Source organism: Bos taurus, chromosome 3 (genome assembly GCF_002263795.3).
Source record: "Bos taurus isolate L1 Dominette 01449 registration number 42190680 breed Hereford chromosome 3, ARS-UCD2.0, whole genome shotgun sequence".
In the NCBI taxonomy this organism is placed as follows: Eukaryota; Metazoa; Chordata; class Mammalia; order Artiodactyla; family Bovidae; genus Bos; species Bos taurus.
Window position 1 is genome coordinate 19443813 of NC_037330.1, and position 111703 is coordinate 19555515.

Below are 111703 nucleotides of genomic sequence, written 5' to 3' on the forward strand. Positions count from 1 at the left end.
TTTTTTTTTTTAATATTTTTATTTATTTATTTGGCTGCATGGGGTCCTAGTTGCAGCACCAGGGGTCTTTTAATTGCAGCGAGGGTTCTCTAGTTGTGGTGCATGGGTTCCAGAGCTGTGGGCTTAGTAGCCTTACTGCCTGCAGAATCTGAATTCCCCAACTAGGGATCGAACCCACATCCCCTGCACTGCAAGTCAGATTCTTAACCAGTGGACCACCAGGGAAGTCCCTTGAGGTCTTGGAGTTTTGAACCTCCTTCCATTCTGTTTCTGGCAAGCTCCTTCCCCTCCCCCTCACCTGTGCCAAATCCTGACACAGCTTGGTTGTAGAGCTGAACAAGTATTAATTCCTTGGGGCTGGGCCTCACCTGTCCCAGTCCAGCCCAGCCCTCTCTCTGAACACCAGGCACTGCCTTGGATCTCTGGCACAGCTCTCCCCATATTTATACAACATTTCTCACCTGAAAGTACTTCTGAATACTTTGTCTCGTTTGGCTTTCACAGCCACTTAAAGAAGAAGGTGAGGTATTATTAGCCCTTTTAGGCAAAGGGGGAGAAAATGGAGAGAGTAGATGTCAAACCTGGACTTTGAAAGCACACTCTGGACTCTCCATTGCTGTTACTGCCTTTTAGACTCCTAAGTCATGTGGCTGCTGCAAGTAGGGGACCTGGCTCCCTGGCTGAGGGCCTGAGCCCAGGTACCAGTGGAAATTGGACTCTGGAGCAGTGGCCAGACTGGCCAGGCTCCAGGCAGGGAGGCCGTGTCAAGTCCTGTGAACTCCACTCCAGGGTTTTTTTTGGCCTACAACTCCCTCAGTTTATTCCTCAGCCCTTCCTCCAGATTAGGCCCCAAATCCTGATGCTTAATGCCTAGTGGTAGCCATCCTTGTCAGGGACTGACTTTGGTTCCTGACTGTGGTCCCCTAGATCCACGTGGCTTCTCTTGCCAGACTTCAGGGGACAAGGAGGGCCACTTCCTACAGCTCTGGTGGTTGGGCATCTGAACTCTCCAGGGTTGGCTTACAGATAAACCAAGTGGATGGGGCCCACACAGGGGTAGAAACTGGTCTAAGGATCTTCAGCTGGTGTCTGTCCTGCAGCCTTGAACTTCAGCCTCCTAACTCTTCCCAGACTCTTGGTTATATAACCCTAGCGCCGGCTGGCAGCCTGAGGTTCAGGACCCAGAGGGGAGGGAAGCAGGAAGTATCCGAATTCCTGGCTTAGATGCCTTTCAAGTGAAATGAGATGAACAGGCGCCACCTGAGGGCTGTTCCTCAAGCACAACCAGGGTTAACTGGCTGCTCCCAGGCAAGTACACAGCCTCATGCTTGACTTCAACTCCTGGTTTATTTCTTATACAAGCCTACTGTGGTATTCTTATTACCCTCTTCTTACAGATGATGTGAAAACTGAGGCCAAGGAGGTAAAGTGATGTGTCTAAGTTCCCATGGCCAGTCAGTGACCAACCAGCTGAGATGGGGACCCAAGTCAATGTCATAACCATTGCACCACACAGCCTCCCCTGCACTTACCCTTCTCCTGCCTCCCCTGGGTCCTGCTTGAGGGTCGTGCACCTTCAAATATATCTCTGCAACTCTCCCCACCACTCCCACACACTCAGGAAGGTCTGGAGGGGACCTGGGACGGTTCCTCTGCCTTGGCCAGTGGTGGGATGGGAGGACTGGGGGGTGCAGCATGTAAGGAAGGAGCCTTTGCCCTCCAGAGCGTGGGCCAGCCAACAAGCCCCATTGTTTCCACAGCTACCAAATGTGGGAAATGCGGACCTGGCTACCCTTCCCCTCTGGAGGCCATGAAAGGTAAGTGTGAGAAGGCTGAGATCCAGCATCCCCAGGGGTGGGCAAGCCAGTGCCTGTTACTGACCCCGTTGCTGGCACACCAGCACTGGTCTGGCCCTCCTCCCCAGCACATCACCCCCACTGCCTGCTTTCTACCCTCTAGGACCCAGGGAGGAGCTTGTCTACCTGCCCTGCATTTACCGAAACACGGGCACTGAAGCCCCGGATTACCTGGCCACTGTGGACGTCAACCCCAAGTCTCCCCAGTATTCCCAGGTGAGGTGGCGCTTGGACGCCAGCGGGCCCTAAGACCCCCTCCTCTAGATTGCTCTGACAGTCCCCTCCCCACCCCATCCTTCTTCACCCTCTCTGGGTCTGGTTGTTCAGGTTGCTCATTGCAGAAGAGCACCCCCACCCATGTGCAAGGTCAGTGCTGGAATCAAGGCGGTGCTCTGCTGCCAGCTGCAGTGGGTCCAGGGAGCCTCTTTTGAAAAGCACACAGAGGCATGGTCTGGATAAGCACCGCCCATACCCGCTGTCCTCTGCTAGGTCATCCACCGGCTGCCCATGCCCAACCTGAAGGACGAACTGCATCACTCGGGATGGAACACCTGCAGCAGCTGCTTTGGGGACAGCACCAAGTCGCGCACCAAGCTGTTGCTGCCCAGCCTCATCTCCTCCCGAGTCTATGTGGTGGATGTGGCCACTGAGCCCCGTGCTCCAAAGCTGCACAAGGCACGTCCTCTGCCCCAGCCAGCTCTGAGCCCCTAATGTGCTCAGCACCTGGGGCAGCCTATGGGCAGGAAAGCCGCCCCTACAGCAGCTGCCTCGGGCCCCTGCACAGGGTCAGGCTCAGCAGCAGGGAGCGGGGCTGGACTTTGGAGGAGAGTTACCAAGTGTGCTGGGTCATTGTCACCCAGGGGCACCACAAGGGAGGAAGGAGGCTCTTGTTTTTCACTCTGAGCTGAAGGAGCCATTTCTTCCCCAGTGAGTTAGTGAGCCCAGGGTTTCCCTTAGGCGGAGCCTCTGATCCCTCCTTTCAACACTTTGCTGAGTGCCCTCTTTGTGCCAGGCGCTCACTGCTGGCCGCTGGTGATACAGAACTGACACTGGCATCCTCCCAGCCTGGGAGGAGCTTATGGTCTCAAAGGGCTGTGAATGCCCTCAAGACTGGGGAGGAATGGGAAGGAGGGAGGAGAGAAATTCCAGCTTTCTGCCAGAGAGTTGTCAGTCTCTCTGACGCCACTGCTGCTCTGCAGACTGAACCTTTGCCATATTCCTACAGAGAAAATTGTGTCCATGTTTGAAAGGAAAAGAGGGTGGGTCAGCAAATGGAAGTGTGGGAGGGGAGGAGTAAAGAGTGGAGACTCCTGGCCCTGTTGGTTTCTGACATCATTCCTTACCCCTCTCCAGGTCGTTGAGCCCGAGGAGATCCATGCCAAGTGTGACCTGAGCTACCTCCACACCAGCCACTGTCTGGCCAGTGGGGAGGTGATGATCAGTGCCCTGGGAGACCCCAGGGGCAATGGCAAAGGTATTGTAGGCACACCTGTGAGGGAAGCAGATTCCAAACTACGGGAGGGACGGAATGACCTTCCGGGGAGAATCAGAGGGTGGGTCTCATCCAGTATTTAAATAATAATCATGTAACTTTGGTCTTCCCAGCTGGCACTAGTGGTAAAGAACTTAGCTGCCAGTGCAGATTGACGTAAGAGATGTGGGTTCGATCCCTGGGCCGGGAAGATCCCCTGGAGGAGGGCAGGGCAACCCACTCCAGTATTGCTGCCTAGAGAACCCCATGGACAGAGAAACCTGGTGGGCTGGAGTCCATAGGGTTGAACACAGTCAGACAAAACTGAAACAACTTAGCACATATGTGTGTAACTTCAGTTGTTTCAATTATTTTTATGAGGATGAGCCTTGAATGATGAATTCACTTACAAGTTCTGATCTGCCATGGGGAATGTGAGAGAGTACAGACATGGCCTCAGAAAACAGATACATTTAATATCAGCCTTCCCAAATTCAAGAGCAAATCTTACAATCCTTGGGATCCTTAATTGTCATAGCTACTTGCTCACTTATGGTGTGATCAATACCTTTTACACGAAATGTCTACTATGTGCCAGACGCGACCTACGAGACAGATGCTACTGTGATCCCTGTTTCACATGTTAAGAACCTGGGGTGCAGACTGATTAAGTCAGCAGCTATTAAGTAGCAGAGCTAGAACTCAAACCTGGCACTGTGCCTCCCCAATTATGTCTTAATCACTGTGGTGTACTGCTTCTCTCCCAGCCTCACCTGTTTCACCAGAGCTTTCCATCCAAAGGGCTTGGAGTGAACTATCAGTTAAGGTCATGGATGGCCTTACTGATTACTGCATTAGACTGCAGTAGATTACTGCATTAGACTGCATTAGATCAAGGTTACTGCATTAGACTCCATTTAACTGCTTTTTCCAGAAGACGTGTTGCATGACATTCCAAGATTTAAGAACACTTAGGAGTAGACATCTATTTACATTTGCAAAGAAATGGCAAGGTGTCACAACCTACTCAGGTAGGGAAAAACAGTGGGCACTCGTGTCAAATTACAAATAAATAGCATTTTCTTTGTCTAAAAAAATGTAGTGAGCTGAATGGAGTTTAGACTCTGGCAGGAATCCTACACTGAAAGTAGGAGACTGGGCAGAGGAAGCATAGGGTACAGTGTACTAAAAGATCCTGGCACAAGGGAGGAAAAATGAACCCTTTGGTCTGGGAGAGGGATGAACTGATGAAAGGCAGGAACACCAGAGCAAGTCCCCACCTTTCATCTGGCCTTCTGGGTGGGACCCTTTGGACAGGTGGCCAAATCCACCTCCTGAATCTAAGGACCTGGCACACCCAGTGGGAGGAGGGGCACCAGGTGATGGGCTTGGAGCCTCTTGGACAGGCCTGGGGTGAGGGCTGGATACGGGTCCTGTCTCCACCACCTCTATCTACCGCTCTACTTTCCTCACTGCTCAGGGGGTTTTGTGCTCCTGGATGGAGAGACATTTGAGGTGAAGGGGACGTGGGAGCAACCTGGAGGTGCTGCGCCTATGGGCTATGACTTCTGGTACCAACCTCGACACAATGTCATGATCAGTACTGAATGGGCAGCTCCCAATGTCTTACGAGATGGCTTCAACCCTGCTGATGTGGAGGCAGGTGAGAATCCCCCGTATACCCATGGGCTGGCTGGAGCCTGCTCACATGAACCCCTGCTTTTCTCTTCCAAACCCCCACTCTCCAGCCATCTTATTTCCCTCATGTGGATCCTGGAACCTTGGGGTGATGGTATAGGATGTGCTGAGTGCTTGACTTGCTCAAGCATCCTTCTGATCCCTCCAACCCATCTTTCATCCTTCTACCCTGGGCTGGGCCCCAGCCTTGGCCCAGGCTCTCCTGCCCTGATCCTGATTCCATCTTTCGGCCGTGTCTCCACCCCAGGGCTGTATGGGCAACACTTATACGTGTGGGACTGGCAGCGCCATGAGAGGGTGCAGACCCTGACTCTGCAGGACGGTCTCATCCCCCTGGAGATCCGCTTCCTACACAACCCGGCCGCTGACCAGGGCTTCGTGGGCTGTGCCCTTGGCTCCAACATCCAGCGCTTCTACAAGAACCAGGTGATGTGAGCTCTGGCCCTCTCCTCCCAGCAGTCCTATCAACTCTCTGCCAGCTTCCGTACTGTGCCCTCCCTTCTCCCTCAGGGTGACCCAGGCCTCCTCCTCCTCTGGCTCCACCAACCCAGACTTCCCAGGAATTAAAAATAAGGCCACCTGCCCTGCCTCTCTTCTCTGTCCTAGGCTAATTTCTCCCTAAGCCCCAACTGGCCATATTCGTTCATTCATTCAAAAAATATTTAGTGAGTCAGGCACTGTGCTAGGGCTTCCCAGGGTGGTGCTAGTGGTAAAGAACCCACCTGCCAATGCAGGTAGATGTAAAGAGACATGGGTTTAATCCCTGGGTTGAGAAGAACCCCTGGATCAAGGCACAGCAACCCTGATACAGCAACCACTCCAGGATTCTTGCCAGGAGAACCCCATGGACAGAGGAACCTGGAGGACTGAGGTCCGTAGGGTCGCAAAGAGTTGGACACAGCTTAAGCAACTTAGCACACACACACACTCTGTGCTAACTGCTGGGAACACAAAGGGAAAGCAGACATGATCCCTGCCTTAGGAAGGTCTGCATGGGAGTTAGACCCTAGTGGCAAGACCCTATACCTACTGTCTCTCTGCAGACGGTACACTCTAGGGGGACCTAGACCTGACACCCATCACCCGACTCTGACAGGCTCCCCTCTCTGCCTCTTAACCCCAACGCAGGGAGGGACTTGGTCAGTGGAGAAGGTGATCCAGGTGCCCCCCAAGAAAGTGAAGGGTTGGATACTGCCTGAAATGCCAAGTGAGTGCTCGGGGGAGCATGGGAATTGGAACGTTGGTTCCTGGGCTGGGGAACAAGAGTCCCTAAAGCCTCTGGACCCCACCCTGTACCCCCAGGCCTGATCACTGACATCCTGCTGTCCCTGGACGACCGCTTCCTCTACTTCAGCAACTGGCTGCACGGGGACCTGCGACAGTATGACATCTCTGACCCCAAGAGGCCCCGCCTCGTGGGACAGGTGGGGTCCCAGCAGGATGGAGAGGGAGGGAGGGAGGAAGTAGATGTCTAAACATGAGGCAAAGGGTACAAAGTACCTGGGGGATGATAAAGAAGGTGCAGGAAAAACAGAGATGGGGGCTGAGGGACGCTCGGGCCAGAACCACAGGGAATCGTGGTTGCACATGGGGAATGTGAGGAAGTGAGGTGCTCTTCCTGGAATGTCCTCACCGCCCGCCACTGTCCTCCTTTCCGCTCTGCACCTCCCCATCCAGATCTTCCTCGGGGGCAGCATTGTTAAGGGAGGCCCTGTGCAGGTCTTGGAGGACCAGGAGCTAAAGTGCCAGCCAGAGCCCCTGGTGGTCAAGGTGAGGCTGTCTCTCCCACAGATCAAGGGTCCCTCAGATCCCTGCTGGAGAGGTATGGGGGAGAGGGCTGGGCCGCAGCTGAATATCTCTCCGGGTTTGAGTGGTGCCACTGATTCCCACGACCTGTTTGTAACCCTGGGATCTGACCCCTGCTTTTCCCAAGGGGAAGCGAGTGGCTGGAGGCCCTCAGATGATCCAGCTCAGCTTGGATGGGACCCGTCTCTATGTTACCACATCGCTGTACAGTGCCTGGGACAAGCAGTTTTACCCTGATCTCATCAGGTAAGGAGACAGCCTGGGCTCCCCTCCCAGCCCTCCTCTCCCAGAGGGGTTGGGCTTCCTGAAGACTCCTCAGCTCGCCTTGCAGACTCTCCTCCCTCCTCAGGAAGCCCTCCTCCTTCCACCAACACTTGCCTAATTTTGATGGAAGGAGAGGTGGCCCCCTCTGACCTCTTTCTTCTCCTGCCCTGTCTCCACCAGGGAAGGCTCTGTGATGCTGCAGATCGACGTAGACACAGTAAGGGGAGGGCTGAAGTTGAACCCCAACTTCCTAGTGGATTTTGGGAAGGAGCCCCTTGGCCCAGCCCTGGCCCATGAGCTCCGCTACCCTGGGGGCGACTGCAGCTCTGACATCTGGCTCTGAAGCAGCCCCCCAGCCCCCCAGCTCCAGCTCCTAGGGAGGGTTCCACATTTTGAACCCTCCATTCTGCAGAGACCTGGCTTCACTCTACTCTCTCAGCCTCTGACCCTTAGCAGCTTTTCCTTTTAAAGCCAAACCCAGGCTGGTGACATATAGTGAGCCATGTCTCCATCTGCCTGCCACAGCCACAAACCGCTCACTGTGCTGTTTTTACATGAGCTGTTGGAAATGATTTTTCTAAGAAATAAACTGGTGAACCTCTTCCTGAGATCACTTTGTCTCTGGGGGCCTATGGCTCCTCCTCTGTTGACCCTTTGTATCTTGCACAGGAAAGTCCTGAAGAGGACCAAGGGGTGGGGTAGTTATGATGACTAGTTCATGCCAATGATTACAGTATGATGCCATTGGTGCCAAAATCTCATTTTTATGGCCAGATAGAACCTGAAGGTTTTGAAGGCGGTTGTCACAAGGAGAGCTGGCAGGGTGAGACTATCGGTGTTCCTAAACTATTTTTTTTTAATCTTTTAAATTTTTTAAAAAATGTTTATGTATTTGGCTGTGCAGGCTCTTAATTGTGGCATGTAGGATCTACTTCCCTGACAAGGGATCAAATCTGGACCCCCTGCACTGGGAATGTGGAATCTTAGCCACTGGACCACCAGGGAAGTCGCTAATTTGTGCTTTCTTTTAATGAACCCACCATCTCATCCACCACCCCCAGGAGAACGTAACATGGCCCGTCACACACAGGAGATCCCCTAGACCCCAGACATAGATGGTGCTGTCAGGTCCCAATGCTGCTGCCAAGACTGGGAGAGCACACCAGTCCGGGGAGGTTAGGTGTGTCACCTCCTACCTGGAAGACAGGAACGAGACTGGGCAGGAAGGCTGGGACTTCAAGGTAACCAACCCAGCAGACCAGGCCCCAGGACTCTTCCCTCCTTGCCTGGACAGTGTTTTAGAACCTTGCCCAAATCAGAGATGTCTCCTTTCTCTGCATTAAGTCATCAGTTGTTTGTAAGAGGAATGCAATGGAAGTTTCAGGAATCTAAGAGGCAGCAGTCAAGCAGTAATTCCATTGACTCCTTCACTCTCTACCCAAGACAGTACCAAGCAACATGCAGGTATTAATCTACCTTATTTTCTGTCTTCCACAAAGATGTCTTTATTCTAAATACTGAAATAGTCTAAGACCCCCAAGATGGCCAGGCTGCACTCTTTCCCTCTGAGGTCTTTATGGTTATGTTTCATTTTGACCATGCCATGCAGCATGTGGGATCTTAGTTCCCCAGCAATTGGAGGCACTGAGTCTTAACCACTCGACCATCAGGGAAATTCCCTTTCCCTGAGGTCTTTAAACATGCTCCTTGAAACATCTACCTCAACTTGAGTGTTGATTCCCTCTCACTGCCTTACCTGCCATCTGGGCTAGATCGTGATATCCCTGGGAAAACCTCCTTCCCTAATGGCTCCAGGTTAGTGACATCCTACACTTTACCTCTGGTGGCTCAGTGGGAAAGAATCCACCTGCCAATGCAGGAGACACAAGTTCAGTCCTTGGGTCAGGAAGATCCTCTGCAGGAAGAAATGGCAACCCACTCCAGTATCCTTGCATGGGAAATCCCATGGACCGAGGAGCCTGGCAGGCTACAGTCCATGGTAGTCACAAAAGAGTCAGGCATGACTTAGCAACTAAACAATAACAGCAACAAACACTTCATCTCAGCTCGATTATATGCCACATTATACTGAGACTTCCTGCCTACTCTCAGCATCCAGCTTCTGCCTTAATCAACAAGTGACTGTAAAGGATGACTAAGTTTCAGGGAGCCTTGGGATTTACTGGGTCTTAACAGAGTCCCACTCCAGTACTCTTGCCTGGAAAATCCCATGGATGGAGGAGCCTGGAAGGCTGCGGTCCATGGGGTCGCTGAGGGTCAGACATGACTGAGCGACTTCACTTTCACTTTTCACTTTCATGCATTGGAGAAGGAAATGGCAACCCACTCCAGTGTTCTTGCCTGGAGAATCCCAGGGACGGGGGAGCCTGGTGGGCTGCCGTCTATGGGGTTGCTCAGAGTCAGACATGACTGAAGCGACTTAGCAGCAGCAGCAGCAGCAACAGAGTTCAAAGAAGAGCCTGCCAGGATATAGTCCATGAGGCCTCAAAGAGTCAGACAAGACTGAGCAACTTAGCATGTAACACGTAACAGAAGTCTCAGGCTTCCCAGGGGGTACTGGTGGTTAAGAACCTGCCTGCCAATGTAGGAGATACAAGAGACATTCAACCCCTGAGTTGGGAAGAGATGGGCATGGCAACCCACTCCAGTATTCTTGCCTGGACAAGCCCATGGACAGAGGAGACTGGTGGGCTATAGTTCATGGGGTTGCAAAGAGTCAGACACGATTGAAGTGACTTAGCACTCAAACCCAGACAACACAAGTCTCTCCTAGGTTGCTACCCTGTCCTTTTCGATAACCAAACTTCTTCAGAAAGAACTTGCCTTGGGGTAAGCAAGTAGTTGATGAGGAAAAGTCCCTTACAAAGTCCTTTACAAAATGTCAGCTGGTAGGCAGGACATGGTCCTGCACCTAGCACCCCAAGGCGGTCAGGCCCCAGGTGTCCTGACCTGTGGGGAGGGGTAGCCATCAGCTCGCCCAATGCATGACAGCCTTTAGGGGTTGGACTCCATGTCCCATCAGTCCCTGGGACATCAAATGCTGCCCCTAAATTGATGCCCCAAAGCCCAAAGCCTCCCAACTCCCAGGCAAAAATAAAATGAAGAAAAAAACCAACCAAACAACAGCAACAAAGAATTTTAGCTAGTAAATTCAGAAGGAGTGATAGAATTTGGATAGTACCAATGTGTAACCTCTAATGACAGCTGGATCCAGGCAATAATCATCAGTGACTGCTAAAACCATTCAATGAAAGACCAAAATGGGGTTTCAGAATGGCTAGATCAGATGATGAAACCTGAGTACACTATTTAATCTTTATATCACAAGAAGAGTACATCTTAATGTGATGCAGTAGGAAGTACACAGCACCACCCATAAAGTATTCTTGCCAAAAAGTCAAAATTAAACTGATCAAGACTGAAGAGCTCATGGTCAGTTTACAGGAAATAAAGGAGACAGAGGAACAAGTTTTAAAAGGTTAAAAACAGGACCTCCCTGGTGGTCCAGTGGTTAAGAATCCGCTTGCCAATGCAGGGGACATGGGTATGATCCCTGGTCTGGAAGATCCCACGTCTGGGAAGATCCCACATTCTGTCAGGCAGTTAAGCCCATGCACCACAACAACCGAGCCTGCGCTCTGGAGTTGGTGAGCCCCTACTGAGCCTTCTTGCCTACAGCCTGTGCTCTGCAACAAGAGAAGCCACTGCAATGAGAACGATTGCCACTGGAGAAAGCCTGCACAGCAACGAAGACTCAGAGCTGCCAAAAATAAAATAAATACAAAGAAATACATAACTTTTCAATAATAAAAGGTTATTGTACTATAAAGGTGCAATTATAAAAATGGGGAATGTGGGAAATTCTATAGAGCAAATGACCAGTTTCCTCAACAAATAAACTGAGGGAATGTAGATTAGAAAGATTTAAGAAACATTAACCAAAACCAAATGTAATGCAATGTGTGGACCTTGCTGTTATTGTTTGGAACATATCACAGAAAAATACATTTTCTTTCAGAAAATTAGAAAAATTTGGACACCCAGTGGATATTTGATGATAATAACAGATTATTTTTTAGGCGTGATTATGGCATTAGGACTGTGTTAAAAAGAGTCCTTATTTTTAGTCATACTGAAGTATTTACATAAATCCTGAACTATTTGATATATGGGAGAAGGCAATGGCACCCCACTCCAGTACTCTTGCCTGGAAAATCCCATGGACGGAGGAGCCTGGTAGGCTGCAGTCCGTGGGGTCGCTAAGAGTTGGGCACGACTGAGCGAATTCACTTTCACTTTTCATTTTCATGCATTGGAGAAGGAAATGGCAACCCACTCCAGTGTTCTTGCCTGGAGAATCCCAGGGACAGAGGAGTATATTATTTGATATACACATATATAACAGCTATAATGATACAATGAATATCTATATTAAATAATCTAGAGTGAGTGAGTTGGAGAGTGGAGGAGGTCTAGATAAAACAAGATTGGCCAAATGTTGACAATTCTTAAAGCAGGATGATGGGTATGTGTATATGGGGATTATAGTTTTCCTTTCTTTTTTCTATATTTGAAATTTTTTCATAATAAAAATTTTATTTTTTTAAAGAAATCTCTTCACCTGCATCCTTATCCTGGCCTCATCTCACTATTTCCGCCCCTACATCACTGGAACAGACACTCCAAATACAAGAGAGGCCCTCCTGTCACCAGCAATCTGTGACCCAGTCTCCCCTAATCCCTGATATATCCACCATGGCAAGACCTCTCGCTGTTGTCTTCATGAAGATTCCACCCCATGGCCCACCACTGGGCTACTGAGCAATAGCAAAACTGAGCTTGCTACATGAAAACTCTGGTATATCACCTGGGATCTCCTGCCAGCACCATGGTCAGCTCCACAAGTTGGCCTAGGAAACCATCTGGAAGGTTCTGGAGAGTTTGCTAAGCCCAGGGACACCCTTCCGCCCCGAGAAAAGCTGTAGCCTCAGTCTACCATGATGAAAGATGTGAGAGTACTGGGAAGTGTCCACCCCACTGCCATTCCATCAAGCATGATCAGCCCTCCCACACACTGTGGTTGGGTCCCTAAAGGCATCTTCAGGCAGCTGCACTCATCTCAGGGACTAATGAGGATAATCCTCCTTGCACCATCCATGTGTTTGATTGCCTGGCTCCATGCTCTAAATATCTGCTCTTGGCCATTCTCCAGCATGCTCTTAGGAGTCCCTTCCCTGCCTTACTGGTTTCGATGCTTAGCAGACTTTCTGCTCTAAACACTACCTGACAGACAAATACGTACAATATTTTGTAAGGTTAAAAAAAGTAAGTTGCAGGGACTTCCTGGTGGTCCAGTGGCTGAGACTCTGCACTCCCCATGCAGGGGGCCCAGGTTCAATTTTTGGTTGAGGAAATAGATCCCATATATCACAGTTCACATGCCGCCAATTCTTGGTTGGGGAAATAGATCCCACATATCATAATTAAGAGTTCACATGCCACAACGAAGACTGAAGATCCCGCGTGCCACAACTGAGATCTGGCTCAGCCAAATAAATAAAAACAAGTAAATATTATTTTAAAAGTTAAGTTGCAGATATGTGTGCGTGTGTATATACTTTACATATATATAGTAAAATTCCCACTTTTAAGAAGAAATTCAACAAAAACTTCCATTCAGGTAGACTTGTGTTTGTAAGGACAGGGTAATAGGGCAGGATGCTACTTAGCAGAACATGTTACCTCAGAGGAGTGAAGGTTTTATACTGAAACTTGACAAGATGTTTCTAAAACTAATCTAGAAATTTAAATGCACTGTTTCAGTTATCTATTGCTGTGTAACAAATGGCCTCCAAAACTTAGCGGATTAATATTTTTACTCACAAACCTGTAATTTAGAAAGGGCTCTATGGGAACCGCTTGTTTCTGGTCCACTCTGCGTCAATGGGAGCAAATTAAAGCCTAGAGGCTAGAGCCATTTGCTGGCTCACTCACTCACATGTCTGATGACTGATGTTGGCTGTCACCTGGGACCCCCGCTGGGGCTATGACATACACAGGCCTTTCCATCTGGCTGCGTGGCTTCCTCACAACATGGTGGCTGGTTTCCAAGGGCATGTCCCAAGAGACAGGAAAGAAGAAACGCTATTACCTGTTCTAACCCAGACTTGGAAGTCATACAGTGTCACTTCCACCACATGCATTTATTGAGACACTCACAAAGGCTAAATTAAGGGGACAAGAAACAAACTCCACTTCTTGATGGGAAAGTGGCAAGGTTCTGGAATAGCATGTGGAACCAGAAATGTTATTGTGCCCATATTTGAAAAATATAATCTTCCCTATGTAGGAATAATTTTTTTCAGTTAACAAAACTAATAATGGAAAAGTTTCAGCATTAGACATCAAAACACACTGTTGCTATTGTTTAGTCACTAAGTCATGTCTGACTCTTTTTCAACTCCATGGACTATATAGCCCACCAGGTTCCTCTGCCCATGGGATTTTTCCAGCAAGAATACTAAAGTGAGTTGCCATTTCCTTCTCCAGGGGAGGGGGCTTCCCTGGTGGCTCCGACAGTAAAGAATCTGCCCGCAATGCAGGAGACCCAGGTTAGATCCCTGGGTCAGAAAGATCCCCTGGAGGAGAACCACGGGGTTCTCCTCATTCTTGCATCTCTTCATTCCCACTCCAGCATTCTTGCCTGGAGAATTCCATGAACAGAGGAAACTGGCGGGCTACAGTCCATGGAGTCACACAAAGAATCAGACTCGACTCAGCAACTAACACTTTCACTTTCTCCAGGTGATCCTCCCAACCCAGGGATGAAACACATCACCTGCATTGGCAGGTGAATTCTTTACCACTGAGTTACCAGGGAGGTCCCCAAACATACTATATAATTGCATTAATTAAAATAGAGTGTTATGGATAGACTAATAGACAAATAGAATCAACAGAAGAGAAAAAGGCCCAGAAATAGGCCCAACTATAAAAGGGAACTTAGCATAGGATAAAAGTATAAGATAACATCATAAAAGGAAATAACTATAATAAGAAGGAAATGATAAATATTTTTAAGTGACTGGCCATTCATTTGGGAAACAAACAAATTAAATTAGGTCCTATGGAAGACATTATTGATTGATTGGCTGCTGAACAATTATTCCCGAACCTTTCTTCCCTTGCTTACCAGAGGTAACTTATATCCTTAACTTTATGATAATGATACTATTACTTTTCATTTATTTTTTTACCAGATATGTAAATCCATAAATAATACATTATTCAGTTTTGCCTGCCATTAAATAGCTATTCATTGCATTGTACCGTATATTTTCTTTTGTGTTCTTTCACTGTTTCTAAAATTCATCCATGTGGACATGTGTAGCCATGGCTCATTCATTTATACTGCTCTCTGATATTCCATCATATGAATGTACTACAATTTATCATTCCACTGCAGGTGGGCATTTGGATTGCTTCCAGTTTTGCTAATGCAATCAATGGGACTATAAACCTTACTCCTTCTGTCTTTAGGGCATATCTGTAGGGGTAGGATTGCAGAATCATAAGATATTAACACATTCAACATTACCAAGTAATACAAAATAGTTATACCAAAACATACAATTTCTCAAAATAGTTATACCAAGTTATACTTTTCACCAGCAGTAGATGAGAGCTCCTGTTGCTCCACAGCCATGTCAAATCTCAATATTGCTAGACATTTAAATTTTTGCCAGCGTATTAGTGAGTGTGAAATGATATCTTCATGTGGTTTTACTTTATATTTTCTTGATTACTATAGAGAATGAACAACTTTTCATATTTATGAGCCATTTCTGCTTCTTTTATAAAATTCCTGTTCATTTTCTCTGCTGCCCCTTAGTCTATTTGGTGGTTCATCTTTTTATTTGTAGGAGGTCTTTATAAATTCCAGATAACAGTCCTTTTCAGTTATGTCTTGAAAACATCTTCTCCAAGTTTGTAGCTTGACTTTGCATTCTTTTTACAGTAGTTTTTAAAATAAATTTGTTTCTAATATTAATGTGTCTAAATTTATCAGTATTTTCCTTTATGATTTACATTCTTATGTTTGTTTAAGAAATTCCCTCCTAGGACTTCCCTGGTAATCCAGTGGCTGGGACTCCAAGCTCCCAAATGTGGGGGGCCCAGGTTTGATCCCTGGTGGGGGAACTAGAGCCCAGGAGCCACGACTAGAGATTCTGCATGCCAAAACTAAAAAAGGATCACATGCAAGGAAGATTGAAGATTGCATGTGCCATACCCAAACACATAACTAAAAGTAAATATTAAAGAAAAAAGTATTCCTTCCCAATTTTAGTAAGCAATGTATAATAGTGCCTAAGAGCAAATTTGGAAAACTGAGCAGTGGCCACAGGACTGGAAAAGGTCAGTTTTCATTCCAATCCCAAAGAAAGGCAATGCCAAAGAATGCTCAAACTACTGCACAATTGCACTCATCTCTCATGCTAGTAAAGTAATGCTCAAAATTCTCCAAGCCAGGCTTCAGCAATACGTGAACCGTGAACTTCCAGATGTTCAAGCTGGTTTTAGAAAAGGCAGAGGAACCAGAGATCAAATTGCCAACATCTGCTGGATCATCAAAAAAGCAAGAGAGTTCCAGAAAAACATCTATTTCTGCTTTACTGACTATGCCAAAGCCTTTGACTGTGTGGATCACAATAAACTGTGGAAAATTCTGAAAGAGATGGGAATACCAGACCACCTGACCTGCCTCTTGAGAAACCTGTATGCAGGTCAGGAAGCACAGTTAGAACTGGACATGGAACAACAGACTGGTTCCAAATAGGAAAAGGAGTATGTCAAGGCTGTATATTGTCACCCTACTTATTTAACTTATATGCAGAGTACATCATGAGAAACGCTGGGCTGGAAGAAGCACAAGCTGGAATCAAGATTGCCGGGAGAAATATCAATAACCTCAGATATGCAGATGACACCACCCTTATGGCAGAAAGTGAAGAGGAACTAAAAAGCCTCTTGATGAAAGTGAAAGAGAAGAGTGAAAAAGTTGGCTTAAAGCTCAACATTCAGAAAACTAAGATCATGGCATCTAGTCCCATCACTTCATGGGAAATAGATGGGGAAACAGTGGAAACAGTGTCAGGCTTTATTTTTTTGGGCTCCAAAATCACTGCAGATGGCGATTGCAGCCATGAAATTAAAAGACGCTTATTCTTTGGAAGGAAAGTTATGACCAACCTAGATAGCATATTGAAAAGCAGAGACATTACTTTGCCAACAAAGGTCCGTCTAGTCAAGGCTATGGTTTTTCCAGTAGTCATGTGTGGATGTGAGAGTTGGACTGTGAAGAAAGCTGAGCACCAAAGAATTGATGCTTTTGAACTGTGGTGTTGGAGAAGACTCTTGAGAGTCCCTTGGACTGCAAGAAGATCCAACCAGTCCATCCTAAAGGAGATCAGTCCTGGGTGTTCATTGGAAGGACTGATGAAACTCCAGTACTTTGGCCACCTCATGTGAAGAGTTGACTCATTGGAAAAGACCCTGATACTGGGAGGGATTGGGGGCAGGAGGAGAAGGGGACGACAGAGGATGAGATGGCTAGATGGAATCACCAACTCGATGCACATGAGTTTGGGTAAACTCCGGGAGTTGGTGATGGACAGGGAGGCCTGGTGTGCTGGGATTCATGGGGTCACAAAGAGTCAGACACGACTGAGTGACTGAACTGAACTGAAGAGCAAATTCTGAATCCAGGCAGCCCAGTTCAGATCCTAGGTCCATCACTTACTGTGTAATCTTGGACAAAGTATTAATCTCTCATTACCTCAGTTTCCTCATCTGTAAAATAGGGATAATCATTGTACTTATCTGATAGAGTTGCTATGAGATTAAAAACATAACATATATGAGGCCCTAGAACAACCCTCAGCACATATTAATGTTAATAAATAATTGCTGTTATTATAATGATGCTTATCAGACAATTTTTATTGTTACTTCTCAGGGCAAGGACCATCATACTGTTACCAAGTCCAACCTCACTCTGCTTGCTGTTCAATAGACCAATGAATTCAAGAGACAAGGTGTTGAGGCAAGGCTAGCGCCTCAAAATAACCATCTTATTGGGGTCTGGATGCCAGATTGTTTTATAGATTAGAGAGAAAGAAGCAATGAGGAACTAAAGTCAAAAGGCAGAATAGAGAGGAAGATGCAGTGGGGAAGTAAAGTGAAAGGGTCTTCAGTCTTGTAAAACATCTCCAAGGGAATGTCCAGCCTTCAGAAGCGGTGTGTTAGTCTCTTCTATTCACAGGTGGGCAGGGACAAACTATCTGTCCATAAGATGAAGAAAGGCTTTAGTTTATAGTCAAGCAGAGGGGCAGGGTCCTCCAGGCAAGCCATTGAGTATAATTATAATAATAAAAGCAAGTCAAAGGAACAATTTCCAACATGGAGTCGGAATTGGCTTCCTTCCTGCAACAGTACCTTATTATACCTTATTCAGCTTTGTATCCTCAGCTCTTAGGCAGAAATTTGGCATAAATATTTAGTTGCCTGTTTTTCCCATCTCTAGCCTTCCCACCTCCTGACTCAACCTGGCCTTTCTACAGTGCTGTCAAAATAATTTCCCTTTCACAGCTATGATACTTTTCCTCCCTTTGCTAAAGGTTTTGATTATTCTCTGCCACCTTCAAATTCCTAAGCCAGGGCTTCCGTGGTGGTTCAGTGATATAGAATCCACTTGCCAATGCAGGAGACACAGGTTCAATCCCTGATCTACATGCCTCAGAGCAACTAAGTCTGTGCACCAGAACTACTGAGCCTGTGCTCTAGAGCCTGGGAACCTCAGCTACTGAGCCCACGTGCCCTAGAGCCCCTGCTCAGCAACAAGAGAAACCACAGCAATGAGAAGCCCATGCAGCAACAAAGACCCAGCGCAGCCAAAAATAAATAAGATTATTAAAAAAAAAAATGAAATTCGTAAGCCAGCATAATTTACCCCAAATTCTTTTTCCATTTAAAGTACTTTACATTCCACTTTATACCAAACAGTGGTGTTTGGGGTATCTTTCCATCAGTCTATACCCATATTTGTACATGAGCACCTGAAAATCTGTATAAATGCAATCTAGGGCAGTATTCAAGAGAATGGGCTCTGAAGGCAGAGGGACTGACTTTGGATCCTGATTCCAGCACTTACTACAATGTAACTCTGGACAAGTCCCTTCACCTCTCCAAGTCTGCTTCCTTGTCTGTAAAATGGAGGCAACAATAATTCCTACTTCAAAATAAGGTATTTAACATTCGGTCTGGTGTCTGGCACGCAATAAACAAATAAATTTTAGCTGTTACTAGAAAACCTTCTAGGCAGTATATTTGTATTTCCCCAACTCCACAGTCCCCTGGGTTTGTTCCCCCAGGACCCACCAAAGCTAGTAGTAGGGAAATGCAGGCTGCAAAGGGCGATGATCACAAAATCAGGCTTCCCAGATGGCTCAGTGGTAAAGAATTTGCCTGCCACTGCAGGAGACCCCAGAGACATGGGTTCTTTCCCTGGGTTGGGAAGATCCCATGGAGAAGGGAATGGCAACCAACTCCAGTATTCTTGCCTGGAAAATTCCCTGGACAGAGGAGACTGACGGGCTACTGTCCAGGGGGGTCACAAAGAGTCAAAATGACTGAGCTGCATGAACACATGAGGAGGCAACACTGCTCTCCTCTTTACAAAAACACAATGATGATGAGACTGGTGAACTGCAGGACAGGACTACAAACATAGTTTTGGGTGTAATGTATCTGCTGTGCAAAACAAAAAACTGTTCATCCATTCAAAGGGTGGTTAACCTAGAGTCCGTGACCTCTTAAATTAGATGCACCACTTGGCCTGTACCTGTATTTTCGTGGCAGAAGGTTCATTGTTTTCATCAGACTCCTGACCTTAAAAAGCCTTAATCAAAAGGGAGAGGGACGCTTGACCGTTCAGTACAATGTTCTCTGAAGCAAAACAGTCCAGGTGGGAATTCAGCACCCCTTGGGGGAGTCAGTCAAAATGCCATTATTCACTGACTGCAGAACTAAGGGGATGCAAAAGCAGCAGCGACTCTTTGGAAGGAAACGAGGTACTTGCGGGAAACCTTGCGGGAAACCTAGGAAGACTAAGGGCACTTCAGCTTTATGTGGTACAGCTGCTGAGGTTAAGAGGCCTCCATCAGTTGAGGAATGTGAGCTCGGGCTTGCAGGTTTCCTCTTAGTATCTGCAAGCACGTGTTGGGTGGTGGGGACTAGGGGGGAATAGTTCAACTTGTTTTTCATTAAAAGCTGGTAATGTGAGTTTCCAGCGACTTCCATCACTGCTACCTATAATTTTCTAGCTATTTTATCATCCATTGAATCTTTTCTTCCAGTAGCTCTGACGCCCGAAGTCAAAACTGAAACACGGAAGGAGAAAGCAAAGAAAGCTTCAAAAGGAGGAGAGCGTCCGGTCTTTCGTCCTGCGGTCCCTTTAAGAGAAGAACCTCTTGGGACCGGCAGTCCCAACCGACCCCAGTTTTAACCGAAACCTAACCCGGACTTCCCCCTCTTGACTCAAATAAGACCAACTTTGGATTTTCCCTCCCCTATTGACCAATCAGATTCTGTTACCAGGCAGATTTTAGCGGCTGCCGGTGCGAGCCCGGCGCCTTCTGTCTCCGGGTGGCAGCAACGACCAATCGTAGAGCAGGCCGTCCGAGTATCTAGGCAGATCGGGGCCGTTCCAGCCATTCAGAAAAAAGGAAATAAAGCAACGCACGAGCCCGCTGGGCCAGGATCGTGGGGCTGGGCTGGAGTGAAGGTGGCTACGAGGTAGTTTCTCTTTCTCCCTTACCTTTATTGTTGGTTGTTTTGGAAGGTGACTGTTCAAAGGTAGGGAGGGGGCAATATGAGTTGGGAGGAGAGCAGACAAGATTTTGGCTGTATTTTCAACTGCTTCTTCACCCATGTGCACGTGCCCCGAATCTAGGACCCCCCCTTTCCCGCAACCGGGTTTTCTACGCCCAGCACAGGAATTCCGCTGCCCTGAACCCCCTACTTTGCAGCAACGCGGGATTGAATGGAGGGGGAAGGGAGAGACTGGGGGCGCGCGTCGGGAGGGGAGGTGAGGGCGATGACGTAGGGGCCGGCGACGTGGGGAGGGGGAGCTGCGGGGGAAGCCGTGGCGAGATTAAGTAATGAGAAGTTGGGCCCAGTTTTTTCCAAGCCTGGAAGGGCAGAAACTGTTCGTATCCTTTCTGACCTCCCAGGCAAATTCAGTGGTGAGGAGTATATTAGAGAATTAGACAACTTTATCCTGTGGTGGTGGTTGAGGGAAAGGAGGGTAGTATGGGGTTAGAGGCAGAAATGAAAATTTCTCTCTAACGTGGATTCCCAATCCCCCGTATCTCTTCCTTTACAGTTTTCCACATTTAGGAGACTGCAGAAAGGTGGGGCAGATAGAATGGAAATGGCAAAGATCTCTTTGGGTATATATGGGCCTGGAGAAGTAATGGAATAATTTCTAATTTTTGTAGAAGGCAAATTATAGAAAAAGACCACTGGGGAAATTCGGAGGCTTTCTTTCTGTTTTTCTGCCTTTCTGGGTAGAGAGGTGAGGAGTGCCCTGGGACCTCCAGCGGGGAAGGAAAATCTTGTTAAATCTTGTCCTGTCTTCTCTCAACTCTAGCCCTCATGCCAGGATGGCAGAAGATGAACCTGATGCTAAGAGCCCAAAGACTGGGGGAAGGACTTCCTCAGGTAGTGCTGAGGCGGGGGAACCCACCACCCTTCTTCAGAGGCTCCGAGGTACCATTTCGTAAGTACTCATCACCATCTCTAAACCTTGTTTCAGACCTGGGTATAGATCCCTATAGCACTTCTCTTCCTCTGTATTGGATGACCTGCACCTCCCCACGCGAGTGCATCTGACCAGGGGAGATTTTCATCATGGTAGCAGTTCTTGAGCACCTGCTAGGCTTTTCAGACCCCTTCCTCTCCCTAGCAGTCAGCCACAGGGATGGGGAGAAATCTTTTGTATGACCTCCAGCTTTTTCCTCTTCTCTACAGCAAGGCCGTGCAGAACAAAGTAGAGGGGATCCTGGTGAGTATTTACGGAAGAAGGCAAGAGAGATGGCATTGGTGGGGGGGATGAAGATGGTGAGGATATGGGTTAGAAAGATTCATGCAAGGGAGTCAGGGAGTCAGTGCTGTCTGCCCTGTCAGAAGATAATTGGCTTTACAACTTGTTATCGCTTTGACCTTGAGCATCTCACTTCATCTCTGTGACCTCTTGTGGAGAAGCCCAGTAGAGATAAAATCAGAGCTGATCCCCTCCACTACCCTTCTCACCTTGGTAATCCTTAAGGGCTCCTAACCTTAAATCATTTCTAAGGTCCTTTGTCAGCCTGACACTCACTCACTCAGCTAGACTGTTTAGTAAGGATCAGGATCAGAGGGTCCTACCTTGGGTATTTCTTGGCCTTATAATTTTTCCTACCTCTCTGTTACTCCCTACCTCAGCAAGATGTACAGAAATTCTCCGACAATGACAAGCTGTATCTCTACCTTCAGCTCCCCTCAGGGCCCAGTACTGGAGACAAAAGGTAGGTTTGGTGCTGGAATTTTAGATATCAGAGGTGCTTATTTTTAAAGAAAGGCTCCCTAGGGGTGGTCCCTGGTGGTCTAGTGGTTAAGACTTCACTTTCCAATGCAGGGGGTGCGGTTTCAATCCCTGGTTGGGGAGCTAAGATCCCACATGACTCCTGACCAAAACGTAAACAACAGGAGCAGTATTGTAACAAATTCAATAAAAACTTAAAAAAAAAAAAAGAAAGGCTCCCTTAAAAAGGGCTTGGTGAATAGGAATACTCATAACAGCTCTCCTTAGTCGGGAATAAAAGTTGCTGTCCTGCCTTGGTTTACCAGAGAAAGGTGAATTCTGGATGCACTGATTCAGTCCAGCCCTACTGAGGTGATAATCTGGATGGAACCAGGGCAACTGTTGGGATGTTGGCAATACTTGTCTCTCTTATTTCTCTTGCAGCTCAGAGCCAAGTACACTCAGCAACGAGGAGTACATGTATGCTTACAGGTGGATCCGCAACCACCTAGAGGAGCATACCGACACCTGCCTGCCGAAACAAAGTGTTTATGATGCCTATCGGTGGGTGGATGGGAGCGGGTGTATGGGGGCTGGGGAGGTGGGCCTAGGACTACCCCCTCCTCCCTGGAGAGGCCCCTGCCTCGATGGAGCCGGACTTCAAGGGTCTCCCAACCTTGATTCCCAGGGACCCTCTGAACCCACCCTTCTTCTCTGAGTGTTCTTCCCTCTCTGTCCCTGCCTCACTCAGGAAGTACTGCGAGAGCCTCGCGTGTTGCCGCCCGCTCAGCACAGCCAACTTTGGCAAAATCATCAGAGAGATCTTCCCTGACATCAAGGCCCGAAGGCTTGGTGGCCGGGGCCAGTCCAAGTATCCTTGACTGGAGAGGGTGGGCTGGAGGACCTGGGGAAAGAACCTTAGGGTGAGGATGTGAAGAGCTGGAAGTGGAAACAGCCCAACCTTCCTACATGGGGACCTCCAGTGTGTTGGTTACCCCTTAACTTATGTCAGATATTGCTACAGTGGCATACGAAGGAAGACCTTGGTATCTATGCCGCCCTTGCCCGGACTTGACCTAAAGGGCTCTGAGAGTGTAAGTAACAACCCTCCGACTGCACTCTTCTCCCCAAAGTAGATGGCAGAGGACTTTGGGAGGTGTTTTGAGGCCTGACACAGCCTAGGTCGTTTGGCACAGTTTCTCAGCCTATAGGATATGCCCTTCTGCCTACGCTATGGCTGAGGCAGAGGAGAAAGAGAATTTGGGGGTTTCTGGGATGGCATGATAGAAGCTACTGCCATCCCTAGTCTGGTCTTATGGTCAACATTGGTGCCTGAGAGGGGCGCAGGGGCCTTTGTTCACAGTGTAATTGGGTGTGTCCTTCCCCTGTTTAGCCAGAAATGGGCCCAGAAGTAACCCCAGCGCCTCGGGATGAGGTGGTAGAAGCAGCCTGTGCCTTGACCTGTGACTGGGCTGAGCGAATCCTGAAACGGTCCTTCAGTTCCATCGTTGAGGTTGCCCGCTTCCTGCTACAGCAGCATCTCATCTCTGCCCGATCTGCACACGCCCATGTGCTCAAAACTGTGGGACTCGCTGGTGGGTGGACCCTGTATTACGTTCAGAGAACCCTTCAGCCACTTTCAAGCTTAAAGGCTCTCCCACATAAATGAGGAGAGAGACACCTTCTGTTCCTAGAGACCCTTCCCAGACATGCCTTAGCCCACCTCTTTCTCCTGCCTCTCTACCAGTCAGAATCACCTCCCTCCTCCATTCTGTTCCTTCCTCACCGCTTTTCCTTTTCTGGCACCTCCGCAGAAGAGGACGAACATGCCCCTCGGGAACGGTCATCTAAATCCAAGAACGGGGTAGAGAACCTGGAGGGCGGTTCTCATAAGAGACCAGAGAGACAGGTCCAGGTGAGGAAGCTGATGCCCTTGACCTTACTCCCCTGGGCTGCGGGTGTAGTACACCCTTCGCCCAGTGGGTTCAGTACTTTTTCACGTCCTGTTCCTATATTCCCTCCATTGTCCAGTCTTCCCACTTACTGTGTTCTTCTCTTTACTTTTTAGCCTCCTAAAGAGCTAGACCCCCGAGCTGGGGCTGGCCCCTCTGCACGTGGAGAGAGAAAGAAGAGTGTAGCGGAGAGCCCGGCGCCAGTAGCCAATAACCCGCAGGTTAATGCCCTAGTGGCACGGCTGCCTCTGCTCCTCCCCCGGGCCCCTCGCTCACTTATTCCGCCAATCCGAGTCTCTCCACCCATCTTGGCCCCCAAACTTTCTTCAGGCACTCTGAAAATGGCTGCACTGCCTCTGCCCAGTAGGGCTGGGGGACCCCAAGCAGCTGTTCCCATCATTAACATGATCTTACCAACGGTTCCTGCTTTGCCTGGACCTGGACCTGGGCCTGGGCAAGCTCCCCCTGGGGGGCTCGCTCAGCCAAGGAGTGCAGAGAACAGGGAAGTGGGCATAGGGGGTGACCTGGGACCCCATGACAAAGGTGTCAAGAGGACAGCTGAAGTGCCTGTGAGCGAAGCCAGTGGGCAGGACCCACCAGCTAAAGCCACAAAGCAGGATCTAGACGATACAGGAAGTGATGCCAAAAGAAAACGGGGGCGCCCTCGAAAAAAATCAGGTGGAAGTAGGGAAAGGAATTCTACCCCCGACAAGTCAGCAGCTGCTGTGGACTCAGCCCAGTCCTCAAGGTTACCACGGGAGGCATGGGCCTCTGGAGGGGAGAGCAACTCAGCTGGAGGATCAGGGGGGCCAGGGCCAGTAGGAGAGGCTGAGAAGGGGGTGCTTGCCCAAGGTCAGGAGGATGGCGCCGTTTCCAAAGGAGGAAGGGGCCCCAGTTCCCGTCATGCCAAAGAAGCAGAAGATAAAATTCCTCCTGTCACCCCCAAAGTGAGCGTCATCAGGGGCAGTAGAAGCCAAAAGGAGGCTCTTCATTTGGTCAGGGGAGAAGTAGACACCTCCGCACAGGGTAATAAAGACTTAAAGGGGCATGTGCTTCCGAGCTCCATTCCCCATGAGCGGAAAGACCCCAAAGCGGCACCCCCATGATAGGTATGTGGGAAGGAGTGTTTATAGCCCTATGTTAACTCTACCTGGCTGCCTAGAAGAGGCCCTTCTTTGCACTTCTCACTTGGCTCTTCATTCTCTTCTGTATAGACAGCTGAGGCACCCTGTCTTACATAGTGCCTGATTTTTGCCTCTCACCTTTCCAGCTCAGTCCCCTTGGCTTTAGAGTCACTAATCTGTAGTGACCCCTCTCCTGGATCCCTGCACTATCTTGTGGGAATATAGGGATGAAATACGATGAATGCCTAGGCTTGGAGTCTTTTGGTTTTAAATCATAGAAAACCTAACTCAGACTGGCTTAAAAACAAAGATTTATTGGCTCATGTGACTGGCAAGTCCAGAGGTAGGGCCAACTCCAGGTAAAGCTGATCCAGTGACTCCGTAAGTCTCTGAATACCTGATTGATTTTCCCCCCTACCTTCTGTAGGATCATCTTAAGCCTGGTCCACCTCGTGGCTGCCAGCACTCCTGGGATTCCATGTTTCCTCTCTCATGTCCAGCCAGAAAGAGAGGGCATCTTTGTGCCAGGAATCCTAGCAATAGCCCTAAGATTCACTTCGGTGAGGTCAGCCTGGGTCACACACCCATCCCTAGCCAGTCACTGTGGGCAGGAGATTGGTATAATAAATGCTAATTTGCTTATTTACGCTACATCATGGCCTGTACCTTTTGAAAAAAAAAGGCAGGATCTGCCTCCTTAGAATCACATAGATTCCTCAATGGGGACTGGGAGTGCGGAGTTCCCGGGGAGTCACCTGACACCTGGCCACTGCTATGAAGTAGGTGTGGTTTTAGCTTGCTAGGCTGAGACCAGTTATCTTCCTTCCTTTTTTTCCAGATAGTTTTGAATTTTCCTTACAGCAGCTGTAACCTCTTTTCCTCTTATTCTGGTCTCAGGGAATGAGAGGGAAATCTTTCTCATTTGGAGACTAGCTCTTTAGTCTCATTTGGATAACAATCCCCCTTTTTCTTCCACCTCCTTCTCAGAGATGGGTATCCTTCATTCTCCTCTTTCTGAATTTTAGTTTTCTCCTCATTCTCAATGCTTCACTCTACTGCCTCTTTCACCAAGTAGAGTGAGGTTTACTCCCTAGTCATTTTATTAAATTCACTCTGTATCCACCAGGTGTCAGTCTCTTGTCATGTAAGTGTCAGGACTTAGCTGGACCGGGATTGTGGGTTTAGGCTGTGTGTGTGGAAGAAGGTACCTTGCCTATCTGGGAGCACCAGTAGGAAAGGAATTCAGGTATATATTTGGGAAAAGCAGTAAACCAACCAACATTAATTAAGGACCTACTTTATCTTCTGCATAGGGTAGCTTCCATCAGGGATTCTCCATTTTCTTTCAGGGAGCCTTCATTCATTTGTTCCTTTATTTCCACCATTGCAGATTTTTAAAAATTATATGTAATGTTTGATATCTATAAAGAATATATTTAACGTGAATAAGTTATGAAGCATAATAACTAAATGACTCATCACCCAATTTGTACATTAAAACATTAGAAATACTACTGAATTTCTCGTGTTCTTCCCCTAACCTATGCTCCTGGCTCTCCCTAGAGGTCACCACTATCTTTAATTTTGTGTTTATTAACTACCTGCAATATATACATACATACATATATATATATATATCCTTTCCATTTATGTATATACCCTTTAAAAATGGTTTTGCTTTTTAGCTTTACAAAATTTTATTCTCTAATACTCCCCTGTGGTTTGCTTTTTTTTCCCCACATAACATTATTTCTAAGATTCATCCATGTTGTAGATAGCTATTACTCACTCATTTTTATCTATATAATATTGCAAGTGCATAAACCACAATTTATCCATGTCAGTGGACATTTGGGTTGTTCCCAGTTTTTTGCAGTTATAAATAATGCTGCTACTAACATTCTTGTACAGGTTAGTGCCTTTGTTTTTAGTAAGCTTTCTAAGGCTTCTGAGATGATTCCTTTGGTCTGTACACCCTCTGAGTTGGAAACTGTTCCCTCTTGTCTCATTCTCTAAAAACGTTTATATTAGATTGAACTGAACCATCCTTTGATCGTTTGATAAAACTTACTTGGTAAGCCATTTGAGCCTGGCCTTTCTTTGTGGGAAACATCTTAATTTCAATTTATTTAATAATTATAGGCTATTTGGGCTTTCTATTTCTTCTTGAGTCAATTTAGGTAAAGTGTTTTTCTAGAGTTTTGTGCATTTTACATCATTTATTTTTAATGAAATTCCTTCCATGTTCTTTTTCTCCTTTGCTCCCTGGGTGGTCGTGTCCTCCTTTTCATTTCTGCTGTTTACTTGTGCCTTCTTTTTTTCCCCTTTGACCAACTACACCAGAAATTTGTTTTACTTGTTTGATTTAGCTGCCATTCTGGGCTTTGTTGATACTCTCCCTTAAATATTTGTTTTCTACTTCATTAATTATGGATGTTATCTGTGGTATTTCCTTCTGCTTTCTTTAGATTTAATTTTATGTTCTTTTATATCAACTCTTTGCGACCCCATGAACTATACGGTCCGTGGAATTCTCTAGGCCAGAATACTGGAGTGGGTAGCCTTTCCCTTCTCCAGGGGATCTTCCCAACCCAGGGATCAAACCCAGGTCCCCCGCATTGCAGGTGGATTCTTTATCAGCTGAGCCACAAGGGAAGCCCAAGAATACTGGAGTGGGTAGCTTATCCCTTCTCCAGGGGATCTTCCTGACCCAGGGATTAAACCGGGGTCTCCTGCATTGCAGGTGGATTCTTTACCAACTGAGCTATAAGGGAAGCCACAAATATTTGTTTTCTACTTCACTAATTATGGATGTTATCTGTGGTATTTCCTTCTGCTTTCTTTAATTTTATGTACTTGTACATCTTAATTTTTATCTAATTAATTTTCAAGTTGTGTTATTTTCTATAAGTTTTCAAGGACTCACTTCCCTATATTCTCCACATTTTTCTGTTTAAAAGTATTTATTACTTAGTTCTAAGAATATTTAAATTACCTTTATGACTTTTTGGATTTGTGATTTAGAAAGTTTTCTAAATTTCCAAAATCTAGCTATTTAAAATTTTATCTTTTTGATACTAATTTTCAGTTTGATCATTTGTGCTCAGGAAATGTGGTCTCTGTGATAGCAGTTCTTTGAAGTTTGTCAGGATTGTTATTTTTATATTCTGGGGCTTCCCAGGTGGCTCAGTAGTAAAGAATCTGCCTGCCAATGCAGGAGATGCAGGTTCGATCCCTCGGTTAGGAAGATCTCCTGGTGAAGAAAATGGCAACCCACTCCAGTATTCTTGCCTGGAAATTCCCATGGACAGAGGAGTCTGGCAGGCTACAGTCCATGGGTTCACAAAGAGTCAGACTCAACTTAGTAACTGAACAACAATTTTATATTCTGTAACTTACCTTGGATATCTACCTGTTCTGTTGATTTCTGCTGATTTTCCCATAGCAGCTTGTTCCCTGGTATATTTTGTATTTTTGGATTTTGAGCTCCTATTTTGTTAATCTAAGGAAATCCAGTGGGCCTAAATTGGGGGTACTTTCCTCTAGAGAGAATTTGCACTTGTTTCTGCCAGGTGACAAAGGGTGCTCCTTACCTGGGACTGTGTTAACCTTTCAGGAGTCCTGATTTAACTCAGGAGTCCCAGATTTTCTCCCCTGCTTTGGCTGGGCCCAGGGTTTAGCCTCTGTTAATGATACTGATACTAGCATTTGTCCCCAGAGCAAACCTGCTTCTTCTGCTGCATGTTACTCATTCTGCATAAGGATTCAGCTCAATGTTATTTTTTCCCCTTCCTTCAGTGATCTCTTCTACTTTCTGATGAGCGTGACAAACATGTTTACTGTAATTTATCCAGGATCCAGTGGTATTCTGTGAGAGAGCCCTTTCTCTCCTCCATGCTGCCAGAAGTAGAAGTCCATTACTGTAGTTTGGCATTTTCCTTCTTGTTAAGAGCTCTGCACTTGTTGGAAGCTAGCTGACTTAGCACTATCCTTAAGTCAATAATGATTTCAGCACAGTGTGAGTTATGTTAGCAGTAAGCACAGAGAGTGGTGGGAGCCCAGAGAAATAGACAGGGATCAGAAATGACTTGCTAGTAGAGGTGAGTAGGACAAGGCCAACTCATAAAGTAAGGACAGAACAACAGAAGACATGATACAAAGAACTGAATCATGATACCCATTCTGCTGCCTAAGAGCTGTAAATTCAAAGAGATTGAGTAATTTGGGAAGGCTTCTTGGAAAAGGTAGCCTTGAGTTAAGCCTTTAAGTAGAGCTTAAGTAGATTAAAAAAAAAAAAAGTCATTCCAGGAAAAGCAGGAGTTTGAGGATGTGGGATGTGAGTAAGGACATGGCAGTCTAACCCAGTAAAAAGACCTGTTCGGCAGAAAGGTTATGTATGAACAAGAGAGAGAAATCAACTGGAAGAAAAACACACAACAGTTGAATGAATGGGTAAAAGTTATCCAGTGATGGAATTGAAAGTAATCCATTGATTGAATGAATGAAAGATACGAAGTTTGCATTAGAGGATGGAGGAACTGAAGTAAAAAAGAACCCTCCAGACAGCTGTTGCCATTGTCCATGTGGGAGGAGATGAGGGACTGGACCAGGTTGCTAACAAGTTGGAGGTGATAGGCATACGGAAAAGTAAACCACTGGTGATACGATAGAAGCTTCCAAGGGAACAGTGCCCTCACCACGATTGGGTTTGGGGATATATCCATTCACTTTAGGAGACCAGACCACTGGGTGATTTTAAGATTTACATGAATGTTATAGGGGTTTTAAGTAGCCTATTTTATATTTTTACCCTAATATTTTAAAAATCTAACATGAAACAAGTTATTCTTCTCTTGGTCAGGAAGTCTTCAGTTGGTTAGATGAAGGGCTAAACGAAGGTTTTGGGGACTGCCTACTGCTTCCTCTCTACTATTCCTTATTCTCTCCCCAATACCCTGTTCCCCAGTCCCATTGTTGTCTTTTTTCATTTTAGCCTTAGCATAAAGTAAGTCAGAAATAAAAATTTGTTACTTACTAAAACTTGAAATAATCTTTTGCTGTTAAACCAAGGTAAACTCTATGTCTAGTCTGTGGCCTCAAATAAATGAATGTATTGTTAACTTTTGTAGGCAACAGTCAATTTTCTTAAAAACAACAAAAAAAAGTAAATACCACATTGACTAACATGCTAAACGGGGGAATTAATATCATTATATATTTGTCTGTGTGTTTTGTCTCATGGTTCATCAGTAGGCCTATTCCTGCTTTGTCTAGGATCATTCTGCTGGTTCCATCTTATTCGGTAAAGCTAATTTTATATATATATATATATATATATGCTGCTAAGTCGCTTCAGTCGTGTCCGACTCTGTGCGACCCCATAGATGGCAGCCCACCAGGCTCCCCCATCCCCGGGATTCTCCAGGCAAGAACACTGGAGTGGGTTGCCATTTCCTTCTCCAATGCATGAAAGTGAAAAGTGAAAGTGAAGTCGCTCAGTCGTGTCCGACTCTTAGCGACCCCATGGACTGCGGCCCACCAGGCTCCTCCGTCCATGGGATTTTCCAGGCAAGAGTACTGGAGTGGGGTGCCATTGCCTTCTCTGATATATATATATATATAATACGATATACTATATATATATATATATAGTATTAAAACATGTTTGTGAAGAGGCATTTACCAGAAAGAGCATGAGTTCAGTTTACCACTTTCTATAGGATTTTGAACATTATTTAGTCCAGTTTTTTAAAACAGATTCAAAAACAGATGGCAACTCTGTAGTCGGTTGTGAAACTAATTTAGCAGTATGCAAAGCTAAATGTTTTTAAAAAGTGAAACAGGGACTTCCCCAGTGATCCAGTAGTTAAAACTCCATGCTGCCCATGCAGGGGGGTGGCAGGGGGTTCAATCCCTGGTCATGGAACTAAGATTCCATATGCCTTGTGCCACGACCAAAAGATAAAATAACTTTTAAAAAGTAAAATAGAGTAGAAAGTATCAATGTGCATTGCATATAGTAGGGTAATTGCATATCACTTCCTGAAACTTATTTCAGTGAAGACCATGTCTATATGCTCTTCAATGGTCGTGATTTAAAAATTGATTTCTTATTGTGGGTTGAAATAAAACAATTTCAAAAACCAATGACTTAGTCGTTCTGAAGCTCAGTTTCCATAAAATAACATCTGTTTCACAAAGATGTACTGAGGAATAAATGAGGTAGCATTAGTATTTATACACAGTAGGAGGCCAAGCAATAATTGCTAGTAGCTTCTTTTTCTTTTCTCTGGGGGAAAAAAAAAGCCAATATCTATGGTTCAGGAAAAAAAAATTACTCATTATAGTTTATTTAACCATAGGGGTGTTTAATATATAATTGGAGGTGTATTATGACCTGGGTCCTCTAGTTTTACCAACTTTTGATGAATAAGCCAACTTCTTTCCTCAATTTGATGACATTTAAATAAATAAATGAAATCAACAAAGCTAAAAGCTGGTTCTTTGAGAAGATAAATAAAATAGGCAAACTATTAGCCAGACTCATCAAGAAAAAAGGGAGAAGAATCAAATCAACAAAATTAGAAATGAAAATGGAGAAATCAAAACAGGCAACACAGAAATACAAAGGCTCATAAGAGACTACTATCAGCAACTATATGCCAATAGAATGGACAACTTGGAAGAAATGGACAAATTTCTTAGAAAAGTATAACTTTCAAAAACTGAACCAGGAAGAAATAGAAAATCTTAACAGACCTATCATAAGCATGGAAATTGAAACTGTGATCAGAAATCTTCGAACAAACAAAAGCCCAGGACTAGACAGCTTCACAGCTGAATTCTATCAAAAATTTAAAGAAGAGCTAACACCTATCCTACTCAAACTCTTCCAGAAAACTGCAGAGGAGGGTAAACTTCCAAACTCATTCTATGAGGCCACCATCACCCTAATATCAAAACCAAAGATGCCACACACACACACAAAAAAGAAAAAACTACAGGCCAATATCACTGATGAACATGGATGCAAAAATCCTTAACAAAATTCTAGCAAACAGAATTCAACAACATATTAAAAAGATCATGACCAAGTGGACTTTATCCCAGGGATGCAAGGATTCTTTAATATCTGCAAATCAATCAATGTGATACACCACATTAACAAATTGAAAGCTAAAACCCATATGATTATCTCAATAGATGCAGAGAAAGCCTTTGACAAAATTCAACATCCATTTATGATAAAAACCCTCCAGAAAGCAGGAATAGAAGGAACATACCTCAATATAATAAAAGCCATATATGATAAACTCATAGCAAACATCCTCAATGGTGAAAAATTGAAAGCATTTCCCCTAAAGTCAGGAACAAGACAAGGGTGCCCACTCTCACCACTACTATTCAACATAGTTTTGGAAGTTTAAGCCACAGCAATCAGAGAAGAAAAATAAAAGGAATCCAGATTAGAAAAGAAGAAGTAAAACTCTCACTGTTTGCAGATGACATGTCCTCTACATAGAAAACCCTAAAGATCACCAGAAAATTACTAGAGCTAATCAATGAATATAGTAAAGTTGCAGGATATAAAATTAACACACAGAAATCCCTTGCATTCCTATACACTAACAATGAGAAAAATAGAGAAATTAAGGAAACAATTCCATTCACCATTGCAACAAAAAGAATAAAATACTTAGGAATAAATCTACCTAAAGAAACAAAAGACCTATATGTAGAAGACTATAAAACACTGGTGAAAGAAATCAAAGAGGACACAAATAAATGGAGAAATATACCATGTTCATGGATCGGAAGAATCAATATAGTGAAAATGAGTATACTACCCAAAGCAATCTATAGATTCAATGCAATCCCTATCAAGCTACCAATGGTATTTTTCAAAGAACTAGAATAAATAATTTCACAATTTGTATGGAAATACAAAAAACCTCGAATAGCCAAAGCAATCTTAAGAAGAATGGAACTGGAGGAATCAACCTGCCTGACTTCAGACTATACTACAAAGCTACAGCCATCAAGACAGTATGGTACTGGCACAAAGACAGAAATATAGATCAATGGAACAAAATGGAAAGCCCCGAGATAAATCCATGCATCTATGGACACCTTATCTTTGACAAAGGAGGCAAGAATATACAATGGAGAAAAGACAATCTCTTTAACAAGTGGTGCTGGGAAAAGTGGTAAACCATTTGTAAAAGAATGAAACTAGAACACTTTCTAACACCATACACAAAAATAAACTCAAAATGGATTAAAGATCTAAACATAAACCAGAAACTATAAACTCCTAAAGAAAAACGTAGGCAAAACACTCTCTGACATAAATCACAGCAGGATCCTCTATGACCCACCTCCCAGAGTAATGAAAATAAAAGCGAAATAAACAAATGGGACCTAATTAAACTTAAAAGCTTTTGCACAATGAAGGAAATTATAAGCAAGGTGAAAAGACAGCGTTCAGAATGGGAGAAAGTAACAGCAAACGAAGCAACTGACAAAGAATTAATCTCAAAAATATACAAGCAGCTCCTGCAGCTCAATTCCAGAAAAATAAACAACCCAATCAAAAAATGGGCCAAAGAACTAAACAGACATTTCTCCAAAGAAGACATACAGATGGCTAACAAACACATGAAAAGATGCTGAACAGCACTCATTATCAGAGAAATGCAAATCAAAACCACAATAAGGTAACATCTCACGCCAGTCAGAATGGCTGCTATCAAAAAGTCTACAAACAATAAATGCTGGAAAGGGTGCAGAGAAAAAGGAACCCTCTTACACTGTTGGTGGGAATGCAAACTAGTACAGCCACTATGGAGAACAGTGTGGAGATTCCTTAAAAAACTGTAAATAGAACTGCCATACGACCCAGCAATCCCACTGCTGGGCATACACACCGAGGAAATCAGAGCTGAAAGAGACATGTACCCCAATGTTCATCGCAGCACTGTTTACAATAGCCAGGACATGGAAGCAACCTAGATGTCCATCGGCAGACGAATGGATAAGAAAGCTGTGGTACATATACACAATGGAGTATTAGCCATTAAAAAGAATGCATTTGAATCAGTTCTAATGAGGTGGATGAAACTGGAACCTATTATACAGAATGAAGTCAGAAAGAAAAACACTAATACAATATACTAATGCATATATATGGAATTTAGAAAGATGGTAATGATGACCCTATTTGCTGATGACAGCAAAAGAGTCACAGATGTAAAGAACAGTCTTTTGGACTCTGTGCAAGAAGGCAAGGGTGGGATGATTTGAGAGGGTAGCATTGAAACATATATATTATCATATGTGAAGTGGATCACCTGTCCAGGTTTGATGCATGAGACAGGGTGCTCAGGGCTGGTGCACTGGGATGACCCTGGGGCATGGGATGGGGAGGGAGGTGGGAGGGGGGTTCTGGATGGGGAACACATGTGCGCCCATGGCTGATTCATGTCAATGTTTGGCAAAAACGACTACAATATTGTAAAGTAATTAGCCTCCAACTAAAATAAATAAATTAATTTAAAAATAAATAAACAAATGACTTTACTTGACCCTGTTAGTACTTTCCTGCCCTCACACTCCAAGGTGCCACACGCATACATGCTTTCCCATCAAGGCTTCATGCATATACAGGACAGTATGGGTTCCTCTAGGGTCACCACGTACAGGTCACCAATGTACATCTATACCTGTAGTGACTCCCTAGGACCTAAGACAGAAGTGTTTTGTTTTTTTTTTCTATCAAAACAGAATCTAAAAAATAGTTTCAGTGTGGTGAAGAATTTTAGATAATATTATGCTTTTAAATATGGGAAACAGAATAGTATTCAGTTTTGTAATTTAAGAATTAAAGAGACTGAGGAGAAAAGCAAAGCAAATAGGAAGTGGGGGAATAATTTAGTCAAAATATTTATAAATATTTTTATTTTATTCATTTATGAAAACTAACTTTTACCAAAAGAACAACAACAATAAATCTGACAATTGGCACTGTTACACATTTTTGGAAATCTGCTTAATGCTTGACTGGATTCTCATATCTGCTTCTGCATTCAATTTGTTGCTACATAAACAAATATAAACATTTTTTCCTGTGGTGGAAACTAAGGATACAGCTAGGATACAAAAATAAATTCATTCTTGCCTTGAGGAACTCAGATTAGAGGGAGTTGGAGACCCAGGAACAGAGGGAACCAAAGAAAACCCCAAAAGAAGGCAGAAAGACAAAGTCATAGATGCAGATAAACACATAAAGGCCCTTAGAAACTTGAAACAAAATCTACCTCACAATAGTGTGTGTGTGTATGTGTGTGTGTGTATGAGGTTGAGGTGGGTCTCAGTTAATAAAGGACTTATAATAACTGCTATACCTACAAAAAGTTCCTACTTTAAAGTTTGAACAGAGATGTTACTGGAAAGTAGAAAAAGTCCCTCCAATAAAAGTAAAATATGCATCTCTTTTTACAATGTTTCAAAAAGTTAGTCCTTCAAACCTTGGAATCCCTATCCTTTGAGGGGATGGACATATGACATTTCAGACTCTAGGCAAAGCAGGGTCATCACCTCTCCATTCTTGCTCCACGGCTGACTAGGAGCTGGCCAAGAGCTGCTGGGCCTGACAGGTGGACTGGTGATTCCCCACTCCAGACCAGTGGTGACAAATTTAAACTATCTTTGGCACTCTTGGCCTCCTTCTCTGCTCATCTTTCATTACTGTACTCCTGCTTTAACCTAGCTTATCAGTTTGTCTTCTCATGAGCAAATTCCCTTCAGAATGCTCCTTCGTCTTTCTTGTTCCACTGGACCATTTCCAGTATCTCTTCAATGACCTTACTCACAATATCGAGAAAACGTTCATACTTTATCATATACAGAGCAGCCTTTTGTATTAACCATATGTTCCTTTAGCAATCAGGTACCCTATTTGTTCTTTTATACATACTGCACGTTTTACACAGGTATTTTCAAGCTATTAATCTTTATTCTGCCATCCAAACACTGAAGCAATTACCCCCTTTCATTTATATTATTGTCCCTGTGCCGGCATCACCAAGGCGATGGACATGAGTTTGTAGGCTCTGGGAGTTGGTGATGGACAGGGAAGCCTCGCATGCTGCAGTCCATGAGGTCGCAGAGTCGGACATGATTGAGCCACTGAACTGAGCTGTGCTAAGTCATTTCAGTCGTGTCCAACTCTTTGCGACCCATGGACTGTATGTGGCCTGCCAGGCTCTTCTGTCCCTGGGATACTCCAGGCAAGAAAACGGGTGGGTTGCCATTCCCTCCTCATATTATTGTCCCGATAATAGTCGTAATCTGTGCTCTCTTTTAGTCCTCACAAAACCCTGTAGGGTGTTAATATACCTGGATCTACTTTGCAGACATAGAAACGGAGGTTCACAGAGGATAAATCAGTCATTCCAAATCAAACAGCCTTCAAGTGGCAGGGAGGGTGGCGTCCAGGATCTGGGCTCAAATAACTAGCCTCAATGTAGACTATTAAGTAAGGTCCTATGAGGGGCAGAGGTTACGTCGGGACAGAGGTTCTGATGGAAAGGGTTCCTAGTCAGTAAGCTAACTGACAAATAGAATTACACAAGACAACACCAGAAGTCCATTTGCAGGCCGATTTTTGTTTATTTGTTTAGATTTTACATGGTTTGGTTTTGTTCGGAAGGCGTGATTATGCCCTCCAAGCTTTTGACATTTCACTCACCTTTCCCAACCTGGCCCAGTCCAGCCCCTCCCGGGCTGGATCGAGGTCCGAAGGCTGAAGGCCAAAGGCTGCCCAGGCAGGTGGTGACCTCGGAGGCAGAACCGCGGCCTCGAGTCGCGCCGCTAACGGCGAAAGATTGACGCGGTTGGACCGCGCCATTCCCCAAGCGATAAGGGGCGTAACCTTGGCGTCGTCCTTAAACATGAGTAAGAATAGGATAGTGAAGGTGACTATCTTCCCCGCCTGTCCTTTCTTTCTCTTTCTGCTGTCCAGCTCGGCCCCCAGCGTCCGTCCCCCGACCTGATTTACTAAAGGAGTCGTGTGGAATAGGGGAAAGTCACTGATTGTCATTACGGTAACTCGGTTGCTAACTCGAACGGGCTCATTTACGTATAATTTGCACGTTCCAGTGTTTACTGAAGTACGCGACAAGCTTGTACTTCTCCACTAGCCGGGGACCCACGCCCGCCCGCTGCACCGCCGCCTTCTGCTCTAAGCCGGGAGCCCCGGCCCCTTTATCCAGAAAATTTTACTTCCCTTTCGGCTTCCTTAGCTTCGCAAACGCTGCCTCGTAGGTCCGCCTCCCAAGGTTTGGCCCCTCCTCCCACCCGTAAGCTCCTCCCCTGGTCCTCTCCTCCTCCCCGGCTTCCAAATCTCTCTTCCCGCCCCCTTCTCTATTTCTGAACAGGCATGTTTCGGGCAGCTCACCCAACTCCTTAGATTACTATGGGATCCGTAGGGTCCTGAGCGTCGGAGTAGCAAGAAAGCATAGCCCACGAAGGGACTGAATTCAGAAGAAAACTCGAGATCTGCTGAGGAATTTATTTTATTTTTTTTTTAATCCTGTTGGTGCGAGAGAGGAAGACAAGGTTGTGAGGCCCGGTCGAACGCGCGGCAGCGCGAAGGCCCCCTCAGGCGGCGCTGAGGGCAGCCCCGCAGCCGGGGCCTGGTGCAGCCGCCGCGGCCGCTGTCAGGGAAGCGCAGGCGGCCAATGGAACCCGGGAGCGGCCGCTGCTGCTGAGGCGGCGGTGTCGGCAGCCCGACCCCGACCGCCCGCACCCCCTCCGCCGGGGTCCCCCGGAGGTAAGCGACTCCTACCCTGTGAGTGCCCCTTGCCCTGTGTGTGAAGGGGTCCCTCTCCCACCCTGTCCAGCACAGCCTCCCCCGCCCCCACACCTGGGTTCGACTACAAAACTATCCTCCCGGTGACACCTGCACCCCGGGTTCCTTCTCCACCTTTCTTCCCGAACCTGGGGTCCTCCCCTGCTTTTTGGCTTCCTCTTCTGTTTAGCTCCTCCCTCTGCCGGGGATTCCCCCCTCCCTCACGCTTATCCCTGTTGCCTCCGTCCCGAATTCTCTTCTCTTAAGTCGTCAAGCCTTTCCACATCACGATGCCTTTTATGGGGTCCATCCTTGTTTGTCTTTCCTCATTGTCTGTGCCCCAGCCCCCTTTCCCACGGCCTCCGCCTTTATCCCTTTTCCTGTTTTGCCCCTTAACTCCGATGTCTCTGTGCATCCCCAACCCCTGCTTCCCGGGCCTCTGTGGCCGTCTCTTCCTCTGCTGCTTCTAATTCCATTACCTCACTGCCACCCACCCACCCAGCTCCTGGCTTCCAAGAATTGTCTATTCCTTCTCCTTAAGGGATCTCAGGCCCTCACCATCATTCCCAAAGTGCTGTTTACATTCTGCTTTGACCTTAATCCTTTCTTCTCTAAAGTACTTAATGATTCCTGTAACTCTTCAGCTTTTCTCGACCCTTCCTCAGATCTCCCAACCTCTGGAGGTTTGTTCCTGTAGAAGAGAGATCTGACAGTGCTCCTTCCCATTCAGGATTTCCAACTTTGACACCTCCCTCGAGTTTCAAGGGTTTTGCTGATCCTTGTGGTACTGTTTTCCCTGTGGTCTTTATGTGTTCTCTGTCACTCTACCTTTACATACCACTTATTTCAGGATCAACTAAACCTTGAGCTAAGAAGATGTGTTGGGAGGAGGGGGGAGCCTCAGCTGTCTCAGGCTTTTCTCTGGACAGAGGGTGTTTCAGAAGGATGGAGCAAGTTTGAAGCAGTTCCTGTCAGATTACACTTTGCTGGAGGAATGAACAGGCCTGCATGGAAACTGAATGAGGTTGTGAGAAATTTTGTTTTGGATAATTTAATTTTAGGCTTGTCTTAGAGGGATCACAGAATATAGTGTCTTCCCACCCCTAAGAGGAATCGGTTTACTCTCAGTGGCTTTACTAGAATGGTTTTGGTTGATTCCGTAAGACCTTAAGCCTGGAGTGGATTTGGTCAGGGGGTAACTGGGAAAAGGAACATGAGCCAATGGAAAGAGCATGTATATTGAGAATCAGGACTCCTGGGTTCAGGATGTGACTTCTTCACTTGACCTTTAGCGTGACTTTTTTTGGGCAAATGGTCCACTCTATAGGTACAGTAATAGGCATATAGCACAATGTGGGGGAAAATTTTTGACTTCATTATTTGTTTACAAAACACAGGGTTCCTCAGACACAAGGTATTTATTAGTAGTGATTCAGTTCTGAGAATTTTCCTTCATTCTGGTCTCTCTGTTCAACCTTTCTAGTCTCCAACCATGGGAGTAAATCAGTTTGAAAGGCAAGCTCCAGGCCTGACTCTTTCATCTGCCTTGATTTGTTTCCCCACTGCTTCAAGTTGCTGACCAGCTTTGCTGTTGCTCTTGTTCTTGAGCCATAACTCCAGATTCTGTAGGCATAAAGTACGTTTGTGGGAAAATCCTTTGAGGAAACTGGCTGGAAAAGAACACTTGGATTGAGTTGGGACTTAGGAAGCTAGTTGCTCACCTGTATACCATGTCTCTCTCTTGGCCTCCAGTAGTGAAAAGGACACGTGAAGTTCCCTTCATCTTCCTACTCTAAGCCTGTTTGAAAGTAATCATGCTACCTTGTCCCACTTCCCCCTTTTTCTGCCTCCTCGTTAGCCAGCCAGTGTCCGAGTTCATAAGTCCCCTTTTTAGGAGCAGCTTTGCTCCTTGGGAGCACCCCTAAAGATAAGTCATATTCCTCCTAGTTGCTGTGCTTCCTTCTCAGAGCTGGGTCCACACTGTGTGAGGACACATTTGCTGAACACTATCCAAAGCAGCAAATTGAGATTGTCTAATTTGGGGAAGAAGCTTGAGAGGGACCTTTGAGTAAGTCGCATGAGACCGGAGAGGGCCTAGTTCAAGTGCATTTGGAGCTTGTGGTGGGGAGGAACAGTTCAGAGAGAGGTGAGTGTACAGGTTGCTTTCTTTGCCATCTGTCAGTTACACCAGGGGCTCCCAGAGCTGGCTTGGGCTGTCTGGCTGGTATCTGCTTATACCAGCTCTAGAGCCCTGAACAGATTTCTCCGCTTCATTCAATATTGACTTAACTTCCCTGAGACCACTGTTCTCCCTACCCTATCCCCTAATGCCACTCTGCCTTGGGACCTTGGGTCAGCATTTACCTGGTTCCTGGTAGGGCTCGAGCCTGTTTGATGGCTTGGTTCTGTGTTTCTACAAGGGAAGGGTTGTACTCAAACTCCATTTTTACCATTGAGGTTAAGAGGGAAGGATGAGCTAAGACCTCCTTAAAGAAAGGTTTGAGTTAGACTTTGAGACATGAAGAGGGAGTCCTCAGGAGCAGAACAGGCAGCTTAGGATGATTAGAAGTCCCTTTTGAAGAGCAGCTTCTTCTTCTTTTTTTTTTAATTTTATTTTATTTTTAAACTTTACATAATTGTGTTAGTGCCAAATATCAAAATGAATCCGCCACAGGTGTACATGTGTTCCCCATCCTGAACCCTCCTCCCTCCTCCCTCCCCATACCATCCCTCTGGGTCGTCCCAGTGCACTAGCCCCAAGCATCCAGTATCATGCATCGAACCTGGACTGGAAACTCGTTTCATACATGATATTTTACAAGTTTCAATGCCATTCTCCCAAATCTTCCCACCCTCTCCATCTCCCACAGAGTCCATAAGACTGTTCTATACATCAGTGTCTCTTTTGCTGTCTCGTACACAGGGTTATTGTTACCATCTTTCTAAATTCCATATATATGCGTTAGTATACTGTATTGGTGTTTTTCTTTCTGGCTTACTTCACTCTGTATAATAGGCTCCAGTTTCATCCACCTCATTAGAACTGATTCAAATGTATTCTTTTTAATGGCTGAGTAATACTCCATTGTGTATATGTACCACAGTTTTCTTATCCATTCATCTGCTGATGGACATCTAGGTTGCTTCTTTTTAAAAATTATTATTAAAGACATATGTGCATTTGGTAACGAATCCAGTGGTACTTAAAGAATTTATGATGAAAATCAATAGTCCCTTTCCCTTTATCCCTACTCCTAAAGATAACCTCTTAGTTATTTTAGTGTTTCTCTCTGACAGTTATTGCCAGAGCTGTAGATAAAATTTTTGTTCTTCTGTTTTTTGGTTTATTAATCATTACAAAAGAAGACTGTGTTTCAGAAGATTCATACTTCTCTTGTTTATATGTTGTTTTTGTTTCTACTGGAAGCCTGAGTACTTTTAAATGACATATTTGAACCTCCTTTCCGTTAACTTTTTAAAAAATTATTTATTTTTAATTAGAGGATAATTGCTTTACAATATTGTGTTGGTTTCTGCCATACATCAGTGTGAATCAGCCATAGGTACACATATGTCCCCTCCCTCCCACCTCCCACCCTATCCATTAACTTTTAATAGCCTCTCTTAACTACCTTGTAGGATGAAGATATTGGCTCCACTACTCTTTTTTCCGGTTCACATGATCCATCTCTCCATCTCAAAGGGATCTTTTTTTTTTTTCCAGAGGGATCTTTTAAAAGGTGATGGAAAATTGAGCTCACCTTTCTGTTTGGAGGTAAAGCAATAAATAAGATGATCTCTTAAGGGTCATTCTATGAAAATACAGGAACATATTAAAAACATGAGGACCGATCTGAAGCAGTCATGTTTATCTAATTCGTGGAAAAAGATTTCAAGAAGGGGATGGTGATTAACTGTGTGAGGAAATTGATTTGGGGCTCTTTACATCTTGTCCTAGCAGAGACCAATCCACCAAGTTGTTTCATGGAGGCCAGTGGAGGGTTGTTTGTCTAGAATCTTTTGAGGTGATGAGAAGCAAGAAGCCAAGTTAAGTGATAGCGTTCCCTACCCCCAGAATCTTCTGCAGACTTGGATGCTCAGTCACAGAAGACATGCACGTGTGCCTCTCCGTCCTCCTTCCCTGCTGTTCTCTGCTTGGCCCTGAGCAAGCCCTCTGATGCTCACCTGAGGATTCCCTTCTTTGCCCAGACATCAGGTGTGGAGCCAGTTGGTTGTCAACATTGCCCGTCCCCTTCCCACACACACCCCTTTCCGAGAAGCTAGCTGCTAGTCTGGGCCATGGTACATCTCTTCAGTTCCCTTCTAGCCTCACCGGAAGGCCACTTTAGGCTCCCAGTGTGAAGTGTGGAGCCTCAGTTGTCTGTGTCCTTGAGAGCCATAGGAGTCTTTTGATATTAAAGGTTTGGGTTTTCTTCTCTGGGGTTTTTCTAGTTCTCTGACTTAAAAGGGGAAAGGTGGTGAAAACAGAAACCGTTTCTTCCTTTTTTGCTTTCTAGTCCTTTCACTCTCTTTAGAACAGTTACTCATCAAAGCTATATTTTCTTTGCATTTCAGAATGAATTAACTGTTGTTAAAGACCATATCTGAATTTAGGTTTTGAAAAATCCATTTTTTATTTCTTATTGCCTAAATTACCAAAACAACCATTTCCTTCAGCTCCTCCTTCTCCCCATGAGTTGCTTCAGAGGCAGGCAGTTCCTGAGACTCAGGAAGGCCAGGAGGGAAGCCAAACTCCTGTTTGGTGGTTTCTAGTGGCAGAGCTGCCCTTTACAGGAGAGGAGTTTGCTTTTCCTCCTCCTCTTGACATTATCTGTTCCCTGGGGAGTAAAGGTTGTCAAATGGGGGACCTGTTCTGTTCAGTGGGCAAGTCCCCTAAATACTGTAATATGGGATTTCTAGCTCAACCCTGGGATAAAAGAAATAATGGCCTCCTCGCCTTCCTTCCTGGTGCCAGTAGTAATCCCAGTTGTGACCATTTCCAGATCGTCTGTATTTCCTAGTGAAATCTGAAATGCTGTATGTGGGAGGATGTCTGAACTTCTTTTCCCTTGGAAGTTTTGATAAGTGGTCTTTTAGGAGCTTTTGGTGTCTTGAAAATCTCTGGAGTAGAGGAAAAGAGAATCATGTGCCAAGCATAGAGAGATTGAAAAAAAAAGAGTTGGTTATATAAAGTGATCTGAGTCTGTTTTGTGAGTGTCTAAGCAGACCTAAAGGGTAGTAGTGGCCCCAGATGAATTTGAGGAATCTGAGAACCCTTGGTGCAGGGCGCTACAGAGTTGCAGCAGGTACTGATGAACACTTCCCTCTTATTATTCCTGTGCGACCCACAGCTGCGAGTAGAGACAGATCCACATGGGCAGAGGCGGCCATGCCGGTTCTGCTGCTCAGAGGTCACTGCCTCATTTGGGAAAGAGCATAGTGAAAGAGTCGCCACCTTCTTGCTGATTCCAGTCTCAGACTGCATCAGAGAAATTTAATTGGGGGATGAACTTCTTGCTTGACAGAGTTAAGCGAAAAATAAACTGAATTCGCCTTTTTTTTTAAATACTCCTTGAGAACTTAAGAGTTCTCCATCCATCTTCCTGCACAACGTTAGTGGTTGACTGCTGGGCGAGAGCAAGCTGGACTATGTATGTTGGGCAGATGAAGGTAACCTTGAGTCTTAACATTTCAGAGGTTCAAGAAGAGGCACTGAAAGAGTAGCAGTGGAAACTCGGGCTTTGCAGAGTGACTAGAGAGTCTGTATCTTGAGCCTCCTTCCACTTACTTGGGCTCACTAGGGTCAGTCCCCACTTATCAGGTCCGTTGATGTCACTATCAGTTGGAAAGTACCTGCCTTCCAGCTCCACAACTGCTTCTGCCTTCCTCCTGCTCATGCTCTTGAGTGTGACGGAGCCGCACGCTATACGTATTTGTGATGAGGCCTCTTGAGTCCTTTGCTACCTACAGCCAGACTCTGGAGCTGCGTCAATCTGACATTAATATAGTGTACCTCTCCCAGTCCTTGCTTTGAGATTTCCTCCTGTTCTGCACTGATTCTCCTGATCTGGATTTAGTGAGTCTCTGAAGAATCATTCTAGGCAGGCAGTGGCGTTTATCAGGTGTCCTCTCACTGACTTTCCTTCTGATTCCTCCAGAGAGGAATTGTTGGTTGTGTGTTTTCTTCTCCTTTGGAGATTCTGGACACATGGCTTCCAGCCTATCTTTTTGTCTTCTCACAGCCCCTCCAGTTCTTGGAGTGTGTGTATGAGGATGGGGGAAAGTGGGGTTGGGATAGGAGAGGGCTCACAGAAAACTAAGTCACTCTCCTTATAAACAACATAGGCATGTGCACGTGCATAGTTTATTAACCTTTTAGGTGATTAGGATTTAACTAGCATTTGTAGCAGAGAGGGCGATGGCACCCCACTCCAGTACTCTTGCCTGGAAAATCCCATGGGCGGAGGAGCCTGATGGGCTGCAGTCCATGGGGTCGCTAAGAGTCGGACACGACTGAGCGACTTCACTTTCACTTTTCACTTTCCTGCATTGGAGAAGGCAATGGCACCCCACTCCAGTACTCTTGCCTGGAAAATCCCATGGGCGGAGGAGCCTGATGGGCTGCAGTCCATGGGGTCGCTAAGAGTCGGACACGACTGAGCGACTTCACTTTCACTTTTCACTTTCCTGCATTGGAGAAGGCAATGGCAACCCACTCCAGTGTTCTTGCCTGGAGAATCTCAGGGACAGGGGAGCCTGGTGGGCTGCCGTCTATGGGGTCGCACAGAGTCGGACACGACTGAAGCGACTTAGCAGCATTTGTAGAGTACTACTGTGTGCCTATACTAGACTTCCTTGTAGTTCAAACAGTAAAGAATCTGCCTGCGAGGCAGGAGACCAGGGTTCGATCCCTGGGTTGGGAAGTTCCTCTGAAGAAGAGAATGGCAGTCCACTCCACTTTTCTTGCCTGGAGAATTCCATGGACAGAGAAGCCTGGTGGGCTATAGTCCATAGGGTCGCAAAGAGTTGGACACAACAGTGACTCACACACACACACACACACACTGTGGGCCAGGGACAGACATGTTAGTTCTTTCGCACACATAAAGTTACTCACTTTGTTAATACACAGTGACATTAAGAAATAGACATGTTTCTTCCCATTTTACAGTTGAGGAAACAAACTCGGAAGATAGGTGGTTTGCCTAAGTTTACACACATACTGGCAGAGCCTAGATTTTGAATCTCAGCCTGTTTGAGTCCCAGTTCAGGAGTTTTCCCACCATCCTTCAGCTGCCACAGCACTGGAGGAAGGGAGCATGATGTCATGTCCTCAGACGAGCAGAGAAATGGCACACCTCAGCAGGGCTGACGATGGATGTTTCTGAGCTATTTTCTTCTCGGTAAAGCCTGGTATGGTGGTTGCTGGCCATTATCTTTTGGGTGCGTTGAGTCTAAAAAGGAAGGTAAGAAAAGTATCTATAACTGGAAAAACACATCAAGATTTTAGCACTAAATAAAGGTGAGATGTTCAGGACCTGTGTATGGAGTGTTACATGAGGAACAAAATACAGTTTAAAGAGGAAAACATAAAGGTTACTGGCAAGGCATTTGAGGGAGATATCGGAAGAGCATGGAGGGAGAAAAAAGCATTTGAAGAGTGGGGACAAGAGAATTAAGACCAGAATTGCTTCCCAGTCTATCTGAAGAATTTGTAAACCTATATAAACATAACAAAGATAAAGCAACATTTAACAAATACAAGTTAAGAACAGAGGCTAAATTGAGTAACCAAGCACAGAAGGAGTGAAGAGTAATGTAGGGGTCGGAGGTGGAAGGAGGGAGTCAGGGTAAGCTTCCTGGGAGGGGATGACTTTTCATCTGAGTTTGAGTGAGTCCCGGAAGACATAAAGAGAGGGGATGCCTGGGAAGGTGTCCTGGTGAGGGCCAGACCTGAGGTTGGCACCACTAATGGTGTGTGTGTGTGTCTCCCTTTCTCTTCCTTTCTCCCTCCTTCCTTCTCTAGCTTGGAAGCTCAAAGTCTGGCTGTGGCCATGGGAGACACGATAGTGGAGCCTGCCCCCCTGAAGCCAACTTCTGAGCCCGCTCCTGGCCCACCAGGGAATAATGGGGGCTCCTTGCTAAGTGTCATCACGGAGGGGGTCGGGGAGCTCTCGGTGATTGACCCTGAGGTGGCCCAGAAGGCCTGCCAGGAGGTGCTGGAGAAAGTCAAGCTCTTGCATGGAGGCGTGGCCATCTCTAGCAGAGGCACCCCCCTGGAGCTGGTCAATGGGGATGGTGTGGACAGCGAGATCCGTTGCCTGGACGACCCACCCGCCCAGATAAGGGAGGAGGAAGATGAGATGGGGGCCACGGTGGCCTCAGGCACAGCCAAGGGAGCAAGAAGGCGGCGGCAGAACAACTCGGCCAAACAGTCTTGGCTGCTGAGGCTGTTTGAGTCGAAACTGTTTGACATCTCCATGGCCATTTCATACCTGTATAACTCCAAGGAGCCTGGAGTGCAGGCCTACATTGGCAACCGGCTCTTCTGCTTTCGTAATGAGGATGTGGACTTCTATCTGCCCCAGTTGCTTAACATGTACATCCACATGGACGAGGACGTGGGTGATGCCATCAAGCCCTACATAGTCCACCGCTGCCGCCAGAGCATTAACTTTTCCCTCCAGTGTGCTCTGTTGCTGGGGGCCTACTCTTCAGACATGCACATTTCCACTCAGCGACACTCCCGTGGGACCAAGCTACGGAAGCTGATCCTCTCAGATGAGCTGAAGCCCGCTCACCGAAAGAGGGAGCTGCCCTCCTTGAGCCCAGCCCCCGACACAGGGCTGTCTCCCTCTAAAAGGACCCACCAGCGCTCTAAGTCAGATGCCACCGCCAGCATAAGTCTCAGCAGCAACTTGAAACGAACAGCCAGCAACCCTAAAGTGGAGAATGAGGACGAGGTAAAATTCCCGGGCGGGACGGAGGGGCAAGCCAGGTGGCATGGAGACAGGATGTCTGGTTCAGGGTTACTCTGTCCGTTTCACTCCTTCCCTCTGTTTCATTTCACCAATTAAAGATGGAATGTTAGAATGGAAAAAGACCTTAGGATTCATGTATTCCAGCTGCCTCGTCTTACAAAGGAAGAACTCAGAGACCCAGGGAGATAAAGTGACTTGCCTCAGGTCGTATAGCTTAGTAGCAAGGCTGATACTCCTGACTGTCCAGTGGGTTTTTACTAAATTGCACTACCATCCTTTTACTTCCTGAGAACTGTGGCAGAGAGCCTCCCCAGCCTGACTTGAACCCTGGGATATCTACCAGGTCCTCTCAAAGCAGCAACCATGGCGGGGAGGAAAAGGGGTTCTGTGTGTGAATTCTGTGCATGCTGGGGGAGGGGAGATGATAAGTAGACCCTCAGCTTCATTCCCCTGGCCACTGCTCTTCATAATCCCTCTCCCTCACTCCCTGGAGATCCTGCTCCTTGTTGACATAAGGGTAAGGTTCATTCCCTGTCACTGAGGCATCTGCAGAATGCCTTCCCGCCTGCCTTTCCTTGGGGGAAGGGCTGTCTTGCTTGTCTCTTTCCCATATCATTTGGGAGAAGCACAGAAGGAAGAGGGAAGCAGTCCTGATACAGAGTAAATCTTGGGCACACCCAGTGTCGAGTCAAGGACCTGAACCCAAGAAGAGAAAGCAGCAGTCGGGGTGTCCCATTTAGGATACAGAGTGGGATGAGATAAGCCACCAGCTGGTCATATTGTTCAGTCTCTAAGTCGTGTCCGACTCTTGGCGACCCCGTGGATGCAGCACGCCGGGCTTCATACACACCATTTATTCCACATCTGGACAGAGAGCAGGGAAACTTGCCCCATGAACAACCAAGTGTTAGTGACCTACCTAATGTCCCAGCCAGAAAATGGTCCCCCAGTCCCCACCCCACCCCTGACTCCCCACCAGCCAGGCTCCCATCTGGCTGCCAGCCTAGCCTTAGGGAAGAAGGGAGAAAAGACTGAGGCATTTGCACTTGCTGGAGAATGCGTGTAGCCATGGTGCTGGCATCTGCCTCTCTGGGGCCCACAACCCACCCACATTTTTGATACAATGGGACTTCTTTCAAGTAAAGAGGTCAGAGTGACTAGGGCAGGGAAAGGCAGGAGGGAAAGAGAATACAGAGCCTGGTCTGTCTGGAAATTTGGTGTTGTGATACATTTACTGAGCACTTAGTACGTGCCAAGCATCATGTCAGATATTTTACATTTAATCCTCACAACAACGTTAAGAGACAGGTATTGTTTTACCACTGAGGAAACAGAGGGGTTAGATGATTTGCCTCAAGTTTCTCAACCAGTGTCTGTCACACCCAGCCTCAGCTATCAGAGTCCACATGGGGAAGAACAGCCTAGGCCTTAGCCATGAAGGTTTCCACGCCCATGAACAGGCAGGGCCCAGCTGTTCTCAGAACCAGAATGGACCATTTTCATTTCCAGTTGAGCTTGGCAGGAAGCCCAGGGTCATGAAAGGAGGCTGTTGGAGAGCAAGAAGAATCATCCAGAGCTGGTGGGACTGAGGTCATGCAGGGTTTGGGAGCTCCTCTTGGGGTCAAGCCTGTAGTGGTATGAGTGTGAGCAGCTGTAAGTGAATCCCTTGGTGCCTCGTGTCAGGCGCCTCTTGGCTTTTCTCCGTGGGCATTTTGTAGTACTCATCTTAGGGCCAGGAAAACTGAGGCCTTGGGCTTTCTGTCCTCTGTGTTGATCCTTAGTCCCTCTTGCAGCCCACTACTGCCTAGGATGGGATTTGGGGTGATGCTGAGACACAGGTATTCTGTGAATACTAAAATCCTCCAGATTGGCTTCTCCAGCTGCCATTCTTCCCAACCTGGCTCCTTTTTCCTGGGTCAGTAGATCCAGGGACGAAAGGAGACACCACTCCCAGGTTATATGATGCTAGCAGAAAGAGACACCAGAATCCACTGTGGCTCCCCAGGAAATGTGAGAGTGAGAGTCACCAGGAGTCTAAGCGTTGGAGTCTTCAGCCCAGAGGTCTCTCCAAACCCCTTTGACTTTTCGAAGATACATCTTTCAAGGCCTTTGTCTTCCAAGTATTGGTTTTCTTTCTTCTAATTGTCCACCTCCCCTGTCATGCAACATTCATTCACTCAGCCTGTAGTTCTCAAGCTTGTCCACGCAGAGCCTGTGCTGGAAGCAGCAGGGATGTAGGATAAAATGCTGTCCTTTCCTCCAGGAACTTACAAAGTAATAGGGAGATCCCATTATCTAGGAAGTTGTTTGGTTTGTGACTCTTCAATTTTGTATCCTGAAACTTTACTGAATTTCTTAGTTCTAGCGATTTTCTGGTGACTCTCTTGAAATGTTGATTCCTGTACGTGAGAAGGAAGTATACAGCTCACTAAAACAAAACGCAGGATTATCTAAGGTCTGAACAGAGACTCTCAAAGGAGAGACACCCTGTTCACCCTCTCTGGCTTTCCCCGTGGGCTCTGAGTTTAATACTGTGCTCCCACCACCAGCAGGGACCCTCTGGAGGGTGAAGCGAGGACTCCAGGAAGAATCCCAGGTGCTCGTGCAGTCTCTTCCTGCCTAGGGTCTCCCAGCAGAGTTCTTCTCTCCCCACATTTCACAGAGGGTTCTGTTTTTTAATGAGGAATCCTTTACACTCTTCCCTACAAGTAAAGGGCTCCAGCACTGATTTCTCCCATCTCCTCCCGCTCCTGCTCCCACCCGCCGCCCAGCCCAGCCCTTCAGAGCAGTTTTTCTCAACCTCGTCAGGGAGCTCTTAAGTGGGGCAGGTAGTTTTCCTTTCCAGTTGTAACCACTTGGTGGATATTTTGGCCTAGGGTGGGGGCTCAGGGAACGGAGTGATTTAGATCCTACCCCCACCCAACACGTTCCCCCTGTAATGTAGATCAGCCTTGTCTTCTCAGAGCTATAACCTTTGTACAGAGAAATCTGTATATCACACTGGAAGCCCAAGAGGCCTTCCAGCCCGATAGAGTGTGATGTCAGCTTCTTGGCCTCAAGCTTCTCTCCTTAGAGCTGACTCAGTTTGAGTGACTCAAGTCTCCAGAGGAGGAGAGAGGAGCAGTTCATGGTATATCTCCCTGCCCCCAAGGCTGTTAATGAGTCAGACAGGACCATCCTGTCTGTAGAAGCAGCTGGCACGGGGCTTGTGGAACCCAAATCCTGCCTACTGTTCCTTCCCCACCCAACTCCGGGGTAGAGATTGAGCCAGCAAGTCATCATCAGCCTGCGCATCCTGGCTGCCTTGGTGCTCCCTCCCACCACCACTCCCCTCCAAGCAGAAGAGCTGTGGCCTTGGGAGAGTGTACAGCTTGACTTCTTCAAAGTGCCACTCTCTCCAGATTCTTTAAAGAAAGACCCAACAAGAGGGCCTCCAGCTGGAATAGAATGTAAACCGTGGAATCGAATTAAGTAGATGCTTGAAATTCTGATTGCAGAGTAGCTCAGTGACCACTGCCCTCCTGCCCTGAGAGCGGCTTTGACTTTGTCTCTCGAGTCCAGGACCCTCCCTTCCTGTGCACCGTGTACCCATATTGCCCCTCTCCCTGTCCTGGGAGACCTTGGTGGACAGAACCCAGGGTGGGCCTGTGCACGAGCGCAGCAGAGCCGCTCAGTGACTTGCAGCACCAGTCCTGTCCCTGTTTTGCTCGCAGACACTAGTAAGACAGGAATGGGGTGAGTTTTAGCTAACTCCCCCGAACTGGGACTAGGACAGCTGCTGTGGAGCAGCCAGCCACTCAGCTTTCTCAGACGGATTCAGTTGGGACCTGGCTTCTCAGCTTACATCCAAAAATTGTAGTTTATTGAGTGTCACATGAAACGGCCTGATCGGAAGCCCACAGAAGTTTGGTAGGGAAGAGAGTTACTCGTCCTTAACTCCCAGCAGCACCTAGCACAGATGTTTCATGCTCCTGGGTCCCTGCTAGCCCTCATCACATGATTCAGGGGTGGGATTGGGTTTCCCAGGGTGATAATGAGGCTGATTAGAGAGGAGATGTACCTGGCACTGAAAGGTTAGCTCTGCTTTCTCCTTGACATCTCCAAGAAGCTTGAGGAACATGGGATTTCTGGTATGGGGGCCATGCAGCTTGTTAAATTCAGTCTCAATGGTGGTCTCCATGGAGAAGGGGTTGGTTGAGCATGTGAGTGAATAAAGAGGAAGCAAGAAAGCTTTGCAGCATCAAGGTACCTGCCTCCCTGACGGATCCAGCTGTAGGATTTTTTCCTAGAAGGAAGGCTTGTGCAGGCAAGAACAGAAGGGCAGGAAATGAAAAGCAGAGGCCACTACCTCTTCAACCCTTCTGACCTCAAGGTCTACGCTAGCTTTCTAGCATCTTCCACAATGTCAAGAATCTAGGCAAGTGGCATTTGTGGGCTGACTTTCTTTCATTAAAGCAGAAGGGTAGAGCTGCATAAGAGAAATAGTTATGATCCGGGTTGGAGCTAAATTCTATGCCTTTGTCTCTCTCCCTTCCCTCCCTGCCCCTTTCTTCTCCCCCTTGCCCTCCGGCCCTTTCCCAGGAGCTCTCCTCCAGCACCGAGAGTATTGATAATTCATTCAGTTCCGTAAGTCGGGCCAGGCTGGGACTGGGTGGCAGGCTCCCCCCATGGCCGCATTTCCTCTCCGTCCCCAGGTCTTCTGAGTCCCCAGGTCAAGGCTGGAGTTAAAAGTTGCCTTTTCTTCCTGGGACTTCAGCCCCTAACTCCCAGGCCTCCGAGACCTGGAGGAGCCCCTGCTCTTCGTTGCCAGTGCTGAGGGGGCTCAGTTGATCCTTCTCCCAGGACAGCTGGGTTGTAGTGCAACGCAGCCCCCAGCTCTTGGTTCTCTAGAGCAAACAGCTGGGAGAGAGGTAGAATTTACCCCTGGATTGAAGCCAAGAGCTGCTTGGCAGAAACCCCCAGGATCCTGTTTCTCCCACCCAGCACCCTTTCCCTGTGGCTTCTGCCGTCAGACCATCAAATACTTATTCAGTGTCTTCCAAATGCCAGGCCCCATGCTGGGTGAGCTGACTGGAGAAGCAAATAGGATTTGGCCTGAAGGAACGTTGCGCCTCCCCACACCAGTTTCCTTTTTAACTTCACATTTCTTTCAGGTCTGAGTTCTTCCCTTTCCCAGCCCCCTGCCCAGGATGTTTCGTAACCCTCATTCTCCTTTCTTGTTCCCTCTGGACTAACCCCTGACCCTCCGGTCCCACAGGGTCTCGGACCTTGTTGCTGGGCAGAGACGTGAGAGGAAATGCTGGACCCTCTGGGAGTTTGGATGATTCTTTTACGTTTTACTTTTGATTTGTCTTCCCAATCAGTTTTCTCTGTTCTGTGCTGATCCCCTTTCAGTCATGACTCCTATCTCCTCCCATGTGGCAGTGCCTCTCTCTCGAGGCCGGGGGTCATATTTCCAACATGCTGACGTAACTTAGGGGCTCCCAGCCCAAAGGCTGAATTGAGGATGGGAAGGAATTCTCTTGTTTCTAATCTGAAATAACTATGAATTGGTTGGGGTGGAGGGTCTTTGGGACCATGACCATTTGCCACCTGAGTGGATGGATTAGGGGATCAGGATGAATGAAGGAGTGAGTCTCCAGATTTCCTCTTCCTTTCTTTAACTCTCTCTGAAGCCCCTAGGATATTTCCAGGGACCAGAGGTCTAGTTCTGTTGTCTTCCTGTCTTTATCTCTTTTTCAACCCTGCCTCCCGAAGCATTCCTGACTGATTCAGACACCTGGGTCTTCATTACTGTGTGGGGCCCTGGGCCAGTCCCCTGTGGGTAGAGCCTGAGAGCTGAGCTGTCCCTTTGAACCCTGGCTCTGAGCACATGCAGAGCTGGGCCTGGTACTGCTCAGCTTTGCAAAGAAGCTCTTTATGGCAATGTGAGGGGGTGAGGGTAGAAATTCTCACTCGGGAAACTGAGCTTGACACACAAAGAGGGAGAGAAGCCTGGTGAGTGAGATACTACTGTTTCTATTTGAGGAAGAGAGATTGTCCTTGCCTAGCTGAGGAGAGATGGGCCAGGGAGCTGGGTGGCCATCTTGATAAAATGCCCCTTAAGGTGGAAGGACTTAGGCTGAGAAAGGAACCCTTTTCCATGTCTAGCTGAGCCCATCTCTTTCCCCATCCCCGCCTGACTCCCAACACTGACTTTGCCCTTTCTAAGAATGAAGTGCCCAGCGTGAGCAGCCAAGCCCACAGGAGGGAGCGAATGTGGGTAGCCTAGTCCCTGAGAGGTAGGGGAAGAGGATCCAAGGAGGAATCACTGAGACAGGCCTTCAGGGCCGGCACCAGGGCCTGAAAGGAGCTGTCTTCTCCACCCACCTGTGCACACCTCCCAGCCTCCATGTGCTTTTTCTTTCCCTGTTGATTGTTCCCTCATTAGTGCAAAGTCTGCTCATCCTGCCTCATACCCTGCATGCGCACTGACCCTCGGTGAGAGATTGTGGGGTGGGCAGGGGGGTGCTGTGGAAGCAGCAGCAGTCACTTGAATGGACTGAATCCTCCTTTGAAAGGAGGGGTACTGATTCACAGCTCCCCTCTGGAGCTCTGCGGGCCTGCTGGACACCCAGCCTAGGGATCCTATGGGGAGAGGGATGGCCTCGTTGTTGAGATGGGTGAAGCACTTCAGGTGTGAGCAGCATTGCTGTCTGGGTCCCTGGCAGACCTCTCTGGATGTCATCCTCCCGTCCGTCTGGGAGCCTTGGGACAGTTCCTCGGGAACTCAAGTCCAAGAGAAGTGGGGTGCATCGAGTGACCTGGAGTCACACACCCCCTTCCCGTCAAGAAACAGCCTGTGAAGGAGGGCAGTGCTGGCTTTTCCGCCTGTTCCCAATTCAGGTTGATGGGCGTGGGTGGGATCTCCTGAGAGGGCCGTCAGGTCTCCCTTCCCTGGAGTACTGGAAACACTGGGACCCCTGGCCTGCGGGGCTAGTTGTGACTGAGTGGGAGGACCACTTTTTTCTATGGTTTCTTCACCATCTTTTACTTCACGCCACCCCCCTGTAGCCCGTCAGACTGGCTCCTGAGCGAGAATTCATCAAGTCCCTGATGGCGATTGGCAAGCGGCTGGCCACACTCCCCACCAAGGAGCAGAAGACACAGCGGCTGATCTCAGAGCTCTCCCTGCTCAACCACAAGCTCCCTGCCCGAGTCTGGCTGCCCACTGCTGGCTTCGACCACCACGTGGTCCGCGTGCCCCACACCCAGGCTGTCGTCCTCAATTCTAAGGACAAGGTAGGTGGGCTCGGGCCTCAACCAGACCCCTCATCTGTCTCTACTCCCGTGGCTGTGTGTACAGGCCCAGGGAAGCCCCCCTGGCATCCTGAACTCCTCCATAGCTCATATGCACCTGTCAGCCTTGACTTCACCTCCGCTCTGTTGTGATTCCAAGCGCCCGCCTGTCCCTGTTCTTGGGCTTTGTTTTTCTGGACCAAAGAGGCCTAATGTGTTCAGCTTGCCTCCTGCTCTGTCTCAGAGAAGAGCCACTCTCCTCACCTTCTAGTCCTTCTGGGAGCCCTTCTCCAGCCCTTCCATAACTCTGAGGCTTTCCAGGTACAGCAACAATAAAAGTAGAGAAATGTTTGTTTCTAAGACCTTTTCTGATCACAGTGGGCAGGGAGAAGGAGAGAAAGGTGCCCAGTTCACGTTGGAGAGAATTAGCTAAAGTAGTATGCTGGTTGAAATGAGTACTAATGGTTCAGATGTTTGTTTGTTTTTTCCAGAAGACGTATTGAAGATTAGAATCCTGGGCACAGTGCCCAGCTTTTTCCTAGTCTTTCGGTTTTGAGGACAAGTCCGCAGAGGCATTCAGGCCTCTCTGATGGGTGGTAATTGATAGTTTGGGGTGGTTTTGGTCAGGTGCACCCTCTGTACATTTTGAAGCTCGGCTGAACATTTGCTAGACCTATATACTCTCAGCCAGACTCTTACATATGTATTCACAGGATCAGTTCCTGCCCTAAGTAGGGCATTCCTGGTGTCTGGGGACTGATGGAGGCGCTGGTGCAGGGGTGGGTAGCAGGACAGACTGTGTTACCAAGGTTGAGTTTGAGGAGAGCAGTGGTGGAGGGATATTACAAATACTGTTCTCACTACCCCCCAGGCTCCCTACCTGATCTATGTGGAGGTCCTCGAATGTGAAAACTTCGACACCACTAGTGTCCCCGCCCGAATCCCCGAGAACCGAATTCGGAGCACCCGGTCTGTAGAGAACCTGCCCGAATGCGGCATCACCCACGAGCAGCGGGCAGGCAGCTTCAGCACCGTGCCCAACTATGACAACGATGACGAGGCCTGGTCGGTGGATGACATAGGCGAGCTGCAGGTGGAGGTGAGGGAGCTCCGAGGAAGTAGTACTGGCCATAGGGCCTGTTCCAGGCGCTTTCAATGTATTTGAGACAACACAGCACTCCCTGAGGCAGGCTGGAGCAAATGCTCAAATGAGTCGGGTAGTTAGTGACAGGGGTGAGTGGGGAAGCACTGACTAGGTCTAGTCTGGAATAAATTCGAAAGTGAAAGTGGAGAGTGAAAAAGTTGGCTTAAAGCTCAACATTCAGAAAACTAAGATCATGGCATCCGGTCCCATCACTTCATGGGAAATAGATGGGGAAACAGTGGAAACAGTGTCAGACTTTATTTTTCTGGGCTCCAAAATCACTGCAGATGGTGACTGCAGCCATGAAATTAAAAGACGCTTATTCCTTGGAAGGAAAGTTATGACCAACCTAGATAGCATATTCAAAAGCAGAGACATTACTTTGCCAACAAAGGTTCATCTAGCCAAGACTATGGTTTTTCCTGTGGTCATGTATGGATGTGAGAGTTGGACTGTGAAGAAGGCTGAGCACCGAAGAATTGATGCTTTTGAACTGTGGTGTTGGAGGAGAATCTTGAGAGTCCCTTGGACTGCAAGAAGATCCAACCAGTCCATTCTGAAGGAGATCAGCCCTGAGATTTCTTTGGAGGAAATGGTGCTAAAGCTCAAACTCCAGTACTTTGGCCACCTCATGCGAAGAGTTGACTCATTGGAAAAGACTCTGATGCTGGGAGGGATTGGGGGCAGGAGGAGAAGGGGAGGACAGAGGATGAGATGGCTGGATGACATCACTGACTCGATGGACGTGAGTCTGAGTGAACTCCGGGAGTTGGTGATGGACAGGGAGGCCTGGCGTGCTGCAATTCACGGGGGTCTCGAAGAGTCGGACACGACTGAGCGACTGAACTGAACTGGAATAAATTCAGTTGGAGCTTGTTTTCCAGCAAGAAGAATTTAGGCTTAACGTAAAGAGGAACTTCTAAGCCCAGGGAAGAGTGGAAAATTTAATCAAAATGTATATTGAACACCTGCTATATAAAGCAAAGAAGAATAAGTCATATGTTTGTTCATTCAAGGAATATTTATGGAGGGCCTTCTTTTTGCCCACTCTGAGTGCTGTGTGCTAGTAAACAAGGCTTGGACCCTGCCTGCAAGGAGTTTGTGACCTAATAGGAGAGAGAACAAGCCCAGTTAGCAGGTAGATGTAGTGTGGTGTGATCCAGGTTGTGCTGGAGAGAATTCCGTGCCAGGCAAGCATCTGCAGGTGGCTGCTGCTGCTAAGTCGCTTCAGTCGTGTTGGACTCTGTGCGACCCCATAGACGGCAGCCCACCAGGCTCCCCCGTCCCTGAGATTCTCCAGGCAAGAACACTGGAGTGGGTTGCCATTTCCTTCTCCAATGCGTTAAAGTGAAGCTGCTCAGTCGTGTCCGACTCTTAGCGACCCTATGGACTGCAGCCTACCAGGCTCCTCCGATCATGGGATCTTCCAGGCAAGAGTACAGGTGGGGGTGGCGCTTATTCCAGACTTGGGGTTGGACACACCCCAGATGATTTCCTGGAGGAAGTAATATCTCAGCTGAGGCCTGGAGGTAGGTAGGAATTAGCTGGACAGAGTATTCCAGGCAGAGGGGACACCTCGTGCAGAGACCGGAAGACACAAGGGAGCTTGGCCTATTTTAAGAATAGAAAGAAATTTTTTGTGGCTCTGATGTGTGGTCGTGAGATGAAGAGTAGTAAAGAATGAGGCTGGAGAGGCCAAAATGAGCCAGATATAAGAAGGATCCTGTAAGGTGCAGAAAGAAACTGGGATTTTGTTCTGGCGTTATAGGAATCCAGAACAGGATTCTGTTAGAGCTATGACCCAACCAGATTCCACTTTGTGAAAAGGCAGACTCTGTACTTGAGCTGGCAGTCCAACTGGGGAGATCAGATGCAGACATTTAAGAGAAAAAAAAATCTATGTATAAGATACACAACAAAGCAGTGTGCAGAAATGGCGGATGGGGTTAGGAGAAATGCACTGGCACAAAGGCAGAAGAAAAGAAGGGGCTTGATACGGGCCTTGGAGGCTGGTAGTTTACAGTTAGAGGTGAGGAGGTAAGATTGAATGGCGCAGGGCTTCCCTGATGGCTCTGTGCTAAAAAAAATCCGCCTGCTAGTGCAGGAGACACAGGTTCAATCCCTGGTCAGGGAGGGTCCCACATGACGCGAAGCAACTAAGCCCGTGTGCCACGGCTGTTGGACCTGCTCTCTAGAGCCCAGGAGCCACATCCAGAGAAGCTACCGCATTAAGAAGCCCGAGCACCACGACTAGAGAGTAGCCCCTACTCAGCAACAGAGACCCAGCACAGCCAAAGTAAATCAAAGATTGGATGGCTTCGTTTAAAGAAATGCTCAGAGGAACCTAGCTTGGAGAGGGTCTGTTCTGGACCCTAAGGAAGACTGCATTCCTGGCCTTGGGGAGCTCTCAGTATAAAGCTGCAAGTTCGGCTTTCTGTGATGGTCCTGGCAGTGGTTTGCAAACTGGAATGCATTGGAAGTCTTCTGGAGGCTTCGTTAGGAATTCATGCTTCCGGATCCTATTCCCAGTCATTTAAATGCAGATCGATGGTGGCTTGGGATCTGTGGTTGAGCAGCATTCCAGGTCATTCTGAGGCAGCTATAGCTGACACACTGAGAAACGCTGCTAGAGGGTCTGGGGGCGGAGTGGGGAACCTAGATAGTGTAGGGTCCAGGAGATGCATGACCTGGGGAGGCTTCTTGGAGCAGAGTTTGAAAAGGAGGACTGGTCATGCTGTGGAGAGGGCAGCATGAAGGGTGCTCTGTAGAGGAGGTGGAAGAGGCGCCCCTGTGCTCAGCGCTTCTGACCTGCAGTGCCCTGCTCTCCCCAGCTCCCTGAAGTGCACACCAACAGCTGTGACAACATCTCCCAGTTCTCCGTGGACAGCATCACCAGCCAGGAAAGCAAGGAGCCTGTGTTCATCGCAGCAGGTGACATCCGGTATGGGCAGACCGTGCGGCCCCTCCTTTTTCATCCCTCTCTTAGGCACCGCCTGTCTCTTTGTTCCTTTCCTTTCTGTCAGCCTGTAGCTTCCCGCTTCTCTCTCCTTACTCTGTCCTTGTCCTGAGGCCACCAAACTAGAGGGAGTGAAGGTGTGGGTTGGGAAGTTACTGGGCTACTACAGAAAGAAAGTAAATTTTAAAAGGACTCCAAAGGAATAAAAGCACCAGAGGAAGGTCTGAGCATTTCCCAGAGTGGGTCTCGGAAGACAGAGGACACGCGTGTCAGACGCATTGCTCAGAGGAGGAGGAGATGGTGTGGGAAATGCAGATGCTGGAGCTGTATCTGTCCTGATGCAGAATCTTGGTAGGAAAATGGGGAGGGGCTGCTAATCTGCATTTAACATGATTACAAACCACCAGGTGAGCAGAAGGGTATCAGTGGTGTGTTTCCTTCCATGAGTCTGTCTCAGCCCAGGTTTCTATCTCTGTGTGCCCAGAGTCAAGGAGACAGTGCAGGAAATGCCGGCATAGACAGGGACAGGAGGCTCTGGGGTTGCTCCTCCAAGCAAATGATACAGTTTCTTCCTGCTAGACGGCGCCTTTCAGAGCAGCTGGCTCACACCCCCACAGCCTTCAAACGAGACCCAGAAGACCCTTCTGCAGTTGCTCTCAAAGAGCCCTGGCAGGAGAAAGTACGGTGAGTTGGGTAGAGATCCACCCTCCATGTTCTGTCAGTCTCCTCTGAAAAATCCATCAGGCCTCAGGCAGTCTGAGTCCTTACCTTGAGGGGGGTTTGATTTGAATTTTTTATAGAAGTTGTGTCTCTCTCCTCCACCTGGCATCACCCCCTGTTCTTTTTTTTTTTTTCTAATATTTTTTATTTTATTTTTGGCTGTGCTGGGTATTCATTGCTGCACGTGGGCGCTTTCTCTAGCTGCAGAGAGCAGGGGCCACTCTCTAGTTGCGGTGCGCGGGCTTCTCACTGCAGTGCCTTCTCGTGCTGTGGAATACAGGCTTTAGGGTGTGTGGGCTCAGCAGTTGTGGCATAGGGCTTAGTTGCAAGATTTCACATGGGATCTTCCTGGACCAGGGACCAAACTGATGTCCCCTGCGTTGCAAGGCAGATTCTTAACCACTGGACCACCAGGGCAGCTTGGAATCACCCTTGACAGTTTTTTGCTTCTCTTCACAGGCGCATTAGAGAGGGTTCCCCCTATGGCCATCTCCCCAATTGGCGGCTCCTGTCAGTCATCGTCAAGTGTGGGGATGACCTTCGGCAGGAGCTGTTGGCCTTTCAGGTGTTAAAGCAACTGCAGGTAAGAGAAGTGGGGGAGAAAGAAGGGAAACCCAGCCCATCTGTAGCCCACCTGAGGTGATCACACAGGTCCTTCTGCCAGAAACTCTGCTGGGGACCAACTTCCTGCCTAGGCCGAAGTTGGATTTCCATTAAACTAAGCTGGTGCTTCTCCCCAGAAGTAAAGCCCCAGGAACAGCTCCACAGCGCTCTCTTGTGGCCCTTTTGTGACTGGCACCTGTTCTGATCACAGATCAGAAAACTCCCAACTGATTTGCAGCAAGTGGTTTGCGGTGGGCTAAGATGTCAGTCCCTGACCCCCCAGGGTGGATGCCTACAAGCAAATTCACCTGTTTAATCAGTTCTTGATATAAATATTTTCATTTTCTGGAGAAGGTTCCTCTGAACCTAAATCTCTTGGTGTTTTTCCCAGTTGTTTGAACTTGGATTAACAGCTCCCACTTGCCCTGCCTGGGATGTGACAGTGAGGTCTCCTCTCCTCTCTCCCTCTTTTGAACGTCTCTCTATAAGATGCCTTTTCCTGCATGCCACCCTGTGTGTTAGACCCTGGATTTCCTTTCAGAACTTCCTGGCCCTCAGTGGGATAACAGGGTTTTTACTTACTCAATGGCCTAGAATCCAAGGCCACCAAGGATGGGAACTGTCTGAGGCTGGGAACAGAAGGGATGTTAGCCCCCCCTCTCATTTAGAGAGTCTGAATGCCACTGTGTGTCTCCTCACAGTCCATTTGGGAACAGGAGCGAGTACCCCTGTGGATCAAGCCATATAAGATTCTTGTGATTTCGGCCGACAGTGGCATGATTGAACCAGTGGTCAACGCTGTATCCATTCACCAGGTGAAGAAGCAGTCACAGCTCTCCCTGCTCGATTACTTCCTACAGGAGCATGGCAGTTATACCACTGAGGCATTCCTCAGCGCCCAGCGCAATTTTGTGCAGAGTTGTGCTGGCTACTGCTTGGTCTGCTACCTGCTGCAGGTCAAGGACAGGTAGGTGAATTCCTGTCCCTTATCCTTAGCTTTTCTCCAGGGTTTCCTCTGTCTCCTCATTTATTCATCACCGCCTTCCACTGCCAAGATGTAAAGATGAAACAAACAACATATTTTAGGCGGAGACAGATGTATTCCTGTTCTATTAAGGTAAGAAGGCAGACTGACAAGTACCAGGGCAAGGGGCAAAGAAGTGAAGCATTTATGGGAGGAGGAAGGGTCTGAGCATGCAGAGTCTTGAAAGACAAAGGAGAATGAGGACAGAGAAAGCTGTGGATGGAAAGGAAGGATGTTCCAGGCAGAGGAAACAACTCAAGGTCATTTAAGCATGAGCTACACTGCATGGCACAGTAGTAGCGGTGATGTCACGTTAAGTTGAGGCTGGATTAGTAGGGCCTTCATCAGGCTCGGGAGGTTTATTCTGCAGGCAGAGGAAATACCGTGAGCCAGTCTGTGTTGAGTGAGTGTGCCCTGTGGCACTGTGGGCAAGAGTGGATCAGTGGACCTTCAGCTGTCAAACAAGAGGTGATGAGGCCTGGCGTGAGGGCAGTGGCAGAGACTGAGAGCAGAAAGGCGCAGATGAATGTGAAAGACAGTGGACACACAGTTGAAACTCCCAGCTCTGCATTCTCCTCTTCCGGCATATGATTTCCGAAACTCAAGTCATCTGTTCTGCCAGAGCTGCCGTTTCTGCCAGTATCGTGTGACGTTCAGGAAGCTCATCTTTGCACACAGGTGAACAACTTACCATACAAAGGTTATTACGCCCTTGAGGCCCTTTTTAAGACTGTCTCCAGACAGTGACTCAGGGTCAGTACTTGGAATGCACCTGTGAGTTGTACCTCCTAGAGGGCATAGGGCAGCTGTCCTGGGAAAGCACTAGCTCAGTGGCCTGTGCTTCCAGGGTTCCCAGTGGGATGGCAGCACATTAAGGTTAGCCAGCGGAGCCGCTTAACAGAAATCTAGCATCTGTTAAGTGCCTGCGATGCCTGACATTTTTTTAAATTGAAGTATAGTTGATTTGCAATATCATGTTAATTTCAAGTATACAGCAGAATGATTCAGTTATGTATCTATATGTACGTGTGAGCGTGTATACACAGGAACTTGGTGGGCTACAGTCCATGGAGTTGCAGAGTCAGACACGACTTGGTGACTAAACAACTCTGTGTGTGTGTTGCTTAGTCGTGTCCAGTTCTTTGCAAGGCTACTAGAGTGGTCTCCCAGGGGATCTTCCCAACCCAAGGATTGAACCCAGGTCTCCCACACTGCAGGCAGATTCTTTACCATCTGAGTCACAGGGATATATATACACAGACACACATATATATTATCAGATTCTTTTCCATTGTAGGTTAATACAAGATATTGAATATACTTCCCTATGCTATAAAATAAATTCTTGTTTATCTTATATATAGCAGTGTGTATCTGTTAATCCCATACTCCTAATTTACCCTCCCTCTTCCCCTTTGGTAACCATTTATTTTGTGTGTTTGAGTCTGTTCCTGTTTTGTAAATAAGTTCACTTATTACTCCACCATAATATTTATCTTTTTGTCTGACTTATTTCAGTTAGTGTGATGATTTCTAGGTCCATGCATGTTGCTGCTAATGGCGTTATTTCATTCCTTTTTTATGGCTGAGTAAAGCTTGGTTGCAAGCTTTAGACTGTCCCTCAGGAGTCAGCATTTGGAACCCAGGGCTCAGAGAGCCTAGAGCCTGAGCCCCTATGTTGAGTAAGTGGGGGCAGGGAAGCAGGTGATACTCAGGCCTCTGGGCTTTTCTTTAGGAAACTAATATATTTAAAAGATGAGAGTCCACCCTTTAAAAGTGGAGGAAGAGACAGGCAGCTGGTAAACCTTTCATAATAACTCAAAAAAGAATAGATGTAGTTAAGTCCTGAATGGACGCATCCACTGGAGAGAAGCGTCGGCAGTGAAGGTCCCCCTAAGTGTTTCAGAATGAGGCCCCTGCAGCAGTGCAGCTGGAGTTCCCTCCAGCGGTTAAGGAGAGAAGAGTAACTGCCCTTCGCTCACTGGCTTGGGACCTTGGACAAGTCAGTCATTTCTTCTCTCAGGGCTTGTCTCCTCACCTGTAAAATGAGAGGCTGGACTAGGACATCTGGGGCTTTCTGGCTCCAAGGTTGAGTGTTGCTAAATTTGTTATGCTTCCCCAGCGGGTAAGGACTCAGGTGGGACTGGGTTCTCCCTGTCCCTCTTCTTTTGGCCAAACCGACCCCAGAGCCTCAGACCGTGAGCTCTTAGCCTAACAAAGCCTCTCTTGACTCTGAGGAGGTCCCTTATGGGCCAGGCCTCACATGCTTAGCATGTTAATTGTTCCCCTCCGACTGGCCATTCATATGGGAATCACAAAGACCTGGGATTTATCTCTCTCTTCTTCATGCTGCTAGCCTGTAGGAATTGCCTCCTGGGAAATTTTTTTTCACAGAAGTGGTTTTACCAGACAGTTAAAGCTGACTCTTTGAAGCCCCCACACTATTTTACATTTAAACTCCACTCAGCCTGGGATTGGAGAAGGCAATGGCACCCCACTCCAGTACTGTTGCCCGGAAAATCCCATGGATGGAGGAGCCTGGTGGGCTGCAGTCTATGGGGTCGCTAAGAGTCAGACATGACTGAGTGACTTCACTTTCACTTTCCACTTTGATGCACTGGAGAAGGAAATGGCAACCCACTCCAGTGTTCTTGCCTGGAGAATCCCATGAACAGAGAAGCCTGGTAGGCTGCAGTCCATGGGGTCGCACAGAGTCGGACACGACTGAAGCGACTTGGCGGCAGCAGCAGCCTGGGATTGCTGTTCCCTTCCAGTGGGGTTTCTGATTTGCAGTGGGCCAACAGGAATTACAAACAAAACACAGGTAATTAGGTTGTAACTGGCCGCCTCCCACTAAGCCAAGTGCTTGGCCTCAAGGACAGCTGGCCAGAGTGTGGAGGCTGTGTTTTCTAGGTTCCCAGTTCTCTGCTAGATTGGGATTGGGTGCTTAGAAGTGCGATTATTGGGAAATGGGGATAATCATAATACTATTTTATGTTTAATGATAGCAAATCAGACCCCATTGCCTTTGTTAGCAGTCTACTTTTCTAACTCTTTCTTCCTCCTGCCAGCTTTGGGTTCTAGGGGTTGGACTGAGTTCTAGGCAGCAGGAAAAGTGGCAGGGCCCTTGCCTGGTGTCATGTGGCCAGTGTGTTGCCGCTTAAGCTCCCACCTCAGTCAGACTTACTACTGTCTCTTCCATCTGCCCCCTCCTCAGACACAATGGGAACATCCTGTTGGACGCAGAAGGCCACATCATCCACATCGACTTTGGCTTCATCCTATCCAGCTCACCCCGAAACCTGGGCTTTGAGACATCAGCCTTCAAACTGACCACAGAGTTTGTGGACGTGAGTCAGGAAGGAGAGGTGCCTCACGGTGGTGTCATGGGAGGGGGAGCTGGTAGTCTCCCCGCAAGTGGGAACAAACAGATCAGAAGTGGGAGTAAGTCAGGGTGAGCTTGGATGTCCTGGGAGGCTTCCTGCCTGATAAGAGGTGGACAAGTAACAGAGTTCGGCACGTTTACCTAAGGGAGGAAGTTGTGAGCTCCCTTGCGCACACAACTCTCTCCTCGCAGGTGATGGGCGGCCTGGATGGCGACATGTTCAACTATTACAAGATGTTGATGCTGCAGGGGCTGATCGCTGCTCGGAAACACATGGATAAGGTGGTGCAGATCGTAGAGATCATGCAACAAGGTGGGCTGGGGAGAAGCCTATGTTCGGGGACAGGGTGGGACCCATAGTGCCTTGGGATTCCATGTTGGGGCCCTGGGGCATGGAGCCTCCAGAAAGTTGATTCCACCTCAAGACTGGGGGTGGGGATCCCAGCTCTGATCCAGGGCCCTGCTCCTCCTTCCACATATTCCTCTCGATTCCTGACAGCGAGTCCTCGGGGTGGGAGGGCCGAGGCAACAGAAACTACCTCCTGTGTGCACTAAGGGGAAAAAAAAGGAGTCCCATCTCCAGCCTCCTGGTCTCTTCCTGTCTCCCCATCCTTTGTCCAGCTCTGAGTTTGTCTCCTTCCATTGCTTGGCTCTTCACCAACTCAGGTGTTTTCAGTCACCACCTTGCTCCCCACTGGCCTCTGACCTCTGATGGCCCTATCCTCAGACCCCTTCCCTGGGCCATGCTCACCCCTTCTGCTCAGAGCCGAGCTGTGTTCTTCTCTCCTCTTTATCTGCTCTTGCTGCTGTTTCCTCACGGCCTTGCCATCTATAGTCTATTGTCCAGGACCCCTCCTCTCCCATCTCCTCTGGGCCCTCATCCCCATTTCCTCCTCAGGGCTTTGGTGTCCACCCATTCTGAGCTGCCAGTCTCCTCCTCCCCATCCCTGCTCCCACCCCACAGGTTGTCGCCGTTGCTCAGGAGCATCCCCGTCTGGCCCCGTGATGACGGTGGCCCAGGTCATCTGTGAGTGTCAGACGTAGCATAGGCAGAGGCCTGCAACCAGATAAGTGCCCAGCTCAGGGCCCGCTCCCCAGACTCTTCCCGGCCTTCCCTCTGGGTCCTAAGACTGCTCCCTCCGCCCTTCCTGGAGGAGATGCGGTGCTGACCCCCTGCCCTCCTCTGCCCTTGTGCCCTTACCCAGAGGCACTTAGGAGTGTGGGATGAAAAGGGGCTCAAGACAGGGCCTCCCACCAGTCCTCCCTTCTCTGCCCAAGCAGACCTGCATCCATGCTGTCAGGGATCTGAGTGGGAGGGCAGGGGCAGCAGGCAGCCTGGCTCTCTACCGTTACGCTGCCCCTCCTTTCCATGTGTGACCCTGTTCCTCGCTGCTGCCCCCAGGTTCTCAGCTTCCTTGCTTCCATGGCTCCAGCACCATCCGCAACCTCAAGGAGAGGTTCCACATGAGCATGACCGAGGAGCAGCTGCAGCTGCTGGTGGAGCAGATGGTGGATGGCAGCATGCGGTCTATAACCACCAAACTCTATGACGGCTTCCAGTACCTCACCAACGGCATCATGTGACGCCCTCCTCCTCATGCCCCAGCACGATGTGGGGGTTCAGGGGACCCTCCCTGGGAAGGCCCTTGGAGAAACCCTAAGCCAGGAAGCCCCACCCCCCCAGCCATCCACCAAGGGGAATGGAAGGCAAGAAATACAAAGGATCATGTGGTAACCGTAGAGCTTGCCGGGGCGGGTGGGGAGAGCCAGCTGTGGGGTCCAGACTGACTGGGGCTTCCTTGCCGCCACCCCAGCTGTGTCAGTATTACCACCTGATGGGCTCCAGGACTCACTGCCCTCCAGAGAACAGAAGTGATAAGTGTGGGGGGCGCTGGGGCCTCACTTCTCCTCACCAGGGTCCGAGAGTTTCTTTCCACAGGCCATCCGCTTCATGTATTCTAGGTCCCAGGAAGAAAAGAGTAGGTTCTTGGTACTGAGGACTTGATCCTGTGGTTGGCCTTTGGCCATGCTGCTGCCTGTCCCCTCCCAGGGACTGAGCCCGAGCCCGAGTTCCCCTGGGTAGGTGGGCTTTGGCATAGGGTTCTGCACTTGCTGAGGTCCCCCATCCCAGAAGTGAGGAAGGGAATGATCACGGCCCCTCCAATCTGAGGGTACTGGCCTAGCCTCGGGGAATTCCTTGCCCTGATCCCTTCCCCACACCCAGGGAGATAGCTCTCAATTTTTTATTTTTAATTTTTGTTTGAAATAAAGTCCTTAGTTAGCCATCTGTGTCATTTCTGAGATGTATTTTTTTCAGGGGTGGGGAGTGGACATGCCTGTGTTCAGGTTACAAAAGGAACCACACAGAACAAGGGGGAGGAAGACTGCGTTTTCCCTGCCTGTCTTGGTCGATAACCACCTCGTCCCCCAAGAAGGGCCTTCCCAGCTTTGTCACTCACCTCCCTCCCAGACCCGTCCACATCACCACATAAAAAGAGGAGCTTGAATGGGGATTAAACCACGAGCAGTTTTAATGGTCTGGTTTTCTCCCTCCCATTTCCCCCACTGTTAGTATTATTACTACAAGAATAAAGGATTCCTGAGAGCCTGTCCCCTCCTCTCCCTGGGACCCCCTTGACAGGACTCAACCCCACCAACCCCCCCTCCCCCCCTGGGTTTCTGGGGAAAAAAAAAAGTGAAAGGCACTGCAGGGGTGGGGGCTGGAGTGCCAGTGAGTCTGAAGGGCATGCTGGGACTGCTATCCGTGCCAGAGGTGAGGAGCGTGTCCCTGACCACCCCAGTATCAGGCCTTCCCATCCTCCCACCCCCACCCCCCGTCCCACATGGGGGGGCTGCAGCAAGAAAATAATTAGTGTTGGGCTCAGAAGGAAGGAATGGAGGACCCACTCTACTAGGACCCAAGTGGGGACCACAAATAACTACCATCTTCAAAAGCTGGTTGTCCTTGGGGGTTAGCGGAAGAGGAGCTGAACAAAACGTGAATTATAATGGAACTCCCCAGCCCAGGGACCAGGCAGCAGCAGTGACCCAGGGCTCCCAAGGCAGCGGGCGGGGGCTCAGTCCAGGCCTGGGCCCTAGTTGTCCCCACTGCCCCCTTGCCGAGCCCTGATGAACGCCATGCCGTGTGTGCGGAAATGGGTCTTGAGGTTGAGAGGGCTGTCGCAGCTCTTGCCACAGACCTTACAGGTCAGCGGGCCTCCTGAGGCAGGCAAGGGTGACTCTCCACCATCTGGGTCAGACCTGGAAGGAGGGGGAGCCTCTTCCTCCCCATCCCCCAGGCCTAGGGCACTGGCACTCCCCACACCCCGTTTCTTCTTGTGGCTGATGAAACGGTGACGGCTCAGGGAGCCAGGCGAGGCAAAGCACAAGCCACAGTCGAGGCACTGCTGGGCACCACCGTCCACCCTCAAGCCCACCATGAGGCTCTGTTCTGCTGAGCCGCCGCCCCGGTAGCGCAGGGGGCCATGGCCGCCCGACCCGGGTGCACCCCTGGGGGACTTGGCTGGAGGTGTCGTGCTGTCAGGCTCCTCACTGCAAGAGTCTGAGGACTGGCGGCGCTTCCGTCCCGGCCCCTGGAGAAGGGAGTAAAGGAACTGGGTATCCGGGGCCTCCCACGGCCCCAGCACCCCCACCCAGCGCCCCGAGGCCGCGTCCACGTCCGCGCGGCAGCTTGGGCCTCCGCCTACCTGGGCTCTGGCACCAGGGCCCCGAGCCAGGGCGCTCCCCCGGCCAGGGGACTGGGCCCCAAGCGGCAAGCCGTGCCGGACCTGGACGTGTTTCTCCAGGATCAGGCGGCTGCTGAAGGTGCGCTTTCCCTCTGTGCAATACCTAAAGGGGAGAGCGGGCGGGTGGGCGCCGGGGCACAGCCCAAAGACCAAGGCTCGCGGCTTGAGCAGAGGGAGGCCTCAACCGTCAGTCCACTCAGACCTAAGAGGCAGGCGGGAAGGTTGTTTTGGGGAACCAGGGTTGGGGGCACCCTGCTAGACAGAGAAGAGGACAGGGGCACAGGGGTGAAGGTTACCTGCAAGGGTAAACTCGCTTGATACCCTCGTGGTTGACCCTGACATGGCGCCTCAGGCTGGGGGCCGAGCAGAAGGAGCGCTCACACAGGCGGCAGGGAAACTTTTTCACTGACTAGGAGAGCAGGGGGTGGGGGGGTCTTAGAGCCAGGCTCCCATCTGGGACCCCATCCCCACTGCCACACAGGTCAATCCCAGGCCAGCCCCTCTGGCTCCCAGGGGGCGCCCCCCTCACCTTGCCATGCTCCTTCTTCATGTGACCCACATATTCGTCACGCTCAGGAAACCAGGAGTGACACAGGCCACAGGTCCAGCCGCCAGGGCCCCCGCCCCCGCCCTTCATGCCTTTGCTCCCCAGTTCTCGCCGGGGCCGTTTGGTTGGGCGAGGGGGCTCAGGGGAGCTGGGCGGCTCCTCCTCTTCTGAGGTTGAAGAAGATTCCTCAGTAGGGGCAGCGGTTCCTGCCCGAGACACAGCCAGCTCCTCGGGCTCTGTCTTGGGGGTCAGAAGGGCACCCCCAGCTCCTTTCCCAGCGGTCTCCTCCCCCGGGCGCCCAGACTGATGGGTGTTCTGTGAGAGGGAGACAAGGCGTGTGGCTGTTTGGGGGGAGGGCCTGGCTTTGCCCAAGTCCTGGCCTCTCCCCCGCTCCCATTTCCAGAGGGGTGTGTGATCTTAACCCCCGATTGATACAGCTGAGCACCCCGCCTCTGTCTCTTGACTCCTCTACCTTGAGATGTTCCAGCATGGTCCTTTTTTGGGCAAAAAGCAGAGGACAAGATGGGCACTTAAAGACACTGACACGCTGGGGCAGCAAGTGCTGGTCGAAGTGTGAGGAGAGGAGGGGTTTATGAGTGAAGACCGTGTCACACATGGCGCACTTGTAGATCATCCTGTGTGGAAGGAGAGGACAATGCCCACATCCTGCCCCATGAAGGCCCGATCCCACCCCACCTCCCACCCCACCCCTATGCTCCCGCCCCAGGTCTCACTTGGCCTGCTGCGTGTGGAAGCTGGGATGCTGGGTGTAGAGGTGGGCGTGGGCACTGGGTGCAGACTTGAAGGCCATGGGGCAGATGGGGCACTTGTGGAAAACCTCGCAGTGTGACGTCTGGATGTGGGACTTGATGGAGTTCACACCCCCAAACACCACTGCACAGCTGGGGCACCTTGGGGAGAAAGTCGGAGGCACGGTGGTGAGTGGGGAGCATCCCTGCAGCCACCCCCAACCCGACACTCATTCTCGGGGACCGGGTGACCTGAGAAGTTAATCGGCAGTGGAACACGAGCAAGTGGAGGAAGGAAGGAGTCACAGGACCCAGTCCCAGAGGGGAGGCCTGTGGAGGTAGAGCTGGCGCTCCACAGGTGGCCCTGCTCGCCCGCTCCGTGGGGAGCGATGGACAGGCAGGGAGCTCAGGCTGCACTCGCCAACACAGCATGGCTGAGTGATTCAGCAGGAGAGACGGGCTCGCCTTCTAAAAGGCTGGTCCCAGGAGCCACGAGACCATCAAGTACAGGAGGAAAAGTGTCGACATATGGGGAGGAGGTGTGGGAGGCACCTGTATCCTACGCGGCGAGAGAAATGTAGGCAGGCCTCCCGGAGATGGGTCTGAAAATTGGCTTGCAGAAAGTTGCCCCCACACTCAGGACAGACGTGGGGAGGTCGGTTCTTATGCATGCGCTGGTGGGCGCTGAAGCTGCAGCGGTTGGGGAGCATCATGGGGCAGGTTGGGCACACCTGTCGAGGGGGTCAAAACAAGGTGAGTCTGACCCCATTCCTTCTAACCAAGCCCCCACGCCTTCCTAGACCCTGTCCCCATGGCACCTGGCTGTCCCCTTCCCAGGGAGGGGCTGTGAAAGGCAACTCACATTGCTGGTGGCCCCAGGGGCGGGGGGCCCGAGCTGCTGGAAGTGGGCAGCCATGCCGGCCTTGTCGCGGCACTGCTCCTTGCACTCCAGGCAGCGGAAGCACGTGTAAGTAGAGGTGGCAGGGGTGGCGGGTGGCTCCGTTGAGAGCGGCAGCACGGGGGCCTCTGCGGCAACTGCAGTAATGGCGGACGTGGTGACGGCCCCTTCACCCTTGCCCAAGGCAGGCAAGGCTGGAGGTCCAAGGGCAGGTGGGACAGCCAGCAGGGGCGTGATGTCCGGCTGCCCCACCATCTGGTCCAGGGCCACCGGCCTCATGACCAGGTGTGAGCACTGCATGACGAGCCCCTTGTCCTTGTGCTCGCGGGCATGCAGAAGCAGGCTGCACTTGTTGAAGAAGACCAGGCGGCGGGCGCAGTGATTGCAGGTGACCTCAATGCGCATGCTCCGGCGGTCATAGTGTCTCGCCAGGCTCTTCTCCAATGAGAAGGCATCCCCACACTCGAGGCAGCGGTAGCCCGTGGGTGGCAGGGCCAGCCCGGCCTCAGCCGGCGGACTCAGGTTTGGCCGGTAGGCAGGCAGCAGGTTCTTGCTGTTGAGGATCTTGTTGAAGGCCTCCACCAGGCTGGACTGGGTCCGTGAGATCACCGTGCCACCTGCTGCCCCCGGCCCAGTGGCCGGCTTAGAAGGCTGCACCATTACCACCGAGGCGCCATTCACCTTCTGCCCCCCTGTCCCCAGCCCTGTCCTCCCCTCAGCCTTGGGCAGGGCTTGGGGCACCAGACCCAGCACATTCTTAGGCATCGTCTTAGGGCTGGTGGCAGTGCCCCCAGGCAGAACCACCGCTTTGCGGGCCACGCTGGCCGCCATCAACATGGCAGTACTTGCATTCTGAATGGTGGCCACAGGCAGCACGGTACCCTTGAGCCTCGTGCCATCACCCAGTTGGACACTCACCACCTTTGGACCCTCGGGGGTTGGGGTTGCCGGGGACAACTTCAGGAGGTTAGCCTCCGCCAGGAAGCCCCCCTCAGCCAAGGGGGCAGGGGGATCAGGGTCTGAGGGGACCCGGGTTACAGTCCTTGTGATATTTCCGCAGGATGTTTTAATGGTCTTGATCCGCACCTTGAGAGGCCGAGAGGAGCTGGAGGCAGGGGAGTCATTGCTGTCCTCGTCCGCAGCCTCAGCTCCACTGGAGGGACTCTGGGGACTTCCCGGGGAAGACTTGTCTACCGGTCCCTCATCCTCCTCTTCCTTCAGAGGCTGACAGCTGGGCCCTTTAGGGGAGGCAAGAGGGCTCTGGTGCCCCGGAGACTTCTTGAAGAAGGACACGCCTGCCACCTGGGAAGGGGAGGCACTGGCAGGAACTCCTGTGGCCTCAGGGCTAGTGCCTGAGCCTGGCTGGGCGAGGCTCTGGGGATGAAGAGGGCTGCAGCTTTCCTGCTTCAAGGTCCCCAGCAGTGGGGGAGAAGAGGGGGGCAGCAGGGCTGGGCCATTCTCCCGGGTCAGCTCAAAGGGAGAGGGGAAAGCAGGTGGGGTCAGGGCCCCTTCCCGAGGTGGGGAGGGCGCAGAGGGAGGAAGGGGATCAGGGTGCTCCCCTGGCTCAGGCCCAAAATGAGCAAACAGATCCAGCGGAGCTTTGCCTTCCAGGGATTTTTCTTTCCAGGTACCCCCACTGGGAGGAGCTGGAGAGCGTGGGGTTCCTGGAAGGGATGGCTCAGGGCCCCCAAAACCATTCTGCATCAGACGAGGTCCCAGAGGGCCTTCCTTCGTCACTCCCCCTGCCCGGGCCCCTTCCCCTCCTGAACTCCCAGCCAGGGACTCTGACTGCTCAGGACACACAGTGTTCTTGACGATGACGCTGACTGCTGAGACGTCCGGCGGTGGCAGGCTATGGTCAGAGGCTTGGGTGGGCCCCCCAGGGCCGTCCCCGGCAGGAGCTGCTGTTGCTTCTCCAGATTCACCTCCTACACTGGGTTCAGGCTTTCCGGAGCCTCCTGGCCCCTCATTTTCTTCTGGCCCAGAGTGGATGGCTTCATTTGCATCAATGTCAGGGATGTCAAAGGCAGCAAGGAGGTCATCAAAATCAGGGGTCTTCATGTCCCCCATGGCAATCGGTCCCAGACCTGAGGAGAACAGGGAAAAAAGTGAGAAACTGAGATGTCTGAAAGCAGGAACTCTGGACCTCCTCCCTCAGGATCCCCACATACATTCCCTCTCAGAAGTCCGTGCACACTGACTTGGGCACACCTCCATCACAGTGCAAATCCTAGAGAGCTGGTGGAGGCACCTGTTTTTCCAAACCCTAAAACTGGAAAGGAAGGTAGCATGCACATTCCAGAGAAAGATCCATAGAAAATCCAGAGAAAGCAAAGGAAAAGAGACTTCTCAGAAACACAGCTGAGAGACAACAGTAGAGACGGAGGAAGCTCTGTGAGCGTCCTGGTTGAAACCACCACAACCCCTCCTGTGCCCAGCACAGAATCAATCAACTAATCAATACTACTATTAAGGAGGCGAATGTACAAGATGTTCTAGGTTTAAAAGCTCATTCACAGCAGCATGGGATCCATTCATACTCTTCGTGCATCTTCTGGGGGTCCACAAAGATCTGAAAGGCCATATGCACAAAAGGGCAGCAACTTAAGCCAAGATGCAAGGACTGATTCCAGTTCCAGCCTTATCAACAGCCTGCTGTATAAACAAGTTACTCAACTGCCTTACTCTTGCTGTCTGAAACAGCGGGCAAGTTATCATAGGGTTGTTCTGAGCATGATATGAATCCTAAACCTGAGAGTGAGAACCCACAGAATAACTGATTATTACAGCTAGGACAAGGACATGCCAGGCTGAGAAGGCGCTGGGAGAGAATAAGCACTGGAAATCTAGGGCTGGGGTCAGAGACGAGAGTCAGGGGTCAGGGAAGGTCAAGTCTGGGCCACTTGGGGTCATTACTGGCACTTGGGAGATCTAGCTGGGTTAACAGGGAGAAGTGGGTTCAGGGAAGTTGCCCAAGAGACCAAAATGGAAAGAGTAAGACAAAGGAACAGAAAGAGACAAAGAGAAGAAGCAGCGGAAAACTGTGACGGCAGCCCGGTCACAAGGGCCCCAGCCTAGGCCTCTGCTGCCACAAACACCTGCTGCTCCCTCACCTACCTCCCAGGAGTGCCTGGCCTTCCCCTGGCCAGCCCCGCCCCCGCCTCCCCAGCTTGCTCTCTCGGGACTCAAACGCCAGGCTATGAGCTTATCCAGCACAGCTGCCACAATGGGGAAAAGTCAGGCTCCTCACGCCTCTCATTTTTCCTCTGAGCTCCTCACCTCAGGTTATCCCCAACTCACACCCCTCACCCTTTTCATTTTCCCTGGGCAGCAGTGGCCCAGGAAGGCTCACCCAACCCCCACCTGTCCCAGTACAAGGGAAAAAAAAAAAAAATCCCAAGAGACTACAGCAGTACTAAACCAACAAGGTTGGCTGAGAGTCTGTGGGGGACCCAGGCTTGTTCCCTACCTCTCTCCCCACAGTGTTTCTGTATCTAGGAAGAAGCAACTGAAGAAGTCTCTTTCCTTCCACATTCCCTGCCCAGGATGCAAGCCGTTTCCCAGGCCAATTCTCTCACCGCCTTCCAGCCTTTAGACTGTAACTGGAGAGAGTCCCAGCAGGTGGCAGCTGGCATTGCTGGGACCAAGGTGGGGGTGGAGGAAGAGGGTACCAACTAGAGGAAGAAAGGGGAGTCCTCCCTTCATCCCCCTCTACTTAATTCTGCAGGCTCTGGGTTTAAACAAAGCCCTCCACCCTTGCGTCTGCCCTGCTGGATGGCTGCAGCCCTCCCCTGCCCCGGCGCCCTTCCCACCCTGAGAGGCCAGAGCCACCTTCCGCTTCGGCGCTCAGAAAAGTGGGCTGGTGGAGCACAGATCAATGGGGGCTATGAGAATACACCTACGAACTTGCCTCCTCCAAGCAACTCCCTCTTTGACGTCCAAGTGACTTAGAGGTCATCGGACAGTCAGGAACAGGCAGTAGATCAAGCAGCGGAGCTCAAGGCCGTAGAGGCTTCCCCCGCCCCACAGTCCAGGCCCTTCTGCGGCTGCTGCGCCCTGTCTCTTGGGCTCCAGCCCCCCTCCTTCCCTCCGTTCTTCCCCAAAAGCCAAAGGAAGGGGTTGAACAGGAAGAGGGTGAACTGGCTTGGGTCGGGAGGGGGCCCCGCGTCCCCTTCCCTGGCCCGGGGCCTGCTGCGCAGAGGAGGGCGAGGGGCCGGCGGCCGGGGGCGATTAGGCTGCCGCCAAGCAGGGCAACGGGCTGAATTAAGTCTCTGCCATCTGCCGAGGACCTGCGTGGGGAGCATGTCCAGGGTTGCGGGGAGGGGGCGGAGTGTACATGGGAGAAGTCAGAGGGGAGACTGAGGCGCGCCGCCCTTCTCTAGTTCTCACCCGCGTGCGAAGGGAAGGACGGGCCTCCGCCAGGCCAGGCCCTGAGGGAGCTGCCGCGCCGCACCTCCCGGCCCAGGAACGGGAGTAGGGGAGGCGTGGAAAGAGAGTTGGGAGGGGACAGTCTCTGCCTGACTCGCAGCTCTCCAGCCGGGGTCCGTCCCAACTCCGACCTCCTTCCCTCCCTCCCTGCGCAGCGCAGCCTCCCCCCGCGGACTCCCGAGGCTCTCTCGAGACCGGAGAGGAATCGGAAGGCGCGTCGCGGCCCGGAGCTCGAGCCTGAGTCCCGTCCGGGCCCGGACGCTGACCCGCGCCCAGGCGGGGTGCAGGCTCCGCTCCGGCCTGGCCCAGTTCCCCCGCCCCCACCCCCGGACACGGACACCATTTTAGGTCGCGACATCCCGCAGCTTCCAGTCCCCGGGCCGCGCTTCGGACGCCTCTTGGGCCAGGGGCGCCAGGAGTTGGGGACCCCGACCCTCCCTCCACGTTTACCCTGCTAGGGGCTGTGCTTTCAACAGGCTGGGAGTTTCGCCCACCAGCCCCAAGGAACGGGGGCGGCGTCGGGGCCAGAGTAGAAGCCATCCCGGGGGGCGGCGCGGAGGGGGGGTGGTGGTAGTTGAGCAAGTGGGGGAGGGGCGGGGGTATTTACCCGCCCCCCCAGGGGGCGGGGCCAAAGGCGGGTATTTACCCCAGACACGCTTTCTTGTTCCGCTCCCAGTGTGGGCCGAGACCCGGCGGTCTCCCCACGGCTCCGGCCGCTACCGCCGCCGCCGCCGCCGCCCTCTCCAAGACCGCCGCTACTTCCTGCTTCTCTCCGGTTCAGCCTCCCCCTCCCTCAGCTCCCTTCGCGTTCCCGGTCTGGGCTGCCCGCTTTCGCACTCGCCATTGGTTAATGCCCCCGTCGTTCAGTACTTCGCCCCGCCCAGCTCCACACTGGATTGGCCTTAAGTGCTGCCACTCTGAACCAGCTCCGTACAGCCTTCCCGGCATCATTGGGCAAGAAGCTTGGTCCTTCTGAAGATGCTTCTCCTCATTGGTTGCGCCGGGGCCCACCTGCCCTCATCCGTGCGTCTCAAAAATGATTGCCCTCCGCGACTGTCGCTTAGAAAGAAACCAATCTGATTCCCTGCTTTCCTACTGGAGGCGGTGACTAACCCAGGTGCGTCTCCGCCCCTTCACTCCCTATTGGCCACGATCCAAGAAGCCTACAGATCACTTATGCAAATTTCAGAACCACTTTTTATTTGTTGGGCACTTTGAGGAGAACCTCGTTTGCCCTGAGTGGAACCCGGATGTGTGGGTTCATTTGCACTGTTTTCTCAAGCAACACCCCCATGTCAGTTTTTCCGTGCAGAAGTCACAAAGTGGGACGTCACCGAAAGCATCACGTCATCTGGTTGCCCATTTCCTCGCGGTTTTCCCACTATCTAAACCGTCATATAATCTACTTGGATGGGATCCTCGCAAGGGCTAGCTCTTGGGCGACGACGTCAACCACTGCTCCTCCCTCTGCAGGAGGGCTCGTAGCGGGGGCGGGATTTGTAGTGTGGAAGGAACCGGCACCTGAAACCTGGGACGGGCTTGCAGACCGGAAGTAAGGGAGAGGTGACGTTAGGGTGCTGGCGTGGCCAGGTCCATTTCAAAAGGGATCTTAAAGCGGCAATGTGGTAGGCTTCCTAAGCACGGAGAAACGGGATGGAGAAACCCTCCCCACCTCCGTTACCCATTTAAAGAGCTCTCGTCTTCCCCGCCCCTAGCAGGGGTAGGGGGTGGAGTCGTGGCCGGTTTTCCCGCGCTTTGTGGCCCTGCCCCCTGAAGGCGGAGGAAGAGGAGGGATACTCCGAAAGTGTTACTCTCTAATCGGCCTGGCGGGTTACAGTCCTTGGGGGGGCGGGGCGGGGCGGGGCGGGAGGTGGGGGGCGGTTCCCAAAGAGTCAGACACGACTTTGCGACTAAACAACAGCAAGTCAGCAAGCGCTCGCTGAACTCGTTTGCAAGTCCAGTATACCACCTCATATATACCCCAGCCGGCCCGCAAGCCTACCTATTCCGCCTTGCACACAGCCGCTGGAAACCTTATTAAGATGTTTCTATTGTGCTTTCCAAGACTCCGGGACCCAGGACACTATGGCGCTCCCTGAGAGAGTGGGTAATAGCGATTGTATTGAAGTGTGAATCAGAACCTCCGGATGGGAGTATCGGGCCACCATTTGTCAAATGGTTCATCGGGCAAATTGCTCAACCTCCTCAACCAAATTTTCTCATGGATAAAATTGGAATTATAATGCCCACCTGACATGATTTCTGTGATGATTTTAACGGTTTAAAATGTCAAAGTGAAAAAAAAAGTGAAAAAAAAAAATAATTAAATAAATAAAATAAAATGTCACAGTGCTTTGTAAAGCCATGGCAAATGGGATTAGGAACCCCTTCTCCAGCTCTGAATTTCGCAAGGTTGCGTGCAGTTGTCCCAACTCACAGCTCCTCGTCCACCTCTGAACAAATTAGAATCGCATACTGGATGTTTGTGAATGTATGGGAATGCCCACGGGCATTCCATTCTCCTCTCCTCTGAGTCTTCTGTGCTGCTATGCTTAGTCGCTCAGTCCTGTCCGACCCTTGGCAAACCCCATGGACTGTAGCCTGCCAGCTCCTCTGTCCAAGGGATTCACCAGGCAAAAATACTGGAGTGGGTTGCCATGCCCTCCTCCAGCGGATCTTCCCAATCCAGGGACTGAACCCACGTCTCCTGCATTGCAGGCAGATTCTTTACCACTTGAGCCACCAGGAAAGCCCATGGAACCATAATTACGACTCATATACTGGTACTATTGTTGTTGTTCAGTCACTAAGCCAGGTCCCACTCCATGTGACCACATGGACTGCAGCACACCAGGCTTTTCTGTCCTTCACTATCTCCCAGAGTTTACTCAAACTCATGTGCATTGAGTTGATGATACCATCCAGTCATCTCAGCCTCTGTCATCCCCTTCTCTTCCTGCCTTCAATCTTTCCCAGCATCAGGGACTTTTCCAGTGAGTGGGCTCTTGGCATCAGGTGGCCAAAGGATTGGAGCTTCAACTTCAGCACCAGTCCTTCCAATGAATATTCACAACTGATTTCCTTTAGGATTGACTGGTTGGATCTCCACGCAGTCCAAGGGAGTCTCAAGAGTCTTCTCCAACACCACAGCTCAAAAGCATCAATTCTTTGGCATTTAGCCTTCTTTATGGTCCAACTCTCACATCCATACATGACTACTGAAAAAACCATAGCTTTGACTAGACAGACCTTTGTCAGCAAAGTAATGTCTCAGCTTTTAATATGCTGACTAGGTTTGTCATAGCTTTTCTTCAAAGGAGCAAATGTCTTTTAATTTCATGGCTGCACTCACCATCTGTAGTGATTTTGGAGCCCAAGAAAATGAAGTCTCTCACTGTTTCCATTGTTTCCCCACCTACTTGCCATGAAGTGATGGCCCAGATGCCATGATCTTCATTTCTTGAATGTTGAGTTTTAAGCCAGCTTTTCACTCTCCTCTTTCACTTTCATCAAGCGGCTCTTTAGTTCTTCGCTTTCTGCCATAAGGGTGGTGTCATCTGTATATCTGAGGTTATTGATATTTCTATCAGCAGTCTTGATTTCAGCTTGTGCTTCCTCCAGCCCGGCATTTCTCATGATGTACTCTACATAGAAGTTAAATAAGGAGGGTGACAATATACAGCCTTGATGTACTCCTTTCCCAATCTGGAATCAGTCAGTTGTTCCATGTCCAGTTCTAACGGTTGCTTCTTGACCTGCATACAGATTTCTCAGGAAGCAGGTAAAGTGGTTTGGTATTCCCATCTCTTTAAGAACTTTCCACAGTTTGTTGTGATTCACACAGTCAAAGGCTTTGGCTTAGTCAATAAAGCAGAAGTAAGTGTTTTCTGGTGGATACATTGTGGTATTTCATTGTGGTTTTCATTTGTATTACACTGTTTAAAAATGTTAAACACCTTTTCATTACTCTTATTGACCATTTGTATCATCTCTTTTGTAAAGTGCTTTGTCCAGGATTTAATTGTTAGTCTGTTCATTTCTTTGTTTTTGGCCATGCCATGTGGCCTGTGGGATCTTAGTTCCCTGAACCCACCAGGGACGGAACCCACGCCCCTCTGCAGTAGAAGCATGGAGTCTTAACTACTGGACTGTCAGGGAGGTCTATTTTGTTTGTTTTTGTTTTATCTTGTTTTGCTTTTTGATTTGTAGTTTTTTATATATTCTGGACACAAGTCCTTGTCAAGAATGTTAATTTCAGATTGGAATTGCACTTCTTCCATCTTTTCAGCCTTCAGTCAGACTGGCAGAAACTCTTTGGGAAATAACATCATGATGGCTGCCCAAGAAGAACCCCAGGTTCAGTTCAAACTTGTATTGGTTGGTGATGGTGGTACTGGAGAGCTACATTCATGAACCGACATCTGACTGGTGAATTTGAGAAGTATGTAGGTACTGATTGGAGACTCTCAGTTGGTATTTGTTGCCATGCCTGCTCTTGCCCCACTAGAGGTACAGTATGAACATGATCTAGAGGTTGCTCAGATGACTGCTCTCCCGGATGAAGATGATGACCTGTGAGAAAGTGAAGTTGGGGTCCAGCATCAGAAGTCCAGTTGTATAGGCAACTGTTCTGTGATGTCAGTGGTACAGCAAGTTTGCCACTTTATTCCATAGCTAAGCAGAACAAGTGCTTAATGTTTGAATGCTGAAGGAGCTGGATGGGCTTTGGAGTGAATGTGGCAGGTAAAAAATACACCTTCGTTTTTGGACCTGCATGTTTAGGTGCTGTGGGACAGTTATTTCCTCCTTGAGTTTCAAATATGAGACTGCCATAAGACTTCCTTGGTGGCGCAATGGATAAAAACCCACCTGCCGGTGCAGGGGACACAGTTTCAATCCCTGGTCCGGGAAGATCCCACATGCTTTGGGATTACTAAGCCCATACACTGAGCCCATGCTCTAGAGCCTGTGCTCCACAACGAAGAGTAGCCCTGCTCCCCACAACTAGAGGAAGCCGTCTCACAGCGACGAAGACCCAGTGTGGCCAAAAAACAATAAGTTTTTTTAAGTTTAAAAACAACTGCTATAGTCACATCATAATGTTGAGAGGTGGAATCTTGTTTGTTACTGTCGTTCTCGTTCCTTTTTGTTTAGAATCAGAATAAAGTAGTTCAAACATCAAAAAAAAAGAGAGAGAGAGAATGTTAATTCCAGATATTTTCTTCCTGGCTATAGCTTGCCTTTCTATTTTCTTTCTTTCTTTTTGGCTGCGCTGGGTCCAAGTTGGTGTGCTCAGGCTTTCTCTAGCCTCGGCGATGAGGGGCTACCCCCTGGTCGCCACGCTGGGGCTCTCACTGCAGTGGCTTTTCTTGTTGCAGAGCACAGGCTCTAGATGGAGCATGGGCTCAGTAGTGTGGGCACGGGCTTAGTTGTCCCAAGGCATCTGGGATCTTCCCAGGCCAAAGACTGAACCTGTATCCCCTACACTGGCAGGCAGGTTCTTAACCACTGGACCACCAGTGACGTCTGCCTTTCTACTTTCTTAACGATTTTTTTTTTTTTTGGTGAACATAAAGTTTTAATTTTTTGTGGTAAAATTCACATATTATAAAATTAACATTTTAAAGTGAACAATTGAGTGGCATATTCATATTGTTGTGTAACCACCACAGCTATCTAGTTCTAAAACATTTTCATCGCCCCAGAAGGAAACTCCATACCCATCAATCAGTTGCTCCCATGCCCCACCCTCTCAGCTCTTGGCAACCAGCAGCCTCTGTTCTGTTTCTATGGATTTAACTATCTAGATATTGCACACAAATGGAACCATGCAATATATGACCTTTCATGTTTGGCTTCTGTCACTTAGCAGAATGTTTTCCAAGTTCATCCAAGAAGTTTCTTTTTGGGGGGCTGCTCCACATGGTTTGTGGGCTCTTAGTTCCCCAGGCAGCGATTTTACCTGAGCCATGGCAGTGAAAGCTCAGAGTCCTAAGCGTGGACCACCAGGGAATTCCCAGAATTTTTAAAATTTTAATAAAGTTCAATTTATCAACCTTTCTTTTAGGTTAGTGTTTTCCACCTCCTGTTTAAGGTCAAGAAAAAAAATTTTTTCCTTAGCAGGCTTGTTTTACTTTTCACTTTTAAGTTCATGAGTGTTAGTCACTCAGTGGTATCTGACTCTTTTCGACTACCCCCCACCAGACTCCTCTGCCCATGAAATGCCCTGGAGTGAGTTGCCCTTCTATTCTGTAGGGTAGCTCCCCAACCCAGGGATCGAACCCAAGTCTCCTGCATCACAGCAGACTGTTTACTGTCTCAGCCACAAACCTAGTGTAAATTAATGTTTATATGTGGTATGAGGTTAAGAATCAAAGTTCCATTTTTCCTCCATGTGGATATACACCATTTATTGAAAAGATCATCCTCTCCCCCACTGAATTGCAATGGAGTAGTCTTGTGTGTGTGTGTGTGTGTTTTTAATAAAGTGGTACTAAAAAATAATAATAAATAAATGGTACTTTTTTTTTCAGGGTGAGGGGCTATGCTGGGGATCTTAGTTCCCCAACCAGGGGACAAACCCATGGCCCCTGTGGTGGAAGTGCAGAGTCCTAACTACTGCACCACCAGGAAACTCTTAGAATTGTATTCTTGAACTGGATAGTTCCAATAAATCTTCTGATAGCCTCTCAGCTTTCTGATCATGGAATACATAGCAGCCTCCCCAACTGACTGGTTCTGACATGTTCTGAGAATTATTCCTGGAAGCCCAGAGTAGAGCCCTCTCCTACTTTACTTCTAATAACTTGGTAAAAATCTAATTCAATAAATTCTTTTCTCCTCAAAATACCTAGGCTAGATTTTCTTTACTGTACGGAATACTGACCAATCCAGTCCTCACAGTTGTTTGATCCCAGTGCTATTGGTGGCTTATTATTGTTACCTGGAACTTAAATTTATCTTATTTCCCAGGCAGCTGTCTTGCTAAAGGGTAGGTGGGACTGTGGTAACAAAGAGGGAAAAGCTTTCCTGTGGTTTATTTTAAATTGTTGCAACCTAAGGGAAAACTGAGCCACTGAAACCTCCATATATGTGCATATACAGAGCCCAACCAAAAGTCCCCTCGGGGGCTTCCCTGGCAGCTCAGTGGTAAAGAATTTGCCTGCCAATGCAGGAGACACTGGTCCGATCCCTGATCTGGGAAGATCCCATATGCCGCAGAGCCACAAAGCCTGTGCACCACAACCACTGAGCCTGTGCTCAAGAGCCCGTCCAAGAGAGGCCACCCCAATGAGAAGCCCTCGAGCCGCAACTACGGAGTAGCCCTCACTCTCCACAACTAGAGACAGCCTGCGCAGCACCAAAGACCCAACACAGCCAGGAATAAATAAATAAACAACGGAAAAAAAAGTCCCCTCAGCCTCATCCTCCCCAACCCAACAACACTCTCATTCAGGTAGACTTAATCTTCAGAAATTGGAAGCCCTCACACCCCTTACCCTAACACTCCCTCTCCAATCCACACCTTCTCCCTGGGTGACCTTGTCCACAAACATTTATCACCTTGGCCTAATGACTCTGCATCTCTCACTCAGATCTTCCACCTGCATTCCAGAGTGCCACCAAAAATACCAGACACTTCCAAGGCCCCATAATGCGAACCAAATTCACTGCTTTCTACCAAACATTCTCTTGTTTCTGGATTTGCATCTCAGGGAAAGTTACCACCACTAACCCCCACAGAGAAACCTGAGAATTGTCTTCTCCTCATCCTTCTTTCTTATCCCCTGTCATGACCAAAGCTTTTCAATTCCACCTCCTTAATAACGCTCAGAGTCCCCCCTCAAGCCCACCATCACAATCCTTGTTCCAGCCACCATTATATCTAGCCTGGGTGTTTTCGAGAGATTCCTCATCCTTGCCCCGCCCCAAATGAAACTAATCATACTCGAATGCCTAAAATTCTTCACTCTCTTCAATTGCCTGCATGATAAAGTCCAAACTTCTTGGAATGTGTGAGGGTGAAACAAAGACATTTTACGTCAACAGAAAGAACTTTTTACCGGATTTACTCCTGGAAGAATAAAAATTATCCCAGAAAGAAGATCTGTAAAGCAAAAATTAGTGTGGAAAAAAATTAGTAAACTCATGAATAAAGTTAAATCAACACTGCTTACATATGAAAATAATGATAATATCCAATTTATGTGGTTTTAAAACAAGATAGACATTTGGGTATAGAGGGCACATTGAATATGCTCTTTTTTTTTTTTTTCCTTCCTGAAATCTACTGAAATGACAGTAAAGAGTTTTTTTTTTTTAAAGACTGAAGCTCCCAAAGACAAGGAGACTGGAAAAGACAACACCATTGGATGCTTAAAAAGCCGATAAATATGTGTGACTGACTAGACAGATCAAAGAAAACTGAATTCTAAGTCAGTGGGTAAAGCTGAAAAAACAAACTGATAACACTGCAGATGAAGAACCCCCTGATTATCAGGAGTCAGCAACACCAGATACGTCTGAAGCGGTTGATAAATGAGGGATGAGAAACAGGAGAACTATTTGAAACTCTGTTTGAGGAGGGGTGTGTCCCAGGTCCACACAGCAATTTGACTGCCTCTCCTCAACCACAGTAGAAACCTGGAGGTTCATGCTCCAGAGAGGACCGAGAGAACATTTACATCCTATATTCTGAGAACCCCAGCCTTTCCCCCCAGCTCAGTACCCAGAACACTGGCAATCAGGACTATAGTCTCCAAGTAGGAGACTGGAATAGGTTTGCTTTGGAGAATCTGATCTAAAGATACTGACATTTGGGGTTCCCTCAAGAAAAGACCTGGCTAGATCATCCTACAGAGAACTTTACAGTTAACAGCTCCCCAGAAAGTCTCAAAAATATTGTCTCCCACACACACTGAGAAACTAAAACGTAGCTGTGACTGAGAGAGTCAGTCCACCCTGCCGTTCATCAAGCTGGGATAAGAGACACAGAAAGCCAGCAAAGTTAACAAGAAACACTGTTTCCCCCAAGCTATGTAGCAGAGACATTCATAACAACCCCTTTCTGTGACTATTGCTTTCTTATGTACTGAGAAACCCTGTTCTCTAAAATCATAAACTATAAGAAACATTGCTGTTGGAAAGCATATCAGTAAGAATGAGTCATTCTCCTTTTGCCTGGAGGATCCAAGTCACCCTGAGACGGAGGAGCAGCACCGATTGTTACAGCCAGGTGCAGAGCTTTAGATAGGGGTTTCTGGACATATCATTCTACATCAGTGTTGACTTCAGACTCCAGACGGGTACTAACCTCTTTAGACAGGACCCTATTTCCTTTGAACCTCCAAGAACACTGCTTCATTTAAATGTCACCTAAAGGTTCACCCTTGCCCCCAATCCTTGAGCACACATATCTTGCCCTTTATTTCATGAAATGCCTCACATTTTCTTCGGTCTGTGATCTCCTTCACTGCCACAGGCCAATAAGGTCATGCTGGTGGTTGGCTGGTTGGGCTAGAATAACTCTCTCAAAGAAAACTGGGGCCTTTGGTCCACCAAAGCAAAGAGGAGACCAAGAAGGAAGTCCAGTGGAATATGGGAAATAGGATCCAGACTTCCCTAGTGGTCTACTGGTTAAGAATCCGCCTGCCAATACAAGGGGCATGGGTTCAATCCTTGGGCTGGGAAGATCCCACATGCTGCAAGGCAACTGGACCCGTGCACCACAACTACTGAGACCACACTCTAGACCCCACGAGCCACAACTGCTGAGCCCACATGCCCTAGAGCCTTTATTCTACAACAACAGAAGCCACTGCAATGAGAAGTCCATGCAACCGCAACTAGAGAAAGCCCCTTGCACGGCAAAGAAGACCCAGCGCAGCCAAAAATAATCCATAAATTAAAGAAATAAATGAAAAATTTCAAAAAAGGATCCAAAAAAGTTCAGTAGGATTCAACGTAGAGAAGAAGTCAGGAGTTTGAATTCCCAGGATGAGCATGAAGGGAGAGCATAGAGGAAAGGGCAAGGAGGCCAGACAGGCACCAGCAGGAGGCTCAGAGGAAGATGTCTGTGAGAAAGTGAGATTGGTGGATGCATTCAGATGAGATCCAGACAGCTGGAGAAGAGCTTGGGGTCAATTAGTAAGGGTCATAGTGATTCATCTATGAATATTATTTGCATAGTCAAAATAATGTAAATTCTGAATAGTCCTTTAACCAAAATTGTTATATGTAACTATATGGAGGAAATGGGGGAAGGAGAAGGCAGATGTAAAACAGCCGAGCCCTTTTGTCTATTTTAGAAATCAGTGCCTAGGGGCTTCCCTGCTGGTCCAGTGGTTTAAGAGTCCGAGCTCCCAGTGGAGGGGGCCGGGGTTGATCCCTGGTCAGGGAACTAAGATCTCACATGCCTCACAGTGTGGCTTAAAAAAAATATCAGTGCATAATGCTATTAAGTAAAAAATCAAGTAGTCACTGTATGTTACTTAGATATATGAAAAGAGATAATTAATAAAATACCAGATACAAGATTTGAAAGTGGTTGCTTCTAGGTAGAGGGAAAGGGGGAGAGTAGACCAGAATGTTTTGTTTACGCCTGTTTACGAATATTAGAACTGTTTAACTTGAGGAATTCCCTGGTAGTACAGTGGTTAAGACTGCGCTTCCACTGCAGGGGGAATGGGTTCAACCCCTGGTCACAGAAATAAGATCCCCAAAGCCATGTGTTACCCACCCCCCACGAAGATTCAGTAAATTAAAATTCATACCCATTTATATGTTGATTGGAGAAGAATGGCACCCCACTCCAGTACTCTTGCCTGGAAAATCCCATGGGTGGAGGAGCCTGGTAGGCTGCAGTCCATGTGGTCGCTAGGAGTCGGATACAACTGAGCAACTTCACTTTGACTTTTTACTTTCATGCATTGGAGAAGGAAATGGCAACCCACTCCAATGTTCTTGCCTGGAGAATCCCAGGGATGGGGGAGCCTGGTGGGCTGCCGTCTATGGGGTCACACAGAGTCGGACACGACTGAAGTGACTTAGCAATAGCATATGTTGATTACAAGAGACATACCTAAAACATAAGAAATAGCTTAAAAGTAAAAAAACAGAAAATATATATGTGCCAAGCAAATACTAAACAAACAAATAAAACAGCTGGTGTAGGTATGTTACTACTAGATAAAATAAAATTTATGACTAAGAACATGAACTAGAGATAAAGAGAGCTGCCACATTGATATGTTTTAATGCACCAAGAAGACATAATTATAAACCTATGTTTCTTAATAACACAGCTTCAAATTTATAAACTGTCAGAACTCCCAGGAAAAATTAATAATTACAATTGTGGGAAATGTTAACATATTTCCCTCAGTTGATTAATGGATCAAGAAAAATGTGTTTTGGACTTCCTGGAGTCCAGTGATTAGGAGTTCATTTGCCAGTGCAGGGGACATGGGTTGGATCCCTGCTCTGGGAGGATTCCACATGCTTCGGGGCAACTGAGCCCACGCACCAAAACTACTGAAGCTTGCGCTCTAGAGCCAGAGACCAGCAACTGCTGAGCCTGCGCTCTGTAAGAGAAGCTACAACAATGAGAAGCCCAAGAACAACTAGAGAGAAGCCTCCGCTCAGTGCAACTAGAGAAAGCCCACATGCAGCAATAAAGATCCAGCACAGCCAAAAATAAAGTTTTCAATAAAAAGAAAAAATATGTTTCAGTAAGAATATAGGAGATCTGAACAACATAATTGAAGGTTTGACCTATTATCTAAAACCCTGCAGCCAATAATTGAGGGTACATATTCTTTTCACATACACATACAATATCTTTAAAAGATTTGTTGAGGTATAACTGACATACAGTAAGCTGCACATATTTAAAATGTACAATATAGGGGAACTTTCCTGGTGGTCCAGTGGCTAAGACTCTGAGCTCCCAATGCAGTGGGCCTGGGTTCAATTCCTGGTTGGGGAACTAGATCCCACACGCCACAACTAAGACCTGGCACATTCAAGTATATAAATCAGTTCAGTTCAGTTCAGTCGTTCAGTCTTGTCTGACTCCCCCATGAATCGCAGCTCGCCAGGCCTCCCTGTCCAGCACCAACTCCCGGAGTTCACTCAGACTCACGTCCATCGAGTCGGTGATGCCATGAATCGCAGCTCGCCAGGCCTCCCTGTCCAGCACCAACTCCCAGAGTTCACTCAGACTCACGTCCATCGAGTCGGTGATGCCATCCAGCCATCTCATCTTCTGTCATCCCCTTCTCCTCCTGCCCCCAATCCCTCCCAGCAACAGTCTTTTCCAATGAGTCAACTCTTCGCATGAGGTGGCCAAAGTACTGGAGTTAAGTACATAAATAAAAATAAATTTTTTAATTAAAAAAATGTGTACGTTGAAACCAGGTGGTGCTAGTGTAAAGAATCCACCTACCAACACAGAAAACATGAGACATGGATTCAACCCCTGGGTCAGGTAGATCCCCTGGAGGAGGGCATGACAACCCGCTACTCCAGTATTTCTGCCTGGAGAAGCTCTCAGATGGAGGAGTCTGGCAGGGTACAGTCCATAAGGTTGCAAAGAGTTGGACACAACTGAAATGACTTAGCAGGCACACACATATGCACATGCCTCCATTAAAAAGGAAATAATATTCTGCTTAGGAAAAGTGCTCTTTGCTTCAGGCACACACAAAATCACGAATATAAAAGTTGACTGAGAGTCTTATTAAATGGAGCCTGCTGGATTGAAAGAGTCAACTGTTTCTCTACCCTCCAAATGGAAGCAGCTCAGAATGGTAGCTGCTAAATAGTCACCATACCAAGATCTAACACAGATTCCAACCCTTTCTCAAGCACCCTCTGCTCAGTTCAGTTCAGTTGCTCAGTCATGTCCGACTCTTTGCAACCCCATGGACTGCAGCACACCAGGCTTCCCTGTCCATCACCAACTCCCAGAGTTTGGTCAAATCAGGTCCATCAAGTCGATGATGACGTCTAACCATCTCAGCCTCTGTCGTCTCCTTCTCCTCCTGCCTTCAATCTTTCCCAGCATCAGGGACTTTTCCAATGAGTGGGCTCTTGGCATCAGGTGGCCAAAGGATTGGAGCTTCAGCTTCAGCACTAGTACCTCCAATGAATATTCAGGACCGATTTCCTTTAGGATTGATTGATTGGATCTCCTTGCAGTCCAAGGGAGTCTCAGGAGTCTTCTCCAACACCACAGTTCAAAAGCATTAGTTCTTTGGCACTCAGCTTTCTTTATGGTCCAACTCTCACATCCATACATGACTACTAGAAAAACCATAGCTTTGACTAGACTTTTGTCAGCAAAGTAATGTCTCAGTTTTTAATATGCTGACTAGGTTTGTCATAGCTTTTCTTCAAAGGAGCAAGTGTCTTTTAATTTCATGGCTGCACTCACCATCTATAGTGATTTTGGAGCCCAAGAAAATGAAGTCTCTCACTGTTTCCATTGTTTCACCTTCTATTTGCCATGAAGTGATGGGACCAGATGCCATGATCTTAGTGTTCTGAATGTTGAGTTTTAAGACAACTTTTTCACTCTCCTCTTTCACTTTCATCAAGAGGCTCTTTAGTTCTTCTTTGCTTTCTGCCATAAGGGTGGTGTCATCTGTATATCTGAGGTTATCGATATTACTCCCAGAAATCTTGATTCCAGATTGTGCTTCATCCAGCCCGACATGTCTCATGATGTACCCTGCATAGAAGTTAAATAAGAAGGGTGATAATATACAGTTTTGATGTACTCCTTTCCCAACTTGGAACCAGTCTGTTGTTCCAAATCCAGTTCTAACTGTTGCTTCTTGACCTGCATACAGATTTCTTAGGAAGCAGGTCAGGTGGTCTGGTATTCCCATCTCTTTAAGAACTTTCCAGTTTGTTGTGATCCACACAGTCAAAGGCTTTGGCATAGTCAATAAAGCAGAAGTAGATGTTTTTCTGGAACTCTCTTGCTTTTTTGATGATCCAATGGATGTTGGCAATTTGATCTCTGATTCCTCTGCCTTTTCTAAAACCAGCTTGAACATCTGGAATTTCATGGTTCACACACTATTGAAGCCTGGCTTGGAGAATTTGGAGCATTGCTTTGCTAGGGTGTGAGATGAGTGCAACTGTGCATAGTTTGAACATTCTTTGGCATTGCCTTTCTTAGGGATTGGAATGAAAACTGACCTCTTCTAGTCCTGTGGCCATTGCTGAGTTTTCCAAATTCACTGGCATATTGAGTACAGCACCTTCGCAGCATCATCTTTTAGGATTTGAAATAGCTCAACTGGAATTCCATCGCCTCCACTAGCTTTGCTCATAGTGATGCTTCCTAAGGCCCGCTTCACATTCCAGGATGTCTGGTTCTAGGTGAGTGATCATACCATCATGGTTATCTGGGTCATGAAGATCTTTTTTGTATAGTTCTTCTGTGTATTCTTGCCACCTCTTTTTAATATCTTCTGCTTCTGTTAGGTCCATACCATTTCTGTCCTTTATTGTGACAGTTCCTTTGGTCACTATGAAAAGTTTCCTTGGTATCACTAATTTTCTTGAAGAGATTTCTAGTTACTCCCATTCTATTGTTTTCCTCTATTTCTTTGCATTGATCACTGTGAAGAGGTGCAAAACCCAGCAAAGACCAGATTAGCAGTGTTATTTTCTCCTTCAAACCTTAAAAAATAATTAGGGAGGATAGTTAGAGCACAGAAACCAACATGCGAAATGTGATCTTTAGGGTTTAATATGCTACGTAAGATCTTTGGGTTTCCCCAGTGGCTCAGCGGCAAAGAATCTGCCTGCAGTGGAGGAGATGCAGGAGACTCAGGTTCAATCCCTAGGTTGGGAAGATCCCCTGGAGGAGGGCCTGCAATCCACTCCAGTATTCTTGCCTGGAGAACCCCACAGAGAGAGGAGCTTGGCAGGCGACATTCCATAGGGTTGCAAACAGTCAGATACAACTGAAGCAAGTGAGAACGCGTGCATGCACTCACTTAAGATCTTTGGTCATAGTAACTCATGCTTAAGAATTGACTGGAAGCCTACTATTTATTTCAGGAAACTATGCTAACAAAAACAAACGTAACCCACATCTGGCCTACAGCAGCTATGGCTGTTGGCAAAAACACTGAATCTCTTACACAAAAGAGGCTCCCTCTAGAGGTAGCTGCCGAAGGTGTGTAGCCCTTAAGGAGAGTGTTACCCACAGGGCCCACTTCAGATGGGTCATGAGAGATGGAGGATGAGAAACAACTTCCCTGGGACTTCCCTGGAGTCCCGTGGCTAAGACTCTGCACTCCCAATCCTGAGGGCCTGGGTTTGATCCCTAATCAGGGAACTAGATCCCACATGTCGCAACTAAGAGTTCACATGCCACAACTAAAAATCCTGCATGCTGTAACGAAGATCAGAGATCCCACGTGGTGACACTAAGAAATAAGTAAATACAAATAAACACGAAAAAACCCATGGGTCACAAAGAGTCAGACACGACTGAGCAACTACCACTTAGGCTCCCCTGGTTGGCTCCGTGGTAAAGAATTCGAGTGCCAATGCAGGAGACTTGGGAGATGCAGGTTCATTCCCTGGTCTGGGAAGATCCCCTGGAGAAGGAAATGGCAACCCACTCCAGTATTCTTGTCTGGGAAATTCCATGGACAGAGGAGCCTGGTGGGCTACAGTCCATTGGGTCACAAATAGTTGGATATGATTGAGCATGCACACAAGTACGAAAAAAAATAAAAAACAACCTCCATGAGGACAGAGCAAGGGATCATGGGAAACAATGAGGATTTTCCCGAGGGGGTAGAACTTGGGGAAACCAAACAGACCAAGCAAGGAACTTACTCCTGTGTTGGGGCAGGTGGTCCTTGCCCCCAGGATCCAATACACAGTGTTGTTCTGGTTATCTATTGCCACCCAAACACTGAGTGGCTCAGAATAACAATTATCTGTTATCCCCAGAGTTCCCATGGCTCCTAAGGGCTTGGCTGGGCACTCGAGGTATCTTACGTGATTACAGTCACACAGCTGCAGCTGGAGCAGCTCTGGGCTAACTGGGCATCTCACTTTCTTCATATATTCCTGGGGCTTCTCAATGGCTCTCTGTGTAGGCAAATATGGGCCTCCTCACAAGATGGTAGAGATGGTGGCCCTAGGGCAGTTGGAGTGCTAACTAGGGGGTCCCAGCATAAGTGTCTCAGCAAATAAGGCAGCAGCTGCCTTGCCTTTCAGGGCCCAGCCTCAGAGGCTATAGGGCATTACTTCTGCTATGCTCTACTGGCCAAGAGGCCACTAGCACATCCCAGTTTAAGGGATGAGAACATATACAATCCATCAGTAGACCAGTGACCAGTGACTGCTGGGTGCTTTCCTTTTCTGAATGAGAGTTTTGCTTGTGGTGGACTTTCCACCATTGTATATCAGATGTGTTGGGGACTGAAAACTTGTCTTTGGTTTACAGCTTGCTGGACCACAAACAGCCACATGAGGAACTTAACAGATTCTGAGTAGCTAAAGGGATGTACTGTTACACAGTTTGGTGGTTACCTATCTAAACTCCATTCTCTGCTTCTTCCTCAGTAAAACAATTCTTATATTTCCCACATTCCCTTGCAGCTAAGAGTGGTCATGTGACAAAATTCTGGCCAATGAGATGTCAGCCAAAGTTGTTGGATGAGACATCCAAGAAGGCTATTTTGTTTGTTTTTACTGCACCACACAGCACGTGGGATCCTAGTTCCCTGACCAGGGATTGAAGCTGTGCCTCCTGCATTGCAAACTCGGAGTCTTAACTGCTAAACTGCCAGGGAAATCCCAAGAGGGCTTTCTAAAAGGGGGCAAAAAAGCTGATATGGATCCTTTTCTGCCCTTTGCCATTTCCTCCTGATTTCTGGCTGGAATGCAGAATATGACAACTGGAGCTCCATTCAGTCACCTTAGACCACCAGTCTTAAGAATGAAAACCACAGTCTGAGAATGGTGGTACAGAAAGGTAGAAGGACCCTGGGCTCCGCTGACAATGGAGCTACTATGGACCCTCTATCTGTGGACATTTTTCACACAAGAGAAAAGTAAAATTTCAACCTTATCTCTGGTCTCCATTATTAGCTGCTAAATGCAGTTCCTATCTTAGAATGTCTTCCTCACTCGATTATCTAAGCAGGGACTCTTAGTTTCACTCTTGTTTTTATTCCCTGAAACTTACATAGAATCTGGCAATAAATACTGATTGAATGAATGCCTACCACTTTAAGTTCTAACTGATTTATTTAACTGTCTGGGTTTGTTAAGGTACAAAGAATCCCGCGCCACCCCACCCCCATCCCATCCTGCCATCAGCTGCTATCTTCAACTCTGCTCTGTCAGCAAACTTCCCCATCCTTGGAACACATTTCTCAAGTATACCCCATGGTTTTCTTGTTATTTTCATGGAATACAAGTCTTGAACAGTCTGTTTTTAAAATTTTCAATCTTATATTCAATTCCTAGCTCACTCTCCACCCCCCAACTCAAGTTGGACTCACAGCCCAGAGATCTGAAACAGCAAAGTGGGGAGAGGGCTACCTTTATCTTCAGTCTTCTTTCACCCTCCCTCCGCTTCCTGCCTCTGACTTCTCCAGGCTTGGAATAGTGGGAGAAAGAAAAGGGTAGTTTTATATGAGCAGGTCTGTTAGAACCTTCCATATGACAGGTGCCTAAGTGCTAGCTTTCTCCTGGAGGGTGGTATTTGAGGAGACTCACAGGCCCTCCACACTGCACACCCCTTGGCACCACAGTGCATCTCCAACTGATGTCTTGCAGAGCATCCTGAGCTTCTTCACTGTTCCTTGCCATTAGAGTCTTCTTGCCCTGCAGGGACCTCTCTTGGACAGAGCCCCATCTATACGGTTAAAATCCAGCTACTCTCCATGATGTCCTCCTGGCCCATGAGAAACGTCCACATCCTTATCATGCCAGATGCTAGACATACAGGCTACTCTCGAGCACTGCCATTCCTCGTCTGGGCTCCAGTCATTCCCTAACGTGCCCTGTTCACCAAACCATCAGCAGATACTTATCCCTGTGTTCATATGTGTCTCCCAAATGCCAGTAAACTCATGTCAAATTTTTCCAAAACTCTCTGACAGGGGGCCCGGGTTTGATCCCTCTTTGGAGAACAGATCCTACATGCCGCAACTAAAGATCCAGCATGCAGCGACTGAAAAAGATCCTGCGTGCCGCAACGGAGATTGAAGATCCCGAGTGCCCCAACTAAGACTCAGCACAGCCTAGTTAATTAATTTAAAAAAAACCCTCTCTCACAGTGCTTTGCTTGTGCTCTGTTGCAGCACTGGGATAACAATTCTACTACCCAAGAATCATCCAGTCAAGGAGTGATTTTCCTGCAGGCACCCCTAGTCTCGTGGTACCCTCCTTACTTAGTCTGTAGCCTCTGCTCACCTTCCTAAGGACGAAGTAGGGGAGATAACAAAGCTCTATAGAGCAGACCGACAACTCTATCACCACAACTCTTCATTCCCTTGTCAAGAGTCTCAATTGTAGAGGCTGAAGATGATGATAAGGGACCACCATTGTAAGAGGAGTTATTTTCTTTTGTCTGTCCAGTAAAGTCTTTCTCTACCATGTAGGGAACCCACATGCTTTTCTTTCCCTGAGGACTCAGCTCAAACTCTAAGACAACAAGAAAAATCTCTTCGAACATCCTCTTACACATGCATTACAACTTTTAATTTTTACAACCACCTCATGAGTTAAGAGAAACAAAGTAATTAAGACTTAAGGAAGTAGGACCTCCTGGTTAAACATGGTGGATTGCGCACACCCATTTATCTCTGCTCCATCCAGAAATCCCATCAAAAGGAGAGTACAGAAATCAAAAGGCATAAAAGCTCAAGAAGAAGACTAGAGACAATGAAAGACGTAATTTTGAAAACAGGAACGTCTCATGTGTAAGGTTTTAAATCCTTAAGTTTGAATATTTTCCATTCTACTCATGAGGGAGAGAGAGGAAAACCAAAAAGGCATGAAATAATTGGAGTCTTAGAACTTGTAAAGACTTTAAAAATTGAAAGTGTTTAGTCCTCTGGCAGTAGAGGCAAGAGGACTGAAAATTTCTTTTGGGGATGATGACTGACACAGGGAAAAACCTTAACAGGAGCTAGAAGACCGATCCCTCCCTCACCCATACCACAGTGAGTCACCCCCAGCTGACCACCTCTGGCCCCTGCACTGGGCTTCTAATCAGCAATTTTGGACCTCATGCCTAAATTGGAACAGACAGCCCAAGTTCACAAGCCTCACACATAAAAGAAGCCAAAAGAAAAGGAACCTGGAGTGTGACATACAATGAGGGGACCAGAAGAAAACGTCCTCCAAACTGCAATTAATATCACCAGAAATCAATAGAAAACATTGCACCCATGACAAAAGAATGGATGCTATTATTAAAAGAAACGTTCAGAAAATAATAAAGACTTGTGCTGGCTTCTACAGGGCATATACTAAAGTTGGAACAATACAGACAAGATTAGCATGGCCCCTGCACAAGGATGACGTGCGAATTCATGAAGCATTTCATGCTTTCTGTATAACTGATTCACTGTGCTGTACACCTGAAACTAACACAATATAATAAATTAGTTATACTTTAATATGTTTTTTAAAAAAAGAAAAGACTTTCTGGAAATTAAAAATATGAAGTGATCAGTTAAAAATAAATACATATTTAACCCCCACCCGCCAAAAAAAAAATGAAGTGAGGGACTTCCCTGCTGGTCTAATGGTGAAGACTCCACCCTTCCACTGCAGGGGGCGCCAGTTGGATCCCTGGTTGAGTAACTAAAATCCCACAAGCCTTGGGGTATGGCCAAAAAGAAAAGAAAAAATATATATATAAATGGATGTTTGTAATTTAATAAAAAGAATTCTGAGCCAAAGTTGAAACTTTCCTGGTGGCTCAGTGGTAAAGAATCCACCTGCTACTGCAGGATATTTGGGTTTGATCCCTGGGTTGGGAAGATTCCCTGCAGAAGGAAATGGCAACTCACTCTAGTATTCTTGCCTGGGAAATCCCATGGACAGGGGAGCCTGGTGGGCTACAGTTCATGGGGTCTCAAGAGCCGGACTCGACTTAGCGACTAAACAACAAAGACAAAGTTGAAGAAATATCCTGGAGGATAGAATAAAAATACAAAGAAATAGAAAATATAAAATAAATGTAAGAAAATTAGAAATTCAGTCTAGGAGACAGAGTATCTGGTTTTAGAAAGTGAGAAGAAATAAAATAATCAGTAGGAAAATCATTAAAGAAATAATTTAATAACAATTTCCTACACTGAAGGACATGAGATTATAGCTTGAAAGGACCCATGAAATTGCCAGCACATTAAATTAAAAAAACAGGGAAACAAACAAAAATTTTTAAAAATCAATACCCAAAGGTTTTTCATCATCAAATTGCAGGGTAAATATTAAGAGCAACTTGTAAAGTCGTCCAGAGAGAAAAATCAGGATGCATACAAAAGATACTCAGTTGCATACTCAGAATGACACTGGATTTAATAATATTCCTAAAAATTAGAAAACAATGGGACAATGCCTTCAAAATCCTAAAAACATTATTTTTAATCTAAAATTCTATACTCTGCCAAGATATTTTCAGGCATGCAAACACAGGAAATTTGTTTTCTGGGCTCCCTTCCTCAGGAAGCTTGTGGATGAAGAATTCCACTAAAACAGAGCAGGAGACCAGGGAAAATCAGAACGTAGTATCTAGGAAACAGGATCCACAGAGAAGACAGACAAAGGGATTCCCTGGATGAAGGCGTAGGGAAGAATCACGACAATCTTGCTGCAGGCCTCATGCAACCAGCCAGATCAGAACAGAAGGCCATCACACAAGGTCATCAAGCTCCTACTTTGAGAGGTTTACACTTCTAACAGAGGGAATGAAAACAAAACAAAGAAACAAAAAAGCCCAAGGCAGTTATAAATTCTGGGGGAAAAAACATGCATAAGAGGCAGATTTAATAGAGGCTTCAGTTCAGTTCAGTTCAGTTCAGTCGCTCAGTCGTGTCCGACTCTTTGCGACCCCATGAATCGCAGCATGCCAGGCCTCCCTGTCCATCACCAACTCCCAGAGATCACTCAGACTCACGTCCAATCGAGTCGGTGATGCCATTCAGCCATCTCATCTTCTGTCGTCCCCTTTTCCTCCTGCTCCCAATCCCTCCCAGCATCAGAGTCTTTTCCAATGAGTCAACTCTTCGCATGAGGTGGCCAAAGTACTGGAGTTTAAGCTTTAGCATCATTCCTCCCAAAGAAATCCCAGGGCTGATCTCCTTCAGAATGGACTGGTTGGATCTCCTTGCAGTCCAAGGGACTCTCAAGAGTCTTCTCCAACACCACACTTCAAAAGCATCAATTCTTTGGCACTCAGCTTTCTTCAGTCCAACTCTCACATCCATACATGACCACAGGAAAAACCATAGCCTTGACTAGATGGACCTTTGTTGGCAAAGTAATGTCTCTGCTTTTGAATATGCTATCTAGGTTGGTCATAACTTTCCTTCCAAGGAGTAACCGTCTTTTAATCTCATGGCTGCAGTCACCATCTGCCGTGATTTTGGAGCCCCCAAAAATAAAGTCTGACACTGTTTCCACTGTTTCCCCATCTATTTGCCATGAAGTGATGGGACCGGATGCCATGATCTTCGTTTTCTGAATGTTGAGCTTTAAGCCAACTTTTTCACTCTCCACTTTCACTTTCATCAAGAGGCTTTTTAGTTCCTCTTCACTTTCTGCCATAAGGGTGGTGTCATCTGCATATCTGAGGTTACTGATACATCTCCCAGCAATCTTGATTCCAGCTTGTGCTTCTTCCAGCCCAGCGTTTTTCATGATGTACTCTGCATATAAGTTAAATAAGCTGGGTGACAATACACAGCCTTGACGTACTCCTTTTCCTATTTGGAACCAGTCTGTTGTTCCATGTCCAGTTCTAACTGTTGCTTCCTGACCTGCATATAGGTTTCTCAAGAGGCAGGTCAGGTGGTCTGGTATTCCCATCTCTTTCAGAATTTTCCACAGTTTATTGTGATCCACACAGTCAAGGCTTTGGCATTAATAGTAAACAAATTTCTCTGATGGCTCAGTGGCAAAGAATCTGCCTACTAATGCAGGAAACACAGGTTTGATCCCTGGGTTGGGAAGATTCCCAGCAAAAGGAAATGGCAACCCACTCCAGTATTCTTGCCTGGGAAATACCATGAACAGAGAAGGCTGGTGGGGTTGCAAAAGAATTGGACAACTCAACGACTAATCAACAACGAAAACAAACCTTACAAAATCATAATTATATAAACAATGAATACCAATTTATCCAAAAATTACTGTCTACTATTGGAAGAGGAGATGAGTGTTATGTATTGAGTAAAGGGCTAAACCCTAATCATTTATTTTAAAAAGTATTCTAAGTGAACTGTTTTTATTTTATTACCAAAATTTATAATACAAAGTTTAAAGTGATATTTCCTAAAAGCAGTAGGTTGGAGAGGTTTATTTTGTTTCTGATGAGCTATGGGTTTGGTTTTTCTCTCTCTCTCTCTCAAAAGATGCAGCAAATTTCTACATCTGTTATAGCATTTCATGGAGGTCTCTCTCTATGTACATTAAAAACATTTAAAAGCTGCAGTCTTTACAACCCTATGGACTGTAGCCCAGCAGGCTTCTCTGTCCATGGGATTCTCCAGGCAAGAATACTGATGTGGGTTGCTATGCCCTCCTCCAGGGAATCTTCCCAACCCAGGGATCAAACCTGCACCTCTTATGTCTCCTGCATTGGCAGGCAGATTCTTTACCACTAGAGCCACTTGGGAAGCCCTAAAAGCATCTATTAGAAGTGTGAAAAAATAAGTGTATAGAGAATTCCTTGGCAATCCAGTGGTTAGGACTCTGCCCTTTCACTGCCAACGGCCCCCGTTCAATCTCTAGCTGGGGAACTCAAATCCTGAAAGCTGTGCAGCCAAAAACAAAGAGGAAGAATTGTATAAATTATCCATTCCTCTCTCACACAATATGAAAACAGTGTTAACAACTTAAGTCAGTTTTACCTGACATGGTGATTAAACGTACAGATTAATTATGCCCAAGATGTACTGAACGAGTATGTCTCTGAGAACTAGAAGTGACATTTGATTGAGTCCCCCAGTGATTGTTAGGAGTCCTGAAGGAATCTACTAGAAAAATACATTTTGGATTACTCTACTGTGCTTTCACGTTATAATAATCTGTGTGTGTTATCACTCAGTCATGTCCAACTCTGTAACCCCATGGACTGCAGCCCACCAGGTTCCTCTGTCCATGGAATTTTCCAGGCAAGAATACTGGAGTAGGTTACCATTTCCTTCTCCAGGGGATCTTCCTGACCCAGGGATCAAACCTGGGTCTCCTTCCCTGGCAGGCAGATTCTTTACGGTCTGAGCCACCAGGGAAGCCCTAACACACAATGTGCTTTCACATTATAATAATTTATTTTGCATCAAATTTGTCCTCTTAGGATAGGAAAATATTTTCCTCGTTGCTCTGAGGTACATAAAGTGTTGTTGATTCAACAGTACTTCATTCTGTTGTTTCATCATTATAGTCTGAGCTCATTTGACATATTGCTCTGATTTCTCTGTCTTAACTTATCAGATAAGGGCCTTGAGCATGATTCATATTTTATCTCCATTCTATTCTCAGGAAGATCAATAAAAGAATATCTCACAAGTATTTGTCAAAACATGACATTACCTTATAAAATAAAATCTGAGGAAAAATATCCTTTATTAAATTATATGACTTCACTCTGTATGATACACTCTAGGTCCAGCCGTGTCTCCACAATGCCATTCCTTTTTATGACTGAGTAGTATTCCATTGTGTTTATGGGCCACATCTTCTTTACCCAATCTTCTAGTGATGAACATTTAGGTTGTTTCTATATCCTGGCTATTGTAAATAGTGCTGCATTGAATATTGGGGTGCAAATATCTTTTCAAATTATGTTTGTTTTTCTTCTGCGTATATGTCTAGGAGTGGGATTCCTGGGTCATACGTTCTATTTTCAGTTTTTTAAGGAACCTCCATACTGTTCTCCATAGTGGCTGCACCAACCAATATATATTCCCACCAACAGAGTAGGAGGGCCCCCTTTTGTCCACACCCTCTCCAGCATTTATTCTTTGTAAATTTATTGATGAGGGCCATTTTGAGAGACAGCGGTGAGAAATATCAACAACCTTAGATATGCAGATGATACCACTCTAATGGCAGAAAATGAAGAGAAACTAAAGAGCCTCTTGATGAAAGTGAAAGAGCAGAGTGAAAAAGCTGGCTTGAAACTCAACTTGAAAAAAATTAAGATCATGGCATCTGGTTCCATCTCTTCTGGCAAATAGAAGGGGAATAAGTGGAAGAAGTGACAGCTTTCTTTTCTTGGGCTTCAAAATCACTGCAGACAGTGACTGCAGCCATGAAATTCAAAGATGCTTGCTCCTTGGAAGAAAAGCTATGACCAACCTAGACAGCATGTTTAAAAAGCAGAGACATCACTTTGCCGACAACAGTCCATATAATCAAAGCTATGGTTTTTCCAGTAGTCATGTATGGATGTTAAGAGTTGGACCATAAAGAAGGGTGAGCGCCAAAGAATTGATGCTTTCAAACTGTGGTGTTGGAGAAGACTCTTGAGAGTCCCTTGGACTGCAAAGAGATCAAACCAATCAGTCCTAAAGGAAATCAGTCCTGAATATTCATTAGAAGGACTGATGCTAAAGCTGAAGCTCTAATACTTTGGCCACCTGATGGGAAGAGCTGACTCATTGGAAAAAAAAAAAACTCTAATGCTGGAAAAGATTGAAGGCCTTAAAGGAGAAGGGGGCAAAGTGCACTCGGCAGTCTCATGGATCTGTCTCTTGCTTCAACAGTGCTTGAAAGGAACAGACCCAAGGACACCCCCTTGCTCCAGCCTGCAAACACCCTCCAACTTTTTTTCCAGTTGCAGCCTTTGGAATCAGCCACTCAGCTGTCTATGATCACCAGGACCAGCCACCATTTTTTGAGCTTCACTCCTTATTACCGATCAACCATGAGCTCCCAGATTTGTCAGAATTATTCCACCAAGGTGGAGGCCGCCATTATCATCTGGTCAACATGTATCTGTGGGCCTCTTATTCCTACCTCTCTCTGTGGCTCTGGAGGGTATGGCCCAATTTTTTTGCAAATTGGCCTAGGAGAAGTGTGAGGGCATGGAAAGTCTCTTGAAAATGCAAAACAAATGGAGTGGCCACCCCCTCTTTCTGGACATGCAGAAATCATCTGAAGATGAGTGGGGTAAAACCCAAGGCACTTTGGAAGCTGCCCTTCTCATAGAGAAGAACCTGAACCAGACCATATTAGATCTGCATGGCCTGGGTTCTGCTCATGCAGACCCCCACCTCTGTGACTTCCTGGAAAACCACTTCCTAGATGAGGAGGTGAAACTCATCAAGAAGATGGTGACCACGTGAGCAACCTCTGCAGGCCGGCTGGTCCCCAGGCTGGGTTGGGTGAATATCTCTTTGAAAAGCTCACCCTCAACCATGACTAGGAGCCTCTGAAGCCCAGCAGCCTTTGAGGAGCCCCCCTAACATCAGGCTACACTCTATGGGGCTGAAAAGAGTCAGACATGACTGAGCACACACACACACACACCTAACATCAGGGCTTCTGCCTGAAGCCCTCTCTCTGCAGCCACTAGGCAGCATCTTAACACTCTGGAGCCCTCTCAAGCCTTGGACCAAATGGAAACAATAAAGATTTTTGCAGCATCAACAAATAAATAAAAGGAGAAGGGGTGGCATGGAATGAGATGGTTAAATAGCATCACCAACTCAGTGGACATGAATTGGAGCAAACTCTGGGAGAGAGTGGAGGACAGAGGAGCTTGGCATGCTGCAGCACATGGGGTTGCAATGAGTCAGACACAACTTAGCTCTGGAGCCCTATATCAAGGTCACAGATGTGGAGTCCTGTACCAAAGTCACAGGATAAATATCTCTAGAACTGACCAAGTCCCATAGCAACTGTTGCCACCAGCCTCCAGATCTAAACCGGCCAGTTCCTTGACTCCATATTATGTAAAATACCCACCCTACTCTCCACCCTATAGCATCCTAACCAATCACCTAATGCCATCCTTCCAGTAGGAATTTTCTGTTTTGAGGTTGTAAAAAACAGCTGCAAGCCTGTGAACGCATTCAGCTCTCTCTTGAGCCAGCCCACTGTTCTAACAGGGCCTCCCACTCTAATAAACTTTATTTTCCTCTCATTCTGCCTCATGTCTGGAAATTTTTTTCCAACCCGCACACAGACCAGAACATTAGCGACTGAACAACAAAAACATTCTGAGGAGTATGAGGTGATACCTCATGTTGTTTTGATTTGCATTTCTCTGATAACTAGTGATTGCTGAATATCTTTTTCACGTGCCTCTTAGCCATCTGTACGTCTTCTGGAGAAATGTCTATTTCAATCTTCTGCCCATTTTTTTATTTGGTGATTTTTTTTTTTTTTATATTGAGCTGCATGAACTGTTTGTATATTTTGGAGATTAATCCCTTGTTGGTTGCTTCATTTCCAGATATTTTCTCCCAATCTGAGGGTTGTCTTTTCATTTTGTTTATGATTACTTTTGCTGTCCAAAAGCTTTTAAGTTTAATTAGATTCTATTTGTTTGTTTTTGCTTCTATTTTACTACTCTAGGAGATGGGTCAAAATATCTTGTGATTTATGTCAGAGTGTTCTGCTTATGCTTTCCTCTAAGAGTTTTATAGTGACCGGTCTTATATTTAGGACTTTAATCCATTCCGAGTTTATTTTTGTGTATGGTGTTAGGGAGTGTTCTAACTTGATTCTTTTTCATTTAATTGTCCAGTTTTCCTAGCACCACTTATTGAAGAGGCTGCCTTTTCTCCATTGTATATTCTTGCCTCTTTTGTCATAGATTAGGTGACCATAGGAGCATGGGTTTAATCTCTGGACTTTTTATCCTGTTCCACTGATCCATATTTCTGTTTTGGTGCCAGTACCATACTGTTTTGATTACCTTAGCTTTATAGTATAGTCTAAGCTCAGGGAAACTGATTCTTCCAGCTCTGTATTTAGTTCTCAAAATTGCTTTATCTCTTGGGGGTCTTTTGTGTTTCCATATAAATTGTAAAATTTTTGTCCAAACTCTGTGAAGAATGCCATTGGTAATTTGACAGAGATTGCGTTGAATGTGTAGATTGCTTTGAGTAATACAGTCACTTTCACAATGTTGATTCTTCCAATCTAAGAACATGGTATATCTCTATCTGTGAATCTTTTATTTCTTTCATCAGTGTCTCATAGCTTTCCAAGTACAGGTCTTTTGCCTCCTTAGGTAGGTTTATTACTAGGTATTTTATTCTTTTTGCTGTGATCGTGATTTTACTTTTGAAAGACAACATGTGAGCTTTTCTGAGTACAAAAGTAGTTACATAGTCTTTTGATTCAACTCAGAAAGCACAGAAAAGTGAAAAGAATAGACACTTCTTCTATAAACCCAGTTGACAGAGAAGACATTTTGAATAAAAACTATCTACTTTGAAGGTTTCTTGTTTTATTTCATACATCATGAGTATTTTCCTTTTTCATCAGTTCAGTTCAGTTCAGTCACTCAGTCATGTCCAACTTTTTGTGACTCCATGAACTGCAGCACGCCAGGCCTCCCTGTCCATCACCAACTCCCAAAGTCCACCCAAACCCATGTCCATTGTGTCAGTGATGCCATCCAACCATCTCATCCTCTGTGGTCCCCTTCTCCTCCTGCCCTCAATCTTTCCCAGCATCAGGATCTTTTCAAATGAGTCAGTTCTTCGCATCAGGTGGCCAAAGTATTGGAGTTTCAGCTTCAACATCACTCCCTCCAGTGAATACCCAGGACTGATCTCCTTTAGGATGGACTGGTTGGATCTCCTTGTAGTCTAAGGGACTCTCAAGAGTCTTCTCCAACACCACAGTTCAAAAGCATCAATTCTTCCACGCTCAGCTTTCTTTATAGTCCAACTCTCACATCCATACATGACTACTGGAAAAATCATAGCCTTGACTAGATGGACCTTTTTTGGCAAAGTAATGTCTCTGCTTTTGAATATGCTGTCTAGGTTGGTCATAACTTTCCTTCCAAGGAGCAAGTGTCTTCTAATTTCATGGCTGCAATCACCATCTGCAGTGATTTTGGAGCCCAGAAAAATAAAGTCAGCCACTGTTTCCACTGTTTCCCCATCTATTTGCCATGAAGTGATAGGACCGGATGCCATGATCTTAGTTTTCTGAATGTTGAGTTTTAAGCCAACTTTTCCACTCTCCCCTTTCATATTTCATTTCCATAAATAACCTATATATTTTTTTATTTTAAAGGAAATAGATTTCATTGTCAAATAAAACATCAACCAGCAAAGCATAAAGTCTCAGGTAAGGTTATTGATAGTGTGGACTTGATGCTTATATGCCAAAGGAAAAGCATTGGCAGAGCAGATGCTGAAGACAAGAGAGATAGGAGAGAGGGGGCATAACTGCTGCCAGGAGAGGCTGAAGAAGATAAGAGAGAAGAGGTTCAGAACTTTCAGAACTTACTGTCTAAGGGCCTTGACTCCCTTTGTAAAGGTGATGTCTTCTGCTGAGAGTGATGGGGGACTGGAGGAAAGTGTGATGAAGTAGTTGCTGCAAGGAAATGATGAGAGGGCTGCTGATAATGGGAAATAGTCATTTCATGGAGGCTCACATTTTAGTGAGATAGACTGGGTTTTGATCTTGGCTCTGACCCTTAATTAACTGTCTTTACTCAAATGACTTAACTTTTCTGAAACTGACAAGTCCAGATGAAAATACTGAAAAGGTAGGTGGTTAAGAACCAATCCATGCTTGCAGTTTAGCTGGGCAAGTGTGGGCTAAAAAGGAGCCTGGGAGATAAAAATCATTGGAAAGATAGTGGTTTAAAAGATAAGTTAAGAGGCCTTTGCTCATTAGAGATAGAAGCAAAGAAAGGAAGAAGTTGTCAGTAAAAAATAAGTTCAAAGAAGTAATTTTACATGTTTCCCTGTACTACAAAAATAACATCCTGAAACATTTTCAAACATTCATAAAAGCAACCCCTTCCCCCCAAATTTGCGTTTCTATAGTCCAGAAATAAATGTTGTTGTTTAGGTGCCAAGTTGTGTACAACTCTTTTGCGACCCCATGGACTGTAGGCTGCCCACCAGGCTCCTCTGTCCATGGGATTTCACAGGCAAGAACACTGTAGAGGGTTGCCATTTCCTTCTCCCTGGGATCTTCCTGACCTAGGGATCAAACCCACATCTCCTGCATTGGCAAGCAGATTCTTTACTTCCGAGCCACCTGGGAAGCCCTTTTCACCACTGTCTTGCCAGTCCTTGTATTAAGCTAGGAAACAATTAGGTATAATTAAACATTTAAGTGTCCCAGGTGGTGCTAGCAGTAAAGAACTCACCTGCCAATGCAGGAGATACAAGAGATGAGAGTTCGATCCCTGGGTCGTGAATATTGCCTGGAGGGCATGGCAACCTGCTCCAATATTCTTGCCTAGAGAATCCCATAGACTGAGGAGCCTTGCAGGCTACAGTCCATAGGGTCGCAAAGAGTCAGACACAACTGAAGTGACTTAGCACACATGCATGCTATGTAGCAGGCCTTAGGATTAGAAACTGTTTTTAACCTTACAGGCTATTTTTGTTTTATCAATAGGTTACAAAAGTCAGAGCCAAAACCAGACTGCACCGGCAAGATCCAAGATGGTGGACAAAGTAGGCTAAAAGGTCACTGCTTCCCTTGCCTTCATCTCTGTGTTTCCACACTAACCCCTGAGAGCTGAAGTACTCTGCTTTAATTGATCTGTGTTTGTTTTGAAAGTACCTGGTATTTGGCAGAGATGCTTTGCAGCTGTACTTTGAGAGAAAGACAGTGGTCAACCGCCCCCGAAATAGCTCTGACTTGACCGCAGCAGGTAGATGGAACCTGGAGGTGTTAGAGCGTTACTTTTGCTTCTTAACACCATGCTAAGATCTCCACCCAAAGTGGGTGCTTGCTGTCTAACAGGCATGATTTATGCTGTGTACAAAGGAGAGTGGAAGACTGCCCATGGCCTGGCTGCCCCTGAAAATCCCCTTCTCTTTCCTAGAGTCCTGAATAAATATCTGCCTCCTAGGCCTTAAAACTCCCTTACTCCCCTCCCTTTGGGAAGAAGGTGCTTTAAGAACCCCTGTTCTCCAGCCATTGCATAAAACCCTGTCTTGCTTGCACCAAACTCAGTTTCATTATTAGCTGCTTGAACTTTAGCAGGAAAGAAGTCCTTGAATAGCCCGGGAGGAACTTGGTTCAGCGAAGAAGTCTCTACACAAGAAGAGAGATTCATGTCTAATTTGGTCACAAGAGCATGGCAGTCTTTACCCTCTTAAAAACTGAAGATTCCCAAGAGTTTTTGTTTATGTAAATTATATATACATTGATATTTACTATGTTAGAAATTAAAACAGAAATTTTAAAAATATTAATCCTGTAAGAAATAGCAACCATAAACACATTACATGTTAACATAGTTCAGTTTCTATGAAAAATAACTACATTCTCCAAAACAAAAATGTAATGAGAAGGGTGTACCGTTTTACGTTTTTGTAAGTCTCTTTAACAGATGATAGCTGGATTCTCATATCTGTGTCTGCATTCAATTTGTCGGAAAATGTTGTTTTGATTGACATACATAAAGAAAACATGACCTTTCAAATGTGTTGTTACAAAAGTGAGGAATATTTCAAAATGCTTTTTCAGATAACTGTGGATATTCTTTCTTGTTACTACACCAAATCTTGATACACAGTCGTTTTAATTTTTATTTATTTTTGTCTGTGCTGGGTCTTCATTGCCTTGCAAAAGTTTTCTCTCAGAGAAGGCAATGGCACCCCACTCCAGTACTCTTGCCTGGAGAAACCCATGGATGGAAGAGCCTGGTGGGCTGCAGTCCATGGGGTCGCTAAGAGTCGGACACGACTGAATGACTTCACATTTACTTTTCACTTTCATGCATTGGAGAAGGAAATGGCAACCCACTCCAGTGTTCTTGCCTGGAGAATCCCAGGGATAGGGGAGCCTGGTGGGCTGCCGTCTATGGCGTCACACAGAGTCGGACACGACTGACTTGACTCAGCAGCAGCAGCAGCAGCGTCTCAGGTTGGGGAGGGCTCTAGGCACGCGGGCTTCAGTTGTTGCAGCAGGCAGTCTCAGCAGTTGTGGTGCATGAGCTTAGTTTGCTCTACAGCATGTGGAATTTTCCTGGACCAAGGATTGAACCTATGTTCCCTGCATTGGACGGTGGATTCTCATCCTCTGTGCCACTGTTACCGAGTCCAAGCTCATCGACTGAGAGGCTGACCGAGAAGATTTCAGGCTAGCGCTTCAAAATAACCATCTTTTTAGGGCCTGTAAGCCAAGTTCTTTTATGGATCAGAGATGGAGGGAGGTGAAGAAACAAAGTAAAAAGCCCATTTCAGTTCATTTCACTCACTCAATCGTGTCCGACTCTTTGCGATCCCATGGACTGCAGCACACCAGGCTTCCTTGTCCATCACCAACTCCTGGAGCTTATACAAACTCATGCTCATTGAGTCAGTGATGCTATCCAACCATCTCAACCTCTGTCTTCCCCTTCTCCTCCTGCCTTCAATCTTTCCCAACATCAGGGTCTTTTCCAATGAGTCAGTTCTACACATTAGGTGGCCAAAGTATTGGAGCTTCAGCTTCAGCATCAGTCCTTCCAGTGAATATTCAGGACTAATTTCCTTTAGGATTGACTGGTTTGATCTTCTTGCAGTCCAAGGGACTCTCAAGAGTCTTCTCCAACACCACAGTTCAAAAGCATCAATTCTTCAGCGTTCAGCTTTCTTTATAGTCCAACTCTCACATCTATACATGACTGCTGGAAAAACCATAGCTTTGACTAGACAGACCTTTGTGGCAAAGTAATGTTCTGCTTTTAATATGCTGTCTAGGTTGGTCATAGCTTTTCTTCAAAGGAGCAAGTGTCTTTTAATTTCATGGCTGCACTCACATTCTGTAGTGATTTTGGAGCCCAAGAAAATAAAGTGTCTCACTGTTTTCACTGTTTCCCCACCTATTTGCCATGAAGTGATGGGACCAGATGACATGATCTTAGCTTTCTGAATGTTGAGTTTTAAAACAACTTTTTCACTCTCCTCTTTCACTTTCATCAAGAGGCTCTTTAGTTCTCGGCTTTCTGCCATAAGGGTGTTAACTGCATATCTGAGGTTATCGATATTTCTCCTGGCAATCAGGATTCCAGATTGTGCTTCATTCAGCCTAACATTGCGCATGATGTACTCTGCATATAAATTAAATAAGCAGGGTGACAATATACATACTTGATGTATTCCTTTCCCAATTTGGAACCAGTCTGTTGTTTCATGTCCAATTTTAACGGTTGCTTCTTGACCTGCATACAGATTTCTCAGGAGGCAGGTCAGGTCTGGTATTCCCATCTCTTTAAGAATTTTCCACAGTTTGTTGTGATCCACTCAGTCAAAGATTTTGGCATAGTCAATAAAGCAGAAGTAGATGTTTCTCTGGAACTCTGTTGCTTTTTTGATAATTCAATGATGTTGACAATTTGATCTCTGGTTCCTCTGCCTTTTCTAAATCCAGCTTGAACATCTGGAAGTTCATGGTGCACATACTGTTGAAGCCTGGCTTGGAGAATTTGGAGCATTGCTTTGCTAGGGTGTGAGATGAGTGCAACTGTGCATAGTTTGAACATTCTTTGGCATTGCCTTTCTTTGGGATTGGAATGAAAACTGACATTTTCCAGTCCTGTGGCCATCGCTGAGTTTTCCAAATTTGCTGGCATATTGAGTGTAGCACTTTCACAGTATCATCTTTTAGGATTTGAAATAACTCAACTGGAATTCCATCACTCCCACTAGCTTTGTTTGTAGTGATGCTTCCTAAGGCCCACTTGACTTCACATTCCAGGATGTCTGGCTCTAGGAGAGTTGTCACACCATCTGGATCTGGATCATGAAGATCTTTTTTGTACAGTTCTTCTGTGTATTCTTGCCACCTCAATATCTTCTGCTTCTGTTAGATCCATACCATTTCTGTCCTTTATTGAGCCCATCTTTGCATGAAATGTCCCCTTGGTATCTCTAATTTTCTTGAAGAGATCTCCAGTCTTTCCCATTCTATTGTTTTCCTCTATTTCTTTGCATTGATGACTGAGGAATGTTTTCTTATCTCTCCTTGCTATTCTTTGGAACTCTGCATTCAGATGGGTATATCTTTCCTTTTCTCCTTTGCCTTTAACTTCTCTTCTTTTCTCAGCTATTTGTAAGGCCTCCTCAGACAACCATTTTGCCTTTTTGCATTTCTTTTTCTTGGGGATGGTCTTGATCACTGCCTCTTGTACAATGTAACGAACCTCAGTCCATAGTTCTTCAAGCACTCTATCAGATCTAATCCCTTAACTCCTAGAATGGCAACCCTGGGGCAGAGGGATGTGTTAGTTTCACTTCCTTAAGACCCTTCACAGGTGGGCACGTCAAGCTATCTCCCAGTGAACCAAAGATACCCTAGCCCAAAGGTCAGGTGGAAGGGGCTGGGCAGGTCTCCCTGAGGCATTTACCTATGCCTATCATAACAAAGCGGCAATATAAGAATTAAAGTCACAGAAGCAAATCCAGTATGGATTCAAAATTAACCCTTGCAGTTGGTTACACCACCAGGGAAATTTAATACACAGTAGTCTTTAAAGTGTCAGTCACCTCCTGGGACCCAAACCACATTAGTAGACTTTTTGTAATCTGTTACATCTGAATCCATTGCTTTTCTCTTCTTTTTTGCATTTGAAATGGATCATTTGGAGAATATTGTATCACTGTATAATGCAGAGCTTCCTAATGTTGACACATTACAATGCACAACTTTGATATATAATAGGAACATATTAATATCACCCATCTAAAATATTTTGAGAATGTCAAGTTCACTGTGGCACATACAAGTTTTCCAAAATTCAAAATTTCACCTGAGAACTCAAATTTCATCACAGACAACAAAAACTGTCAGTTGTTTTCCTTGAAGTGAGGCTTACATCATTTGCTTTTGAGAAAGTGTTTGCCAAATACTCAAGTCTGAAGAACCATGGTTTGTCTGGCAGTTATTCTATTTTTTGGCTGCACTAGGTCTTCGTTGCTGCTCCAGCTTTTCTTGAGTTGTGGTAAGCAGGGGGGATGTTCTGTAGTTGCGGTGCACAAGCTTCTTTCTCACTGCTGTGACTTCTGTTGCAGAGCATGGGCGCGAGGGCTTCAGTAGTGGTGGCCTGTGGGCTCCGAAGGTGCAGTTTCCGATTTCTAGAGTGCAGGCTCAATAGTTGAGGCACAAGGGCTTAGCTGCTTCACAGCATGAGGGATCATCCCAGACCAGGGATCAAACCCATGTCTCATGTAATGGCAGGCAGATTCTTTACCTCTGAGCCACCAGGGAAGCCCCTGGCATTATTAAGTAACAATGTTAGATTATTTAAAAAAAAAAAAAAAGTGGCTAGTTCATCTCACAAGTCAAACAACTGCACAAGTACCGTTCCTCAAGTCCATCACTGTACCCCAGGATGCAGCCACATGCTCTATGTAGTTCCCACTTTACCTCAGACATACTAAAGATGTGAACTCAAGGGCTGAGGTTTAGGGACTTCCCTGGTGGTCCAGTGGTTAAGAATCTGCCTTCCAATGCAATCTGTCACAACTAGAGAAAGCCCATGAGCAGCAACAGAGACCCATCACAGCCAAAAGAAATAAATATTTTAAAAAGGTTGAGATTTAATACAATTCATGATTTTACTGCTTTATCAAGGAGTTTTTGTGTTTTTTTCAATCCAGGGGTGTGTGGACTGCCACTGTCTGAGATTCGTGCTAAGGCACCAAAAGTTTTACCCCTGCTGCTTTGGCATCACTGCAAGTATCATCATCGTAGAAGAGAAGAAAAACATCCTAACACAGTATTAATGATGATAATAGTTTTGACCTCACAAACTCCCTAAAATGGTCTTGGGGACTCTTAGAGGTTCACAGACCACAGTGTCAGCACCATCACTGTAAGTAAGTTACCTGCCTCTCTGGCTTTCAGTTTCCTTATTTATAAACTAGGATTAATGATGCTACAGCTACCTCATAGGGTTGTGGAAGCTGAATGATACGAAAGTGTGAAGCATTTGAAATAGTCTCTGGCACACTGTTATACAAGCATCTGCTAATATAATCATATATTCAGTATCATTAAATGTTTTTCCAAAATAAAATTTATTGACAGTGTGTAATATTCTACAATGATGTAAGATAATTGTTGGATATTAGTTTGTTTCCATTCTTTCAACATCCCTGTATATATCTGTGTCATTTCTCTGATTAAATTCCTGAAATGGAATTGCCCAGAGTACACACATTTTTCACAGTACTGCTGAAAAGCATACATGGACTATCAAACTGGGAGAGCTGAAAAAAGGAGGGGTCCATGGGCTGAGGATTTGAATCAGCCAGGAGCATTTCTTAAGGTCGACGTGTTGCCGTAAATACAGAAAAACGAACTGTGATGATGATCTCTGAATTGGAAGAGGCCAAGGTGTTGGTTGAGTCATCCTCATGAACACTGAAGTCACTCAACTGGCATGCAGAGGGCCAGAGATGGGACACAGGGCCCATCACAACTAGATGGGCAAACTCTGCCAAACATGATTTGGCTGGGAAACTATCCCCAGACTCAGGAAAGCCAAAGTGACCATTATCTTTAAAACCAACGCCTATAAAAGACTGCCAAGTCGTACGTAGATGATGAGCCATTTGTCTCAAGTAAATATGTGATTCAAAAAAATACTAGTGTCCTGCTCAACATACACATTTTCAAACTATTTAGAAATGGTACACACCCAATATGAACATAATGTAAGTACAGGGTAGGGTTTCTAGTTTGATTTTGTGGAAACTTGTTTACATTCAAGCATTAAAGTCTGACTTCAGGATACTGCAAATTAAATTCATGGAATCTTGGCCCAGGCAGAAGCAGCACCACAGTGAAAGGTTTTGTTGTTTTTTTTTTTCCCCAATAAATGCTGTAACAAGTGGCTTTCCATATTACAAAATTGAAATTGGATCCCTATCTCACTGTACACTGAGATAGAATAAGGAATTTCTATGTGAAGGGCAAAACCACAGAACTTTCAGAAAAAAATAGAATATCTTTCTGACCTATGGAAGAGTTTGCTGGACACAAGAAACACTAACTTTGAAAGAAAAGACTAAGAAATCTGACATTAAATTAAAAAATTTTGATCACTAAAGGGTACCTTTTAAAAAATGAAAAGGGATTCCCTGGTGGTCCAGTGGTTAGGGCTCAGTGCTTCCACTCCCAGGGCCCAGGTTCAATCCCTGCTTGAGGAATTAAGATCCCTTAAGCACGCACTATGTGCCAAAAAAACAGTGAAAAGACAAGTCAGAAACTTGACATACTTATAACAATATAGAACCAATGATGATTTAATACTAAGAACAAAGAACTTCTATAAAACATCAATACCAAGTTAACTCAAGGACTTCCCTGGTGGTACAGTGGATAAGAACCTGCCTGCCAACGCAAGGGACATGGGTTTAGTCCTTGGCCCGGGAAGGTTCCACGTGCTGCAGGGTAACTAAAGCCTAGGCGCACGGCTGCGGAAACCCTCGAGCTCAGATTCTGTGCGCTGCAGCAGGAGAAGCCATTGCCGGGAGCAGCCTGCACACCGCGAGTAGAGAAAGCCCCTGCAGAGCAACGAAGACCCAGCCCACCAAAAAAAATGAACTCAAGAGAAAAATGGACAAAAAGTATGAAGAAATATTTCACAAAAATGGAAATATAAAGATCCATTTTTTAAAAAATTAAAGGATAATTAACCTCATTAGAGAAACACAAATTAAGATCACAATGAGTTATCTTTTATCCTCACTGGACTGGCAGAAATTAAGAACTTGTAATGGTCTTAAGGGCTGGAAAGGGATGAGTTCAATAGGAATTCTTAGACTGCAGGAAGGAGTGCAAATCCATACAACTACTTTGAAAAACAATTTATTATCCTGTAAAATATTCCTAAAGAAATTCCTGTATGGGTGCATCAGGAGATATGTACAAAAAACACCGAGATCCTGTTGATACTAGAAAAATAACTATAGAGGCAATGCCAGATCCATCTACAAGAAAATGGTGAGGTTGTAGAACATCCCCAGAATACATATACATCCATGAAAAATGAATGCAGTCACTAAGTGCAGCAACTCTGAAGAACCTAAGAAACAAAATGTTTGTTAAAAACCATGTCCTAAAAAAAAAAAAAGCAAAAAAACAAAACAAAACCAAAAAAACCCATGTCCTGCAAGTCTCAGAGCATAGGACTTTTTGAGGGAGGGCCTCG

At 47.1% G+C, this 111703-nt stretch overlaps 4 protein-coding genes, 1 non-coding gene and 1 pseudogene across 16 annotated transcripts in view; 5 read left to right on the plus strand and 1 right to left on the minus strand.

Moving 5' to 3' along the window:
- Positions 1 to 7698, plus strand: part of SELENBP1 (selenium binding protein 1) — an 8778-nt gene extending 1080 nt beyond the window's left edge. The window contains exons 2-12 of the mRNA NM_001046048.1: positions 1761 to 1817; positions 1960 to 2072; positions 2346 to 2531; positions 3210 to 3330; positions 4808 to 4990; positions 5273 to 5451; positions 6154 to 6232; positions 6328 to 6449; positions 6703 to 6795; positions 6959 to 7077; positions 7276 to 7698. Coding sequence (NP_001039513.1) covers positions 1761 to 1817; positions 1960 to 2072; positions 2346 to 2531; positions 3210 to 3330; positions 4808 to 4990; positions 5273 to 5451; positions 6154 to 6232; positions 6328 to 6449; positions 6703 to 6795; positions 6959 to 7077; positions 7276 to 7438 — 1415 coding nt within the window. The 3' untranslated portion in view covers positions 7439 to 7698. The remainder of the gene's footprint in view (positions 1 to 1760; positions 1818 to 1959; positions 2073 to 2345; positions 2532 to 3209; positions 3331 to 4807; positions 4991 to 5272; positions 5452 to 6153; positions 6233 to 6327; positions 6450 to 6702; positions 6796 to 6958; positions 7078 to 7275) is intronic.
- A 12197-nt stretch (positions 7699 to 19895) lies between these two features.
- RFX5 (regulatory factor X5) lies at positions 19896 to 29932 on the plus strand. Of its 4 annotated transcripts, none has more exons than NM_001205726.1 (10): positions 19896 to 19968; positions 20825 to 20953; positions 21205 to 21238; positions 21658 to 21740; positions 22181 to 22300; positions 22488 to 22607; positions 22749 to 22830; positions 23130 to 23331; positions 23551 to 23651; positions 23805 to 26329. In NM_001205726.1, exons 2-10 carry the CDS (start codon positions 20838 to 20840, stop codon positions 24792 to 24794), a joined length of 1848 nt encoding a protein of 615 aa, NP_001192655.1. In that variant the 5' UTR covers positions 19896 to 19968; positions 20825 to 20837; the 3' UTR covers positions 24795 to 26329. The 4 variants fall into 4 exon arrangements, with proteins under 4 accessions (NP_001192655.1, XP_059740784.1, XP_010801343.1 ...); XM_059884801.1 differs by having other exon boundaries at positions 19930 to 20380; positions 23805 to 29932; XM_010803041.4 differs by having other exon boundaries at positions 19930 to 20028; positions 23805 to 29932.
- A 7558-nt stretch (positions 29933 to 37490) lies between these two features.
- PI4KB (phosphatidylinositol 4-kinase beta) lies at positions 37491 to 66040 on the plus strand. Of its 6 annotated transcripts, none has more exons than XM_059881859.1 (14): positions 37491 to 37644; positions 38513 to 38686; positions 45689 to 46625; positions 51225 to 51269; positions 53697 to 53924; positions 54793 to 55020; positions 57897 to 58006; positions 58601 to 58705; positions 59201 to 59324; positions 60046 to 60311; positions 63586 to 63718; positions 63946 to 64066; positions 64718 to 64780; positions 65156 to 66040. In XM_059881859.1, the coding sequence occupies exons 2-14, from the start codon at positions 38682 to 38684 to the stop codon at positions 65335 to 65337; spliced, it is 2547 nt and encodes an 848-aa protein (XP_059737842.1). In that variant the 5' UTR covers positions 37491 to 37644; positions 38513 to 38681; the 3' UTR covers positions 65338 to 66040.
- A 220-nt stretch (positions 66041 to 66260) lies between these two features.
- ZNF687 (zinc finger protein 687) lies at positions 66261 to 74877 on the minus strand. 4 transcript variants are annotated; one of them, XM_005203954.5, is made up of 9 exons: positions 74572 to 74713; positions 69658 to 71780; positions 69348 to 69526; positions 68781 to 68957; positions 68519 to 68681; positions 68029 to 68361; positions 67796 to 67908; positions 67461 to 67602; positions 66261 to 67346 (listed from the first exon to the last, which is right to left on the minus strand). In XM_005203954.5, the coding sequence occupies exons 2-9, from the start codon at positions 71761 to 71763 to the stop codon at positions 66849 to 66851; spliced, it is 3711 nt and encodes a 1236-aa protein (XP_005204011.1). In that variant the 5' UTR covers positions 71764 to 71780; positions 74572 to 74713; the 3' UTR covers positions 66261 to 66848. The 4 variants fall into 4 exon arrangements, with proteins under 4 accessions (XP_005204011.1, XP_059740915.1, NP_001192386.1 ...); XM_059884932.1 differs by lacking the exon at positions 74572 to 74713 and adding an exon at positions 74083 to 74565; NM_001205457.1 differs by lacking the exon at positions 74572 to 74713 and adding an exon at positions 74768 to 74877 and having other exon boundaries at positions 66849 to 67346.
- Positions 74878 to 93622: 18745 nt separating this feature from the next.
- Positions 93623 to 93727, plus strand: LOC112446070 (U6 spliceosomal RNA). The gene has a single exon (XR_003034148.1). It is a non-coding gene; the product is annotated as a U6 spliceosomal RNA (small nuclear RNA).
- A 5544-nt stretch (positions 93728 to 99271) lies between these two features.
- On the plus strand, positions 99272 to 99772 carry LOC107132282 (ferritin light chain-like; annotated as a pseudogene).
- The last annotated feature ends 11931 nt before the right edge of the window (positions 99773 to 111703 follow it).

Excerpts from the sequence above, each read along its gene's own strand:
- RFX5 (XM_059884801.1), top strand. The coding sequence starts at position 20,334 with ATGAGAAGTTGGGCCCAGTTTTTTCCAAGCCTGGAAGGGCAGAAACT. Across the intron at positions 21,741-22,180 it reads CCCAGTACTGGAGACAAAAG|CTCAGAGCCAAGTACACTCA; the intron begins GTAGGTTTGGTG and ends TTTCTCTTGCAG. Across the intron at positions 22,301-22,487 it reads AGTGTTTATGATGCCTATCG|GAAGTACTGCGAGAGCCTCG; the intron begins GTGGGTGGATGG and ends TGCCTCACTCAG.
- PI4KB (XM_059881859.1), top strand. Across the intron at positions 55,021-57,896 it reads TAGGCGAGCTGCAGGTGGAG|CTCCCTGAAGTGCACACCAA; the intron begins GTGAGGGAGCTC and ends TGCTCTCCCCAG. Across the intron at positions 58,706-59,200 it reads CCCTGGCAGGAGAAAGTACG|GCGCATTAGAGAGGGTTCCC; the intron begins GTGAGTTGGGTA and ends TTCTCTTCACAG.
- ZNF687 (XM_059884932.1), bottom strand. The coding sequence starts at position 74,479 with ATGTCGCGACCTAAAATGGTGTCCGTGTCCGGGGGTGGGGGCGGGGGA. Across the intron at positions 71,781-74,082 it reads GTCCTTCCCTTCGCACGCGG|GTCTGGGACCGATTGCCATG; the intron begins GTGAGAACTAGA and ends TGTTCTCCTCAG. Across the intron at positions 67,347-67,460 it reads GCCCTGGTGCCAGAGCCCAG|GGGCCGGGACGGAAGCGCCG; the intron begins GTAGGCGGAGGC and ends TCCCTTCTCCAG.